Source organism: Trichosurus vulpecula, chromosome 5, assembly GCF_011100635.1.
Source record: "Trichosurus vulpecula isolate mTriVul1 chromosome 5, mTriVul1.pri, whole genome shotgun sequence".
NCBI classification, from domain to species: domain Eukaryota; kingdom Metazoa; phylum Chordata; class Mammalia; order Diprotodontia; family Phalangeridae; genus Trichosurus; species Trichosurus vulpecula.
Window position 1 is genome coordinate 296,518,027 of NC_050577.1, and position 122,815 is coordinate 296,640,841.

Here is a 122,815-nt window from a genome sequence, read left to right on the forward strand (position 1 = left end):
AGGGAGTAAAGAAAAGAACAAGGTGAGCTGAGGTCAGAGAGAAGAGTCAGGCAGCCTGAGAAGGGAGCTAGCTTAGGAAGCTGGATGACTAGATTAGGCTAAGTCCCTGGCTTGGGAATGCCACCATGCCTCTTACAGCTTTCTTAGGGACAGATCTGTTCATGGCCTTCCCATGAGTGCACAGCCCTGAGATCAATGCTGGGGGAAGTACAAAGTTTAGGATCAAGGAATCCCAGCTCCAGAGGCCACTGAGGCCCAGGCCCAAGATCACACGGATGTTAAGTCGTAGAGTTGAGATTCAGACCTGAGGTCACAGACTCCAATCCCAGAAGCTCTTCCCCTGTATCATTGTGTTACCTGGCCCTGATACTGGCCCTGCCCTCACAGTACTTAGCATTCTAGGTCATCCTCTGTGCTCACTGAGTCTCTTCCATGTGGAGGGTTGGGTACTGGGGACACACAGAGAGCTAAGGCAGAGACCCTGCCCTTGAGAGGGCACCCCTAACCAACGACAGGACAGAGCATAGGGCAACACAAACATGGTACACACTATAATTGATATATCTTATCAATGATACTGAATATAGCATTGTGTGTGTGTATATATATATATATACATAGTATGTACACAGTGTATATATATATACTGAATATAGTGTTTGTATATACTATGCTTTATATATAAATCCTCCATATATATATATATATATATATATTCTTCATTTGGACATTTTTATTTATTTAGAATTAGGTTAATCCCACATGTGTTGATGTTTCTGCCCAGGCACTGAGGGGCACCTTTCTCTTAGGCCCTTTCCATATTTTCCTTTGATTTGGGGATTATTGTTTTTTTGAGGCAATCAAATTAAGTGACTTGTCCAGGGACACACAGCTGCCAGATTTGAACTCAGGTCCTCCTGACTCCAGGGCCAGTGCTCTATCTACTGGGCCACCTAGTTACCCCTTGTATTTTCCTTTGAAAGGCATACCCTTTTTTCTTCATACCCTTGTCAGTACGAGAAAGGGGTCCCCCAAACCATGTATATTTACTACCCTAGAGAGGCAGAGGGAGCATCAGCCTCAGAGTCCTGTCTCTGTCTCATTCGAGGCTGTGTGACTCAGGGCAAGTCACCTGTCTGAGCCCCTGTTGAGTCTCTAAGACGAGGTTTGCAGGTGCAGGTCTACATTGGTTGAGGAAGTTTCTTTACCTGGAGATTCCAGTACCAATGAACTCACAAGTCTTATTTGTTTAGTGTTAATTTTAATTTTTTAGTGTTCAACTTTTTTAAAAACAAAAAAAGTTTAAAATCCATTACCCAGCATTAATTTAGTGCTTACTATGTGTCAGGCAGGTACCATACTTAGTGCTAGGGATACAAAGGAAGGCAAAAACAGGGCCCCTGCCCTCAAAGGGCCTACAATCTAATGAAAGAGACAACATGGAAAAAATTCTGTAAAGACAAGATATCTCTGGTATGCTTAGAAGGTAATCCCTGAGGAGAAAGTGGACATTGAGCTGAGTCTTGAAGGAAGCCAGACAATCTAAGAAGCCAGGGTGAAGGGGGAGTCATTCCAGGCAAGAAGGATAAAGGGAAGAGGTAGAGAATCATGGGGGTGGAAGAGCCAGGATGCCAGTGTAGCCAGATGGCAGAGGACAGAGAGGGGAATCGAGTGTAAAGAGACTGGAAGAAAAGGAAGGCACCAAGTTGGGCTAATCAGAGGACTTGATGTTTGATCAGGGAGGTCATAGGCAGCCCTCTAGAGCTCACTGAGCAAGGTCCAAACTAGCCTTCAGACAAGTCACCTTGGCAGTTGTGGGGAGGATGGACTGCAGTGGCAAGAGACTGAGGCAGAGAAATCAGTTAGAAGCCTAGGGTAGACATCAAAAGGCAGAACTTGGGCTCAGATTCAATCTCGCTCTGTAGATTGAATCTGGCCGCTTGTGAAAACAAGCATCACAAATCCTGAGATTTCTTAAGACTACCGATTATGGCGAATCTTTAATAAACGTTGTTTTCCTTGGTTGAGAAGGCTTGAGTCGAATTCATTTGGCAGAACCCGGCATGTCGGTATTTTGGGGTCTCAAGCACCCCTAAAAACATGGTTCCTTAACCTCATCATTTTGGTTCCCTGACACTGGGAATACTGCTGATCTCAAGTTCTCCAGTCAAGACTGGAAGGTTTGTAAGCCTCCCCCTCTCCCTATCCCTTTCTCACCCTCCAAGTGCTTTGAAGGTGCTTTTTGGGCCTGACTTCCCAGGTCCCATTAAAGCAGACAGCTTCAGGTTTGTCTTGTATTCAGCCTGACACTCTCAGGTTCTCGGTCTAGTGGTTCTGTTCAAGGCCATGGACCTGGGCACATCTTCTGAAGCATAGAGGACAAGGATGGATGCCCTATCCGGAAGTGCATGCCCAATTTCTCAATTTTCTCCGCACTAGGGAGTTGGGAAAACCAGGTACTTTTTTGTGTTTGTTTTTTTTCTGTCTTGTTTTGATGTTTATTCCTAGCTTCTCCTTTATGGAGAACAACCATAATGGGTCAATCCTTTTCAATCCCCCAAAATTCACCTTTGGGTTGTCTTTTACAAAATTGGAAAATATTTAGTTTCTCTGAAGAACTTAAAAAGAAAAAGCTGTTATTCTTTTGCAACACTGTTTGGCTTCAGTATCACCTAGAAGGCCACGAAGCATGGCCCACTTTGGGGACTTTACAATATAATACTCTCTTTCAGTTAGAGTTGTCCTACTACTGAGAAGGAAAATGGAGAGAAATTTCCTACAGCCTTTGTCAAGCTCTCTTGAAACCGTTCTCAGAAAAGATGGTAAGATGCTCATAGCCAGAGCCCCCTCACAAAGGAGCAATGGAGGTCAAGAGGACATTTTGAATGACCTCCTTATGGCCCCCAGGGCTTCGTCCCCAACCCCTCCTCCTGCTTCCCCCAAGTCTTCTTGTTTCCTGTGCTCCCCCTTCCTTGGTCACCCCCTCTTTCCCTTGGTTTCCCTTCCCTTTTCCTCTAGCTCAACCCCCCTCTTTTCCTGCCCCCTTCACCTTCCAGTTCTCCTACCCTGCATCTCCTCCCACGGCCCCTCCCTACTTCGTGACCCCTGCTGCTCAGGTGCCAGCCATGGGTCTTGTTGAGGTGCCTCCCTCTGCAGCCCCTTCCCCTAAGGGGACCCCTACTCAGCTTCTGGCCTTGGGGCCTGCCCCTACTGCAGGCCCAGCCATATCTACCACCATGGGCCCTACCCCCGAGGCAACCCCTACTCAGGTTCCAGCCTCAAGCCCTGCCCAGCACTACCTCCTCCCCTGGCCCCTCTCTCTGAGGTGGCAGCCACTCAGGTCTCTTTGGTATCTCCCCCTCTGATCTCTACCCCTCCTCAGGTACCAGACGATCTTCTCCCTTGCCCTCCTGATTGCCCCCACCTCTCCCCCTGCCTTGCGGTCTAATACAGATCAGCCAGCACTCTCCAGCCCCTCCATCACAAGAAATGGAACTTTCTATCTCCCTCTCCAAGTTCCCCCATCCCTACCTCACCTTCAGGGTTTTTTTTCCCCTGAGGGACTGCCTGTCTCACACAGAGGAACAATTAGAGTGCATGTTCCGTTCTCCATTTTGGATCTCATTCAGGTTAGAGAGAAACTGGGGAGATACTCAGAAGACCCCACTAAGTTTACTGAGGGTTTTAGGGATTTGTCCCTACAATTTGAACTTTCTTGGGGTGATTTGCATGTCCTCTTCTCTATCTGTTCTATCACTGAGGAGAAGAGGAGAATCTGGGAACAAGCCCAAAAATTTGGGGATAGATTGGCTAGCAATAATCCCATAAAATACACCCCAGGAACAGCTGCTCTTTCCACTAGTGACCCAGGATGGAATTATCAAAAGAGAGAGGATAGAGGAAAGAGGAAAGATAGAGGAAAGGCCTAAGAACAGCATTTCAAAAGCAAATAAATTTTCAAAAAATTAGGGAAATTAGAGAAAAGGAAAACCCTGCTCTTTTCTAAGACAGGCTAGTGGAAGCGATTAAGAAGTATACAAATCTGGATCCTGATTCTATTGAAGGGGCAGCAATACTTAGCATGTATTTCATTAATCAGGCTTCCGCAGATATTAGGAGGAAACTGCAAAAATTGGTGAGGGGACCCCAAACACCTCAGGCCCAATTACTGAAGACAGTCTTTGGAGTCTTTAACAACAGAAAATTGGTTGCAGCAGAGGAAAGAGAATGCAGGGAAAGGGCTAGAGACAGAGAACATGCTCACTTCTTGGCTGCTGCCATGGCCAGGAAAAGACCCAAGGAGCACCCCTCCAGAGGAAGCCCCCCCAGGTGAAGCCCTGCAACTTGGGCAGTGGGGAAATCTACTTTTGGTGCCACAAGGAGGGTCACTGGTCCAATGATTGTCCCTCTAGGACACCCCCCCTCCAGAGGAAGCCCCCAGGATCGACACCTCCAGGACCATGCACAGCATGGCATGGGACACTGGAGGAAGGATTATCCCCTAGGTTGGAAAAGTGGTAGAGCCACCTCCCAGTACCCTGCCCTCTAGTATTCTCAAGACTCAGAGGGAGGGGAAAGCCTGGGGCTTGACAGTGCTTCCACTTTTTCTACCTCTTTCACCCAGCCCCGGGCAAAATCAAGGCAAAAGGTAAGGTTACCCACTTTATCATGGCTATGTTCTTGTTTTAACCAATTACTCTGGCCCTACCTACCCCTCAAACAGTAGGGTCATGGGCATAGAAGGGGAAACTAAGGGATGTCTCCAGACATACCCCCTCCCCATCCTACTTGAGGATCTGTTGTTTGAACACTCCTTTCTTATGCTTTCCTCTAGCCCTGCCCCTTGTTGGGAAGGGACCTGATGGTGAAATTGGGATCCAATTTTCTCTAGCTAAACCTCATAACTCCATTTTCTCTCTGTTCACCAGACCTCCCCATGTTCCCCTGGAAGTGTGGGAGACAGTTGAGCCAATTGTTTGGGATCAGGGAATTCCTGGGTGAGCTACTTCCACCCCAGCCGTAGTTTGCCTCCAAGATCTTAAAGTGTTCCCTCATTGCCTTCAATATCCAATTAAGCGCAAGGCCTGGGAGGGACTGCAACCATTAATTGCTACTCAAAGCCCTGACTCACTCCCTCTAGAGTGGGGCCCAGACCAATCTAAAGCTTTTAAGACTGAAAACTAAACTGACCACCACTCCAGCAATAGCTCTACCCAATCTAGAAAAACCTTTCATTCTGTATGCTGATAAAAGGAGAGGACAGGCTTTGGGAGTCCTAGTCCAGTCCTTAGGGCCTGACCCTAAGCCAGTTGCCTATTTTTCAGAACAATTAGATTCCCTGGCTGCTACAGCCACTGTAATTGACGAAGCTTCTAAACCTCTAGTTGACCAGCCCTTAGAAGTTCTGACTCCCCATTGAGTTCAGAGCATCCTGGAAGCAGAGAGCCACTAGTGGCTGGCTAGCACAGGCTCACCAAATATCAAACCTTGTTCTTAGAAACCTCTGACCTAATTCTTCAGGTGTGCTACACACTCCTGAACCCCAAAGCAGTGTGGTACACAGAATAAGTGGTTAGGAGAGCTAGGTACACAATAGTCATTCTCCACCACACCATAGAGGTCAAATCCCTGCCCCCTGGGTTATGCCAGGGAAATTGTCCTTTCTCTATACTCATACTGTCTGTTTGGTCCCTGTTTGCTTAACCTCCATGCCAGGTTTGTCTCCTCCAGGCTTCAAGTCATCAACTTCCAGATGATTGCTCAGACTACGTACCCCTTGAACTGGACCCATCGAGGCAAGGACAGATCTATACCCCTTGCCAGCAGGAAGCAGTTTCAGAAGCTGAGACCTTCTTCCCTGACCCCAAAAGAATTTGGGTCCCACTTATTTGAGGGGTGAATTATGGGTACAGTCTCTGGGAACCCCTTGAACCTATTGGGGTACAGTCTCTGGGAACCCCCTTGAACTCTCTTTGAATTTTCCCACTAGCTCTGGCCTTTGCCTGAGGCCATAAGCCTTTCCTTATTGCTAGGCCCAAATCTCTGTTACCCTTAAACTAGCCTAGCCCTGTATTGTCTGTTATCTTCAGGTGGCCTTTAGCTATTTCTCACCCTTAATCTCACTCCTAGACCTCTAGTCACCCCAGTCCCATCAAGATCCTCCTTAGACTCCTCCTCAAGACTCTCCCTAAACTCCTCCTCTAGTCACCCCGGACTACATGACCACCCCTCAATTCCTCCCATGATCTTTCTGTATATAAGCTACATGTGGCCTCCGTGAAGGCACCCAGATTTGTGTGGGATGAAAGACCCTCACCAATTAAATTTATACTAAGAAGCCATCTCAGGGTGGGAACAGAAATTATTTTATTCAATTCTCGAGAATTGAGCATCCCCTGCTAGAACAAATCCAGCAATGGAGGCACTTTACAAGGGGCAAAGCAGCCATAATTATAGCTAACACAAGAGAATTCCTGCCTACCTCTGACCCTTCTCACCATTGGCTGGGAGGTGGGCTTACAATCTGAAGCTAGACAAAGAATCAGGAAATTGAGGCACAGAAACTCCAATTCCCATTGCCTTAGTTAATGATTACAACTGAAGTGACATCTATAAATCTAAAGGAGAATAGGATAAGGGGAGGGAGGAGACCCTTTCCATTCTCTTATAGTACTTTTACAGCAAAGGAAAACAGGTCACAGTGAACCTATCCTTACTGAGCAAATCTTTAAACCAGAACCAGAAGAAAGAACAAAAAGTTTCAGGGTAAACTTTCCCAGAGACTGAGCCATCAGACTCTCATGGCCTCAGAATTTTTTTTTACTTCCCTATTTCCGTATTTCTTGCTTTTTAAATATTTCTTAGTATAAATATAGATTATATATATCTATATATATATATATATATATATATTTGTACATATCTTCCCTGTGAAGTCTTCACATTTTATTTACCTCACACAGATTCAATCTATGTCTGTAGATTGAATCTGTCCCACTTGTGAAAACAAGCATTACAAATGGTGAGATTTCTTAAGACTACTCATTATGGTGAATCTTTAATAAACTTTGTGTTTCTTTGGCTGTGGAAAAAAAATTCAGAACTTGAACCCAGGACTTCTTGACTCCAAGGGCAGTTTCTAGCCATCATGCCAGGATTCTTCTCATGGCACAAAACCAACAAGTAGGGACAGTAAAGACTAGAGAAGTAAGAGATCAAATACCATGAAGTCACCTCCTTCTCTGATAATCGCCTCCTACTCTTCCATCCGCCCCCCCCCAATTCTTTAAAAAGGGACCTTTTGCTGCTCTTTATTTTTATTTTTAATATTCTAAGAATGTTTTTATTTTATTCTTAATTACATATAAAAACAATTTTAATATTAATTTTTTATAATTTTTGAGTTCTAAATTCTCTCCCTCCCCTCCATTCCCTTCCCCCGCCTTAAGAAGGCAAGTACTTAGATATAGATTATGCATATGCAGTCAAGCAAAACATATTTCCATATTAGCCACTTTGCAAAAGAGAACGGACCAAAAAAAAAAAAACCAGAAAAGAAAAGGAAGAAATTAAAAAAAAGAAAGTATGCTTTGATCTGCATTCAGACTGTATCAGTTCTTTCTCGGGAGGTGGATAATAGCATTTTTCATTATAAACCCTTTGGAATTGTCTTAGATCCATGTATTGCTGAGAATAGCTAAGGCTTTCACAATTGATCATCATACAGTGTTGCTGTTACTGTTATATTAGGAAGGCAGAATTTATGATTTCAAAGAGAATCTCATATGTGCCTAAAAGGTCCGGAACCGCAGGATATAAGGAATTCTCTAGGCAGAAGGCAGGAGAACTAAAGCATGTATTTACACTCCACAATAACAAGCCCACAAACCAGCGTCCCCATTTTGATATTTTCATCAAAAGCTTCCAGGCCCAATAAGTCCGCCTTACAAGGGTAATCAGAAGGCCACAGAGAAGCGAGATGGTATAAGGCAAAATCGTATACATGCTTCCCCTCTACGGTAAGAAGATTACCCACTAGCCTCCAGTCAGCTCTGCTACCGGCAGCTCAGCTTCGGCTGTAGGTGTCTCTGGCTCCAACCGGAAAAGGAAAGGAGGATCTTCAAGCTGTCCTCTCCCCTCTTATAGAGTTTTTGACATCATCAAGCGCCACCTGAACGACCAGGGCCGATTGGTTCTTGACTTGGCCCCTCCCCCAGCGTAGACCACGTTAACACACCTCCCCTCAGCCAGCGCCGCGACTCATCACACAGGAAGCTCTGGTCCTGCCCCGGAAGAGCAAGCCCCAGCATCCAGGGAAGCTCAACGAGGCGAGCTGAGTCATTCAAAGAAAACAAAGTCCATTCTGGCTACAACTGTGTACAACCTTCCCCTGGTTCTGCTCACTTCACTTTGCATCAGTTCATATAAGTCTTCCCAGGTTTTTCTGAAACCATCCTGCTCATCATTTCTTATAGGACAATAGTATTCTATTACAACCATTTACCACAGTTTATTCAACCATTTGCCAACTGATAGCCATCCCCTCTATTTCTAATTCTTTGCTACTACAAAAAAAGCTGCTGTAAATATTATTGTAGACAGAGGTCCTTTTTGGGAGGAGGAGGTGCTTCTCTTTGAGACATAGACCTAGTATGGATATTGCTGGGTCAAATGGTGTGCACAGTTTTATAGCCCCAAATTGCTCTACAGAACAGTTGGATTAGTTCACAACTCCACTAACAGTGCGTTAGTGTCCTAAATTTTGCTGCTTTAAAAAAAAATCTCTGTCACTTCCCAATGACTCACCCTCCCCGAATAGAACCCTTCCTAGTGGAAAAAAAAATACATATAAGCAAAATAACTAAACACAGGGTCTGGCTTCTGGGGTGTACTGGCAAATGTTTAACAATGGGTTCTTTAAAAACAGGGGAAAAAAGGAACATTTTAAGTTCAATCCACATCATTACCATTTTCTCCACCTCTTTCTTAAGTCTAGACAATTAACAAAACAGTGAAGCAAGCCCAGCTTTGCCCCCACTGGAAGCAGAGGCAGCTCTAAGCAGCGGGGCTCCGGTACAGTACAGTCGATTCGTGTATCCATGAGAATATTGAGGTCTTGCTGGGGCAGCCTCCTCAGTTTCTCCCCTCCAAGCTTGTTTCCCGACCTAGTCTCTCCTCCTGCCCTCCATCCCCAAGAAAACTGCTTTCCTGTGTCCAGGAGCCCTTTCATCCTTCGCCCTTCAGGTCTCTGCTCTAACCATCGTCTTCCTCCCAAGCATTCTCTGTAGTCTTATTAATCCTCTTTTCAAAAGATCATTGCTACTCCTCCCTCCAGAAAACACCAAACCCAAACCCAGAGTCCTCCCCTGTAACCAAGGAACGGAGTTCAGCAGCCCAAAAAAGCAGGGCTTTTTGTAATAAATGAGGTATGCCCATTCTGGATCCAGAGCTGGCACCTTTCTGACCCGAGGCTAAACACACACTTCCCTTCAGTCTTCCAAAGTCATATTTCTCCTTTGTTTCAAACTCCCCCTTTTCCCTGACTCATATTCATCTGCCTACAAACATGGCCATGTCTCCTCAGTCAGGAAAAAAACAATCATACTTCCATCCATTCAAACATGTGGAACTTAGTCCTTCTCTATGGGCTTTTCCTCCTGCTCTATCTCCCTCCACCCCTTGACAGCGTGATTTCCTTTAAAAAATAAAATTTAAAAGTCGTAGGCACTTCCTTATCATTCCATCTCTTCTCACCTCCTTGCAGTGTGTCTTGAGTGAACCTTCTCTCTTCGGGGTTTCTAATGACTTCCCAATGACCACTTCCCGATTACCTTCTTCTTTCCTGCTTGTCCACACTCCTCTGGGCTTCTCCACCCCTCACCCCACCCATGCTGGGTACTTTCCCTTCTCCTCTCCCCATTTTTAGATTCCTTTTTTAGCGTCGTCTTTCTCCATTAGATTGGAAACTTCTTGAGGGCAGGGGCTGTCATTTTTATTTGTTTCACCAATGGTTTTTTAGCACAGTGCCTAGCACATAGTAGGTACTTAAGAAATGTTTATTGACTGAAACCCAGTGGCCTTTTTGGAATCCTCAATCTCTTCACCCTCTCTGCAGCCTGCTGATCACCCCCTTTCCTATACCCTCCTCTGCTTTAGCCTCAGAAACACCCTCTTCACCTGCTTACCTCCTACCTTTCTCAGTGAATTTTTCAGCTTTTCCCCCTGGCTTCTCTTTCTTTTTCTGACTCCATAAATTAGATGCTCCCCAAAGCCCTTTCCTTGGTCCTCAACTCACCACTCCACTCCTTCAACAATCATGTTCATCCCTAGGGTTTCAACTACCACCTCCACTCACATGCCTTCCAAATCTCTGCAGTCCGGACCTCTCCTTTTTAAAGGCTAAACTTCCTTTTTTTTATCACAAACAATCGTAAAGAACCTGCAAACTTCCACTATCATTCAGTTTGTCTCTTGAAACTGTATGTTCAATTTATCAAAGTAGTAACAATACCTGTTTGTGATCCCCCTCTGAATATTTTGCTTTCTTCTATGTATCATTTTAAATGTTTTATTGTTGCTCTTTTCTCTTCCTTTCTTCCCTCCTTTCTTTTCTCTTTCTTTTTCTCTTCCTTCTTCTTCCTCCTTCCCTCCCTCTCTCTTATAACAAATAGCTATATGGTCAAGTAGACCACCATATTCTTACCTCTCTCCTGAGCTCCAGACTGCCACACCTGAATGTCCCACCCTCCCTGCATCTCAAACTCAACACCTCCAAAACTTAGCCCGGATACACCTGCTCTTTCTGCTGACTTCACAGTTCCTGCGCATAGCACCCACCATTCACCTAGCCTCCTATGTCCATCCTGCCCATCCAGCTTTTTAATTCTTCAGTCCACAAAGGCAGGCAGATAGATCAGAATCTCTCTCTGAGGACATGGTCTCCAGGAGCTGCTGGGTTTGAAAATTTCCTCTCCCCAGAGGCTGGTCTGATGTGGAGACTAGTCCTAGTATAATAGATATAATCCTTTGCTAGGCTCCACCTCACAGCCCCTACAGCCCAGTAAGACCCAACAGGGAGTGTGCTCTGAGTATCCAAGATCATTACCAAGCCAGGCAAAGAAGGCACTTACTTCCTCCAGGAAATCTGTCCTAATCTCTCAGATGGTAACAACCTCTCCACTCTCGTAGCCTCCCACAGGAAAGCATCTTCTCCAATGCTCTTGTCTCCACTAGAATGGGAGATCTACAGGACCATGACTGAAGTGGACTTTTCCCCTCCCTGCCTTACTTTATCTAGTGAAGGACTCGGTACTTCCTCCCTGATTTCACCAATTCCTCCCTCCATTAAAGCAAATTCCCACCCCTGTGCACCCAGAAAATGATCATTATAAAATCATAGATTTGAAGCCCAAAGGACCTCAGAGGCCATCAAATCCAACCCCTTCATTTTACTGATGAGGAAGCAGGCCCAGAGAGGGGAGGGTTTTCATCTAAGGTCACACAGGTACTAAGGGACTAAGCCTAGACTTAATTCAGGTCCAGTGATTTCAATTCAGGGCTCTTACTACCACACCGTGCCATCTGTCTGAGTGAACATTTTTCATTACTTCATGGTCAATGAGATTATGATGAGCCTTTAGAGGAACTCGGCCAGGTAGCCTGGTCTGTTGTGGGCCATACCTGGAGCCTTGTCAGTACTAGAAATACTATCGATTGTTGAATGAGCTGCATACAGGGATGGGAAGGCTTCCTGGAGGAAGTAAGTACTGAGCTAGGCTTTGAAGGAACGGTAGGAATTAGAAAGGGGAAAATCCTAGAATATCAGATCTGGGAGGGACCTTAGAACAGAGAATGTTAGAACATAAAATACCTGACCTGGGAGGAAGCCTAGAATGGTGACTGGGAGGTATCTGGGAGGTGGTCCAACCCAACTCCTTCCTTTCTATTACACCTGAGGGGCCCAGGGACAGAGCTGGGATCTCCACACTCTTTCCTCCGCAGGACACCCGGTTGGATGTTTTGTTTGCCAGTGGAATACTGAACTTTAGATGTAACTTGGTCTCACGTCTTCCATTTTACGGAAGGGGAAATCGAGGCTCAGAGACGGGAAGGAAGTTGTCCAGAGAGGTACAGATGTGTAAGTGTCATAGCCAGAATTTCAACGATGTTCCCCTAACCTCCTCCGGTGCTCTTTCCACTGAGCTACACCCAAGAGTCAAACCAACCCCCCTCTCCAATTCGGTCAAGGGCAGAGGCGGAGGCAGGTGAGGGAGAACAGACAATTACTTGGACCCGCGAGGAGATCAAAAGGGCATCAGGCTGCCCTCTGGGGGCCCTCTCTTCACCCCGCCCACCCCTTCCGCCGGAGGACCCCTCGGGTCAAATCGCAGCCACTGGACAAGCAGTCTGGGCAGATTGCCCAAACCACCAGCCTTTCCCACTGCCCCGAGGCCAAATTAGCTGCCTGCCCGGCGCCCGGGAGGCGGCTTTCAGGGGCCCCGCCTAGGCCGCGCCTCCGCCCACAAAAAAGCCAATGGGGAGGGCTGCATGCAAAGATGTCTCCTAGATGGAGCCTATGGAATTCTGGCAGGGGGGAGTGGCCTATCTCCTTCCCCTCCCGGGGAACGTTTGGATTCATTGTGTAAAAAAAAAAAAAAAAAGATAGAAAAAGAAAAAAAAAGAGAGAGCTAGAGCTCTGGGCTTAGTTGGGGCGTGCGCTCCCAGACAAGTGCAAGGTACGGGGGCCGGTGGCAGGGCTGGAGGGAGGCGGGGCTGCACGCATAAAGCGAGCTCCGGGATGAGCAGAAGGAGCCGGTATGGGGAGCGGTGAGTGCACCGCCTGGAATGATGCTCACTCCCCCCAGGGTCCGGGACGGATTCCTCCCGGGGGCCTTTTTAATAGTTCATTGCAAATCCCAAGTCCTTTGCAAAGGACGCTTAGCAGCAAGGGTTGCGTTTGTGCAAACCCCTTTAAAGAGATTTTTTTTTTTTACTCTGGGCTGGGGTACGTGGTGTGGGGCCGGCTCTTGGGTGACCCGGGCAGCCGGGCTCTTTATTCTCTCGGAAGAGGAGAGGACAGGGAGTGAGCCTGCTGCACGCAGCCCTTGGCTGGGCTAGGAGGACGAGGAGGGCGTGGAAGGAGGGGAGGGGAAGAGGAAATGGCATTCCAGACCCGGAGGTAGCCCAATAAGGGGGGAGGGGGAGAGATGGCACGGTAGATCCTGGGGGCGGGAAGGACCCCCAACGGAGGACTGGCGTCCAGCTCTCCTCAGGACAAGTCCTGGTCCCTCCCAGTCATTGGTAGGATGGTACCCCAGGGATCCCGGGGGAGGAGGGCCAGTCCTTGGCCCCCAGGCCCAAGAGCTTGTCCCGAAATTCGTCAGGGGCTTGTTGGGGGTACGGAAAGAGTCTGCCTCTGGAGTCAGGAGAGGCCTGGGCTGTAACCCTGCCCCTGGCATCTACTGGAGGAGCCGTCCTGGGCAAGTCACAGACTCGCACTTGAAGAGCTGGAGGGAAGGAAGGGGGCATCCGGTCCGATTCTTTTATTTTGCAGAGGGGGAAACTGAGGCTTCGGAAAACTAAGACTTCCCGAGGCCACCCAGGTAAAGTAATAGAGCTCAGATTAGAACCCGTGTCTTCTGACTCCAAAGACCCTGCTCCTGGCTTTGAAATGGTGCCTTTAACCCTTGCTCTGCTTGCTTTGAGGTCAGAGCTTTATCACCCTTGGAGGGCTGTGGCAACAGATATTATGGTTGTTGTTGCCCATCAGTGCCTGGGCCAGCAGGGAGGCACCTTTCCAGCCCTGGTGCCCCAGAGCCTCCTTGTAAGCAGAGGGGCTGGGCTTGCCTGTGTTCTGCCAGTGAGCGCTATCTGGGGTTTGGCGGACCCTGGGCTGCTCTGGATCTCCTGGCCCAGCAGTGCGGCAGAGCCTGGCTCAACTTGTGCCTGGGAGGAATGGGATTTATAAATGAAAGGGATTTATAAAGGCGAACTTGGTGTGGGATATGAGAGGCAGCCTGATACTGGAGAAAGACTTTGGGCTGGGGTTCGGAAGGGCTGCTGCCTGCCTACTCTGGAAAATCCAAGATAATCTCAGCAAGTCTTGGAGGAATTCCTGGGCTTCCTCTTGGGCCTGTTGGTCAATGACCCTGCTTCTGATAGAGATCTAGGATAACACTGCAGAGATGACTGGAAGGAGGATAGGGAGGGAGGAGGCTGCTGCTTGGGAAACTTAGCTGCCAGCTGCCACCTCTGTGTGACTTGTTTCCTCCTACGTAAAATGAAGGGTTGGGGGGTGGGACGGGACGGGACTATTAAATAATACCTAAGATTCCTCCCAGCCTTGACATTCCCTGTTCTAAGCTCCCATCCAGCTCTGACATCTCATGTTCTCAGGCCCCTCCCAACTCTGACATTCCATGTTCTAAGGTCCCTCCTAGCTCTGACATTCTTGGTTCTAAGCTACCTTCCAGCTCTGACATTCTTAGTTCCAAGGTCCCTCCCAGCTCTTGGTTCTAAGCTCCCATCCAACCCTGACATTTCATGTTCCGAGGTCCCTCCTAGGTCTTCCTTCCAAGCTTCATTCCAGCTCTGATATTCCCTGTTCTCAGGCTCCTCCCAACTCTGACATTCCATGTTCTAAGGGCCCCCACCCACCCACCCAGCCCTGACATTCCCGGTTCTCAGAGCCCTCCCAGCTCTGACCTTGCCTGTTCTAAGGTCTCTCCAGCACTGATCTCTGTTCCAAAATTTCTTCAGGCTCTAACATCCTATGATTCTGTAGAAGGCAGTTCCCTTCCACACTTTCAAAGGGACTCCAGATCCAAACAGTCCCTACAAATCTGTCCACAGGCAGGGATAGGAGGAAAGTCTTCTCCTTTTAGTCTGGACTGTCTGTGTGACCACACAGAGTGTCTCTAGGCCCTGTATCTTCTTCCCCCAAAGCCATCCTCCAATTTCTCATCACAGCCCAGAGATGAGCCTGGCTCTAGAAGGCTCTACCATCCAGGTGCAAGTGTTGGCTGATTCTCCCAGGCTAGAACAGGTTGGAGCTGGGGCCTGGCTTGTCTAATGACCAACCTAGCTAAGAAGCCCCACCTCACAGATGGCTGGCTCTCAAATGGGGATTTTTTTTCTTTTTTGCACATAGTCATTCATGAAGTCACCTTCTGAATCATGAAGAGGCTATGATTGGCACTGGTGAAGATTATACCCTTGATGGTTCAATGGAAGACCTGTGTGTGTGTGTGTGTGTGTGTGTGTGTGTGTACATGGGACAGTGGGAGGAGGACACTTGGGAGCAGATATATCTGACATCTGTCCTCTTTCCTAATGCATTCTAGGTGACCTCCAGTGAGGGGGTCCCATCTTGAGGAATAGTCCTGGCCTGATCTTTTCCATGATGGAGAAGATGACAGACAATGTCCCATGTAAGCACTTTGAGGCCAGTACATTCACAAAGAGTCACTGCCAAAATTGTTCTGAGGTCCAGGAGGCTCACTACAACTCCAACGCACATCAGGTAAGCCAGCTGTATCAAGTCAGCCAGGTTTGAAGGATTGAGGACAGGGAATAGGGGCAGATGCCTGAGTCAGAAGACCTGGATTCCAGCCTGGACCTATCATCTATGCACAATGTGACCTTGGCCAAGTCAATTCTCCAACATGAGTTTTCTTATCTGAGAAGGGTGTGGAAATTGGAGAGGTTAAATTAGGTGATCACGGAAGCTAGGAAAACAATTAGAAAGCACTCTGGAGGCCATGTAGTCCACCCCCATCCCCACCCCCAAATGTAAGGTCCTTGAGGGCAGAGTCTGTTTGGGGGTTTGTCCTTGTATCACCAGATGCTTAAAAAACATTTGATTGACTGGGTGACCCATTGATCCCAAACCCCCTCTAAAACATCCCTGCCCCCATTCCATTAGTACCAGGAGCTGAGGTCCATGCCCATGGAGTCTGCCAAAGCCAGCTGGCCACTGCCTAGGGTGGGACCTGGGACTCCCTGGCCTCTAACCCAGGGGGCGTCAAACTTTTAAAAGTCATGGAACTTTCATGGTTTTTGTTTTTAAATACATTCAAGGAACCTGGAGCAGGGCACCAGGTGTAGAGAATTCCCAAGGCTCTTTCTGATAGTGTTTGTGGTCACATTTGGGAACAGATGCCAAAGTTTTAAGCAAATGGTCCTTGAAGGAGAGAAATTCACCCAATTCAAGGAAAAGTAGTTTCAGAGAAATTTTGAAGGGAAAGAAATTGGTGTTTTTTACAAGGACGCAGCTCTGCATGGGGAGTCTTTCAAAGCTTGGGAAGCATCCAGAGAATATTCAGATGGTTCTAGGGATTCCCAGTGAGCTAGGTGGGAGCTTAGAACATGGAATGTCAGAGCTGGGAAGGGCCTGAGAACAGGGAATGGCATCCCTGTAGGATGCCATGGGATCCCAGTCAGCCCCCGTGGAATCTTGGCCAGGTCTGTAGGACCCTAGGGGCTCAGCCATTTAAACCTTTCTATTAAGCACCTTCTGTGGAGGTGTGAGGCATTGCGTTCCAAGCCAGGGATGCTGAGATTCAAAAATGACTCAGTCCTGCCAGCACAGGCATACATAAGCGTCGGAGACTGTGGAGACGGATTGGAGGGATGGAAGGATTCCACCGAGGGACTCTAGGGAAATGGCTGCCAAAGGAAGAGGTAGGAATCAGGAAGTCTGCCTGGAGGAGGTGACATCTGATCCGCATTCTGAGAGCCTCAGCTGGGGAGATGACCCAGGAGCATGCTTGAAGGAAGGAAGTGGCCAGCTGAGGTTAAAAAATGCCAACTGATTGGAGGTGGGGCATGAGAAACAAGCTTCCTTGGAACTATTGGACCTGAGGCCGGCTGCAGAAATCCTAGTCTAACCCTCTGGGAGAAGTTGACACTCACTAAACACAAAGGAGATTTTAGGGACAGAGCTTGGAGGAGAAACTGAGACTACCTGGATCATGGGGCCGCCCAGGTAGCAGCGGCTGTCGCCGGCAATTCTTTGGTTCCCTGGGTAGGAGGGTGGCGTGAAGGTGTCTGAGAAGCCTGCTTCTCTCGGGGAACTAGGGCGTAGCCCCAGAAGAAGGGAGGAAGAGAAACGGGAAGACAAGAAGGCCGGGGTGCCAAATCAGTGAGAGAACTGAAGGTCAGGTAGGGGGGCAGGAGGAGAAGATAGGGGAGGCAGTAACTGCCGTGGGGTGAAACCATGGCCAGCCAGCACTGGGTGAGCTGTGCATCTGGCTAACCTCCTCTCTGGCCTCTGGGGACAGCCTCCACCCAGTGACGTCTTCTGATTCTGATCTGGCTCTGGTTAGGACAGACTGTACCCAGCCTAGGCCCTCATCCCCTCCTCCTCACACCGGGAAGGCCTCCCTGGCTGGAGAGCCCGCAGAGAGTCCCAGAGAGCTGGCTCCAGCCTGGGCGCTGGTGAATGGCATCTCTAGAGGCCGAAGGGCCTGTGGCTCCTCCAGAATAGAGCCCAGGGGACAGTTGGGCATTGTCTTCTTTTTCGGGTCAGGCCCTCACTGCCCCCAGCTCCCACATTCAGGGAGGCCAGTGGATCTGAGCTTTGAGCACTGGGCTTTGTCCCCATGGGGAGCTGTAGTGTATGTGTATCCCTGGGCCCCTCTCCCTGCTCCCTGGGGCCCTCAGGTGAGCTCGGCAGGTGTCAAGTTCCAGCGGTTTCATTTGCGGCATTGTTCTTGGCCCGGCTCCGGCTTATGAAAGAGTAATGAGGGCCCCTCATTCCCTCCTGGCCAGCCCCTCTAGGGTTACTGCTACCTCTGTTGGGGCTGGGAGTCAGGGCCTCAGTGTGGGGGGCCTGAGCATCGAGCCCCCTGGGGGGACAAGGGTGCTGACAGCTGCCCTGCCCGGAGCCCTCAGCCCATCTTCACCACCAAGGTAACCAGAGAAGGGGCGGGGCAGGGGATGGGCGGCACTGGGAGGCCGGCTCTTCCCCCGCTCCTCAAGGGCCTGGGACGAGATGGGGGAGCTGGGGTGGGGCACTAACTAGAGGCCCCCTGGCTGAGCCCAGAGTGGCCACACCTCAGGCATGGCCCTACCCAGGACCTGGAGACAACTGGACAGGAGAGGGGAGGAAGGCCAGGCCCTGCCACCCCCATTAGCCCTAATCCTCACGCCTCCATAAGGTGTCCTGTCCTGTCACCCCACCCTCCCCATCCCAGGGTTCTCCTTTCCTCTCATCTTCCATTTTTCTCTTCTGGCTTAGTCCCGGTTCCTTAATTAATATTGCCTCTACTACTAACTGCCGGGATGCCCTTTGGCATCTAGGTCCCGGTTTGCATTTCTGTGTTAAACTAGAGCAGGGATTCTTAGCCTGGTCTCTCTGAACTTGTTCTAAAATGCTCTCAGACCTGTGTTTCAATATCCTTGGTTTCCCTTGCCATCCTATATAATTAATGCTCTTAAAACATGGTTCTGTGAAGGGCCGGGACCCAGAAAGGGTTAAGAACCCCCAGACGAGATTCTTTCTAGCTCTTAACACATGTGGGTTCTAATGTTCTATTTCCTCAAACCCCTTCCAGCTCTGGTAATATATTTTCTGACATTCTATGTGCTACGATTCCTCCCAGTTTCTACAGAAGGATTTACAGTTTGGTATTCTAGGTACTCATAGTCTATGTTCTAAGATCCCTTGTTCTCTATTTTAAGCTCCTTCCCAGCTTTCACGGTTTACATTCTAACATTCTATGACCTAACAGCCCTCTTAACTCTCATTCTAAGTTCTTGAGTCTCTTGTAGCTCTAACATTCTACATTTTAGGGTTCCCCCCAGCTCTGATCTTCTGGGTTCTCAAGGCCCCCCCAGCTCTGACACTCTGGGTTCTAAAGGCCCTCCCAGCTCTGATAGTTTATGCTCTAAGACACCCTCCCAGTTCTGATTTATTAGTACATATCCTATGTGTTAATGATTATTTTATTTTTTGTTAGTACATATTCTATGTACTAATGCTCTATGTTCTAAGTCTCCTCCCAGCTCTGATATCTATGTTTCAAGGTCCTGCTTGGTCTTGTTATCTTGTATTCTAACCTTCTAAGTTTCCCCTCTCCCCAACCTGAGTTCTGATGCTCTGTGTCCTAAGAGCCTTCTTCATTCTGACATCCTTATTCTAACATTCCACGTTCTGAGGTCTCTTTCAGCTTTGATGTTCTACATTACTAAAATTTTGTTTTGAAGTTCCTCTCAGCTCTGGCATTCCTTGGTCTAAGGTCCCTCCCACCTCTGACATTGCCTGTTCCAAGGCCATCTCAGTTCTGACATTCCATGTTCTAAAGTCCCTCCAAGCTCTGACATTCCCTATTCTGTCCCTTCCCAGTCCTGACATTCCCCATTCTAAGGCCCCTCCCAGCCCTGACATTCCCTGTTCTAAGGCCCTTCCAGCTTAGACATTCCTTGTTCTAAGGGCCCTCCTCAGCCCTGACATTCCCTGTTCTAAGGGCCCTCCTCCATCCTGACATTCCCTGTTCTAAGGCCCCTCCCAGCCCTGACATTCCTTGTTCTAAGGTCTTGGCATTCTGAAGTCCCATGAGCCTTCTTTTCCTTACTCCCTCCTGTCTTTACTTCTTGTCTCCCTTCTGCCTTCTCTCATCCCCCTCCCCCCACCCATAATGACAGCACAGTACAGGTTGCCAGGCACACCACAGTTATGTCACTGGGTAAGCACAATGCCCTGACTTTGGAGGTGCAGGAGTCAGAGACTATCCAGGCCAATCTTCTCTTTTCACAGAAAGGGAAAGCAGCTTTCTAAGTGTCTCACAGCCAGCATCATATCTGTCTCTCTCTCTCTCTCTCTCTCTCTCTCTCTCTCTCTCTCTCTCACACACACACACACACACACACACACACACACACACAGAGTCTCACGTTTGCCCGCATAGAAGGAACTAAGCCCCACATTTGGGTGCCTGCCCCCTGCCCCTCCATGTCTCAGGAGATACCCCTCTCCTGTCCTCTCCCCTTCCAGGAACCAGGGAGACCTGTGGGGGCTGAGACCCCTTACTGTGATCTGCAGCAAGGTCTCCACCACCCCAAGGACACGCTCTGCATCTTGACCCCCAGCTGTGAGTTGGTAGTGGCCACTGGGCCTGAGCAAAAGGCTAAGAGGTAGGTCCTGGTCCAGAGACTCGAGTGTCACCTTATCTGTGTGTGGGGGGAGTGTTCGGGGACATGCTGCTGGTCCCGAGAAGCCTTAACCTGAACCCTTCCCTCTTCTGGCTGCTCTAGCCATGCCCTCTGGTGAGCCATGCCCTCACCCAAAGGGCACCAAGTAGCCCTGCTCTATGGTCAGATTCCTGCTATCAAAGGTGCCATGCTTCTCCCCCACCCACCCCAACACCTTCCTCCTTGCCCACTCTTTTGGGAAAGGTGGTGATATACTGGACATAGCCCTGGACTTAGGGTTCAGAGACCTCGGTTCAAATACTGGTGTTTCCTTACTAACCCTAAGCCTTATCGATAGAATGAGGAGAATACTCTTGGTCTGCCCAGACTCACAGTCATGATGAGCACACACATTTTGTAGATGCTGTAATGCTTCACAGACCTAGAGATCCATGATTTCATTAGACCTCCCCTGATGTTCTTCATGAGTTGTGGCCAAAAAAAAAATACAAAAATTCTCCAGTGACAAACTCTGGGCAGCATGATAGAGCAGAGAGTTCCCTGGACTTGGAGTCCAGAGGATCTCGGTTCAAATCCTGCATCAGATACTAGGCCAAGTGTCTTATCCTCAGGTTCTTCAACTGAAAAATGAGGGAAGGGGCATTGGATTTGGTGGCCTTGGGTCTATTCCAGCTCCAGACTATGTCCTCCAATGAGCTTGTCTCAAGATGACACTGGGTATTTTCATCTGGATGGGACCTTTCTGACTCGGTGTTCTATTGGGCCTTTGGAGCCCAAGGTCACCTCTCCTGATAGTGAGACTTATGGAAGGGACCTCAGAGGCCACCCTGCCCAACCCCCTCGTCTTACAGATGGGAGAACTGAGACCCAGAGAAGTCATAGGGTCCTAGAGCTGGAAGGGACCTCAGAGGCCACCTTGTCCAACTCCCCCATTTAACAGAAGAGGCCCAGGAGGGGTAAGGGACCTGCTCAAGATGAGGCAGGTTACGTAGCCAATGGTCAAAGCAGAATTCGAACCCAGGATCTTTGAGTCCAGAGTCAAATTCTTTCTCTCATGCCTCCCTTTCTCCCTTATGATGGTTGTTACCAGCCAGCCCATGGCATGGCTAAACCTTCCCCCAGAGTGAGGGCATCTCCAGGCGCAAACTCTTGACAGCTGAGGTGTCTCGCACAGCCCGTATCACATTTCTCCGTTCTCCCTACCCGAGTTCACTGCATCAGACGGTCTCTCCCAGATGCTCCCTTTGCCCCCCTCCCATGCAGGCCCCTCCTTTGGGCTCTTCCACTGCTTGGCAGCCCCCAGGGCTGAGCTGTCTACTTGTCAGGTTTCATTCTGGATCCCAGGACCTTTCCTCAAAACTGGAGGCTCCCATCCCTCATCAACTCAGTTGACCCCTCCCATCTTTTCTTTTCCTTTCGAGGTTTTCATGATAGATTGTTTTAACACCACACTCATTGGGAGTGAGGTTGTATTTCCCAGGACCAGCTTCCCGGAGAAAGACAATTAAAGCAAAACCAGTGGGCCCAGCCCCCACACCTGTCTGGGCAACATTCCCCATCCAGTCTCCCCACCCCCACCCCCAAGAAAAGTGAGGTGCGTTCATCAGCCTTTATCTGGAACAAATTCATTTACTGCATTTAATCTGGGACCAGCTGCTGTGAAATAGCGCTTTCCCTCACCATTGTGGTCCCACCATAGCCTTCTCTTGATTCTGCTGACTTTTCCTCTCTCTGAATTCCTTAGAGTCGTTATCTCTTGTGAGGTCGCAGAATTCCATTCTGTTGTGATTCACACAATTTGTTCAGCAATTCCCAACTGATGGGAATCTGCTAGGTTTCCAGTTTTGGGGGGGCCTCAATCAGGGACCTTACCTTCTATCTCTGACCTCCCAGGGGTATGTGCCCAGCAGGGAGATCCCTGGGTTGGAGCCTTTTAACAGTTTGGTGACTTTTCTCCCATAATTCCCAATTGTGGTGCAGAGCATTGGGCCAATGGGCATCTCCACCAGCAGCAGCAGACGGGTTGGGGGCTGGGGGGGCCTGACTCCACCATCGCTTATTTCAGTCTTTTATTGTCTCGGGGGATTTGTTGGGAGTGAGATTGCATTTCCAGAACCAGCTTTTCCCAAGTCCGTCTTTTCATATGGTTATTAATGGTTTGCAATTCTTCCTTGGAAAACTGTCCTATCCTCAGTCACTTATCTGTCGGAAACTTTGTCTTAGTCTTAGGCATTTTGTCAATTCCAGAGATATGTGGATGAAGTCCTGAAGTCCCTGAAAGGGACCCTGTGGTCACCCATCCAACCTCCTCCTTATACAAAGGAGGAAACTGGCAGACAGGCCAGGCTCTGTGCCAAACACAAAAATACCAATGCAAGTAAAAGGAAGCCTCTACCCTTAAGGGGCTTACAATTAATAGGAAATTATTACAATTATTATAATTAATAAGGAGCTTATGGTTAATAGGGGAAGATGACACAGAAAAGGGAACTGAAAAGAGGGTGGAGGGGAAGGGAAGGTGCCCATATTGGAGCATGGTGGAGTCAGAGTTAGCAGCCTGGCCGGGAAGGGAATGAAGTGGGGATGGCTTGGCCCTGTCCCCCAAAATAGAGGTCCCTAGAGGAATCTCTAATGAGAGAAGGGGAATGGCATGGGGGAGGAGTGAGAAGACAGATGAATCAGGACAGCAAAGTCTACCATGGGTCAGAAACAGCTGATAGAGGAAGATAAATGTAAATATTTATAGGTACCAAAGTAGCAGAGTAGATAGAGAGTGGGACTTGGAGTCAAGAGGACCTGAGTTCAAATCCAGCCTCTGACACTAGCTGTATGACCCTGGGCAAGTCACTTAACACTGATTGCCTCAAAAAAAAAACCCAACAACTGCTTGGGGGAGAAAATTAGCTGGTGATGAATTTTTTTAAAATAGAGTTTAATTATCTTTTGTGTTTATTTTGCCTTGATTTCTTCCTCCCCTCTCCCAGACAGCCATCCTTTAGAATAAAGATTTTTTTTTTTAAGAAAGAAGAGGGGGAAAAAAGTTCCAGTGAACTCGCCTGACCCCTTTCAAGTTTCACTATTGTATTTTAAATAGTTCAACTTCCCCCACTGGAGAAGTGCAGAATGCTGGACTTCAAGCCTGGCTCTGACCTTTACTAGCTCCTTGGCCATGGGCACAGCCCGGGAGTGTCAGATTCCTCATCTGTCAGATGGGGGCAGTAAGGAGGGTGCTCCTCAGCTCCCTGGTTCTGATGTCAGGCAAAGGGCCATTGTCCCGGTTGTCTCTCATCTCAGTTCCACAGTGATGTGCTAAGGTACTACGAACATTATCATCATCACCCCCATGAAACCCCGGAGGTCAGAGACAGGGGTTGTTGTGTATAAGTATCTGTGTAACACAGATTTCTGTTTCTCCCGATTCACCGTCTCTTTTTGAGAAGGGGAGGGGCCACAGGATCTGACTTAGAAATGGAAGGGAACCGTTGAGTCATTTTACAGATGAGAAAACTGAGGCTTGGAGAAATTAAGTGATTTGCTCAGACTCACAGCTATTAAATGTCTAAGATAGATTTGAACTGGGATCTTTCTAACTCCAAGTCCATTGCCCTGTGCCTTATACCACAGTGCCTTTCATGTCTTTGGAATAGCTGTGTATCTGTCTTTTCCAGTGTCGGTGTGCCAGTGGAGCGTCCCTCGGCAGAGAGCCCCTCGGCAGGGAGCCCTGCAGCCCAGCCCGGGGGCCAAGAGATCGGGGGTGGGGTGCCCTACCTAGAGAGCCTGACCAGCCCACAGTTGAGAAATTCTTCAGAGGACAGCTGGGCCGGCGGAGCCACTGCCAGTATCAACCCTGACCACAGCCCGGGCACCCACTGTCCTGATGATACCAGCACCCCGGACACTGCAGTGAGAAGGGGCAGGGAGTAGCTGGGGGTGCGTGGTGGCTAGCTGCTGTGTCCATCCCATCAGATCACCCCGGCGCAGCCTGACCTGCTGGACGGAGCCCTGGACTTGGAGCCAGGGGCCCAGGGGTGAAACCAGAACTCTATCATGCAACCATGGGCAAATCACTTACCCTCTCTGAGTCTCTCTCCTCATCTGTAAAATGGGAATGACTGAGAAGCATTGTGGTAGAGGGGACAAAAGAGAGGGGAGGGGAGGGGCTTGGAGTTAGGGATCTGCAGGCTCAAGTCCCTTCAGTGACACTCACTGGCTGTGGGACCATGAGCAGTAACCTCTCAGTGCCCCAAGCTAACTCAAGTTCCCAAGGTAGGGGATCTGCATTGGGAGAGGGAATTTCCTCACCTGGGAGTCCTCTCTCCTGGTGAAATCACAGGACCTGTGTATAAAAGGATTTGCACCACCACCACCATATGGGATTTGGTGAAGGTAGAAGGAGATGAGAAACGCAGACATGCTTTGAAAGATGCTCCAGAAACATGAGCTCTTGGCTGAATCCCAGAGCCAATAGCCTGACGGGTTTCCCTGCCTCCAGCCAAGTTCATTCTCCGGGCGAGTCTGTCCGGTTCCCTTTGGCTTTGAACCCTGCTTTTCAAATTAGGGGCTCTCTCCAGTACACAGATAAGACTTTCTGTGCACACTTTTGTCTGTAGAATGGAATGGAGGTGGGGGCAGGAGCAGCAGGGATCTGAAACCCTTGGCAGAACTTTGCCCTGTGGGCTTCTGGGGAATCACAGAAGGTTCTTAGAGGATCTTGGGCTCATCCATGTGGAGCAGGAAGGCACCTCTGAGGCCCAGAGAGTGGCTAGCCCAAGGTCATGAAGTTAGTAAATGTCAAAAGTTAGATTGGACTTGAACCCAGGTCCTCTGACTCCTTAACACAACAGGATGCAATCTTTAAGGGGTGCCTAGGGTTGGCCTCCTGGTGACCCCTTTTGCATCTGGCTTTTTTTTTCCCAAGGGCATATAAGCAGTGAGTAGCCTCCAAGATTCATCTTTGGGTTATAAGAGAAAGCCAACTGGCTATCCTTTTCTTAATTATTCACTAATCATAATTAATAAATAATTAATTGCCCAGAAAAAAAGACTAGGAATTCATTTCTTTTCAGCTTATCATTACTTGTTGATTTCATTCCTTTTTTGTAACCGGGTTTATTTTTTAATTTAATTTGTTTAGATTTTTAATTTACATTGGTATTTCTTGTTTTTATATATTCTTTTTCTGTAAACATACCCCCTCTTGCATCTAGTACCACCAAGTCATGCCTTGTTAAAAAGAATTTAAAAGCACTTCAGAAAAACTAACCAAAACATTACTTGGGTCTCCACACCTATCCCCCACCTCTGTAAAGGATCACAGGGTCCTGAAAAGCTTTTAACTACAACCCCTTCATTTTACAGATGAGGAAACTAAGGCACAAAGAGGTTAAGCCACTTGTCCAGGGTCACACAGCTAAGTAACAGGGATGGGATTTGAACCTCGGTCTTCCTGATTCCAAGTCCAGTGCCACACTATTCTGAGAGGGAGGCGTATTTTCTCATCCCTTCTTAACACTCCAGGAGCCCCAAACCCCCAGTTTAGGCAATGCTCCCTGACCCCATAAGAACCTGGAATCGGGGCCCTTGAGCCAAGCTCCCCCCTCCCCCAATCCCTCATCCCTTGTACCCATGCAGGCCTTGGATGCTGTTGACTGGCTCAGTAAGCCCCGGGACTCTGAAGGGCTCATCGTGATGTTTGCCAGGCATCAGGAGCGTGCACGAGCCGACAGTCCCCGGAGGACTACATCCTCAGTTTGCAGGGCATCAGTCACAGGTGATACTCTGGGAGTCAGGAGGGAAGGTAAGGTCTCTTTCTGTTTCAGGCTCAGGGGGTTCTTCTGGGGAGGGTGAGATGCTAAAGTACCTTTCTGGAAAGGGGAGAGTTGCAGGATTCCAGCTCAGATGGATGGTTCTAGATCAAGAATGGAAATCTGGGGGTTCAAGGGCACAGAATTTTAGATCTGGGAAGGACGTCAGAAGGTGACATGGCCAGACTGAGCAGGAATCTCATGACATCATCTGTGACAAGTGATCACTATGTCTTTGGGTTCTATAGGGTTTGGGGAGGGAATCAGAGACAGAAAATGTCAGAGCTGGGAGGGGCCTTAGAACAGGGAAGGTCAGAGTTGGAAGGGGCCTTAGAACAGGGAAGGTCAGAGCTGGGAGGGGCCTTAGAACAGGGAAGGTCAGAGCTGGGAGGGGCCTTAGAACAGGGAAGGTCAGAGCTGGGAGGGGCCTTAGAACAGGGAAGGTCAGAGCTGGAAGGGGCCTTAGAACAGGGATGGTCAGAGCTGGGAGGAGCCTTAGAACAGGGAAGGTCAGAGCTGGGAGGGGCCTTAGAACAGGGAAGGTCAGAACTGGGAGAGACCTTACTGGGATGTCAGTACAATCTCTGTCCAAAGGTTCTTCCAGCTCTGACATTCTCTGTTCTGAGGTCCTTTTCTCCTCAAAATCCCATGATCCTGATATAGGAGCCTGTTTATAGATGTGGATAATACATGAAGGTAGTGAGCTCAGGTCACGTCAGCTGCTAACATGAAGAACTGTGTCCCAATCTCTGGCCTCCTCAGATATCATCTCAAAGTCTCCAGTGGCTCTAGCATGAACTAGTAGGGCTCTTCACTGAGAATGCACCAGGGTAAAAGGTGTTAGCCCATCCGTGATGCAGCCCAGTGCCTCACCTTGTTGTACCTTTGGTCTTCCAGTATCCCCCCTCTTCTCTTTCCAGATCCTAGTCATGGGAACCATAGTTCTAGGGAGAGCCAGTCTAAGTCTCATGGTGAGAGTGGTTACTTCTCCTTGGAAAGGAACAAGCTGGATTCAGCCCAGGCCTCCCAAAGTCTACAAAGTGGACTTAGAAGTACATCACGGAATCCTGGTCCTACAAAAACCACATACCATGACATACCCCAGGCCTCATCTCTCCAGCGATCCACCCAAAGGGACACTACCAGGGCCTCATCTCCCCATCGATCTACCCAAAGAGACACCACCAGGTCCTTTTCTCCCCATAAATCCACCCAAAGGGACATTACCAGGGCTTCATCTCCCCATCGATCCACCCAAAGGGACTCCACCAGGTCTTCATCTCCCCAGCGATCCACCCAAAGGGACACCACCAGATCCTCTTCTCCCCATCGATCCACCCAACGGGACACTACCAGGTCTTCATCTCCCCATCGATCTACCCAAAGGGACACCACCAGATCCTCTTCTCCCCATCAATCCACCCAACGGGACACTACCAGGTCTTCATCTCCCCATCAATCTACCCAAAGGGACACCACCAGATCCTCTTCTCCCCATCGATCCACCCAACGGGACACTACCAGGTCTTCATCTCCCCATCGAACTACCCAAAGGGACACCACCAGATCCTCTTCTCCCCATCGATCTACCCAAAGGGACACCACCAGATCCTCTTCTCCCCATCGATCCACCCAAAGGGACACTACCAGTTCTTCATCTCCCCATCGATCTACCCAAAGGGACACCACCAGATCCTTTTCTCCCCATCTATCCACCCAACGGGACACTACCAGGTCTTCATCTCCCCATCGATCTACCCAAAGGGACACCACCAGATCCTCTTCTCCCCATCGATCCACCCAACGGAACACCACCAGATCCTCTTCTCCCCATCGATCCACCCAACGGGACACTGCTAGGTCTTCATCTCCCCATCAATCCACTCAACAAGACACTACCAGGTCTTTATCTTTCCATCGATCCACCCAACGGGACACTGCCCAGGCACCTTCTCCACATCGATTATCTACCCAAAGGGACACCATCCAATGCTCTTTTACCCAACGAGACAACCCCCGGGCTTCCTCTCCTGCCCGGCCCACCCCAAAGGACAATCCTCAGGCTTCTTCCACCCAGCGGGATAATCCTCGATCTTCTTCTACCCAACGAGACAACCCCAGCACTTCCTCTTCTGCCCGATTCATCCAACGGGACAATCTTCAGGCTTCTTCCAGCCAACGGGACAATCCTAGAACCTCTTCTACCCAACGAGACAATCCCCGGGCCTCCTCTTCTGCCCGGTATATACCAAAGGACAATCCTCAGGCTTCTTCCACCCAGCGGGATAATCCTCGATCTTCTATTCAACGAGATAACCCTGGGTCCCCCTCTCCCACACGATCCAGCCAACGGAGCAACCCCCGGACCTCCTCTCCCCATCGCACTAACCGTGACGTTCCTTGGGCTTCCTTCCGCCTCCGCCCAATCCAAAGTAATGGACCTCGGGCTTCTTCTCCAGCCCGCTCTAAGCAAAGCGAGGTCCCCTGGGCCTCCTTTCCTCTCCGGCCAGTCCAAAGGGACAGTTCCCAGACCTCCTCTCCCACACACTCATCTCAACTTTCCTCGAAAACCATCCAACGTGATACCCCAACTCGGGGTTCCAGTTGCCACAGTGGCCCTCGGAGCTCCACCCCACCTCTCTCTTCCACACATACTGCTTCCCAGGCCTCTTCTCTTTCACGTTCTACCTCCCTTGATTCTCCTAATCCCCCCTCAGTTGTGTGCATTGGACACCGAGATGCACCCCGGGCATCCTCACCCCCTCGATTCTCTCAGCATGACCCATTCTCATTCTTTCCTGAACCCCATGATGACGAGAGCCAATCCCCTCGTCATGAACCTCCCTATATCCCCCCAGCTGTCTGCATTGGGCACCGGGATGCCCCTCGAGCCTCTTCGCCCCCTCGCTATTCCCAACATGATCCCTTTCCTTTCCTCCCAAATACCTCAGACACTGCAGAGAGCCAATCTCCTCAACATGACCCTCCCCAGATGCCACCACCCGTGTGCATTGGGCACCGGGATGCCCCCCGGGCTTCATCTCCCCCACGCCAGTCCCAGCAAGAGCCTTCCCTCCTCTATCAAGATCCCCCTGGAGCTAGCTCCGAGAGCCTGGCTCCCTCCACAAGCTCTGTGCACGACCCCCACCATGTGCCACCTCCGGTATGCATAGGGCACCGGGATGCCCCTCCCTTCTCTTCTCCCCCACGCCATGTTCAGCATGACCCTTCCCTCCTTTACCAGGATCCCCCTGGGGCCAGCTCTGAGAGTCTGGTTCTCTCTATGGATTCCCAGCATGACCCTCCCGAGATGCCACCTTCTGTGTGCATCGGGCACCGCGATGCCCCACTTTTTACTTCCCCCCCACGCCAGGCCTCTAATGACCCTTCTCTCCTGACCCAGAACCCTCCAGGTGCCAGCTCAGAGAGCCTCGCTCCCTCCATGGACTCTTTCCATGATCCCCTCCAACCAACCCTCCACGTGTGCATTGGGCACCGAGATGCCCCACGTGCCTCTTCCCCACCTCGCCATTGGGACCCCCCAGGGGTTGCTAGGTATTCCTCCCCCCAACCAGTGCCCTCTGCTTCCAAGGGGTCTGGCAGTGGAGAGGGCAGACATAACCTGGAACGGGAGGAGTACACAGTGTTGGCTGACCTGCCCCCACCCAAGAGGCTGAACCAGAAAGAAGCCGTGGGCAAGCAGAACGGCAGTGCCAGCAACCGCACCTGCAGCCCTGGGCAAACCGAGGTGGAGCGAATCTTTGGGTATGAGCGCAGGTGAGCCCTCAGGAGGGCAGGGTCTGCCTCCCCATAACAGAGGCAAACAGCCCCAGGACTCCCCTGACCTTTGAGGGTTGATTCGAGGGGAGGGAGCTCTCTCTGTAGGAATAAACAGGTGGAGAATGGAGCCAATGGCGTACCCTGCGCCCAGGCTCAGGTACCAGAAAACTTCCTCCTTCTGAAGCTATGGAGATGAAATTTCATAAAGATAAATACAAAATCCTCCTCTTAGATTCAAAAACTCAACAGGAGAGGGGCAGCTAGGCAGCGCAGTGGATAGAGCCTTGGCTCTGGAGTCAGGAGGACCTGAGTTCAAATCTGGCTTCAGACACTTATTAGCTGTGTGACCCTGGGCAAGTCATGTAACCCTGATTGCCTCTAAAAAAAAATCATCAAGAACGAGGGAGACAAGTTGAGAGAGATCATGGTGTTTTAGTGCATGACAATAGTGGTCGATATGATGCTAATGTGCCGGATGCTTTACAAATATCATCTCATTTGATCGTCACAGCAACCCTGGGAGGGAGGTGCCATCATTATTCCTATTTCAGAGTTGAAGAAACTAAGGCAGGTGGAGGTTAAGTGACTTGTCTAGGGTCACAGAGCTCGTAAATGTCTGAGAGTGGATTTGAACTCAGGTCTTCCCCAGCCTGGGGCCCAGATGCCTGTGAGTCACTAGTATGACAAGGCTGTACCACCTTTAGAGAGCAGATCACAGGGGGCGCAGCATGTCCTGTTTGAGAGCCACCTGGGTAAATCAGCTAGTCCCAAGTGGCCAACATGGAGAAGGGCCTCAGGACCACATAACATTAGAGGATTAGTCAGAAGAAGGAGGGATGGACAGACACTGTCTTCAAGGATTGGACATCTTCAAGGGCTGGATGGGCTTTCAGGCCAGCATCCTGCTTGGCCCTGGTGGGCAGATCTTGGGACAGGGGGGAGGGAGCTGCAGACAAGGGGATTCTGGCTTGATGTGAGGAAAAACCTCCTAACAATGGGATGAGAGGAGCCTAGATTTAGAGCTGGAAAGAACCTCATTTTACAGAGGTAGAACCTGAGGCCCCGAGCTATCCTATGATCCCAGCTTTAGAGTTCCCCACTAAAGTTGGGAAAACAGATTAGGGAGAGGGAATAGGATCCTAGACTCCTCCAGCCCAGTGCCTTCATTTAATGCCTGAAGAAAGAGGAGGCCCAGAGAGGGGCCTCACTTTGGCTCTGATCACTCAGCCATGGGATTAAAAGCTAGAGAGCCCCTGACTTGTATGAGCTGAATTAAGGTCACTGAGAAGTAGGCAGCAAAGAAGGGTGGGGTAGGGAGGGACAGGGTTGGAAGAGAGCCCTGGGGGGACCTCAGAGATTGTGACTCTCCTTGATTTACAGGAAGTCTGAAGCCCTGGAGACATACCAGGCCCTGGAAGCTGGGAGGTCACAGAGAGGTGGTGGGCGAGCATCCGGGCAGCTGCAGCGCAGACAGTCTAGCCCAGCCCTGGGCAGAGAGGTGAGTTCTTGGCCCACTCTCCCTTCCTCCCTCTGCATCTGCTTCTCATATGAGCCACAGTGTCACCAAGGCAACCAGGATCCTCACTGCTCTCCTGAGGATGGGGGATGAGGAATACAGGGAAAGAAAGGGGTGACCTAGAGACATTTGCAGTGATTGTATTGGGGGTAAGGGGAGTCACTCTTCTCTCTTGGGATACTTACATATGACCTCTTCCTTCACGTGGGCATGATTTGTAGTGTGGCCAGAGCTTGAGCCCCAGGGCAGCTGTGCTGGGGATGTGCCCCCAGCGATTCTCCTCCCTCTCCACCAGTAACCAGAGCTAGCTGGGTTCTGACCACCAAGTCTCTTTAGGTGGGGGGAGCCTCCTTTGGCTGGTGAAGCTTGTGGGCCACAGATTTTCATGCTCTCACTCTCCTGGCCAGGGGGTCCCTCACAGTGAGGGGGACATGATGAAAGAAAGACAAATCCAGAGATGGGGATGGGTGGCACAGTCACCTGTTTGTTCCCAAATCTAGAGCCGTAAGCTCTAATCACCAGTGACACCACTTTAGGCATTCCAGTGGCCCTCAGATCAAACCCCAAAGACCGGCAACCTCGATAAAATATAATTTAAAGTCAGGGTTGGGTGGTGGATGTAAAAGCTAGCCTTGGAGTGAGGAGGGTCCATCAGAAGCTTTCAGGGGATCCCAAGGAGAAAATGATTGTCATAATACTAATATGTTCTAATTTCTAATACAGTATCAGTATCCCATATAAAGAAAAGCTGTTTGGGGCAGGGGGAGGTCCTCACAAATTTTAAGAGTGCAAAAGGGTCCTGAGACCCCAAAGTTTGAGAACCATTGTTCTAGAACCAAAGTTCCAGAGAGGGGGCCTATCTTCTCGGTATTAGTATTGGAAGATGGAGTTCTTCTATACGGATAGATGGAGTTTCCTCACTGGGTTGTTCCCTATGTGACTAAAATCACAGGCCCAGTCCTTCTCATTACCCCAAATTTAAATAAAAACTAAATGAAAGTTAGCTCCCACCAAATATCTAAGAAGATGACCTAGAGGCTGGAATGATACCCCAGAAGCTTGCCAAGCGACACATCACCATGCTACAAATATAGGCTTAAACTACCACGAGAAGTCAAGGAAAAAACGATACGGGACTTACCGACACCATCGTTATTCACAGTCTCCCCGATCTACCACCGGTCCACAAAAATATGAGGACAGTGTTTTCAATAGATGTCGCCCACCAAAGACTTATAACCTCCCAACTCCATGAAGTTTTCAAAGCACAGAGACCTGACGGAAGAAGGCAGACCCTCATTGGAGCAGGAGGCGGTTCGTGTCTTCCTTATCATTCTCTGCAGCGGGAGTGATCCTGAATGTGCTTCCCCATGAACCTTCAGAGGATGAGCCCACATCCCAGTACTCTTACTACAGTCAATTTATCCCAGGGCATTTGTCCATGTAATGTTAGGCATTAAAAAAAAAACTAGCTGGGCAGCAACTTGTCCTAGTGTAATTTCTATGTGAACCCTATTGAAAAAAGAACCAGATAATGATGAAATTTCACCCAGCAAGATGGACGAGAAAGCCGGCCTCAAAGCCCGGCCAACCTGCCTTCTGACAGCCTGGTGATGGCACCCCAATTCACTTCACTCGGTGCTCCCAGGTAGCTCCCCAAGACTCGCAAGTTGCAGAAAGGGATGCTTACCCGCATTGGGAGAAGGGGTTTCTTCCCCTGGAAGTTCCCTATGACATTGACATCACAAGTCCAGTCCCTAAGTCTAATGATCATGACATTAAACATCACAGAATAATAGCAGAAGAATGACTTATCCCAGGACCATTTCTATCTGAACTCAATTGAAAAATAAGATGTGATGATGATGGTGATGATGATGATGGTGATGGTGAAGATGATGATGATGGTGATGGTGAAGATGATGATGGTGAGGGTGAAGATGATGGTGATGGTGAAGATGATGATGATGGTGATGATGATGGTGATGGTGAAGATGATGATGGTGATGGTGAAGATGATGATGATGGTGATGATGATGATGATGATGGTGATGATGATGATGGTGATGGTGAAGATGATGATGATGGTGATGGTGAGGATGATGATGGTGATGGTGAAGATGATGATGGTGATGATGGTGATGGTGACCATGGTGGTGATGATGGTGGTGATGATGATGGTGATCATGATGGTGATGATGGTGATGATGATGATGGTGGTGATGACGGTGATGATGATGATGATGATGATGATGATAGTGATGATGGTGACGATGATGATGATGATGATGGTGGTGGTGGTGATGGTGATGATGATGATGGTGATGATGGTGATGGTGAAGATGATGATGATGATGTGATGGATGATGGTGATGGTGAAGATGATGATGGTGATGGTGAAGATGATGATGATGGTGATGGTGAAGATGATGATGGTGATGATGGTGATGGTGACGATGATGATGATGATGATGGTGATCATGGTGACGATGATGATGATGATGGTGGTGGTGATGGTGATGATGGTGATGGTGATGATGGTGAGGATGATGATGGTGGTGATGGTGATGATGGTGATGGTGATGATGGTGAGGATGATGATGGTGATGATGACAGTGATGGTGACGGTGATGATGATAGAGAGGATAGTGATGATGATGACAATGGTGATGATGACAGTGATGAGGATGGTGACGATGGTGATGGTGACAATGACAATGATGGTGATGGTGATGATGGTGATGATAACTGACTTTATACAGCTGAAATCTGCAAAGCCTTTGGAGCCCTTTCTCACTTGACCCCATGAGTCAGGCACTGTAGGTCTTTGTCTATCAAGATCATCTTCATAGGGAACTCCTCAGCATGGAAATTCTCCAGTGCAAATCAGCACTTTTTCCTGTGGTTCAGGGTTATCTGGAACTCAGAGAGATTCAGTGATTTGCCCAGAGTCACACAGCCAGCATGAGCCAGAGGCTCAACTTGAACGAACCAAATGAATCAGCCCATCAGCAAGCATTTGTTAAGCTTCTGCTAAGCCTCAGACGCTGTCCCAGGTATCGGCTGTCTGTGGAAGTGTGAAGAATGAAATAATCCTCGCCTGAGAGGAGCTTGTATTCCCAGACCTCCCCGGCCCTGTCCATCACACATGTGCCTCTCACTGCAGGTATTATTGTGCCCACTTTATAGATGAAGACACTGAGGATCACCCCACTAGTAAGTAGGTGAGGGAGAATTTGAACCTGGGTCTCTCTGACCTCAAGGTCTGATCCCATCCCTCTCCCCAAGGTCACACGACTTTTAAATGGTAAAATTGGGATTTGAACCCAGATCCTTTGAGAGCCTGTGTCCTGCACCATGTAGGGCTGCATCTGAGGCTTCTCTTTAGAGCAGGGGTCTTGAGCTTTCTTGATTTGGTTTGTTTTTCAGCAGTCTGGTGAAGCCTACAGAACCTTCCTTAGAATCATGTTTTTAAATGCATAGAATAGAATATATAAGATTGCAAAGGAAACCAGTTAGCCAGACACTCCCAGGCAGGGTTTGGGCCAGTGTAGGTAACCTGGCTGAGTGGTGGCTTCCTTGTATCCCATGCCTTGCCAAGATGCCAGTCTCTGAGCCCTCAGCCTGAAGAAGGGCCATTTGTCTTTGTCTGTGGTACCCACGTCTCACCTACCCTTTCACCCCATCCTCAGGTGACCAAGAAGCACCCTCAGCCTTCAGAACAGGCCCTCAGGGGCCGAGTGGAGCCTCCTCACACCAAGAGCTCAGAGAGACACCCTGAGGGAGACCGGCGGAGCAAGGGGGGCTCTGCACCTCCCAAGAATCTGGTCAAACTCCCAGACAGGGAATGCAGAGCCCGGGGGCAGCTTGTACACTCCAAGAGCCTAGACATCCCCCCTGAGAACGATCGACTAGGACAAAGGCAGCCTCTGGGCCTTAGACGCTTGGGAAAGTCAATGGAGGAGGACTGGGGGCCGCCAGAGGAAACCTCCATCGCCAGGTCTCCCAAGAAACATCTGGAGAGAGACTGGGGCTACCTGGGCCAGGCCTATTCAGAGGGTGGGATGGAGAGGGACTTCAGAAGTCAGGAAGGGCATTCCTGCACCAGGGCTCTGGACATGTATCCAGACAGTGAGTGGAGAGGCCCCACCAAAGAGATTGTAGGCTGCTGGCAGGCGCTAGCTGAGCAAGTGTGCTGTAGGCGGCTGGAGAGGCTCCGCCAGAGTGGGCAGCTACTGGACTGGGATGGACTGCCCCAGCCCGGGAGGTCTGAGTGGGACTGTAATGGCCTAGGGGAGCTTGGCCCACCCCCTGTTCCAGAGAGGCCTGCCAAGGTGTCCTGGGGAAGCCTAGGAGAGCTCACCCATTCTCGGAGGCTGGAGAGAGCAGATGAGATGGACTGGGGAGACCTGGGAGAGCCCATCCTCCCTCGGAGGCCCGAGAGACCCTTGGACATGGACTGGAGGGACCTGGGAGAGCTCCCTTATCCTTGTGGCCCCGAGAGACCTGTGGGGACAGACTGGGAAAGCCTAGGGGAGCTACTTCAACCTAGAAGCCCAGACTCATGCAGAGAGATCGACTGGGGAACCAGGGGGAAGCCCACGTTTACCGAGGGATCCTGGCTGGAGAATGGGGAGGCCAGGCCCCCCAAGGGCACCGAGGAGGCCCCAGAGCGGGAGTGGCAGAGCACCTCAGAGCCTGCCGGTCTGGTCATCCGTGACAGGCAGGCCGAAATGAATGGGTACAGTCTTGGGGAGCGCCTACTGAGTCCAGTTCCTTCAGTAGAGGAAAATGGGGCTGACCTGGGACAGCCAAGCGGCTCAGCCCCATGGCCAAAGACAAAACTGGAGAGCTGTCACAGGGCCTTGGAGGCAGCTGGTCTGCAGGAGGAAGAGGACGAGACGGCAAACAATTTACCACTGGGCCCCCACCCATCTGAGGAGGTAAGCCAGAGAAATCAGGGGAGCTCCTAGCTATGTGCCAGACCCTTCATATGAACCTGTTTCCCACCCAGGACTTCTTCTAGAACTCCTAGGTCATGGCTACAGGGTGGCCTGGAGTAAGTCAGTGTCCCAGCCTATGCCTCAGTTTCCCTCTCTAGGCACTATAGGCCTATGACTGCAACACGCCACCCTCCTCACCGCCCAGGGGCCCAATCAGCACACCTATGACACTTGGGTTTCCTTCCATTCAACAAAGAATGTATTTTTAAATTTTGAAATTGATAAGGGATAGCTTTTGTTTTTACATCACACCACTAGGTGGCGCAGCGGACCAGCCTCACACTACTAGTTTACTCACTAGCTGTCTGACCCTAGGCAAGGCACTTGACTGGTCTGCCTCAGTTTCCTCAACTGAAAAATGGGGATAAGAATGGCACCTACCTCACAGGGCTGTTGTGAGGATCAAATAAGCTAATATTTGTGAAGTGTTTAGCACAGCCCCTGGCGCATAGTCTGCACTTAATAAATGTTTGCTCCCTTCCCTTTCTTCTCCAATCGATCCCTCCCTCTCCCCCCACCTAGAGCCATCCCTTGGAATAAAGAATACAAAATGCAATTCAGCAGAACTAACACATCACAACACACCAACACAGCCCAATCTGACGGCGTATCCAGTGTTCCACACCCCTAGGCTCCCACCTTGACAAGGAAGGCTACATTTTCTCATCCCTTCAGGGCCAAGGTGGACCATTATAATTACACAGGGATCATTTCCCCAAGAAACATTTATTAAATGCTTACTATGTGCTAGATACTGGGGACACAGACCCGAAGGAAACTGTCTCTCCGCCCCCTTTGAGGAGATGTATTCTGCTAGGGACATACAACGCAGATGAGCAAATAAATGTGAAGATTATTAGGAGTAATTCAGAGAGGACGATAATTACTGAGGGAGGGGGGATCAGGAGGGCCCAGGGAGCTATGAGCAGGCCCTCGACATGAAAGGTCAACCCACGGGAAGATAAAGGAGATGTGAAACCTGAAGAGAAGTCTCAGGGAGCCCCCAGCACCGTGTTAGAGTATCTGAAAGGCTGTTCTGGGGACGAGGGTGTAGTTTGGTTCTGTTTGACCCCCAGAGGTCGGAGGGGGAGGAGGGGGAGCAGAATTATAGAAATAAGGATTTTGGCTGGAAAAACCACCCTTAGAGCCATCCCCAAAAGAATTGGGTTTGCGCGTGAGGTAGTAAGACCTCCATCACTGGAGGTCTTCAAGCGAAGGCTGGATAGACCACTTATCAGAGATGTAGTAGGGGCTCTCAGCCTGTTACACCAGGACCCCCTCCAGCATCAGCCGTGATTCTTTGAAATATGGCTGCCTTGAGATTTTGTCAGCGTGTCAGGCAAGAGCACCTAGGGAAACAAAGGAATACCCCCCAAGGCATTCCTAGCAGACAATTGTTAGGGTTCTGCTCATAATCCTCCAGTGATGGTGAGCTCACTACCTCCCAAGGCAGCCCATTCTACAGCTGCCATGATTAATAAGAGTTTTCTTACCTCGAGCCTAGTGGGGCCTGAGACGGATTGGTCTCAGGAGGGATGAGTGAGAATGTGTGTGTGTATGAGAGAGACACAGAGAGAGAGAGAAAGAAACAGATAGGAGAAGTGAGGAGGGAGAGAGAGAGATTAGAGGAAGAGTAGTCTTGGGCCCATTTTACTGGTGAGAACACTTAGGATCACAGGTTCATAGAGTCAGACCAGAAAAGTCACCTGGTGCAACCCCCTCACTCCACAGATAGGGAAACTGAGTTTTGAAGGCACAGAATAAATAATAAGTATGAGTCATCGATGGAGCAGCCATCAGGAGGCCAGATGGCTGTGGCAGCTTCTGCCCCTGCCCAGCAGGGCTGGGCTAAACAGGATAAAATCCCTGGCCTGACACTGGTTTTCTCTCCTCATGTAGCCTGAGCCAGATGGTGGCGCCCTCCTTGAGGCTGGACACCTGGGAGCAGCCATGGGCCCAGAGACATGCTTGATGACTGACCAGGAGAAAGCTGCCACGGTAGTTGGGGCCCCGGCTGGGGGAGAAGAGAGACACAGGTTCAAGAGCTAGAGCCAGGTCCTGCTAGAACAGGAATCTTTACTCAGAGCCCCATCATGTTTTAAAATATTTTAATAATTCTATCTCAATATAATTTGTTTCCTTTGAATTCTCAAGTATTTTATACGTGGAAAAAACACGATTCTGAGAAGGGGTCCATAGGCTTCAGCAGACGCTGCCCAAGGGGTCCCTGTTACCCAAAAGGTTGAGGGCCCTTGGTCCCGGTGGATGGGGGTAGGGCAGTCAGCCCCACCAAGGCCTGACATCACCAGGTCTACAAAGAGGCAGGGAACTGTTGTGGCCAGGATACTAGGTTTGGGGTCAAACGATGGACCTGTTTCCAGTCCCAGCTCAGCTATTTATGCCTGGTGTGACCTTGGGCAGCTCACGCCCCCCTCTGCACCTCAGTTTCCTCCTCTGTTAAGTGAGGGGCTTGGACCAGACAACCCTCTAAGGATCCTTCTGGCTGGCGATCTGGGTGCCTTGGGTTCTTGGGAACCATTTGTTTAAGGGTGTGCAGAAACCAGGGTCAGGGAGAGAGCAGTTACAAAGACAAGACCCCATTCTCTGCCCTCGTAGAGCTTACAGTCCTTAGGATCTGTTAGGTTCCCTGAGCTCACTGGGGTTTGAAGACGGTGAACTTCAGAAGGGAACAAGTATACCCCAAGCTTCATTGTGAGGACAGAGCAGGACCAGTCTGAGAAGGGAACAGCCCCCAGCACGGCCCCAGAACTAGCTGGGTGGGACCTTGGGGGCAACCTTTCATTTCCCCCCTCCTATAAAGTGAGTGTCCTAAGCTAGGTGGTCTCTAAGGGCCCTCCCACCTCTGACATTCCTTGTTCTAAGCTCCCTTCCAGGTCTGATATTCCATGTTCTAAGCTTCCTCCCAGCTCTGACATCCCGTGTTCTCAGACTCCTCCCAGTTCTGACATCCCCTGTTCTAAGGCCCCCCTCCCACCACCTTCCCCAGACCCAGTCATTCTAACATCCTCCCCCCAGCTCTCACTTTCTGCTTTTCTCTCCATCTTGCTACCCTGGACTCCCCGACATCCTCTTCTGTCCTTTGTGGTTATTGCCTCACACTTCCTGGGGCCTACCTTTTGCTGGGCCCCAATGCAGGAGCCCAGTGAGAACTGAACTCCCTGTACAGCAGAATCAGACTCTAGGGGGTCAAAGATGGGCTGGGGAGAGGCTGATACGAAGTAAAAACAGCATCGGGGGAGCGAGGGGACCCTCTCCTTCCCACCCTTGGCCAAGAGAGAGATCCCTGGTCCCCACCATGAAGGACTCCTCTCAAAAGGAAAAGAAAACACTCCCCCTTCCCTCCGCTGCATGCTAGAGTGGACAGAATGCTGGGCCTACAGTCAGGAAGACCGGAGTTCAAATCGAGCCTCAGATACTGACTAGCTGTGTGACCCTGGGCAAGTCACTTACAAAAATCACCCTTTGCCTCAGTACCTGCAACTGTAAAATGAGAAGGATAATAGCTCCTTCCTCCCAGGGTTGCCATGAGGCTCAAATGAGATAATATTTGTAAAGCTTAACTCAATGCAGAATGTAAGTTATTATTATCTTAGCACCTTAATGTTCACAAAGGGCTCTCTCTCCTCCGAACACCCTGGAAGGTGTGCAGACTAAGGAACAGTGCACACCTGAAGCCCCTGCTGCTGCTCAGGGAGACTGAGGCTGGCTCTGCCAAGCCAGGGAGCTCTGAACCTCAGCAGCCCCAGGGGGCAGGGAGTGTGCCCCACGGCTGGCACTGACGTGTGGAGTGTGGTAAGAAGGAGTGAAGTGGCCCAGGCATCTGCGCCAATGAGAAAAGGACCGGGGTCACAAGCAGCCTCTGCAACTCCAGCCGGTGAGATAGGGAGGCCGAGTCTTTAAGAGAGGCAGAGAGAAAGGAGAGACAGAGAAAGAGAGAAAGGAAAGAGAAGTAGAGAGAGACAGAGACAGAGAGAGAGAAAGGAAAGAGAGACAGAGTAAGAGAGATAGAGAAAGGAAAGAGAAACAGAGAGAAAGAGAGAGGAGAGAGGGAGAGAGAGAGACAGAGAAAGAAGAGACAGACAGACAAAGAGAGAGAGAAGGGGGCAGAGACAGAGAGAGGAGGAAGAAAGAGAAAGGAGAGACAGAAATAGAGAAAAAGGAAAGAGAGGTGGAGAGACAGAGACAGAGAAAGAAAGGAAAGAGAGACAGAGAGAGAAAGGAAAGAGAGGTGGAGAGAGAGAGAGAAAGAAAGGAGAGACAGACAGAGTAAGAGAGATAGAGAAAGGAAAGAGAAACAGAAAGGAGAGAGAGAGAGGGAGAGAGAGAGACAGACAAAGAAGAGACAGACAAAGAGAGAGAGAAGGGGGGAGAAACAGAGAGAGGAGGAAGAGAGAGAGAGGAGGAAGAAAGAGAAAGGAGAGACAGAAATAGAGAGAAAGGAAAGAGGTGGAGAGACAGAGACAGAGAAAGAAAGGAAAGAGAGACAGAGAGAGAAAGGAAAGAGAGGTGGAGAGAGAGAGAAAGAAAGAAAGGAGAGACAGACAGAGTAAGAGAGATAGAGAAAGGAAAGAGAAACAGAGAGAAAGGAGAGAAAGAGAGAGGAGAGAGGGAGAGAGAGAGAAAGAAGAGACAGACAGAGAGAGGAGGAAGAGAGAGAGAGGAGGAAGAAAGAAAAAGGAGAGACAGAAATAGAGAGAAAGGAAAGAGAGGTGGAGAGACACAGATAGAAAGAGAAAGGAAAGAGAGATAGAGAGAGAGAAAGGAAAGAGAGGTGGAGAGAGAGACAGAGAGAAAGAGAAAGAAAGGAGAGACAGACAGTAAGAGAGATAGAGAAAGGAAAGAGAAACAGAGAGAAAGGAGAGAAAGAGAGAGGAGAGAGGGAGAGAGAGAGTCAGAGAAAGAAGAGACAGAGAGAGAAGGGGGGAGAGACAGAGAGAGGAGGAAGAGAGAGGAGGAAGAAAGAGAAAGGAGAGACAGAAATAGAAAGGAAAGAGAGACAGAGAAAGGAAAGAGAGGTGGAGAGAGAGACAGAGATAGAGAGAGAGAGAGAAAGGAGAGACAGAGTAAGAGAGATAGAGAAAGGAAAGAGAAATAGAGAGAAAGAGAGGAGAGAGGGAGAGAGAGACAAAGAAAGAAGAGACAGACAAAAAGAGAGAGAAGGGGGGAGAGACAGAGAGAGGAGGAAGACAGAGAGAGAAGGAAGAAAGAGAAAGGAGAGACAGAGAGAGATGGAGAGAGAGAAAGGAGAGACAGAGAGAGAGAGAGAAAGGAAAGAGAGGTGGAGAGAGAGACAGAGAGAGAGAAAGGAAAGAGAGGTGGAGAGAGAGACAGAGAGAGAGAAAGGAAAGAGAGGTGGAGAGAGAGACAGAGAGAGAGAAAGGAAAGAGAGACAGAGAGAAAGGAGAGAGAGACAGATGAAGTAAGAGAGATGGAGAGAGAGAGAAAGGAAAGAGAAACAGAAAGGAGAGAGAGAGAGGAGACAGGGAAGCATCTGTGATTTTACCAACTTGGGAACTCCTACTTCTAGCCCACCTAAGACTATTAATAGAAGATAGTTCTAGTGCTGGAAAGGACCTCCCAGGGTGATTACTACAGTGCATGGTACATAGTAGGTGCTTAATAAATGTTTATTGATTGAACTCAAGACTTCCTGATTGCATGCCCAGAGCTGCCCCTAACCACTGAGCCACAGTGGGCTGTCTCCAGATACCCCCTGGCTACCACACCACAAGGCCTCTTCATTCCTCTCCCAGAATCCAGCCTGACTGTCCTACAGACCTGTGGCTTCATGAAATCATTTCCTTGCCCCACTCCCCCATATCTCCCACCTAATTGCTGATGCCTGAAGTACCACTGCCTGAGATTCAGATTCAGTCATTTGGCTTAATTAAGCCTTAGCCTTTCTATGGTCTCCACCATTTATAGAGATAGGGACTAGACTTGGGATTTCATGGCTTAAAGAAAACTCCCAAGTGAGGAACTCCCCCTCCTATTGCAGATTGCCACTCTCACTTCAATTTAGAGCCTGGAGGACTGAGAGACTGAGAGATTAGCCCAGAGTAACCCAGCCATTATTCAGCAGAGGCAGAACCTGAATCTAGGTCTTCCCGGCTTCAAGGCCAGTTTGCTATTCTCTATTCTCTGATCCTCAGTCATTTATACCATAGCGTAAATGACTTCACCAGGGCCTATCTCAGAACAGGTTTGGATCAGGTTGAATGGACTAAGAGAGGAAGCCCCTGAGGGTCCTGAGTGTTTAGGGGAGCTGCCATGGGCCAGGGAAAGGACTCAGAAAAGGAAACTTCCCTTAATCCCCAGTTTTGGTTCAGGGCCTCCCCTGCCCCTGCTCCACAGTGGAGACCAACAGACAGATACCCCTGGACCAACTTGACCCTGTTTGACAGGCAGACAACGTCCAAGCCAAGGGAAAGGCTGTGAGCCCCACCAAGGGCCGACTGGTGACTTCATGGCGCATGCCCGGAGACCAGCCTACACTCTTCAACCCGTTCCTGATTTCCCTGGGGGTTCTCAAGTGGCGAAGGGTAGGCCTGGGCAGGATGGGAGGGGATGGAAGAGGGAGGGGCTGGGGACATCAGAGCTTTAACAGGTAGGGCAGCAAGGGGGAGCTGGCAGAGGGCACATCTGGGCCCCTTCTACATCCTAAGGGCCTCTCATTCAGCTCCGGGCCAGACTAGACCTCAGGCACCCAGAACTGGAGTCAGAGGCCCTGGATTCCAATCCCAAATTGTCGATTTCCTACTTGCGTGACCTGGCGGGGAGTCACGGAAACTCTGAGAGCTTCCATCGCCTCATCCATAAAGCGGGAAAGGCCCCTTTCAGCCCAAGTCTAACGCGCCTGCTGTAGGTAAACTGGGGGCACAGTGGAAAGGCCGTTGGGTCACAAGACCCGGATTCAAATCCTGCCTCTGTTTGCCGCCCACACGTGACTTTACCTCCCTCCCTGGGCCTCACTCTCAGTATCTGTGAACCCATATTTTATTGCCAATTCTGAGATTCTGCCATGGCCAGTTCAGAGTCTTTCCCTAGGGCCAGAAAAAAGTCCCATGTGTTCCCCTCCCAGGTAGGGGTACGAAGGGAGGAGAAGGGAGGGAAGGAGGCATGGGGTGTGGCCCACCAAACCCGCTGACCTCTCCACCCTGACTTCCAGCCAAGGAAGGCCAAGCTGAGGGGGTCTAGATGGGGGCAGGGCAGAGAAGACAGCGAGGAAAGCCAGGGATGGGGGTGGGGAGGGGGCAGACTCCCACCTGGGCCCGGGCCAATTGCATAAACATCTGGCCTTACGTAATCGTTCCTGCTCAGGGAAGGCTGTAAACACTCAAGATGGAAGGTTTGGAGTGTCCTTAAGGGAGGAGAGGGACAGGCCAGCTTTATGGAGTTCTTTTTTCTTTTTCTCTTTAAAAAAGGAGGGGGAAAAATGAAATCAGCCCATTTCCGTGGGCAGGCTAGGCTTGGAGCAGATGATCGGCCCCTGTTGGGCCAGCCCTGGGCAGTTATATATTGGGTGATGAGAGAACTCTGTGTCCATAGACCCCTTCTACACTGGCCTGGATTTAAAGCCCCTCACTCCCACCCCTCCCCAGCCTTTTTGGACAAGGTGTTAAAGGTCTTCAATGGGCAGATATGTTACTAGGAAGAATCAGGCCTTAGGAGAGAGGAATTTCTAACCACCTAGACAGGAGTGGGGAACCTGAGGCCTTGAGGCCACATGTGCCCCTCTAGGTCCTCAAGTGCAGCCTACAGGGGCACCTCAAGGCTGCAGGTTCCCCACCCCGACCTAGGACAACAGTTGGGACTGGGGCAGTTGGGATTGATGCGGGATGGTCGGTGGAAGACAGAGAAGAGGAAGAGGAGGGTCTCCATTTGGAAGCCCCTCGTTTGGCAGAAGAGAAAAGAGAGGCCCAGGAAAGCCAAGGTCCCATAGGATGGCTGTAACCGTCAGAGGTGGGATTTGAAGCCAGGTCTTAGGGTTTCAGAGGCAGCAGCTATCTTAACAACTTCCTCTGGGAATGTGACTGATCAAGTTGGCTGACAGGATAAATGGGGCGGGCACCTTCTTAGCCTTAAAGGATGCCAGAGCTAGAAGGGAATGAAGAGGTCGTGGCATTCATCTCCCTCCCATTTACAGATGGGGAGACTGAGGCCCAGATGGGGTTCAGACTTCTAGACCAGAATGTTTAGAGGCTGTTTCTTGACCTAAGTGGAAATAACACTGAGCTGAGATTGAAAAGACCTACTTTCCACTCCTCCTTTGTGGGCCTTAGTCTCCCCATATGTGAAATGGGAGATGATAGGATCCCAGATTGAGAGCTAGGAGGGATTTTAGAGGTCGTCTAGTCCAACCCCCTCATTTTAAAGAGGAGGAAGCCCAGGGAAGGAAGAGACTTGACCAAGGTCATGGAGGGAAAGAATGTCTGAGGTGGGCCCTTGCAGAGGGTCTGGGTGGACACAGGAGAAGCCCACTGCACAGGCCTGGCAGGACAGGAATCCATCTGTACTGGCCACACGCCCCAGGGACGGCTCCCAAAAAAGCTGATGGGGGAACGACCTCCAGGGAAACAGAACCTGCCCAGTCTCCCTCTCATGTGCCCCTGGGCCAGAACTCTGAGCTCCAGCTCACAGCTCCCTTCCTGGTACCCAGGCAGGAACATGCCCAACCGGTGGGCTCTGGGATGCTGGGGTGGGGGCCTCCAGGTTGTTCCCCCATCCAAGGTCCTTAGCTTAGCAGTTAGCTGGAAGGGCCCTTGGAGACCCAAGACTTTTGCTCTCCAGAAATTGAAAAGACCCTCAAAGGCCACCAAATAGCAGGCAGCATTCGAACCCAGATCCGTTAATTCTAAGGCCCTAGTTTTTCATTGGATTTATACAACTGACTCTTCCATTGTCGGGTGTGAGAGAGAGTTAGGAACACCCACTTCCCTATTTGTCTCATAACTTTGTAAACCACAGAGCTGTCCAGGCCACGACATACCTGGGAACCCAAGGCAGTTACTCCCCTCCATGGACCACAGCTTCCTCACCTGTCAAAGAAAGAAGCTGTACTGTGGTCTCTAATGTCCCTCCCTGCTCTGACATTCCATGTTCTAAGCTCCCCCCCAGTCCTGACATTCCTTGTTCTAAGCTCCCTCCCATCCCTGATATTCCCTGATCTAAGGTCCCTTCCAGCCCTAACATTCTCTGTTCTAAAGACAGTCCCTGTTCTAAGGTCCCTCTAAGCTCTGACTTTCTCTGTTCTAAGGCCTCTCCCAGCCCTGACATCTCCTGTTCTAAGGCCCCTCCCAGCCCTGACATCCCCTGTTCTAAGGCTCCTCCCAGCCCTGACATTCTCTATTCTAAAGACAATCCCTGTTCTCAGGCCCCTCCTAGCCCTGACATTCTCCAAAGCTACTTTCACCTCTAAATCTCTGATCTGACAGTCAGTCCCGTACATTTGTGTGCACTTCTCTTGCCACCATAGGGGAGGGCCTGTGGTCAGAGCATGCAGGACTCGGAGCCCCCAGCCCACTCCCTTGCCAGCCCTCTGCCATTGGCTCCTTCCAGGCACCTTGTAAATCTCCCTCCTCTAAAAACACCTGCCAAGATAAGCCTGAAGGGCCTGGTATCCCCAGGAGATGCCCCAGATAAGAGTAACTGCAGGCTCAGGCCAGCCCAAACTTTCACCAAGTGTCTGCACACTCACCACCCGTGTGGGCCTGGACAGGGCACTTCCCCTCCCCGGGGCCTCAGTCTCCTTTTCTGTAACAGGAGGGAGTTCAACTAGACAGCCTCTAAGGTGCCTTGGAGTTCTAGGCTCCCGACCCTCTGGCCTCCCAATTCTGCTTCTCACCACACTCTCCCAAGCAGAGTGAGTCATGAGGAGCTGAAGGGTTTGGCTTCAGAAGCCTCCGCCCCTTATCTCCCTCACGAGCTGGCTGGCTTAGCTCTGGGCCAGGCAGGAAGGAGTCCCCAGATCTCCTGGGTGTACTTTGCCTCCCCAGACTGAGCTTAACTCACTTGCCTGGGGTCCCAGAGCTAGCAAGTATCTGAGACAGAATTGGAACTCAGGTCTTCCTGTCTCCAGGTCTAGTACTCCATCCACGGCACCACCCAGCTACTCTGCAGTCTGTTGTTATCCTTCTTAAAATGTGGCACCTCCTGGCAAGCCGGATGTTGTTGGCGCAGGGCAGTGTGCAGCCAGATTGCCACCTCTGTATTCAGGGATGACTTGCTTCTCAGTGAAACCCAAAATGCACTCCCTCTTTTGCCTTTCCTGTCCTTCTCACATGGAGCTGGCCGTCCACTCAGACCCCCAGATCTTTGTCACAGACATAGTCCATGTGCTATCACATAACTGATTTTCTTGAACTCACTTGAAGACTTTGATATTTCCCTAACATTTCATTTTGTTAGCCTCATTTCAACCTCTTGGCCCTCCCATTCTCTCTGCCTCTCTCTCCCAGCTCTGTGTCACCTGAAGATTTGATGAACATGCCCCATCATAGGGTTTAGGAAGGCACTGAGGTGGCTCAGTGGATAGAACCCAGGCCTGGACTCAGGAGGACTTGTCTTCCTGAGTTCAAATCCAACCTCAGACACACTGACTAGCTGTGTGGCCCTGGGTGAGTCACTTTACCCTGTTGGCCTCAGTTTCCTCATCTGTAAAAGGAGCTGGAGAAGGAAGTGGCAAACCACTCCAGGATCCTTGCCAAGAAAAACCCAAATGAGGTCGTGGAGAGATGTGCATAACTAAAAACAACACAGAGTTGGGGCGAGTGTCCACTGGAGGCTCCAAGGTATCCAACACTAAAACAACACAGAGTTGGGGCGAGTGTCCACTGGAGACTCCAAGGTATCCAACACTAATGAACATGCTTTGGGTCCGGCCATTGAACCGGTTCTGAATATGCCTAACTGTGCTTTCTCCTCGCCCACGCCTGTTTATGTTGCCCGCAGGGATGGCATGAGAGATTCTAACGAGTCATACGGGCTGCCTGCCCCATTCCTCTGGCCTAGCAGGCTAGTATCTCTGTAATTAAAAGTAAATGAGGTTGGTCTGGCTTGACCTTCTGTTGACTGAGCCATGCTGCCCCTGACCCCTAGCAATCACCTTTTCTAGGTGTTCACAGACCTTAATAACATGGTCTCTGGTTTAAAACCATCCCTTTAATAACGTGTCCCAGCATTCTGGTGAAATCAAGGTCAAGTTCATTAGCCCACACCACACCGACTCCATTCTTCCCCCTTCTTGGAAATCAGAACATTTGTCCTCCTCTAGTCCTCCAGTCCCTCTGCTCTTCTCTATGAGCTTTTTCCCACGTCTTTTCCAACATTTATAATTTTCCTTTTTTGTCCTCTTGGCCAATCTGATAGGTGTGAGGTGGGATCTCAGAGTTGTTTTACTCTGTATCTCTCTAGTCAACAGCATTTTAGAGCATTTTTTCATATCACTCTAGATAGCTTTAATTTCATTTGAAAACTGCCCGTTTATATCCTTTGACCATTTATCAATTGAGGAATGGCTTGTATTCTTATACATTTGACTCAGTTCTCTATATATTTGAGAAATGAGGCCTTTATCAGAGATGCTGGCTGTAAATATTGTTTCCCAGCTCTCGGATTTCCTTCTAATCTAGGTTGCATTGGCTTTGTGCAATAGTTTTTTAATTTAATGTAATCAAAATTATCCATTTTGTACTTCGTAATGTTCTCTATCTGGTCATAACTTCTCCCCTTCTCCATAAATCTGATACATAAACTATTTCTTGCTCTCCTAATTTGCTTATGGTATCACCCTTTATGTCTAAATCAGGTACCCATTTTGACATTATCTTGGTCATACGGTATAAGATCCTGGTCTATGCCTAGTTTCTACCATACTGTTTTCCAGTTTTCCCAGCAGTTTTGGTCAGATAGTGAATTCTCATCCCAGAAGCTGGAGTCTTTGGGTTTACCAAACAATAGATTTTTGTTTGTTTGTTTTTGGAGGGGGGAAGGCAGGGCAATTGGGGTTAAGCAACTTGCCCAAGGGTACACAGCTAGTGTGTTAAGTGTCTAAGGCTGGATTTGAACTCAGGTCCTCCTGACTCCAAGGCCTATGCTCTACTCACTGTGCCACCTAGCTGCCCCTAAACAGTAGACTACTATAGTCTTTGACTACTGGTTATATACATATAGTTATATATCTAACCTATTCCATTCATCCATCACTCTTTTGCTTAGCCAGTCCCAAATAGCTTTGAAGATTGCTGCTTTATAAGACAGTTTTAGATCTGGTACAGGTAGGCCACCTTCCCTTGCATTTCTTTTCACTAATTTCCTTGATATTCTTGACCTTTTGTTCTTTCAGATGAATTTTATTTTTTTTCTAGCTTTATAAAATAAATGTTGGTAGTCTGACTGGTATGGCACTGAATATGTAAATTAATTTAGTCAGAATTGTCATTTTTACTATATTGGCGTGGCCTACCCATCTCCATGCGCTTTCTTTGAAGTCAGCCATCCAAAATCTGGGGTGTCTGCCAGACTATACTGACTCTCTTTCCTTCACTACAGATTCCGTGAAGGGAGTGGTGACACTCCTTCCTAGGGTTCCCTTTGTTTTTACTTTATCATCCAGTTCTTCTGTGGCTCAGAGTCACGCCCACATTCCAAGTTCCCCATGATTACTTCCCACACCTTTTGAAGGATAAAATTATAATTAAGGCAAGGCAAGAATTTATTAGTTAGTCTGATTTTACCAAGGAGAGAGCTATACTTGAATGCTTGAAGTCCCCAGTTAGTCTGCATCACTCCTCTTTGCTTGGCTTGTGATCCTTTTTGTTTTTCTGAACTCTTCATCTATTTCTTCCTTCTGCCCAGGTGGTTTGTAGTATATTCTCATGACAATGTCACTTTCACTTTATCCCATCCAAATGTAATCTACTGTGTTTACTCTCAATAATTCCTGGATTTCCTAATCTGAATATATTCCCTCAAATTACCAAGTGCCTACATTATTCTCTCTTTAATTATTCCATTCCTTCTATAAAGCCATAGTCCAGTCACGTGCTCAAATCTGCCTCCTTTTCGTTGGAATCTCTAGTTCCTCTCGAATTTGCGTATAGATGTTTAAGGCCACGGTCAGAGATAAGAATTTAGAATCTATTAAAAGAGACCATGGACAGTGTCCATAGGGTTTTCTTAGCAAAGATACTGGAGTGATTTGCCACTTCCTTCTCCAGCATGGCCCCAGTTTACGGATGAGGAACTGAGGCAAAAGGGGGCTAAGTGACTTGCCCAGGATCACACTGCTAGTGTTTGAGGCTGGATTTGAACTTAGATCTTCCCGACTCCAAGATCAGAGTTTTATCCGCTTCACCACCTAGCTGCCCCTTAGAGTTGTCTAGAGAGGTTGACTTGGCCGGGGTCACATACCCAGCGGTCATCGGAGGCTGAATTTGAACTCAAATCTTCCTGGGTCTAAGCTCCTATTTCCCCTTTTCCTTCTACTTTTCAAAGAGGCCTTTTAATAATCCCCAGCACCTGGGGGCCGGCCCAGCCCTTTATTTACTCCCACCGAGCCCTGAGGCAAATTCTTTAAGCTAATTCTCTGGCTCCTCTGGGAGATCAGGAAGGATGCTTGCCTAGGACCCCTGGGAACTCCCTCGAAACCATTCTACAGATAAGGAAACTGAGGCCCGGGGCATTAAGCAGGTCGCTCAAAGTCAAGCAGGTAGAGGGTGGGTGGAGGGTGGGGTGGGAGTGTGTTTGGGATCAGCTCACCCTCATCCCTACTCTCCCACCGCCACCCCGGGGCACGCGAGTTCACTCACTGCTCGGACCCCACGGCTCCTTTCGGGGCTAGGGCAGTCCCGGGGATGGGAGTCACCTGTGACCGCCTTCCGGCCTTACTCAGCCAGTGGCCCCGCCCCCGCCCCAGCTGGTCTCCGGCCCTCCCGCCCCCCCTCACGCCACGCCCCTCATCTTTCCCATTGGCTAGCCGCCCCTCCCATCCGCCCACCCCGCCCCGTGCCCCCTCCCCCTCCCCCCTGGCGGGTTCCCCCTACCCCCGGGCTCCCATTGGCCGCCTCGCCCGCCCTGGCCGCTGCCTGCTCGGACCGCCCCCGGCCCATTGGTCCGGCGGGATCCTCCCAGGAATTTTGAAAAAAAAAAAAAAAGGAGAAAAGAAAAGAAAAAAAAAGTTTTCTGGGCGGCTGGCAGAGGCTGCGGCCGAGCCCTGGAAAAGGGAGAGCCGAAGGAGCGCGGGCGGGCGGGGATGCTAGCCCCGGGCAACTGACCGGGGCTCCGGAGCGAGCGAGCCTGCGATCGGCCCCTGCGACCCCCGGCTCTTCTTCGGCCCAGGCCGGGCTGCCCCTCCTGGGGCCCCGGGGGCCGCCCGGCTGCATGATGACGGTGAGCGCCCCTTCCCCCTCTCCCTGGCCCCATGCAGCCCCCCTAGCCCCCCACTTCCTGGCGATCTCCAGCCGCGGGAGCGGGTCAGGTCGGCCGCCCCAGCCAGCCCCACAGGGCCCCCGACGGGAAGGGGGTAGCCCAGGATTGGGGCCGAGTGTGAGCCATCTGGCTTGGGCAAGAAGGGGGGCAGGGGCGAAATGAGAAGGGGAGCCGGGCCCTGCTGGAGGCCCCCCAGCTCCCGGTCTGACCCCGAGCTTGGGCGTGAGGCTCGGCGCAGTCCTGTGAGGGCGCGCTCATTCCTGCGGGCTGTCAGGCTGCGCTGACCCCTGGCCAGGGAAACGGGCCCAGCCTGCGCTGGAACTTGCTCCGGGGGTGCTGGGCGTGGTCCCCCCAAAGCCAGCCTCTCCCCAGGATCTCGTCTCCTGCGGATCCTCGGGACGTCCCCCCACCGCGACGGGGTGAGGACCGAGAGCTAGAAAGGACCTTAGATGGACGGCTAGTCTCCCCTCCTCGTTTTACAGACTGGGAAATTGAGGCCAGGGAAGGGAAGGCCCGGGATTTGAACCCAGGTCCTCCGACTCCAAAGCCAAGGCGGTGTTTCTGTGGGAGAGGGCAGGTGTGCCGAATGCCTGGAGCTGAGAGGTGCCTGGTGGTCTGTGGGGAAATAGGGGGTATCCTGAGTCTTGGGCAGAGAAGAGGGGTGAGTTCATTGCCTGTCTCCTGGATACCGTTCCCGCGGGAGCCGGGAAGCCGGCTGGGGAGAGGTCAGGAGGCAGTGAGCCCGGGCTGGCCATGTTGTTGGAAGCTGCCTGAGACTCCGCCGCCCCCAAATGACAAGTTTTCCCTTCTAGGTGATGGGGAAAAACAACAGCCGCCATCCCCACCCCGGCTTCCTTCCTCTGGGGCACTGGAGAGGGTGACCCTGGGAAGGGAGAGCATGGAGGCACTTGTAGGGGGTGTGAGGGGGCCCAAGTTCCTTTTCTCCCCACTTCCCCCCTCCACACACACCTTCAAGACCCCGGGAAGGGGCTGGAGTCCTTCCCTTTTGTCAGGCCAGCTGAAAGGGGGGCTTGCTGGAGCTGAGGGAGGCCCTGCTGGAAGCGGTAGCCAGACTGGTCGGCCCACCGGGTGGGGTGGTGATGACCCTGGGCTGTGGGCCTCTGTTTCCTCCTGGCCTCCTCACATCCTGCAGCCTCTAAGGCCTTCCTGTTGGCTTGGAGACGCCCCTTCCCTGGCCATCTAACAGAGTAGGGCTGTAGAGGGATGACGGCGGCCTGGTGGGTTAGAGTCCCAAGGTTAGGCAGGGGAGGGGGCAGGTGGAGAATGGGATCCTAAGGTGATGCCCCTTTCCTTTCTCTTGCTTCTTGGTAGCCGTGGCTGGTTGTCTCCAGCAGAGAGCTTCACTAGTCAGTGCCAGCCTGTAGCACCAGGAAGACTCAAGTTCAAACTAGCTTCAGACCCTTACTAGCTGTGTGACCCTGGGCAACTCACTTCACCTGTTTGCCTTGGTTTCCTCATTTGTAAAATGGGGGATCCTAATAGCATCTACCGCTCAGGGTTGATGTGAGGCCTGGATGAGATGTTCGTAAGGTGCTTGGCACGGTGCTGGGACCATCATAAGCTCCTAAATGTTAGCTGTTGTTATTTTGGAGGCTATGAGCTCTCATTTTAGAGGTACAGCTACACAAGGATTAGATGTCCTAGATCATAATGTCTGCCCCCGTCCTCAGCCAGCTCAGGAAGCAGCCTGGTTCAGTCAGTGGCCAGAGCATAGGACTGACAATCGGATGACCTGGGAAGTGTGATCTTGAGCAAGTCTCTTCTCCCTGAGCCCCAAGAGTCCTCATCTGCAAGATGAAGGGGTTAGAGAAGATGCCGCCAAGGTCCCTGCCACCCCCAAATCTCTGGTCCTCTGTTAAAGTGGAGGCTTGAGGCTGGAAGCCCTGGAGGCATGATGGAGGGGGCAGAGGCCCTGGATCTGAACCCTGGCTCCGTCCTTATTACCTGGGTGACCTTGATACCCCCCTTCTCTGCGCCTCAGTTTCCTCATCTGTAAAGGGTGGGGGGAGGGGGCCTGGATGGCAGCTAAATCCAGTTATCTCCTGACTGACTTCTCCCCTCTTCCCTCTTCTAGGAAGGGCCGCTCCCTTGCCTGGGATCCCAACTTCTGACAGGAATTTCCATCCTTCCCTAAACTTGAGAGGGAGGATGGGTAGTGAGGGAGGTCAGATTCTTCTTCTGTCATTCCTTGTGTGACCCTGGGCAAATCCCATCACCTCCACCTCTGAGAAATGAGGGAATGGCCTAGGGAACATTCTGAGGGCCCCTTTTTCTCTGGGAGCCTACTCTGCCTTCCCCATCCCAATCCCTACTCTCCCCTCGTTGCTCAGTCGACTCTGAGTGCGTGGCCAGCTGAGGGGACGGTGCTGTAACAGGAGTATTTTCTGAGGGACACACAGTCCTGAGGAGGCTTTGGCTTGGGGAGGGAGGCCAGAGCTGATGGGCCTCCCCTTCTCCTACCTGTCCTGGGTCTGGTGTCAGGTCTGCCTTGGGCCTCTCTCCCTGGTGGGAAGGGAAAAGAAGAGGAAAGACTGTGTGCAGATTCCAGTGACTCAGAAAAACTGGAAAAAAACTGGGGTTTGAAACCAGTCAAGGAGAGAGAGAAGCCCAAAGGGGAAGAAGGTGGCTGTTTTCTACATTTTTACTAGGGGCATAACAAGATGAAACTGGAGTCTACATCATGAGGGACTTGAGAGATAACATGGTCTGGGCCTCATTTCCTGCTTTGTAAAGGGAGGTGAGGTGGACTACATCTTTCCAAGTGTCTTTGGGCACTAAGTCTGATCTTCTGAGAGCTAATAGGTCAGTGAGAGAGGCAGCAATGTCCCTTCTGACAGTGGTTTTTAAACCGCTGCTCCTAGATAGGTGGCCCTGCCCAAAGGCAGGGGGATGGCCAAGATGAACTTTCAGGGCCCGTTTTTTGCTCTGGGATGCCAGACACCCACACTCCACCACAGCTGAGAAAGCAGGAGTGACTTGTGGTATGTACTGCCCCTGCTGTGGTGGGTCACATTTCCCTTTTTTATTAAGATACTCACAAGCAGCCTGGAACATGGGTATCAGGAGAAGAGCAGGATTTCCAGGTTTATCACTTCAGGGCCGTGTGACCGAGCAAGCCATTCACTCCCCCTCCTCTGGGCCTCAGTTGCCTCATCTGATCTTTAAAGGGGACCCTTCCCTCTCAAAATCCTTTTGGGGGGTAGGGGGACAGATAGAGGAGCTCAGCACCCTGGCTTGAGAAGACTGCCCAAGGAGGTAGCTGAGGTCTTTCTCATTAGATGGGAGGGCCCAGGCCGGGCTAGCATTCTCAGGCATCAACATCGGTCAGCAGATTTCACAGTTTTCCCACTTCTGCTGAGTGGTGGCTAGCACTGGGCCCTCTCTCCTGTTGAAAGCAGGGAGGGGCAGGCCCCCAGGGTCAGCACCAGCCAGAAATAAATAAATAAATGAGTGAAGACAAGCTATTGATTCATACAAAATCTGCTAGCCTAGAGTGGGACGGCTGGGGTGAGGAAGGAAGGGCGGAGACAGAGAAGGTCGAATATTTGGATCCTGGCTGGGAGTCCAGAACTGATCAGCTTCCTGGGAGATGCAAGAGCTGGGGCATCCAACCCAATCAGGGGCCCAGAGAGAGGGCAGAAGGGCTGAGCCCAACCCAGGGTTGGACATGATAGACTTTTGCCTAGGTTGTGAGCTCCAAGAGGGTGCGAAGTGGGGCCCTTTGACATTTTGATAGATTCCCATTTATTTTATTTATTTGTATTTCCATATATTAATTTACATTCCCATTCATTTACCTCTGGCCACTGCCTGCCAACCATGTCTCACTTGTAGCTGTGTGCTCTGGGACATCCCACCAAGCCCAAAGGCTTCTGGTCTGGGGCTGGGGAGAATTTGAATCTGTCCTCTGGGGACCGATTTGCAGAGATTGACCACAGGGCGATCATTTCCTCGGGCCTCAGTAACTCACCAAACTGACTCCTAAGACACAGAAGAACATCCATCTTCATTCAAGGACCAAGTATCCACCAGGATGAATGAGAATCCTTAGATGACTGACATATTATTTGGATGCCAGAAGAGCCCAGTCCTAGAGCGTAGACATTCTAACCTAGGGTGTAGACATTCTAATAGTGGCTCAGCACTGGCAGGGAATATATCAGCCTGTAGAAGCAGGGACAGGTTTGTTTTCTGTCTTTATGTCCTTGGTGCCTGGCATTAACATATGTTTGTGTGAATGAATGAATGCGTGAATGGGCTGTTGTAGACTGGATCCATGCTTTGGGGAAAGGACTAGATGGTCCCTGTGGTCCTTCTAGCTCTGACACTTTTTTAAAAAAAATTTAAGTTATAATTTTTTCAATCGACAAAAATCTATTTTGTCTTCCTTGCCCCACCCCCCACCCCCCCACCCCCCCACCCCCCCCCCCCCGCCACATTGGGAAAAAGAAAGACAAAACTTTTGTACCAAATGTGACGTTCTGTTTATGTGAAAGGTCAAAGCAGAGGGATACCTTGCCTGGGGCACAGCATTGTCCTGTCCTGGCCATGGAAGGGGCAGTAGGTGCTAGGTATGTCTCACGGCCCATGGGGATCAAACGAGTCCAGCCATCCCACAAACTCAAGTACTCCTGTGTGCTCCATCTGGACACACTTGATTGGGAGTCAGATGACCTGGGTTCAAATCTCTCCTCTGACATTGACCACCTGAATGACTTTGGGCATCTCTCTGTGACTCAGTTTCCTCAACTGTAAAATGAAAGGGTTGTACTGGATGGTTTCTGAGTTCCATTTCAGCTCTAAAAGAATGAGATGAGCCTAGCTCCCTAAATTTTTTTTTCAATTCACAAAAATCTATTCTCTATTTCTCCTAATTCCTCCCCCTCCCCACTGAAAACCAAACAAGACCTTTGTAACAAAAGTGGCTAGCTAGCTAATTTTTTTCAATTCATAAAAATCTATTCTCCATCTCTCTCACTTCCTCCTCCCTGGCATTGAAAAAAAAAACCAAAACCTTTGTAGCAAAAGGGCTCATTCTCAGGTGGGTCTGGGGGGCGTGGTTCTCTCAGTGAGAGTTCAGGGGCACTGATCTCTGAGGATCAAGGAGGCCTGCCCTTGTAAATCCTTTGGAGAGACTCAGGAGAAATGCAGGGAAGGCTCTCAAAGATGGAATTCCTTGGCTTCCCCAGACACATGGGCATGATGTAGGGGAAGAGCTTTGGGTTTGGAATCTGGGTTTGACTGTGGCTGTAAAAGGAGGGGGTTGGCTTAGTTTGCCAGTGAGGTTTCTTCCATCTGTGTGGTGATGACCCCAGGAATGGGGTTGTTGGCTTCTGTCTTCTAGGCTTTAAGAAGAAGGTAAAGCCTCCTGGCTTTCCAGGGCCATGTTAGGAGGAAGGCCCTGTGTGAAGGAGTTGGGGGCACTGGGATGTGGCCAGATGCCTTGTTGATCACTTCCTCTGCCTGAGGCAGAGCAGTGGCCTCTGGGAAAGAGGCAGGAGTGGGAGACCAGGTCAGGCAGCTCAGGTTTCCAGCTGCCTCGGAGGTCTGGCCAGTCTGCCTGTGTGCAATTGGACACCTTGGCCCAGGCGGGCGATGCTAGGTCCTGATAGGCTAGGCTCAGGGCCATGGCAACAGGTGGCCCGCCCTTCCCCAGACCTGGCACCCGCCTCCCTGCATCCTGGGGCTTTTCTCCTGCAGCAGCCAAAGGGCTACCAACATATCTGACGAGGAGGGCCCTGCTGGCCACCCTGCCCTAGGCTCTGTGGGTAGCATTCAGCGGCTGGGACCCCCCTGCAGAGTTTCCTCGGGCTCAGTGAGAAGGCACCAGGGTCATGTTGGGCAGGATGCTATGCCCAGCATCCGCTTCTCTGGGGAGCACCGAGCCCCCACTGGGCTGCTGAGCTCCCTCATAGCCCTCCCCTCCTACCACCCTACCAGAAGATGTGGCAGGCAGGACCCCCCAGCCATGGAGCAGGGCTGACCCCGGGCAGCAACAGCCAGGTATGATTCTTAAATGTGAGCTGCCTTTGTCTTCTCCCTGGCCCTCAGCTCTGGGGCTGTCTGAGGGGATCACAGAACCCCCTGGCTTCTGTCTCAGCTAGCTCCTTTCCATTTGGATGCCCGGCACTCCCTCCCCTCCCCCCACTGGGGACAGATCAGAGACCCAGGAAAGACAGATCTCTCTGGGTGAAGGAGCGGTAGGGGGAGGTCTGTACAGAGAGAGGCAAGTGAGCATCCCCATCATCCTACTCTGCCAAGTGAGCCGATCAGCAGGAGGGCTTGGGGACAGGGCAGATTTGGAGTGAAGGGACCTGAGTTCGAATTCTGACTCAGCTACTCATTACCTGTTCTGGGGCAAGTGATTTCAACTCTGGGGTGTCAGTCTCTTGGTCTGTAAAATGGGTTGCACCAGATGATCCCTAAGCTAGTTCCTTCCTAGCCCCATTGGGGGGATTCCAATCTTACTCTGCCTTTCCATTTGACCAAGGGGATGTAAATAAAGAAGGAGGCTGAGGAGGGTGTCTGCAGCCCTGACAGATATAGGGCAGCCTGATGGGGTTCCTTCTGTCACCTCAGCAACCAAGGATGACCTCCCTTCTCAGGGTGGGATAGCCTCAGTCTCTGGGTCTCAAGCAAGACTGTGCCCACATCAGCCTGGAACAAAAAAACAGCTGTGGTTTTGGGGTCTCCCCCTGGGTCTGTGTGTCATGGGCTGGGTGAGCCCTCAGGGGCCAGAGCTGGGGTTGTGGGTGAATGGGAGCTGGGGTAGCTGGTATAGCCCCCTGGCTCCCCTCTCCTTCTTCCCAGGCCCAGTCAGTTTTGTTTTTCATTTTATTTTAAATGAACAAGCATTTATTTTCCCTCTTTCCTACCTCCCTGCCAAAAAAGAAGAACCAACAAAACACCTGTTCCGGACATACAGCCCAGCAGAGCAGATTTCCACGTTGCCCCTGCCCCCAAATGTGTGTCTCTCTGTACCGTGTGTCCATCACCCACTCTGTCCCAAGGTGGGCACGCTGGTCACTTTCTGCCCCTACTGACGTCTTTCTCCTGTCTCTTTCTCCACAGCCCGATCTCCTCAACTTTAAGAAAGGATGGATGTCCATTCTGGATGAACCGGGAGAGGTAAGAGGAGCCTCGAGCTGGGGGCAGCTTTATGTGGCTCAAAGATTCAGGTCTGGGTCTCCCGTGCACTCGCCATGTCCCCCCCGCCCTGCCCTCTCCAGGCTCAAAGCCAACTTCTTATATCAGTATTGATTCTAAAGTCAGAGGACCTGCCTCTGTGTGACCTTGGACAAGTCACTTCACCTGGCTCCCAGTTTCCTCTTCCATAAAATACTGGGGTTGGACCTGGGTCTCCTACAGTTTGAAATCTAGGATTTTGTGACCTGGGCCATGTCATTTGACTTCCTGGACCTTGATCTCCCCATCAGTAAAATGAGGGGGTTAGATTAGACTCTGAGCTCTTTTTCGGCTCTGTGCCTCAGTTTCCCCATTTCTGAGGTCCCTTCCACCTCTAGATCTAGGATTCTCAATGAGATTGTGCACATAAAGTGCTTTAAGCTACATAAATATCATCATGATTATTCCTCATACAAACTCTGTAAAGAAATGTTCCAGGTAAGAGGAGAACGTTCTAGGCAGCTGAAGCCCAGAATGCTTTCTGGACTGGACCCACAGCCCTCCAGATGCTTGGGGCAAGGTGGGGGTGGAATGATAGCAATGTTCATGAGATAAACACCAACCAGGATTCTGCTCTCTCCCTGGCTTCCCTGGGGAATCTGCTTAGTTTCCTGCCATTTGGTTTAATGGAATTTAGGTCAGGAGACCCAGGAGGAATTCTCAGTTCTTCTGTTTGCCAGTGTGAGGCTCTTGGGCGAGATCCTTGCTCACTCTGGGACTCAGTTTCTTCCCCTGTAAAATAAGGTTGGCCTGGATCACGGTTCTTATATTGGGGGGAGGGGTCCTGGAGCCCTCTGGTGGCCTAGTGCACCCAGGGCAGCCCTGCTTAGAATCATGGTTTTGAAGGCCTAATCAAGAATACGCAGGATTCCAAAGAAAACCAATAGTACTGAAATCCACTTTTACAGATGCTACCCCAAGGAGCTGGCAGCACCCTGGTAGAGCGCACCTGGATGAAACGCTCTCCAAGGTCCCAACCAGCTGTCCCCCTTGAGGAGCTGCTTCCTCTCCTGGCCTTGGTTCACCTCACTGAGAGGCAGGAGCAGGAGCTCTCTGAGGCTGGACCGACAGCAGGTCAGGTTTAAGGGATCCATTACATTTCACAGGTGTTGGCAGCCAGCCAGACCCAACAGGAGAAATGGGCTCAGCTGTCTCTAGGGGGGTGCTGTTGCCTGCTCCCAGTGCCCGAGCAAAGCCCACCTTCCACTCAAGGCTTCTCATACGGGGCTGAAGGATGGGCTGAGCATGCTGGAGGAGGCAGGGGAACTGACAAGTGGAGAGAGGATACCGGCCTCAGAGACAGGCCAGGGCTTGGTGGGCTGTCTCATCCTCCGTGACCGTTGGGGATAAACCCTCCAGACCTTTGCCCAGCTGGTAAACACTGCCTGGGTTGCACTTCCTCTCTCTTCCTTCCGTCTCCACCTGTCCCATCTCTGGCTCATCATCCCCTGGCCTCAGTAACATTCTCCATTCCCAAAGAGAGCACATAACTGACCACTTATAAGACAGAGAGCTCTTGGCGCTACCCTAGTCATCTCATTTTTACAGATGGGGAAACGGAGGCCAGGGAGGGGAGAGTCCCAGATGCCCAGGATCACACAGCCAATTGGTGGCAGACAGGACACAAAGGAGCCCCAAGTCTCCCCCTCCAGTTCTTTCTGTCCACTCAGTCAGAAGACTTGGGTTATACCCAATAAACTAGCCACTTCCCCTCTGTACTGTACCCTGGGTTTTCCCCTTCAGAAAAAGCAAACCATCTCAGCTGGGGGAGATGGAGCCCTGAGCTTTCTAGGGCAGGAAGCAGACTTGATACACACAATTATCTTAGGTTCTCCACTTCTTCATCCGCCAGGAGACCTGAATTCAAATCTTACCTCTTGACATGTCCTGGTTGTGTGACCCTGGGTGAGTCACCTAACCTGGGTCTGTCTCCTTCCTCTGTAAAATCAAGGTAATCCATGGCTTCTCAGGAACCTTCCAACTCAAGATCTAGGCTCCTTTGGCCTTGGGTGAGTCATTCCCTTGAAGTCTCAGTTTCCCTATCTGCAAAATGAGCAGGTTCAATTGAGTGACATCTGAGGCCACTCCCAGCTCTTGTTCTACTTCTCTGGGTCTCCGTTTCCTCAGCTGTGAAATGAAGGGGTGACCTCTTGCTGGGGCTCTAGGACCCTGATCCTAGGCTTCCCTGGGAGCTCTGTAGACCAGTCCCCAGGTTAGGGAGAGTTGTGCCAGGAGCTGTCTTCCTGTCTCTGTGACTATGTTGCTTGCCCTTGGGCCAGGGACTCCTTCCCAGCTGTTCCCCCAGTTTATTTATCCTCTCTATGCCAGTGGAACCCTTCCCCCATAGTTCTGTCCTGACCCTGCTTCCCCTTGCCGGCGTGTTGGGCTTGGCACACTGCCCTGGAAGGCTTTCAGTACCACCAGGCTTTGAGGACCACTCCAAGCTACTGCCTGGGGAGGAGGGAGCCAAAGTGAAACCAAGCCTGTATAGTTGGCTGGAGGACCTGGATTCAAATTTGACCTTGGCTATTTACTGCTTATGTCTGTCATCTTTCACTCCCTGGGTCTTGGTTCTCTCATCTGTAAAGAGAGGGGAAAGAGGACACTTAGACCCCATGATCCCCAAAGTCTAGGACAAGGGGAGGTGAAATGGGCCTAATTTCCAGCCCATTTGACCTGGTTCTCCCACACTCATCACCTGCTGCATTCAGTCTCCCCAAAGCTTGGTCAGGATTTTCAGTATTTCAAAATGGGGTTAGGCCAAACCTATCCCAATCCATCAGATACTCACCCCACAGTCCTTCCTTCCTACGGGGCTCACGGGACCAAACATGGGCGTGTGCACAAACACACACACATTTACATGACACACCTCAGTGCCAGCTGTTTCCTTTGTAGGAATAATTGTTTGATGGCTCAGGAACTTGAAAGCAGGGAGGGGTCAGAGAAGACAGAACATGGCAGAGCTGGGTGGGGCCTTGGGATCCGAAATGGAGGACCTTGCCTCTTGCCTCATTCAAAACATTGAGGCTGGTCTCCTCATCTCCTTACAATTGTGTGACATCTTCCTTCACCCCAGTGTCCCATGAAGATGTGGCCCCTCTCCTCCTGGGGTCAACCTCTCCACATGTGCGCCTACCATCCCCCCCATTGTCGGTCAATCTCTCCCTGGCCACTGGCTCCCTCCCTGATGCCTAAAAACATCTCCAGCCTTAAAAAGCCTTCACTCGATCTGACCATCCTTACTAGACAATGGCTCACATTTCTCTCCTTTTCTCATCTAAACTCCTTAATAATTCCATCCATGACTCGATTTTTAAAATGAATGTCGAGAATTGTTTTTGCATGTAATTGAGGGAAAATAAAACACGAAATTAAAAATGATTAGAACAAAAGAATTCCATTTATAATTAGTTCCTCCATTTCCTGTCCTCTCTTTTTTTTTTGAGACAATTGATGTTAAGTGACTTGCCCAGGGTCACACAACTAGGTAGTGTCTGAGGCTGGATTTGAATTCAGGTCCCCCTGACTCTATCCACTGCACCACATAACTGCCCATCTCTTGTTTGTTTTTAAACCTCTCTAAAATCTTGCTTCTGACCTCATCATTCAACTGAAACCACGCTCTCTAGTTGTCGATGATTTAATGGCCGAACCCAGTGGCTTTTTCTCAATCCTCATCCTTCTAGACCTCTTAGCGGCCTTTGACCTTGTTCATCACCCTCCCCCTTGGATACCCTCCTGTCTCCTGGTTCTCCTCATCCCTGTGTGACCATGCCTCAATCTCCTTTGCTGGATCCTCACCCATGTCCCTCAAGGGTCTATCCCAAGCCCTCTTTTCTCTCTGTGAGCTCCCGTGCCTCAGTGATTCCCAGATCAATGGATCTAGCCTAGATCCATCCTGAGCTCCAGGCTCACATGACCCACACTGCCCTTGGACACATTACACAGGACACCCCCTGTTCCTCTTGTCCCTGTTACTGAAGAGTACACCCCCTTCCTCCCCGGGCCATGCTCTCCACCTGGGTGTTACTCTTGACTCCTCACTGGCACTCACCTCTCAGATCCAATTACCATCAAATCTTGTTACTAGCTTGACAACATCCCCTGGACACTACCCCTTCTCTCCTTACACTGGCACCACCCTGGGAAGCGGAGTGTTTTCATACAGAGATGGGGAAGGGGAAGGAATTTTGTAAGCCGGAGCCTAAGTCTTTGGCCTTCCAGGATCTCATCTTCTAGAAGAGATAAGACCCACCCACCTGGAACAATTAGCCTGTCTCGAGTAATTAAGTGCCTGGGTGCCTGGTGGAGGCCCTTGAGTGTTAGGGACTTCAGAAAAGGAAAAGCTTAGCGGTTTAGAGGAAGGGTCAGGAGGAGAATTGGGCACATTTTCTATGTAATACCTCCTTTGACGTTGGCAGCTAGATACTAGATACTGGATACAGGGCAGGACCTGGTGTCACAAAGACCTGAGTTCCAATCCAGCCTCAGACACTTGCTATGGGACCCTGTGCTTAACCTGCCTCAGTTTCCCCCATCTGTAAACTAGGATAATAATAGCACCCACCTCCTAGGATTATTGTGAAGATCCAGTGAAATGATATTTATAAAGTGCTTTGTAAATTTAAAGCACTTTAGAAATGCTAGCTATCATTATTGGTGTGCTAGTATCTTTATCCTCCGTTTGACATATTGGGAAACTGAAGGTCAGAAGTGAAATTACTTGCCCTGAGTCACTCGGGTAGAAAGAGTACAGGCAGTATCTGCACTCTGGTCTATGTCCTGAGGCCCCTTTTCTGTCCCATACTCTCTTCCTTATCCCTGGCCTCTAAGGCCTTATCTGTAAAACTGGAGAGTGGACTAGATAAGGCCCTTTCTAGCCCAGTCCTGACGGATCCCTCGGCCCTTGCTCCACATCACTAGCTCTGGACTTAATCCACATGGGCCCAGCCAGGGCCAGGGAGTGAGTGACCCAGCCCTGTTCAGAGGCTCCTCTGCCATCAGCTCCGACATTCTTGGCTTCCCTTCTTCCCACTCCCGGGAGAGATCAGCAGCCAGCAGCGGCGCCAAAAGCTGTCCAGGGCTGGGCTGATGTGGTTAATTCTTCCATGCCCAGCAGCCTCCTCCTGGGCAGGAGAGCCACTTCTGCATCCCTCCAGTGCCCTCTAGAGGCTCGCTGGTGGGTTCTGTGCCCAGTGGTGATCAGAGGCATTGCTAGAAGCTATCCCATCTGGCCCCTTCCTCTCATAGAGGAGAAAACAGGCCCAGGGAAGACGAGGGACTGTCCAAGGTGGAGAAACCAAGACCCAAAAGAAGGAAGTTGCTTGTTTAGTCATGCGACTAGCAAGTCACCAAGTCAGGATTTGAACGCAGACCTCCTGAGCCCTAATCTACTTTCTTCCTTATCAGTTCCCTTGCTGGAGACTTGGAAATCCTTAGGATTGTAGGATTATACATTTAAAGCTGGAAGGTACTAGAAAGACCACCTGGTCCATGAACTTTCATCATTTGACTTTAATATGATTAGTTTCTTCTGTAATTCTGGGTATTTTATATTCATTCGAAAAACGTGGCTTTGAGGAAATGGACTTCACCAGGCTGACTGCCCAAAGGGTCCTGGACCCAAGACTCCATTAACTCTTGATCTAATTCAACACTGCCCTCCCCCCTTTTACTGAAGAGGAAATTGAAGTGCAGAGAGATCAGGGGACTTGTCCAGGGTCACGTAGCTACTAAGTGACAGGGGGTTGCTATCGAGTTCCAGATCCAGTGGTGTTCATCCTCTTAGTAAGAATGAGCAGTTTGTCTTTCCTGAAAGGGGCTCAATAAAGGCAGCACCAGGCACCAGCCCTGGAGTCAGGAGGACCTGAGTTCAAATTCGACTTCAGACACTTGATACTTATTAGCTGTGTGACCCTGGGCAAGTCACTTAACCAAAAAACAAACAAACAAAAACGACCACACTAGCCATGGAATCTGGGGTCTTCCAAGGAGCCCAAGCAATTTTCTGATACAGCCCCAACTCTGGGTAAATGCTTCCCAAACCACTCAACAAGAGGATTTCTTCTCTGAGCTCCCAGGAGGGTAGATTTTCTAACCCTACACACAGGTTTAACTGTGATTGCTATACCAACATTTTCCCATCACCTGGGGTCCTCAGCACACCAGTGAACTTGCTTGGGCCCCTGGGAAGGCTGCCCTCAAGATCCAGCCATCCCCTGACTCTCACCCCCTTACTAACCCCCCTCTCCCAGCCACCCTATAAGATTCCCTAACACTCTGAATTAGATCTCTGTGATCTTTGGCAAGTCAGCCTTCCCAGGCCTCCATGTTCCTCATCTGGAAAATAAAGGATTGTACCCAAGCAGGGTTTCTTAACCTGGGGTCTTTTTGAAAAAATACACTTTGATAACTATATTTTTTAATTGGTTTCTTTTGTAATCTCATGTATTTTTATTTTATGCATTTTAAAATGTTATTCTGAGGTGGGGCCCCCTCGGCTTCACCGGACTGCCTGCCAGAGGTGGGGATCCATGATGCAGAAGGCCTAGATGGGCTCTACAGACCTTGGTGCTCTACATACATGATTTTGTGACCTCCCTGGGCTCTCTGCTATAAATTAAGGAAGTTAAACTAGACGATTTCTCAGTCTGTGGTCCTGTGACCCTACTCTCTGACCTCTGTAGACCAGCTCTGCTTGATGCCCATATTTCAGTGGGGAACTCAAACCCAGATCTCTTGACTCTAAAACTCATGCTTTTTTAAGGATCTTTGAAAGCATCTATCTCTGAGGATTGAGAATGGGATTCCAGGCATTAGACTGCTGTCTGCTTATCCCGAGCACAATTCGAGGCACTAGGAAGTACTAAGTAAATGCTTTGTCATTCATTCACTCACTTCATTCATTCGTAGTGGCCCTAAATTTACTAGAGATCCCCTCCAGCTTCTCCTGATGGTGGAGACTGGGTAGATCAGCTCCTCCTCTTTGTCCCCCTCCCCACAGTCTCCAATCCCAGCCACATGGACACTTCCTCGCCACCCCCACCCAGCCATTAGGTAGATGCAATCATTCCCATGTGGGTCCATTGCTAACCCCCAGCCTATCCCTCCTCCTTACAGTGGAAGAAACATTGGTTTGTGCTGACTGACTCCAGCCTCAAATATTACCGGGACTCCAATGCTGAAGAGGTAATGTCGTGGGGTGAGGTTGGCCTGGGAGCACCTCCCGGCGGGTCCTCTCCACTTGGGTTGGGGTCTTCTTGGAACTTTCACTGAGTAAACAGGAAGAATGCAGTCAGCCCCCTCCCCTTTTTGCTGAAGTGGAGGCCTGGGTATGGGGGGGGGGGCACTGCACGTAATGGCAGATTGGTGACCCTTAGTTTTGCTCAGTTTCCCCATCTCGTTCGTTCTCTGTTTTAAGGGATGACTCTGTGGAAGGGAGGGAGGAAAGATATGTTGGAAAATTAATATTTAAAATATAAGATATTGAATATATTTAAACAAAAGATATGAAAACATAAAGGATGGGGAAAAAGACAAAAACTGAAAGAGAGTGGCCAGGCAAGTTTGACCCTCCTGGCTCCCCTAGCCCCAGGCTGTGTAGACGCCTCTTGCCCAGATTGAAGCTGAATTGGGAAGTGTGTATTTATTAGGAAGGAGGCTGATGGATGATCTGCACCCCCAGCCCATGGCTCTGGCCAAACTGGGCCTGGGTCGTGTGTTTATGGGGTTGAGCAGAAGAAGGAAGACAAGAGGGGCGTGATGGGACCAGGGTGGGCCAGGGACATCCTGACCCCCTGATGCGTTCTGCCTCAGGCTGATGAACTGGACGGGGAGATCGACTTACGCTCCTGTACGGATGTGACAGAATTCCCTGTCCAACGCAACTATGGCTTCCAGATCCACGTGAGTGCAGGAGGGGACCCAGACATAGGCGGGGAATCCTCGAACCCTGAACCAGGCAGAGGCACCCTGTGCTCCAGGGAAACTGCCTTTGGAGGCCCAGGGCCCAGGTTCAAATCTCATCTCCAATGTTTGCTTCTTGTGTGACATTTGGGCAAGTCCCTTAACCCTTCAGAGCCTGGTTCCCCCTCTGTAAAATAAGGAGGCTAGCTTTAAATCCATGATTATTTGATCCTTGGACAAGTACCTTAGCCACTCTGGGCCTGTTTCCTCTCCTGTAAAGTGAAGGGGTTAGGTGATCCCTGAGGTCCCAACTCTAAATCTATAACCCTCTGGAACTGGCAGAATTGAAGGCGGGGGAGAATGGTCAACTAGCCTCTGCTCAAGTCCCTGTGATGACAGAGAGCTCATTGCTGGAGGAGGTAGATGTGAGCAGACCAGCCTCAGCCCTCATGATCTTAGGAAACCCCAGATCCTCCTTGGGACCAGGCCAAGGGATGTTGCCTTCAGGCCCCTAGGCTTTCTCTATGATTTCTTTTGAAACCTCCCTGATCACAAGGCTCCCTCCTCTTTCATCAGCTGGGGTTCCTATACCCAGCTGGTTCCTGGACATTAACGGGTCTGTAAGAGATCCCCAGCTCTCCCCTCCTCCATCCCCCCATCCCCTCTCCTGCTGTCGCCTCATGTAACCAGATGCCTGATTCCAGTGTCTGCTTCCTCATCCCTCTTTCCATGAGCTCCAGACCTCAGGAGGGTTTCTAAGGGTTATCTGCAAGGAGAAAGCATAGGCACGCATTCCAAACTGTTAGACCAGAGGCGGAGGGGAGGGGAGGGCATGGACGGAATGGATGGAGATTTGGAACAGGACAGGGGAGGTACAGTACGTAAGGAGGAGGGCCAGTTTTGGAGGCAGAGGACTCAGGTTCAAATCCCACGCTGCCACCTCCTAGTTGTGTGACCTTGGGTAAATACCTTCCCTGGCCCCTTGTTTCCTCATCTGTAAAACAAAATAACATTCGTGACTTTGAGCTTTTCTGTCCTACCTGGGATTAGAGGTTAAGCTTTGTATCCTAGCGTACAGCACAGTGCCTGGCGTGCCCGTAGGTTTGTTGTTATTCAGTCGTTCCAGTCACGCACAACTCTTTGTGACTCCATTCAGGGTTTTCTTGGCAGAGATATTGGAGTTGTTCATTGACATTTTATGGATGAGGAAACGGAGGCAAACAGAGTTAAATCAAGTCACACAGCTAATAAGTGTCTCAGGCTGAATTTGAACTCAGGTCTTCCAGATTCTAGGCCTAGGTGCCCTAGTAGGTGCTTGACAGGTATTCATTGACTGGCTGACTGCCCGTTGCTTGCCTAGAATTGAACCCACAAAGTAGAAGGCCCTGGTGTAGTGTCTGCCCCCAGCCCAGAGCTTGCTCAGCGGCCCTGAGGAGGCATCTCGGGGAGCTGTCATCCACCCAGCAGGGGAACAGGGCCGGGCTTGGACCAACCTATCCATCCGGGTTTTCTTGCAGACGAAGGACGCCATCTTTACGTTGTCGGCCATGACTTCAGGCATCCGGAGGAACTGGATTGAGGCGCTGAGGAAGACCGTACGGCCAGCTAACGCCCCGGATGTCACCAAGTATGTGCGACAGCGAGCGGGAAGGTGGGTGGCAGGAAGAGGGGGCCGCCTTCCAAAAGCAGGCTCGAGGTCCGAGCACAGAGACCCCCATTTGTTCCTGGAGGCTCCAAGGGCAACGGTCAGCCTTGCTCACAGATGCCCCAGAGCTAGAGAGGGAGGATTTGTCGTTCCTATTTCACAGGCTTGAGGATTGACCCTGTGATGTAATTGTCCAGGGAAATCCCAGGGGAGGAAGCTCTCTCCTCTGATGCCCGCTGGTGCTTTCTTTGGGGGTTATCTTTTACACTGTTGCCAGGGATGGCTGCCAGCAGGGGAAATGAGGCGGCCAGGGTCACGCAGCCAGGCTATGTCAGAGGCAGGACTGGCCTCATCACTTCATGCTGTCCTCTGCCCTTTCAATGATCACCAGCGTATTAGCTGACATCTGTATAACACCTAATGGCAGCTAGGTGGCGCCATAGTGCGTAGAGCACCCAGCATGGAGTCAGGAAAACCTGAGTTCAAATCCAGCCTCAGACACTTACTAGTTGTGTGACCCTGGGTGAATCACTTCACCCTGTTTGCCTCAGTTTCCTCATCTGTAAAATGAGCTGGAGAAGGAAATGGCAAACCACTGCAGTATCTCTGCCAAGAGAACCCTAATTGGGGTCACGAAAAACTGAACAGCACAAAATACCTCAAAGTGTTCTAACCACACCGCATCCTCTGAGTCTCACTATGACCCCCTGGGGGCTGGTTTGATTATTAAAGCCCCATTTAAAAAAATATAGAATATTTTGTTTTTTCCCCAATTACACGTGTAAACAATGTTTAAAGTTTCCAGTTTCTATAGTCCCGTCTTACAGGTGAGAAAACTGAGTCTCAAAGAGGCGAATCACAGCAAGCAGGGTTTGAACCCCAGGCTTGCTGACTCCAAAGCCAGCTTTCTACCTGTGACTTCTGCCTTGTCACGTATCTCAACATTGCCCTAGGATACAAATCTGGGGGAACTCAGAGATCATATATTATGCTCCTCATTTGACAGATAGGGACACTGAGTCTCGGAGAGGGAAAGGGATTTGCCCAGGGTCACAAAGGCTGTAGCTTGCAGAGTGGGATATGAACCTAGGCCAGCCTGACTCTCAAAACCCAGAGCCCATTCTCTGCCTCCTTTCAGACTAGAGAATATCACAAATCTGAGAGAAAATTCAATCCAGGGGGTGTTTATGAAGTTCTTGCTATCAGGAAGGCTCTGTGTTAGGTGCTGGGCACCCAAAGACAAAACCAAAAAAAAGCCTCTGCCCTCAAGGAGTTGCTATTCTCCTGGGGGAGGGTTTATACAAATAAAATAGACTAGAATCTGAGGAAGGAGAGAGCACTGAACTGGGGAGAACCGGGGAAAGCTTCCTGGAAGAGGTGGCCCCTGAGCTAAGCCTTGAATGAAGTTGAGGATGCTAATAGGTAGAGATGAGGAAGGAGTGCATTCCAGGCACAGGGGACACAGCCTGTGCAAAGGTGTGGGGTGGGAAATGGATTGCCAAGTTCAGGGAACAGAAAGTAGGTCTGTTTAATAGTAATCTTCCCAAGCCTTGCTGGGCCACCTGACCACACCCTCCGTATGGACTGTGTTTATTCCCTAGGCTCTCTGACAACAACAAGGAGAATACCATCCATGGGTATAGTTCCCAGAAGGTCTCCTTGAAGTCCGAGGAGCAGCGTCCACCTTCAGACCTCATCGGCCGGGGAACCAACCGGAAGGCGGACGGGCAGCGCCAGTCCTTGGATTATGTGGAGCTCTCGCCGCTAACCCAGGGCTCCCCGCAGCGCCGTGTAGGGAGCCTACGCAGCTCTGACCGAGGAGCCAAGCAGGATGAGCTTGAGAGAGACCTGGCCCAGCGCTCTGAGGAGCGCCGCAAGTGGTTCGAGGCGACCGATAACCGGGCTGGCGAGCCCACGGTGGGCGAGGGGCCGCGCAAGGTCCTGGGGGGGCCCCTCAGCGAGGACCAGCAGAGCCGGCTGAGTGACGAGATTGAGAAGAAGTGGCTGGAACTGGAGAAGCTGCCTTTGAGAGAGAACAAGCGGGTGCCCCTTACGGCTCTGCTCACCCAGAGCAAAGGGGAGCAGAAGGTGCCTTCGGGAGAAGTGACGGAGGCCCTGGAGAAGGAGGTACGGGGCTCTCTGGCGCCTGGTTCTTTGGGGCCGAGGGAGGCTTGAGTCTCCTGGCTTCCTGGCCTTCCAAGAACAGCTGGAGAGCTTGCTGGTGAATCACCAGGGGCCCTTCTGCCCTCAGGAGCTTGCACTGACCACCCCACTCTTCACACAGGTCCAGTCCTTGCGGGCTCAGCTGGAGTCCTGTCGTCTCCAAGGGGACGGTTCCCGGGACACACCCAAACCTCATGAGGATGGCCACGTCCCCCGGGGCTATATCTCCCAGGTAAAGTGCAATGGGACTTGACCAGGGCGTGGAGGGGGAGAGAGGACTGCGGAGCACACGCAGCCTCTCGTCCAAGGTCCTCTCTTTCTGGCTCTCCACAGAAAGCGTAGGTGTTTTCCCATCCCCATAGTTACAGGGGCCGAGCCAGAGGACCAGCTGGAGACCTGCTGGGGTGGGCTCCTGGCATTTGGGCTGGACAGCATCCCAAGTCACAGCACATCAAACAGTCACCAGATATTTAAAAAGCCGCATTCAGTGCGAGATTCTGAAATAAAATAACCACAAAAGCCGATTGTCACGTAGCATTTCAGGCTCCTAAAAGCACTTTTCAAATGCTTCCCCATCTGATCCTCACAACAGCTCACTACAGCCTCAGTCTCCCTATCTGTAAAATGAGGTTTGGAGATTGAACTAGAATGACAGGATCACAGATTTAGACTTGGACTGAATCTAGTTGCCCCATTTTACAGATGAAAAAAACTGAGGCTGAGAGAGGTTAGTCGAGCTTCCTAGCTCATGTGATTTAAATTCAGGTCTTCCTGAGGCCCAAGTACATTACCCAACCACTACCCCATACTGTGTTCCTGGCTCACCTCAGAGCCCCCTCATCTCTAAATCTGATCCGGTGAAGTGGGTGACCTTGATGGGTCCCTAGGAGAGGAGGGTGATGTGATCAGAGCAGAGACATTGATTGGGCAGCCATCCTTCCGATTTTCCTTTTTCTGTGAGCTCACCGCCGTCTTCCCAGTCACCCATCTTTCCAGCTAAGGAATCATCCTTGACCCTTCCCTGTCAATCACACTTCCCCCTCCCCCCCACCCCGCCTTTGTCCAAGCAGCTGCCGAGTCTTGGCTCTCCTTCCAGTCCGTCCCCCTTCTTCCCACCCCCGGCTTCCCCCTGGTTTGAGCCCTTATTCCCTTTCCCCTGGACCATTATCACGATCACTTCCTTCCTAATGGTTCTGCCTGAACCCAGTGTTTCCCTCCTCTACATCAGCCCCCACCCAGCTGGCCAATTGATTTGCTGTTTTTAAAACAGGAAACGATGAATTTCGGTTACATGCAGCTTCTCTGTAAAATGTTCATTCAGTTTCACAAGGGCAGTAACAAAATGACTGTCTTTGCCATCCCCAGACTGATTTACCTAAAATGCAGAGCTGGCATCGCACTCAGAAACCTTCGCCTTCTAGAGCGCGATTCCCACCTGCCTTTCCCGCCTTATTTCCTGCGTCTCCCCTTCAACACTCTGGCCTTCTCGAAATTCCTACGTATTTGAAGTCCCATCACCCACCTCAGGGCCTTTGTCCAAATGGTTTCCCCCAGACCTGGAATTCCCTCACTCCTTGCCTCTGCCTCCCAGAATCCCTAGCTTCCTTCAAAGCTCAGCTCAGATGTTGTCTTGGTCCCTTCACCTCCGGTTGTCAGAGCTCTCTCCTGCTTAAAGTTACTTTGTATTCCCTTAATACATTGTATCCACCTATTTTTGTATGTGTTTGATTTCTCCAGTAGAATGGAAGCCCCGTGAGGGTGAGTGCTGTTTGTTTCTGCCTCTGTATCCCCAGGGCTAGCACGATGCCTAGCGTGGAGCAGGCCCTTATAATAAATGCTTGCTGAGTTGAGCTGAGTTGAGTTGAATTGGAGTAAGTGGGGAGAAAAGGCTCTAGTGAGGGAGGACAGTTCGGAGGCTGTGGCCACAGCCTAGGTGTGGGGTGACCAGATGCTGGTGCCAGCAGGGATGGGCTAGAAAGCCCCACTGGGTGAGATGCTGTGAGGGACAAGGTTGGTGACAGAGAGAAGGAGTCGGAGACCACTGGGGTTTGGAGGCTGCGAGATGTGGGGGGCAGGGACCATTAGCAGGGGCAGGATTGGGGGAAAGCTGGAGAATCTGCCTTTTGCCCTGTCATTGAGCTGCTAGTTCTCAATGGGGAGCCACCTAGCCTTCGTGAGACTGGTGCTCGGGGGAGGTGGTGGGCTGGAGCCACAGAATGTCAGCTTTGGAAGGGGCTTCGGTAGCCAGCCAGCCCAGTGTGCCCTGGACAAGCCTCCCTTCTACAATGTACCGGACGAGAGCTTATCCTACTGCGAACGGAAGACGTTCACTGACGGGGACCCTGCTGCTCTTCTGAGGCAGCCGGCTCCACTCTGGGACACCTCTCCTTGCTGGAAAGTGTTTTCTTTCATAGAACCTAAGTCTCCTTCCTTGTACCTTCCACCCAGGGCTCTTTGTTCCACCCTCTGGGGCCAAGCATAACAAAGCTAATCCTTCTTTCCTATGACAGCTATCACGCTTCCCCCAACCCAAGTCTTCTTTTCTCCTTTCCCCCCTAGACTTTCTTTATTGAACAAACGTGGACATTTCCTTGCACAAAGAGCAGAAGAGGAGGATTGTATATGAAACTCTGAATCTCTTACATGTAGATCATTTCTCTTCTCCAGGCTAAATACACCCACCTCCTCCCATTGTTCCTTGTAAGACCTGGTCTCCCATCCCCTCACTAGCCCTGGTGTCTTTCTCAGGCAGTTACTTTCTTGTCAACAGCCATCCTAAAATGTGGCACCCAGGTGTGATCTGGCCAGAGTAGAGGACTCTAGTGGGTCTGGGCAGGACCATCACCCGCTTTGGGTTTTGTAGACTCTGCAGCCGAGTGCCCCCTGTGTCTCTGACAAATCCCAGGATCTATCTGTCTACCTGGTAAGAGATTACAATTGGGGTCAGTGGAGAAGGCCCCCCACACTGACAAAATCATGGACCCCTTGCATGTTAGTACAAGAAGGCCTTGGGGGTTTTTTTGGCAATTGTCCCACTGGCCCACTGGGCAAATGAGATAATATCTATAAAAGACCCTTAGCATGGTAGACCTGGCACATAGTAGGTGCTTAATAAATGTTTGTTTCCTCTTCCCTTCCCCACCGTTGACTCATTGAAGATACAATCCCCTGAGACCCATGGGGCTTTTTCTCAGGCACTAATTTCTAGCTATATTCCAATCCATCAATTAACAAGCATGTATTAAGTGCACGTACCCCCTCCCACTACTTAGGTAGTTTATTTTAATCCAATGTAGGACTTTTCATTGAAGCATATGACATCTCATATTTGACCTCTCAGCCTCAGTTTCTGCATCTGTAAAGTGGAGGTGATAATGATAGCATCCCCCTCATAGGGCTGATGTGAGGAGCAGATGAGATGATCCATGTGATGGGCTTTGCAAGCCCTAAAGGGCTATTTTACTATTAGCTGCCATCATCATCATCACCATCATGTTATTAGATTCAGCTCAAGGGTCTGGCCAAGATGATCCTTTTGAATCCTGCTTCCATTGTCCAGTTTCATTCATCCTTTTCATCTCTATCTCTTCCGCAGATTTGATCATTATCGGGCTATCAGGTATTCCTCCCTGTGCCTTCACCCAAGTCATCAGACTGTCTTTGTTTTTGTTTTGTATGCCCAGTGCTTGGCACACCGCAAGCGTTTACTTAGTGCCCATTTAATCTTCAGTAAAAATATTGAATGCTGGGACACAAGATTAAAGACCTCTCTCTTTTATGCAATCTGGTGAGATCTATGCATCCCTCCTCAGAACAGTGGGTTTTTAAATGCAGAAAATAAAATACATAGGATTTAAAAAGCAATTATATTAAAATACAGTTATCAGAATATTTTAACTTTTTTTAATCACTTTAAGTACATTTACTCTTTTTTTCTTTGCAAGGCAATTGGAGTTAAGTGACTTGCCCAGGGTCACATAGCTAACGTCAAGTGTCTGAGGTCAGGTTTGAGCTGAAGTCCTCCTGATTCCAGGGCCGGTACTCTATTCACAGCCCCACTAGGCTGCCCCTAGAATATTTTTAAAAACAAGTTCCCAATTCCCAGGCTAAGAACCCCTGCTCTGGGTTGTCTTCAACCCGTTAATCACCATCCTGAGCTCAGTGAGTCGATCAATTCCAAACCCATCAAACCTCACGATCATCTAACCCCCATCCTTCCATCTTGTCCACAAGAGAGAGATTTTGTCGCCAGCTTCATGGAACATCAAGGAAACACTTCAGGCTATGACATACTGGTGCGATCCCAACAAAGATGGAAATTAAGTTTGTCTAGCATTACTCTTTCTTAATCAAGCCATTCTGGCTTATGGTGTTCCTTGCATCCCAAACCATCAGTCTAATTAAAATTAATAATACTGAGGGATGAGGGCCAGACCTGTGATATTACTGCTGTGGGAAAGCTCCCTCTACCAATGCAGGTTGGCACGTCTGGAACTCACAATCTTAACTGCCCAGGGCACATGACCAGGAGTTGAACCCAGATCCCCCAGCTTAGAGACCAGGGCCATTGACTGTACCATGTTGCTTCTTACTCTTAATCTTATCTAATAGTATTAATCCTCCCTCTAGTATTTTGCCAGAAAGAGACATCGAGCTCTCCAGCATGTATCTCTTTAGCATCCACCTTCTTTCCCTTACCCGATGACGTCTGCCCTCCTCCAACGCCGAGGTCTTTTCTCTGGTTCTCGGAGATTCCGGATAGCAGCTTGGCAATCACATCCGCCTGTTCTTTCTGTGCCCTGGGATGTAGTTCATGGGGACCAGGTGACTCATCCTGGTGGAGGACAGCCAGGTGTCCTCTTACTGCCTCCTGCTTATCTTGGGTTGAATTCCCTCATTAACCCCCTTTTCATTCAGTCCTTTCTGGTCTAAGGATCACTCACCTCTGAGAGAAGTTGGGAGTGGAGGGGGGTCTTTTTCTGTCCGTTTTCCACTGCTGGTCATCCCATGTACCCCCAGTCCCAGTCTTGACCCCTCAGTCGGTCTCTTGCCCCCAACATAGTTTAACTGAGGCCCTTTTGGGGTTGTTTTTGGTGTCTGTGGAAGCTGTGGGTCAGCCCGGGCTCCTGGCGCCATCCTGATAGGACTTGGCCCTTTCATATTCGTTCTTGGTAACATAGTTTCTGCTACCATTGCTTGCTTATAATCATTTTTAAATTGATCTCTTGCTTTACATCAACCTCATCTCTTAGTATATTCCCCTACTCCTACCCCCTTCTCTACCCAGTGACCCACCTCTTGAAACAAAACTTTTTTAAGGAAGAAAAAGAAGTTCAGTAAGACCCACCAATACATCAGTGTATTGGTATGAGTAGGTGTGCCCTCCACCACCACCACAAAGAGGACAGGAAGGCTGCTGCTGGTGTGTGGTTTGGTTGTTTCAATCGTGTCCGACTCTTGTGCCCCCGTTTGGGGTTTTCTTGGCAGAGATACTGCAGTGGTTTGCCATTGCCTTCTCCAGCTCTTTTTACAGAGGAGGAAACTGAGGCAAACCGGGTGAAGTGACTTGCTCAGGGTCACACAGCTAGTAAGTGTCCGAGGCTGGATCTGAACTCAGGAAGGTGAGTCCTCCTGATTCTCAGCACAATGCTCTATCCTCTGTTGTTTTCGCAATTCTTTTGCAGATCCAAGTTTGGTCATTATAACTAGACAAGCTTCAGTTTGGTTTTGCATTCCTCCTGTTTACGTTATTGTCGTATAAAGTGTACATTATTACAGTCATGATTTTCCTGATTTGTTCTGTATCCGTTCGTAGAAATTTTCCCATGCCTTTCTGAAATCTGTTTTGTGTGGTGCAGTAATATGCCGTGACATTCGTGTATCACAATGAGCTGAGCCGTGATTGACACGCAGCTATTATTCTGTTTGTCACAAAAGGTGCTGCAATGAATTCGTTGATGTCAATGGGACCTCTGTTTCTGTCTTTGCCCCACCTTGGGATATGCGTCTAGCAGTGGAGTCTCTGCCTAAAAGCGTATGATTCTAAGTCACTTTCTTAGTGTAATTCACAATTGCTTTCCAGGATGGTAACTCCACAGTTCCGTCCCGCAGGCCCGTTTTCCCAAAGTCCTTCCAACGTTTGTCATTTTCTCTTGCTGTCAGACTCGGTCAATTTCCTGGATGTGAGTTGAACCGCCAGAGTTCTTTTAACATGTGCTTCTCTCAGGATCCATGATTTGGAACATTCTTTCGTATGGTTATTGTTGCTCCTTTGCAAAGTGTTGGTTCATATCCTTTGACCCCCTTGCCTATTGGGAAGTTGCTCCTCTTATATGCTTGTAGCATTTTTTTATGTATCTTGGATAATAAATTTTTATCAGTGGTATTTGATGCAAAGATTTTCCCAAGTTAACTGTTTCTCATCTCATTCTATCTGCATTGACTCTGTGCTTGGGGAAAAAAAAAACCTTCAATTTCATGTAATCAAAATTTATATATCTCTTCCTGGATGTCCTTTGGGCATCTCTAATTCTTTCTGGGGAAGACAGGGGGACTATTATTTATTTATTATTAACATTCATTTTTTTTTTTAATTTTGAGTTCCAAATTCTCTCCTTCCTCCACCCACCGAGAAGGCAAGCAATATGATATCAATTAGGCATCTGAAGTCATGCAGAATATAATTTCCTATTAGCCACATTGCTCAAAAAAAAAGAAAGAAAAATAGGAGAAAGTGAAAAAATATGCTTCAGTTTTCACACAGAGTTCATCAGTTCTCTCTCTCTGAATTTAGACAGCATTTTCCATGCTGAGTCATTTGGAATTGCCTTGGATCATTGTATCGATTAGAGGAGCTAAGTCTTTCACAGTTGGTCATTGTTACAATATAGGCATCTCTAATTCAACGTGTCCAAGATGGAGCTTATTCCCTGATACCACTCCAACCTGCTGTTCCTCCATACTTCCTTGTTCCTTTTGAGATTACCATCTTTCTAGTCACCCAGGAGTCATTCTATGAAAGACATTTCCTCTCCCCTACTCACTCTATCCTATCCATTCCCAAATCTTTTTCATTCTGCCTTCATAGCATCTGTAGTATCCATCCCTTCTCCGCTATCAACAGAGCCACTCTAATTGAGACAATTAGGACCCTTTAATTCCTTCATTTTCTCTTGCCTACACTATTGCAGTAGCCTCCTAATTGAGTTCCTGCCTTCCATTTTCACCCCTTTTCTGATCCATCCTCCAGTTGTACCTTGAGCATAATATTCCATCTCACATCTTGTCCCTTTGCACAGACTGTTGCACATGTTTCTACAGGGACATGACAGATATAAAAAGTATTTTATAAAATGTGAACTATGTAGAAAGATGTTTTAAAAATCAAGATTTCACGCTGTTTTTATTAATAGTAATTTTTATCTATTTCTAAATTGTAAACAGTCAAGAACCATTTATAAAATAACAGTTTATATAAATTGTAAACCATATATAAATAGTAATCTATATAAATTCAACATTTGTTGCAGGCATGTATTACAGAACAAATGTAGGCCCTCCTCACCTCCACCTCTCAGAATCCTAGACTCCCTGCTTCTGGAAAACCCAAAGGGTCATTTACCAGCCCCAGTTAAGGAGAGCCCCTCAATGACCATTCTGTTCCGGCCCCTGCAGGAAGCATGTGAGCGGAGCCTAGCAGAGATGGAGTCATCCCACCAGCAGGTGATGGAGGAGCTGCAGCGACATCACCAGTGGGAATTAGAACGGCTACAACAGGAGAAGGAGCGGCTTTTGGCAGAGGAGACGGCGGCCACAGCTTCTGGTGAGCCCCCCTCCTCAGCCTTTCCTGCCCTTCCCAGCCCTGGATGGGAAACCTAGTGAAAACTCAGGGACCGAAGGGAATTCTTATCCATAGACTCTCAGAGGGGGGAGGGGACCTCACAGAGATCATCTGGTCTAAGACACTCATTTGACAGGTGGGGAAACTGAGGCAGAGAAGTTAAGTGACTTTGCCTAAGATGAGGCAATGAGGGGCCAAGCCAAGGGTACTTCACATCCCCCATCTTGCCCCTGCTCATTGAGCCAGAAGGAACATGAACCATCTAGGAGACCAGCTCCCCCATTTTCCAGTGGGGGAAACTGTGACCTAGAGAGATCATAGGCTCGTATATCTTTAGGGGAGAGGACCTCAGAGGCCATCTAGTCCAATCCCGTCCTATCATCATAGAGGAAACCAAGGCTCTAAGAAAGTCAGTTACTTACAGGATCATCTTGATTTAGAGCTGGAAGGGACCACAGAAGGTCAAGTCCGACCTTCTTATTTTTCCATTTGAAGAAACTAGGACCCAAGAAGTTTATGACCAAAAAGACTTCCTCTGAATAACCTGACACATTCTTTTTTTTTTCTTAATGTAATTCTTTTTTTTAATTTTCCCCCAAAATAACAATTTTTAGCATTTGTTTGACACAGCCTTGAAGGAAGGCCAGCTTGGGGCCTGTGTGGTCCTAACGACTGCCCCCTGCCTTCCCCACTCTTCTCCAACAGCCATAGAAGCCATGAAGAAAGCCTTTAAGGAAGAGCTAAACAAGGAACTGGGGAAGACACGGAGTCTTCAGCAAGGTCCAGAGAGCCTCCGGAAACAGCACCAGTAAGAGAATGAGCATGCCCAAGTGGGGTCCATTGGGAGGCACCCCCTGTCTTCCATTGGGAGGCCCAACTGGCTGCCCTTTCTGAGTCAGCTAAGCAGCGGCATGCTGGTGACTATTTAACATCCAGCTCTCTGAGAGGAAGAATTAGGCAGAAGACACACTTCTAAGTACAATCTGCATGATTCAAATTTTCCCCCATCCTTTTCTTAAGCCTAGACAATCAATCAATAAATCCAGCCCTGATTTGTAGGATTTGCTGATTTCTGGGGTGTGGGTACACACCCTGAAGATTTAACCATTGGCTTTTTTGAGCCATTAAAAAGCCTTGCACTAAGTCAATCCTAGTCATCCCCTTCCCCATCTTCATAGAATCACCATCCCAGCCTTTCTCTCCCTTACCCTAGGGATTTCACCCAGCCCTGAGTGTGCTTTAACCTACTGACCACAATATTCCCCAAATTTACTCAAATCTGGCTGTTTACAGTGGCAAATAGCTGCAACCTCACACTTCAACAGTAGATGCCAGTACCCAACATGGATGTGTACATTCGCAGAATGTTGGAATTGGGAGGGGCCTTAGAACATGGAATGTCAGAGCTGGGAGGGGCCTGAGAACAGGGGATGTCAGAGCTGGGAGGGACCTGAGAACAGGGGATGTCAGAGCTGGGAGGGGCCTTAGAACAGGGAATGGCAGACCTGGGAGGGAGCTTAGAACATAGGATGTCAGAGCTGAGAGGGGCCTTAGAACAGGGGATGTCAGAGCTGGGAGGGACCTGAGAACAGGGGATGTCAGAGCTGGGAGGGGCCTGAGAACAAGGGATGTCAGAGCTGGGAGGGACCTGAGAACAGGTGATGTCAGAGCTGGGAGGGACCTGAGAACAGGGGATGTCAGAGCTGGGAGGGGTCTGGGCCAGTGTAACTCTTATTTTAAAAATGAGGAAACAGAGGCTCGAAGGGGATGCTTTGCCCCTGGTTAGGGTTAGGTGTGACTAGAGCCTCAGTTTCTCAGTCCCTGGTTCTGTTTTATTTCTCTTTCTTGACACTCGTCCCTGGCTCATGGCTCTGCAGAGGCCAAGGGGCCTTCCATGAACACCTGGGCTTCATAGAAGCCAGGCTAGGGGAAGGAAGTGCCCCTGTTGTCCTGCCTGGCCCCCTCCCCAGTGAGGGGTCTAAGGGTCATGAACCCCTTCCCCTCCTTCTTGGCCTTTGTGCTCTGACCACCTGGAAGAGGTGGGAGCCCTGGGATGGAGGGTTGGGCTGTCCAGAGGTCGAGGTGACTCTCTCTCTGTCTCTCTCCTCCTTGCCCCTTCTCCCTGGGCACCAGGTCTGACGTGGATTCTCTGAAGCGAGAATTACAGGTTCTCTCTGAGCAATACTCCCGAAAATGCTTAGAGATCGGAGACCTGACCCGCCAGGCCGAGGAACGGGAACGCGTCTTGCGGCATTGCCAGCAGGAAGGCAAGGGGCTCCTTCGACAGAACCAGGTAGGAGGAGTCCTGGGGCAGGGAGGGCAGGCACAGGGAGGGATGGACACGCAGAGGGGCATCCTAGTGTCTGGGGTCAAGATGAAAACTCTTCATGGGCATCTCTTCCCCATCCTTGGCCACTGAAGACTGTCCCCCCACAGTCCAGGGGAAAGAGCAGACTTGCCTCTATCACTTACCACCTGTGTGACCCTGTGCAAGTCACTTACCTTCCCCATGCCTCAGTTTCCCCTGTTGTTAAATGAAGGGTTGGACTAGAGGACCTTGGGGGTCCCTTCTGGCTCCAGCGCTCTGATCCTGTGCTTGCCAGGAGCTTCACTCACGCCTGTCAGAAGAGATCAGCCGACTGAGAAGCTTCATTGCGTCCCAGGCCTCAAGTGATGGCCTAGGACACAACAAAGAGAGAAGCTCCTGTGAATTGGAGGTGAGAGACCCCACCCCCACCCTCATCCTCACCCCCAGTTGCCTCGATGAGGGGAAAGAACCCTGGGTCCCAGGCTGGTTGGGGAGAAAAGGCAATCAATAACACTTTTGTTCAATAAGCATTTATTAAACACCTCCTGTATGCTGGCGTGACCTTGAGTAAGTAATTTCACCTCCTTGGCTTCAGTTTGCTCATCTGTAAGAGATGGGGTTGGGCTAGACATCTGCTGAGGGCTTTTGCATCTTTCAGCCCATCACATGCTTCTATACTGAAACCTTCCCAAGATGTTCACTCCCTTCCTCTGGTCTGGACAGTGTTCTATCAGGGTTGCCTGAAATGGATTGAGAAATCCAATCAATATGTGGCTATCTAATTATTAAATAGTGGCAAACATTAATAATAACCTCCAGCATTTGTCCAGCATTGTAAATAGGATCGAAATCCTGCCTCAGTTTACCTTGGTGGCCTGGGCACCTTTACCTTTCAGGGCCCTAGTTTACTTAGACTAGATGGCTGCTACAGGCCCTTCTGGCTCTAGAACTGAGAACCCTAAGTACTATTATCACCCTGTTTTTAACAGAAGTGCCTTGCCCAGACTCACACACAGTCAAGAAAGGGGGATTCAAGATCTGTCCTGTTCCTGGTCTTATGCTAGGCCCAGGAAGGGAAAAAGAAGCAGGAAATCACGGATCAGGAGCTCCAGGGGCCTTCAAGATTAATCAACAAGCATTTATTAGGCACCTACTATGTGCCAGGCACTGAGCTAGATGGAGAGACCCAAAGACACGAAACAAAACCATCCCTACTCCTAAAAATCACCCAGAACAGGCCCTTCTCTCAGCAGTTGGGGAGTTGTCCCTTGGCCTCCGGAGGGCTGACATGGACACGGGTGGGAGGGGGGCGGCAGGCAAGGGGGCAGGATGTCATCATGCTCAGAGCAGCCAACATTGATCTGGCACCTGGGAGCCCTGGCCCACAGAGGGGGAAACTGAGGTGGGGGGGCGGGGCACGGGATCCTAGGTCTAGATCTAGAGCTATCGGGGGCCCAACCCCTCATCATTATCATGACTGAGAACATTTGCATATTGATTTCAGGTCTGCAAAGTACTTTATAAATATTATTTCATCTGATCCTGGAAGGGAGGTGCTCATATTATCTCCATTTTACACAGTAGGAAACTGAGGCAGATAGAAGCAAAGACATTTGTCTGCCATCACACCACTGGTTATTATGTGAGGCAGGATTCAAACTCTGGCCTCACTGACTTACAAATGTAAAATGGATAACAAGGAGAGGGAGAGGAGGGAGAAGAGTGGAGAGATGGAGGAGAGAGAGAGAAGAGAAAGGGGGAGAGAAGAGGGAGAGAGAAGGAGAGAGGGGGGAGGGGGAGAGAGAGGAGAGAAGAGAAAGGGGAAGAGACGGAGAGAGAAGAGAAAGGGGGAGTGAAGAGGGAAAGGAGAGAGAGAGAGAAGGGAGAGGAGTAAAAAAACAGAAGAGAGAGAGAGAGAAAAAAAGAGAAAGGGGGGAGAAAGAGAAAATGAGAATATAACTAGGTCCTCAATCCCTTGGAATACTCTGACAGAACAGGGCCTCTGCCTTGAGTGGATGCCATAGAAAATAGCCCTGGCCTCAAGCCCTGGCTTTGGGGTCAGAGGAGCTTGGCCTGAGGTGCTAAACAGGCAGGTATGAAACTCAGAGTCTGCTGGGAGAAGTAGCCTGTGAGCAGGGGATTTGTGTGTAAACAGAAATTAATAAAGGGAAGGAGAGGGCAGAGTCCCCACCCTGTCATCCGAGTGACTTTTAGCAAATCCCTCCCCTCTCTAGGCCTCAGTTTCCTGATCTGTAAAATCGGATGGGGGTTGGGCCCAATGGCCTCTGAGGCCCCTTGCAGCTCTAAACCTCAGGGTCCTGTGAGTCAGAGAAGGGGGAAGTGGTGGGAAGATGACCTGGCCTGTGGTGGTATCAAGGATTTTGCCAGGTCAGCACTGAAGTCATGTGGGTAGGCTTTCAGAAAGACTGAGGTGGGAATAAGCATCCTCCCAGGGGTGGTAGTGAGGATGTGTATGACAGGTATGGGAGTCGGGAGAGTCCTGGGTTTGAATCCCACTTGTGCTGTGTGATTTACCCCAGAGCCTCAGGTTCTAATCTAGGCTGAGGGGCATCGCCCTGCTCCCAGACCCACACGGTCAGTGCTGCACTCTCTCCTCAGATGCTGCTCCGAGTGAAGGAGAATGAGCTCCAGTACCTGAAGACGGAAGTGCAGTGTCTCCGGGATGAGCTGCAGATGATACAGAAGGTGGGGCTGCTGGCGGGAGCAAGAGTGGGTTCTGGGGCCGGGGCAGGGGGGCTGCCAAGCCTGCCTGGCTGGGCAGCCTTAGGGAGGAGACTGCTGGGCAGTGGGGGAGGGCCTCAAACCCTTCGCTCCACCCCGAACCCACCCCACCCCCCACCTCTCACTCCCGAAACATTCCCACCCAGCACACAGGACACCTTGGCTGTCTGGCAAAGACATCCTTGGAATGTCTGGTTGAGACACCCTCTCCTCCCAGAGACGCCTGTGAACACCCTGCATTTGTGTGGGTGTGAGAGGGTGTTTGTTGTATGTTGTGGGTGTGGGGTGCTGTGTGTCTATGTGTGTTTCGAGAGGTCATTACATATGGATATGGGCGTGTGTGTGTGGGTGTGGGGATGTGTGTGTTGTGTTGGGGTGTTTCATAGAATGTCAGAGCAAGGTGAGCCCTAACCACACCCTTAGAGGGCTACAGGGAGGGCATAGGGGGTTGGCCTACACTCAGAGCTGAGTCTCCAATCACCCTGGCTCCCTATGGTGTCTGCTTTGGAAATGACCACAGATGATCAGGTTTCTGGATCTGCTGGTAGGGGCCAGGAAAGCAGCCCAAACCCTCTGCCGTTGGCACCTTCAGGCCTGCTTCGACAACTCCCAAGGGTCAGGCTTGTAGGGGAGGGAGAGAAAGCAGCCCTCAGCTAGGGAGGGGGGTGAGGGCAACATCCTCAGGGGCAGAGATCGGGGTGGTGACCAGGAAGTCACAGATCTAGGCTCCAGGATCTCAAAGCCGAAAGACATGTCTGAGGCCATCCAGGTCAGCGTGGGCCTGAGCAGGAGATGCTCCATATGCCCAGGGCACTAGACTGTCGTCCCCAGTGGTAGACCAGCCATCTGCCAACATTTTGTTCTCAAGCCTCCTTTATGGTCTTAGAGAACCTCCCCCAACATCTTTGTATTGTGAGTAACCTGGCTTTAGAGGATGAGTCTAGCTTTGGCCTTGGGGGCTCCCAAGGTCCCCAGATCACCTTTTGAGAACTACTGTCCTGGAGGAAGATGGGCAGAATTAAGCAACTGAAGATAATGATAATCCTAAATTAGACCTGGAAGAGGCCTCAGACCATCTGGACCAAGCCCCTTACTCATGTGGAGGAGGAAACTGAGGCACAGAGATAAGTAACTTGGCCAGGCAGGATTTGAACTCAGGTCCTCAGATTCTAAAAGCAGGGCTCTTCCCGTTCCGCCACAGTCCTCCAGGACCAGGCCCAGGCTTGGACTAGGCCCTGCCTCCTTCTGGCGGCTATATGCAGGCTCCCATCACTAGTGGGGGAAGGGTTTCAGAGACGGGCCACCTCCTTGTTCCCAAGAATCGGCCTCCAAAGCCTGTCCCCTCTCCCAGGGTTTGGGCTGGCAAAGAGAGGCCTGGGATGGGGGGAAAGTATTCTAGAGACCTGAAGGAGAAGGGCCTGGATTCAAATCTTGCCTCTGGGGCTTACCCTCTTTGTGACCTTAGGCAAGTCACTTATTCTCTGAGGGCCTCATTTTTCTATTCTGTAAAGTCAGAGTCAGGAGTAGATGTCCCCTAAGGCCCCTCCCTGCTCTGACATCCCCTGTTCTAAGCTCCCTCCCAGCTCTGACATCCCGTGATCTAACATCCCTTTCTGCTCCTACATTGCCTGTTCTAAGGCCCCTCCCAGCTCTGACATCCCCTGTTCTAAGGTCCCTTTCAGCTCTGACATTCCCATTCTAAGGGCCCTCCCAGCCCTGACCCTTCTCTGTTCTAAGGCCCCTCCCTGCACTGACATTCCCTGTTCTAAGGCCCCTCCCAGCTCTGATATCCCCTGTTCTAAGGTCCCTTTCAGCTCTGACATTCCCATTCTAAGGGCCCTCCCAGCCCTGACCCTTCTCTGTTCTAAGGCCCCTCCCTGCACTGACATTCCCTGTTCTAAGGCCCCTCCCAGCTCTGATATCCCATGTTCTAAGGTCCCTTTCAGCTCTGACATTCCCATTCTAAGGGCCCTCCCAGCCCTGACCCTTCTCTGTTCTAAGGCCCCTCCCTGCACTGACATTCCCTGTTCTAGGGGCCCTCCCAGCTCTGACATTCCCTGTTCTAAGGCCACTTCCAGACCTGATTGATTCATTCTTTCAGCAAACATTAACTCCACCCTCACTGTGCTTGCACCCTGTGCTGGGAGCTAGAGAAAGTACCACATTTAGATGAGACACCCTTGTCCCTGCTGCGTTACTTAAAAGATTAAGTGATCAGTGCCTTAGAGAGTGACAATGCAAGTGTTAATATGAACTCCAAAGGGGAAGGTCATCCTAAGTCAATCAGGGAGGCTGCCTGGAGGAGGTGTCTTTTGAGTTGCCCTTTAAAGAATAGATGGGAATTCAGCCAGGGCATTGGGAAGAGGGGCCATTCCTATCTGTGGGACTAGGAGGAGTGGCCAAGGATAGTGCATTCTACCCAGAGAGAGGCTAAGATGGTTGGCTGGTGTCAAGGTTGCAGAAGGCCTTGAATACCAGGCAGAGGAGTCAGAACTTGCCTCCAAGGCATTGTGGGCCCTATTTGCAGACAGCGCCAAGTCCTGCATCATTGCCAGCCTCCTCCTCCCCCCAAACCTGAGGACTCTCACAGGCCTTAGCCTTAGGACACATCCATCTCATTGACTCCATGCTGTACCTCCACCCCCATCCTTCAACATGTGGTCTATAGAAACATTGAAATGAATCCTCAGGAGGCTTCCACTCTTCCCCCTCTCTGGGCAGGATAAGCGCTTTGCCTCAGGGAAGTACCAGGATGTGTGCATGGAGCTGAACAACATCAAGTCGAGGTCAGAGCGGGAGATTGAGCAGCTGAAGGAACACCTGCGTCTGGCCATGGCCGCCCTTCGAGAAAAGGAGTCATTGCAAAACAATCTGGACAACTAGAGGTGAGCTGGGGGGCCGGGCAGGGAGCAGGAAGAGGGAGCAAGGGATGGGCTCCAGGCTGCTCTAACCACTGCACCCTGGCTGCCGCAGGAGCTCCCAGGATGAAATGCCTGCCCCCAGCGGGCTTAAATTCTAACAGGGCAGAGAGAAAACTCATACAAGACATAGAGTAGATGGAAGGAAGTCTTCCTCCAGAAGGTGGGATTGGAGCTGAGTCCTGTGAGTCCTGAAGGAGGCTTAGGGATTCTGAAGGGCAGAGCCAGGGAGAGAGAGAGAGAGAATGCTTTAGGCATGGGAGAAAGCCTGGACAAAGGTTCAGAGAGTAGAAATGGAGCACTGGGTGTGAGGAATAGCAATACGCCTCTAATATAGTCATTAGACTATCTTTTTTCTCATCCCCAGCGCTTAGTACAGTGCTTGGCACATAGTAGGCACCTAGTAAATGTCTGCTGATTAATGTTTTGCTTTATGGCCCTAGGCAAGTCGCTGCCTTTCTGGGCTTCAGTCTCCCTTTCTGTAAAATGTAGCATGAGTTGAATCGGATGATCCGTAAGGGTTTTTCAAGCTGTCATTACTCCAAACCACCCCTTCCAGGCAGGCAGGGCAGTGATTATCATAGGTGATAGGTGAGGAAAGAGTGGAGAACTAGAAGAAAGGAAACCCCAGTTTGAGCCCTACCTTTGCTGTGTGACCTTAGGAAAGCTCCTTACCCTCTCTGAGCTTCGGGTCCCTTCTTTGCCAAATAAAGAAAGTGGACTAGTGTCCATGCTGCCCAAGGTGCTCACTTGGGCAAAACTCTTCTAATAAAATGCCACCTCTTGTCTTCTAGGTTCTGGTTGCTCCATCCCCTGTTGGATTTGCCCAGCAGACAGGAGACGTGGGCTCGCCACTCCCGAGGAGACCAGAAGCCAAGCTTTCTCATCACGCCTTCATGGGCAGCGCTCACACATACATACATGCATACACACACACACACACATGCATACACACACATACATACATGCATACATACACACGAGCGTGTACACACACACACACACATACATACACACACCCTCTGCAGATCTGAGCGTGCCCTTCACACTGGGTCTTAACTTGCACCTTCTTCGGGATTTTATATGTGAAAGATTTTTATATAGATTTTTTTCCTCCCCTGCCCCCCACCCCAAAGAAAGAACACTTTATGCCTGATTTTTTTGGTTTTCGTTTGTTTTTTTTTAAGAATGCCTAGGACTGAATGGTCACTCTCCTGCCCCAACACCCTCCAAGCTAGCAGCCTCAGTGGGGTCCTAGGGGTCAGGCAGCCTCTTGGGCTCAGTCTGGAAAAGGAGAAGAGTCAACTTTTCCATCTCCTCTCCCTATGCTGCCCCCCCCCCACTCCTTCACTGCTGCTGGCTGTGGGCCCTCCCCCAAGCTGAGGCTGGCTGCCCCTGCTACCTGGGGCCGGAGTGTGGAATCTGCCACCCTGAAGTCCTAAGCCAGACCATGAGAGCCAAATGGTGAAGGTGGGTGCTCCCTCTGCACCCCAAAACTTTTAACTTAATAAAACATCCTAGTTAGCTCCAGATCGTTGGTCCCTGGGAAAGGGAGGTGGACATTGGGGGCAGTGGGGAGGGGCCTTTCTGCCCCTCTATGTTCTGATAACAGTCTCAGAGATTTGGAGCTGGAAGAAACCTTAGAAGCCATCCAGCCCATTGGACAGATGAAGAAACTGAGACCCAGAGTCGTACAGCTTAGTTAGTGTTGGAAATAGGATCTTAGTGATGGATTTCCTACAGGGAGGTTATAGATCACACAAGCTATCATTTGGCTTTTTAGAAAATTTACTTTTTAAGTTTTCTTGCTGAGTCTAAGGATTTGGGTTTTGTTTTATTCTTATATCACAGTTTCAGGTGTAAACCAACCCTGTGAGCACAGCAGTTCAGCCAAAACTAACAACATCTGCTGGCTCAGACAACAGCATCTATCCATTCTGCCCCCATGGTCCCCCACCTCTGCAGCAAGTTCCCACCCAAGTTCTCCATAGAGAGTTCTCCATAGGGAGAGGAGATGGAAAAGTTGACTCTTCTCCAAGTTCTCCACTTCTCTCAACCCAACTAACCCAACAAATGTTTGAGTGCCTCCCATATACAAGACATTGGGAGGATTAGCAAGAAGAAAAACCCTCCAGCACTGCCCTTGGTGAGGTTTACAGTCTAGTAAGCCGGGCTGTGGAGAGCTGTAACACACGTTGGACCATCCATTTATCAGAAAAGTACTCAAAGGAGGGAGAGATCCCTTTGGGTGGGACAGATGTCAGAGAGACCATTACCTCTTTTGGGTTAGAGGATGGTATGAGGAAAGTCACGGGCTCATAGATGGGGGCCATCTAGTCCTAAAATCGTATCTACATAGCTCAGAGGAACCTTGGAACACAATCCTTCATTTATACCTAAGAAACAAGCCCAGAGAGCTGAATAACCATCGTCCTATGGGGAGCCAGGATTGGAGCCCTTCTCCTGCCCTGTGGAGATGGAAAAGGACTGGATGAGCCCTGCAACAACTCATTAAGTATTTATCAGCTAGGCAGGGACAAAACTCAATTTACCTGTCTTTAAAGTGAGAACATTGGGCTAGATCAGGAGTTCTCAATCTTTTTTGCAAATGGTGAAGCCCAAGATGTGTAACACAAAATACGCTGGAGAGCAAGTGGAAGCAGAGGTCAGTGACAGTAAAGACATAACTGGTTTATTTTTTCCCCATCCGAGTCCCCAAGCCTCAAAGATCTTTCAGGACCCCTGGCTAGGAAGCCCCAGAGGACATCCTCTCAACTCTAGCCTGTTCTGCCCTGGAGCTAATTAGAAGATGCCAGGGGTGGGGAAGCCACTTGTCTCTGTCATCCATTTTCCTTAATTGATCTGGGCCAAAGTGAATTGTTTCACTTGCATCCTCAAGGTAACTGGCTCATTTCTCCCTTTCCCTGTCCAGGGACCCGACTTAAGGAATCCAGGAGCTCTATGGCTTGGGGAGAGAGGCTGCTTATCTGAGAAGAATCAGTCTGAAGCCTTAAAGTGCTCTGGGCATGGGAGAGGGAGACCCAAGTACAAATCCTTCCTCAGGAAGGACACTAGCTGTGGGACCTATCTTGTAACCTCTGTCAGCCTCAGTTTCCTCACCTGTAAAATGGAGTAATGATACCACCCACCTAAAGGATTGTCATGGGGGCCAAATAAGACAACACATGTATGGACCTGGAGTCAGCGGTCCTAGATTCAAGTCCATATTACCTAGGTGATCTCTGATAAGTGAGTTCCCCTCTCTGACCCTGTTTGCTTCTCCAACATAAAGGTCGGGGACCAGGTGGTCCCCGACGTCCTCAGCTCCCACATTTGATAAATGAGCAGTAATGATAAGAGCTCACTGTGTTTACAGCAGTGGAAGGCTTATCTCATTGGATCCTCACAATGACCTTGTGGAGTAGGTGAGATTGTTATCCATTTTATAGACAGAGAAACAGACTCGCAAGGGTGAGATGACTTGATTCTGAGCTATGTCCAGGCCTCGGGCTCTCAGGGGCCAGATGCTTTGCCTCACCCTGCTACTGACTCATCCTCTCTGCCCCCTCATCTTTCCTATAAATTTGTAGCGCCAAGCCAGGCCCTCCACCCAGGGAGGGCACAAAGATTAATGAATGTTGGTCCAGAGCCTTGAGCCAAGCATATAAAAGACCCTGGATCAGGGCTCCACCTTGATTATCCTCCTTAAGGTGAATAATTAGGGTTTAGTAATGACAATAATGAGGGGGCCCCTTCTGGAAGCTGGAGGGAGCTTAGTCTTTTTGCGTGGGGCTGCCAGGGATCCACCCTCTGAGGTTTCCTGAGGGACAAGGTGGTCCTGTGTTAAAGTCCAGCTCTATTTTTGCTAAAAAGGATTGAGTCACTCTTTCCATCCCATGCCTGTTTCCCAGGTGAGTTAAATAAGGTCCACTTCTAATGGTTATTATGAGAATTAAGGCTCATTTGTCAAAGGCCTTCAAGGAGGCTTTTGAGTGATTTGAAGTGATGTGATGTGATGTGAACTTTAGCTTCATCACTATTATTGAGAAGTGGCACAATACAGGAGTGCACCTTACTCAAAAGCAACAGATCAGATAAGAAGGCAGTGGAATGACACGGTATCTTATAGAGATATACTCCGATGAGGAAATATTAGGAGGGTGACACCCAATGGAAAACATGGAAAGGAAGATTGAGTGAAAAAGAATCAGAAACAAAATTGTCAGTGGCATGTGCTACAGACCACTGAGCCAGAGGGAAGAAATAGATGAAGGGTCACAGACCTGACACAGACATCATGGAATACTGACAGATGCACAACTGCTGGGACCTCTCCTATTAATGCTGGCAGCTCATTAGGGCTTGGCTTACCTCAGTGACCATTTCATTAACTCTGGAGTCAGAGAACCTGAGTTCAAACCCAGTATCTGTCACGTATCAACAGTGTGACCTTGGGCGAGTCATTTAACCTCTAAAGTTTCTTTATCTGTAACAAGAGGAGGTTGGATTTGTTGGCCTCTGAGATCCCTTCCAACTCCAGCTATAAATCTATGAAATTTCCGAGCCTTAGTTTCCTCCTCTGTCAAATGAGGGGGTAAGCCAGGATGGCCTCTGAGGGCCCTCCTAGCTATAGATCCAGATCTCTAACATGGAGTTAAATCCCAGGTCATCTCCACCTTGCTGGGATGTGCTACAGACCAACAGATCAGGAGGAAATAGGTGAAGTGAGGGAAACAGGTCACAAGGCTGTCATAAAAGTATGATACAGTAAGCTTAGTGGAAACAGTATCTCAGAGTCCTAAGAGGAGGGAAGATGTAATTGCTGAGCCCCGATCCATGATCTTTGAAAAAGCAAGAAACATTGAAGAAAAAGGATGGAATTTTCACAGCTACAGGCCAGTGACCTTGACTTTGATTTCAGACAAAATTCTAGGACATATTATTAAAGGGATGGTCTATGGGCCTGCAAGAAGAGGGAAGTGGCAATCACTAAGATCCACACGGCATCATCCAGGATGAGCCATGCCAGTTTAACCTCATTTCCTTTCTTGATAGGGTTACTAGACTGGTTCATCAGGAGAATCAGCCAAATGGAGTATGGCTGGATTTCAACAACACATTTGACAAAGTCTCTTTTGTCATCCTTGGGGATAAGCCGGAATGATGTCAGCTGGATTCCATATAATTAGGTGTATTCGGAACAGGTCAAATAGTGGAACCCAAAAGAATAGCCATTAATGGGTTGATATCAAAATGAAGAGTGATGTCTAGCAGAGCATTCTTGGTGTTTCTGCTTGGCCTGGAGTTGCTGTGCAGACATTTTTATGAAGGCTCAGATGGCATAACTATTAGATCTGGAGATGACACCAAGTTCAGGGGAATAGTGAACACTGGGTGACAGAGACTACATCCAAAAAGTTTCCAACAGGCTAAAACAAGGGACTCAGATTAGTTGAAATTTAAAAGGAATAAATGACAAGTCCTATCAACATGGATTTTTTTTTTAAATCCTCCATTACAGGATAGGTGGGTGGTAGCCAGGAAGTAGTTCATACGAAAATATCTGAGTGTCTTAGTGGACCATAAGCTCAATGTTTTTGAACAGTGTTATATGGCAGCCAAAAACCTGATGAGATTTTAAACTAATTTCTTAGAGTCGATGTTCGGAATGAAAGGCATGACAGTTCAGCTGTTCTCTGCATTGGTAGGGCACATCTGAAGACCTGAATTCAGTTCAGAGCACCATCTTTTAGGAAGGATATTATATAAGCTGGAACACCTCCCAAAGTCAAGGACCAGGATGGTGAGGATCTGCACAAGGATGTGTTGAAGGAACCAGGGTGTTTGGAGGGCTGAAGAGAAGACTCTTGGGGGAAGTGATAGATTTCTTTAAGTATTTGGGAAGAAGGGTTAGACTTGCTTTATTTGGTCCCATAGGACAAAAGTAGGAGTAATGGATGGGAGGCCCAAGAAGAACAATTTAGTCTCATTATAAGGCAAGACTTCCCAACAAGCAATCTGAGCTCAACCCAAGGGGAACAGAGAGCTTTCTCATATCACAGAATCATGGAGCTGGAGCTGGGAGGGACCATCAAGTCTAACTCCCTCATTTTATGGGAAAATCAGAACATGAGAAAAGCTAAGAGATTTGCCTAGGATAATAAACACCTGAGGCGGGATTCTAACTCAAGTCTTCTCTCCTCCAAGCACTGTGCAATATTCATTGTGCCCCCTGGTTACAAGGTAGTGGACACCCCTTCGTTGGAGGTCTTCAGGCAGAGGCCAGAGGTCTGTTTTTCAGGATGTTGATGAGGGTATTCTTACTGTTCGACAAGGAGCTTTCAAGATGACTTCCAAGTTGGACTAAAAAAGGAGGCCGCATGATATAGAGGAAATGGCATCCGATTTGGGGTCAGGAAGACCTGGGTTCAAATTCTGCTTGTGACCCTAGCTGTGTGATCCCAGAAAAGTCATGTAACTTCTCTGTGCCTCAGTTTCCTCATCTGTAACATAAGGGAGTTGGACTCTACAGTTGTGAATATCCCTTTCAGCCCTAAGTCTATGATCCTGTATATATGTCTGTGACCTTTTAGCTCTGAGAAAAGGTAAGTAAACTCACCTCATCCGGCTATATCTGCGCAGACCCAGACCCATTTTACGTACCTTCCAACTATCCACCAGGACACCAGGACCTACTCAGAGTGGGCATCTAGTCATATTTTGTGTGTACTCCTCCTTGAGGACAGGAGCTATCTTTTGCCTTTCTTTATATCCCCAGGACCTAGTGCGGTGCCTGGCACATAGTAGGTGTTTAATATGCTTATTGACTGATTGAATGATTGATCATGATGTAATGGACAGAGCCCTAGCTTGGCAATCAGGAAGACCTGTGTTCAAACCCTACCTCAGAGGCTTACTAGGAGCAAACCACTCATCTCTCTGATCAGCAGATTCCTCTTGTGTAAAAAGGAAGATTTCTTCCACCCCCAAATAAAATAAAATGAAGACTTCCACACAAGCAAATCCAGAACCCCGCCCTCACCAAATTCTCCCTGCCCCACCTCCAGGGCTTATAGGACCACATGGTGGGGAGGTGTGTACAGTGTGAAGATGAGCAGGGGTCGCCCTCTGCATCAATCCATGGCCTATCCTATTTCTTTGGAAGGCTTTTCTACCCTCCCAGTCACCCAAACTCACAACCTCTGAGTTGTCCTTTGCTTTTTCCCATTCCTTCCATATTTACTCAGCTGCCAAAGCATTATCTCCACAAGTCTCCAATCTGTCCTCTTCTCCTGCAAATTTTCTCCCCTCCAGACCTTAGTTTCCTCTTCAGACCTCTCAGGTCTTCCTTCCGTTCTAAATCAACAACCCCAAATTCCTCAGTCCAGGAAAGGTGGGGGAAGGGCTGGACAGGCACAGAAAGGGTAGGCAACTTGCCCCAAGGATCCTGAAGCTCAGAATAGACAAAGAAAGAGCTTAATTATGATTCTGGGGCTTACAGGAGTTTCGACCTAGACACTACCTTGGGCAGCTCTGGGGCCCTGGAGGGCTGGGTCCTAGTTTCCTCCCCAAGGGGACACAAAGGGAGGAAGGAAGGGTGTATGTGTGTGTGTGTGTGTGTGTGTGTGTGTGTGTGTGTGTGTGTGTGTGTGTGCTATCCCAGGTACTGGGGAGGTGGAGGCAGAATAATAAGAGGGAGGAGAAGGTGTAATGACTAGGAAAGCCGAGCATTTCACAAACACCTTTCAATGACTAATAGCTGCTACAGGTGCCACTTCGGGGCTTACCATGCCCAGTTTGGTTTTCAAAAGCTATATGGACCCACTCAATACAGGCGTGACAGGGAGTCATAGTGGTTAGAACCCTGGACCTGAAGCCAAGACTGGGGTTCAAAACCTGCCTCAGACACTTTCAGCGACTTCTAGCTGGGTCTGCTCATGGCAGCACTGGGCAAAAGGAAGCCAACCCCAGGAAGCCAATGGGCACAGAGCAAGGACCCGTGTCTGCTGAAACCTCCTTCCTGTCTGATTTGTGAAGAGCGGTCGTGTGTGTGTGCACGTGCACTAACACATTGATAGACACTCAGTCACCTGTAAGTGTATGTAGCAGTGTGTTTATTCCTCTGATAAATGTCAGCTCATTGAGGACAGGGACTGTTTACTTTTGTCTTCCTTCCTCCAGTGGCTGACACATAGCAGGGACTTGAGTAAATGCTTCTTAACTGACCTCTCCGTTTGTGGGCCACTGTGCACTTGTGGCCGTATCAGGAGCTGGAACTGTAGGATCACAGATAAGCTGGAAGACATCACTCCCCCATTTCACACATCAAAACTGAGGCAAACAAAGGTGCAGTGACACAGCTATAAGAGTCTGAGAGGCTGGATTTGAACCGTGGTCTTGCCTTCAAGTCCAGTGTTCTAAGCGCTGTGATTCCCCATCTTTGCCTGTGTTTAGGTTTTCACATGTCCAGAGATCAAAAGAATGAGCACCGGGAACAAAAGAAGCAAAATTACCCCTTTTTGCAGATGATTCGATGGTTTACCTAGAGAACCATAGAGAGGCAACAAAAAAATTAACTGAAACAATCAATTACTTTAGCAAAGTTGCAAGGTATGAAACAAAACCACACAAATCATCAGCATTTCTATATAATCCCAACAAAACCCAGCAAGGAGAGATATAAGAAGACATCTCATTTAAAATAACTACAAAATGTATAAAATAAATATATAAATACAACTACAAACCAGCGTTTACAGAAATAAAGACAGATCTAAATAATTAGAGAAATATTAACTGCTCATGGGTAGGCTGAGTCAACGTAAGAAAAAATGACAATACTACGTAAATCAATGTATTTATTCAGTGCCATACCCATCAAACTACCAAAGGATCACTTTATCAAATTAGAAAAAAATAATAACAAAATTCATCTGGAAGAACAAATGGTCAAGAATCTCAGGGAAAATAGTGGGGAAAGTGGGATGGAAGGGGGCCTGGTTTGAGTATTGGAATCTCAAACTACAAAGCATTAGCAACTCAAAAGAATTTAGCATTGGTTTCAGAAGTGGAGCTGGCAATCAGTGGAACAGATTAGATATACAATCTGCAGAAGCAAACAAACCTTGTAACCCAGGGTTCGATAAACTCAAAGAACCCAGAGATACTGGGATAAAGAATCCCTATTTGATTTTTTAAAAAACTGCCAGGAGAATTGGACAATATGTGGAAGAAGTGAAGTTTCAACCAGCCACTCACACCTTAGATACTACTAAGCTCCAAATGAAGGTAGATCTAAATAAAAAGGGTCGTATAAGTTAGAGAAACAAGGAAGAAAGTCCTTCTCTCTGATCTCTAAGTAGGTTCGGGACCAAGAAGGGATTAAAAGATCATAAAATGAAGGGTTCTGATTACATACAATTTAAAAAGCTTTTGCACAAACAAATCTAATACTCTCTCTCTTAGCTCTAGGCATTTTCTCTAGCGGTTCCCCTTATCTGGAAGACTCTTCTCACTCTCCCCTCTCATCTCCACCTACTGCCTTCCTTTAAATTCAAACTCAAATCCCATCTTCTTCAGAAAGCTCCTCCCAACCCCTGTTCATTCTGGAGCCTTGCCTCTGTTAATATTTCCTATTTTTCCTGTATGTGACTGATTTCTACATACTTGTTTGCTCATTGTCTCCCTGTTAGTGAGCCTCTTGAAGGAAAGGACTCTGCCTTTTGCCTCATTTTATATGTAAGCTAGTGCTTAGCATAGTGCCTGGCAAGTCTAGGCACTTCATAAACGTTTATTGACAGTGCAGCTATGCTTAGAAGGGAAATAATTTATTTAGGGAAAAAAATCTTCACAAGTTTCTCTGATAAAGATCTGACTTCCAAGATATGGAACGTGGTTCTGATAAAGAACTGAAGCAAATGTATAAAAAGAAGAGCCATTCCCAATTCATAAATAATCTAAGGATATGAATAGGAAATTCTAAAGGGAAGAAACCAAGGCTATCTAGAGCTATATTTAAAAAGTGCCCCAAATCACTAATGAGAGAAAAGGTTCCATCTCGCATCCATTAAAGATGACAAAAATCAAAAATGACAAGTTTTGGAGGAGCTAAGGGAGTAGGAGGGAGGGAGGGAGCGGGCAATGTCTGACACATAGTTTGTGGAGTTCTGAATAGGTCCAATCACTCTGGAAAGAAATTTGCAATTATGTATAGATAGTTCCTAAACAGTGCATGGTCTTTGATCCAGGTATATCAGTGCTAGACCTGTACCCCAAAGAGTTCAGAGAAAGACGAAAAAGTCCTGCCTCTCTCCTTTCCTCCCTCTCTCTCTTCAGTTTCTTCCTCCATCCCTTCATCAGTTTTTCCTTCCTTCCTTCCTTCCTTCCTTCCTTCCTTCCTTCCTTCCTTCCTTCCTTCCTTCCTTCCTTCCCTTCTTTCTTTTTTTTTTTCAGTCAGTGGAGGGATGTGGAAGGCAAAAAAGAAATACTTGATAAGTGAAAAATAAATTTTTAACATTTTTAAACAATTTCAGAGAAAACTGGGTTGATTTGTATAAAGTGATGTGGAAGAAAATAAACAGAACCAGGAGAACTATTTATACAACAAGATCATAAAGACAAATAGCTTTGGAAGAACAACTCTGAAAAATGAAATGATCAACCCTGCTCCAGAGGACCAAAGGTGAAGCCTGCTGACCACCCTCTGGACAGAGATAGGATGGACTAGAGCAGCAAAATTAGACCTACATTTCCAGATACAGCTGAAGTCAGAATTTGCTTGGCTCAACTATGCTTACTTGTTACAAGAGATTTTCCTTTTTTTTCTTTCCAATAGGAGAAGGTAGATGGGAAAGAGAGAAAAGGATTAGCAATAGGGTTGTCCAAAAAAGGGGGTGGGGGGGAGAGTAGAGTAAGGGGGGGAGGAGGAAGGGAGAGAGAGACAGAAAAGGGTTGTTCAGGCATTTTTAATGCTCAGAATAGAACAGAAGGAAGGTCAAAAAGAAACACATCCAAGTAGAACAGTTTTGACATGTACTTAAAATAAAGGAAAATAAAGATTCAGTTTCATATCCAATTAGCTTTTTTGTTGTACTTTGTACATGGAGATGCTCACTTGTCTGTTATGTTCAATTTTTTTTTTAATTCAGAAACAGGACCACCCTCAACAAATCTTTGGGGGAGCTAGGTGGCGCAGTGAGTAGAGCACCGGCCCTGGAGTCAGGAGGACCTGAGTTCAGATCTGACCTCAGACAGCTGTGTGACCTTGGGCAAGTCACTTAACCCCAATTGCCCTGCCAAAAAAACAAAAAAATAAAAATAAATTCAGAAGCAACTCTTGTCCTCAAGCAGCTTACATTCTAGTGAGGATAGTATCTTCTCTAGTTTATTTATTTACACCTATGTAAATAAATGCATGTGTTTGAAATACCTACAGGGAGATGGAAAGTAGCATCATAAGATAAGGCCCTAGAAGCTGGGGGAGGGGTAAGGGGGGGCAGGGAGAAGCCCCAGCGGAAGTTGTTTCTGAGCTATTATGAAGGAAAGAGGCTCCACACCTGGTGTCCAAGTACATCCTGTACCTTCAGCTGCGTCACCATGGATCCTTTTGCATGCACCCACCTCCCAGAGCTCTGGCTTAAGAGTCCTGTCTTATTGGTTCATGTCCCAAGCCCGGCCTTAAACCACTACAGATACTTCAACAAATCCCTTCCCCTCTCTGGCCCCCATCTGTAAAATTTGAGTTTTGACAAGAGGATCACAAAGGTGGCTCCCAGCTCTGATGTTTTAGGATTCTGTAACTCCCTTCTTACAAAGAAGCTTGGAAAAACCAGTCTGACCACCAGCCGGCCCCTGCTCAACCAGCCCCTCTGGCCTCCTGGCCCTTTATTCAGTCAACCGGAATTTCCTGAGCACCCACAGAGCCTGCACTAATTGGCATTAGAGCACTGAAGGCCTCATGTGGGCAGAGTCTGTGGGATACCAGGAACAGGGATGGATTTAAATTTATAGACTGTAATTTCAGAATTGTAGGGTAATCCCCACATGATCTGGAAAAAGACTCCCTTCAGACCTTGTGATGTCAATGGCCCAAAAGGAGAATTTGGGATTGGAATGAAGCTACATAGGAAGAGTGAGCTGTGGGGATGGCCCTTAAAACAGGAGATGGCAGAGCTGGGAAGGAGCTTAGAACAGGGGATATCAGGGCTGGGAGGGGTCTAAGAACATCATTTAGATAATTTTGTATATCATTAAACTTATACAAATAGAAATTAAAAGACAATGAAGTAAAGATGAAATAATATGTAATCCAAGAGGCACTTGGAAGTCGTGGAAGTTTATTAAATTAGAGAGGGACATGGTCAGACTTGTGTTTTAGGAAAGTCACTTTGGCAACCATGTGGTGGATGGATTGTTGTGGCAGGAGGGCAAAGCAGGTGAGGAGGATGCCATACTCCAGGCGAGAGGTGATGAGAACCTACAGCTGGGTGGTGGCTATTAGTGAAAGAGAGAGGAATGGAGAGATCTTGATGGAGGTAGAACGGACAATACCTGACCATGAATCAACAGGGGAGAAGGGAGAGTGGAGGGTCAAGGGTGATGCTGAGGTTGCCAACCTGGGGAGACCAGAAGAATGGCACTGAGGTTCCCAGGGAAGCTGGGAAGAATGGTGGGTTTTGGTGGAAAGATAATGTTATGATATCCTGATCCACATCTCAACCCATCCAAGCTTGCTGCTCCACAGTGACTCACTCTGTCCCACCCCAAACAAAGGGGGTGGAAAAGCAGAGACAGGGCTCTGACTCAAGAGGTGATCTGGGTTGGCAGGGGGTTGAGCCAAATTTTCCCAGTGGCCCTGTTATGAGTAACCATTAATTCAGGGGCTATTGCTGGATTCCGAAGTGGGATGGGGAGGTAAGAGCATACACAGCAGAGGTAGGAAGGGGAGTGGTGGAGTGTTGGGAATTAAGGACAGGTGTGGTTGAGACAAAATGTCCGAGTGGGATGTGGCCTCTCTTCGAACCTTCTGATTGTTGGTCATCCCCCAGCCTCAAGCCTCAGCCCCCACTCTGGCAATCACTGCTTTAGAACAAAGAAAAGCTCAGAACAGAGAGGGCCCTTAGAACAGGGGATGTCAGGGCTAGGAGGGACTTTCAAACATAGAATGTCAGGAGGAGCCTCAGAAAGAAAGAGAGATGTGTCTACCAGAGTTAGGGGGGTGGGAAAGGTATGATTGTCCTCTGAAAATGGCCTCTGGGAGTCATTGTTCCTTGGGAAAAACAGCCTAATTTTGAAATGAGGTGGAGCATTAGACTTCCCCAGAGGTGGCAGGGGATAACTTAGAAGTTATACTACCATATCTTTTAAATTCTGATTTCACTGAATCACCAATAAATGATGTTATTTTCTTTTTTTTTTTTGCAGGGGTGAAGGCAGGGCAATTGGGGTTAAGTGACTTGCCCAAGGTCACACAGCTAGTAAGTGTGTCAAGTGTCTGAGGCTGGATTTGAACTCAGGTCCTCCTGACTCCAGGGCCAGTGCACTGCGCCACCTAGCGGCCCCACCAATGAATGATTTTTGATCTCTAGTGTCAGCATGCTTTCCTTTTGGGCTGTGTGGTGTTTGGGAAGTAAAGGAGATAAGAATCATAACAGGAAATGAAAATACTCACTAATTGTGACACATCTATGAAATATTATATAACGATTTTGCATTTTAATTTCTGGACTGGGCAACCTGGGTTGAGGGACTTGGAGGCAGGGTTCCAGCCAGGCACTGGCCCTCTCACCCTCCTTGTCTTTTCTTTGGCCTGTGTTGGGGGCAGTTAAATCAACATCAAGGAAAACTTACTCTACTGGGCTGCAGTGACAAAGGCCAGCCCTCCCACAGGGGGTGCCCAATTCCTCTGCACAAAGAATCAAAGTCAAGTTCACTGGCTTGTTGCTTGAAGACTACTCTCTTTCTTCTTTGGAAATCAGGTCAACATCTGGTACTCTCCAGTGCTGACATACCTCTTCTGGCCATCGTTGGCTCTTATTAGCCAGCTCTTTTCCTTCCTGAAAATGGAGCTCATATAGACCAGGGGTTCATAACCTGGAGGGTCTGTGAACTTGTTGAGTTTTTTAATAGTTTGATTATTGTATTAATCGATGTAATTGGTTCCCTCGGCAATCCTCTTCCAGATTTTAATTGATGCCTTTAAAAGCATGATTCTAAGGAGTCTTCTTTTCCCCAGTATAGGGGATTTTAAACCAATTTTGTTGTATCCTCAGGCTCAGCACATTCTGTGCTTTAACCCTCCTGATATTATTCTTCGCCACCACTCCCTCACTTCCCAGTATTTTATTTTTTCCAATTACATGTAAAGATAGTTTTCAACATTCACTTTTATAAGATTTTGAGTTCCAATTTTTTTTCTCCTTCCCCTCCCCACCCCTTCCCCAAGAGGGCAAGCAATCTGATACAAGCTATACACGTACAACCACATTGAACATATTTCCACATTAGTCAAGAAGAATCAGAAGAAAAGGGGAAAAGTACGATAAAAAAAGAGAGAGAGAGAGAGAGAATAGTCTGCTTTGATCTGCATTCAGATTCCATAGTTCTTTCTCTGGATGTGGATAGCATTTGCCATCATGAGTCGTGGAATTATCTTAGAATAGATCATTGCATTGCTGAGAAGAGCTGAGTCTATCAAAGTTGGTCATCGCATAATGTGGCTGTTACTGTGTACAATGTTTTCCTGGTTCTGCTCACTTCACTCAGCATCAGTTCATGTTAAGTCTTTCCAGGTTTTTCTGAAATTCACCTGCCAATCATTTCTTATAGCACAATAGTATTCTATTCCATTCATATACCAAAACCTGTTCAGCCATTCCCTAATTTATGGGCACCCCTTCAGTTTCCAATTCTTTGCCACCACAAAAAGAGCTACTTTGAATATTGTTGTACGTACGAGTCCTTTTCCCTTTTTTATGATTTCTTTGGGACATAGACCTGGTAGTGGTATTTCTAGATCAAAGGGTATGCACAGTTTTATAGCCCTTTGGGCATAGTTCCAACTCCACCAATAATGCATCAGTGTTCCAATTTTCCCACATCTTCTCCACTTTCCTTTTTTGTCAAATTAGTCAATCTGATAGGTGTGAGGGAGCACCTCAAAGTTGTTTTGATTTGCATTTCTCTGATCAATAGTGATTTAGAACATTTTTTCATATGACTATAGCTAACTTCAGTTTTGTTACCTGATATTACTTTTAAAGGACTATGCTAGGCATAGACCAGGTACTTAATAAATGCTTGTTGATTGTTTTTGTGTGTCTGTTGACTCTCCTCAATAGAATGTATTCTCCTTGAGGTAGGGATGGATTCATTTGTGAGTGTGTGTACCTAGCATGCAGTAGGCACTCACTTAACAAATCTGTCTTGTTTGATTGATCATCGGTTACCTCCTCTTCCTTCCATCTTTTTAAAAATTGAAGTCAGTCAATGTGCATTCATTGGTTCCTTTAGCTTCTCCTCTTCTGAATCATTTTTCCTTGGGTCTTCAGAATTCCACTCTTGGAAGCTTTCCATTTCTCCTGGACTGACTTTCCCTGTAGAATTTGAGTCCAGGGATTCCTACTTCTCTATCATTTCTTTGAAACACAATTTCTCCCCAATACAAGAAGTGTATCAGACTATGCATGGCCTTTCTCCTCTCAGTCATCAGTTCTAAGATTCAGGTCTCACTGTACCCCCTATTTCCCATAATTTCCACCCCCAAAATCAACTCCTTCTTATGGGTAACAATCAGAACCAAAATAAGTCCCATTTATCGTTTTTCTCCACTTGTAAAGGATGAAATCATTTTAAAAAGCCAAGGAATCAGTTTCTCTGCTTTGAGCAGAGAGAATTCTTGTATATTTGGGTAATTGAAGTCTTCCATCCCCAATATAAGTTTTAGGTTTGTGATCTTTTTCCTGAATTCTTCATCTACTCCCTCTTTCTGTCCAAGCATCTACAGTACATTGCAATGACAGTATCACTTTTGCTTTTTCCTTTATTGATCTTCACAAGGCTCCCTGTCTTCCACTCAACACCCACTTTGGGCCCCAAGATTCCCACATATAAGTTCTTAATATCCAATACTGTTCAAATAACTGGAAACAAAATAAGTGCCCTTCAATTGAGGGACAGCTAAACAAATTATAGGAGAGGAATGTGATAGAACATGACCATGCCATTAGAAATTACAGATGGTAGAAAGGAGAAGAACCAAGATGAACTCATGAAATAAAGTCAGCAGAACCAGGAAAACAATTTGTACAGCGATTTCAATGATATAGATGGGAAGAACCAGAGCAACACACAACTAAAAGTTGTGTAATTATAATGACTAAACCTGGATCTGAAGAAGAAAGAAGAAAATGTACCTCTCCCCAATTCTTTGTGGAAGTGAAGGATTATGGGTATGGAACCTGTTCAGTTTTAATGGCTTAAAACTGCACTAAGACTTTTAGGACAGCCTATATACTATCAGATTCAGTTATTGTGTTGGTTAGTTTTGCTGAATGGAAGTATTTTTTTCCTCTTTCTTTCTTATTCTTTGTTGCAAGGTTTGCTTTTTAAGGAGGAGAAGGGAAAGGAATATATTTAGAAATGAAGCCAATATAAAAGCAACAGATGCCAATAAAAATATAAATATATACACACATGTAAGGATGGATAAGCGGATGGATATGAAGATGGATAGGTGGATGGATGGATGGGTGTGGATAGAAGGATGGATGGATGAATATGTGGATGGATGTATAAGTGGATGAATGTGAGGATGGATGGATAGATGGGTACATGGATATGTGGATAGATGATGGACAGAAGAAAATGTGGATGGATGGACTGATAAGTGGGTAGAGGTGAAGACAGATGATGTATTGAAGGATAGATGTGCGCATATGTGTGTTTGTGTATATATAATGCTATTCTACCCCTTTAACTGGTCTGGCTCCTTTTGTAGAGAGTCCTAACCTAGACATGGGTCCAACCTCACTGAGTCTCAGTGGAACCTATGGTGTCAAATAGGTTTCCTTGCATAGGATCCCTAGTTCATCTTGCTTGTTACCCATGCCTTGTCTGTTTGTAAACAGACACTTGGGGCATGGGGTTTTATGGTTTGCTTCTTTCATAGATTTGGCTTCCAGTACATTTTGGGACATTTCTGTTGCTTTTCTTTTTCCTAGGGTGCTTCCTGTTCTTGTAGACATGCAGATTTCTGACTCAGAGGCAGCCTGGAATCTTCCTTCTCCCTCATCCTCTCTATCCAGTATTCTTGGAGTTCCCACCAGGTGGAAGAAGGAAAGTCATCTTCCATGTCCTACTAGGTCAACGGAGGAAGGCTTCCTAGAGCCTTCCTAGAGCCTACGTAGGCTTGTTTGGGAGGTGAAAATGTTTTGTTTTCCAAAAGTTGAAAGGGTCAGGACTCTGTGTACTCTGGGGTCTTTTCCTGGAATGCCTCCTCATTGTGACTCTCCTCTCCCCTGACCACCCTGGGACCTCTTCTTATCTCCTTGTCCAAACCCAGCAGGGGCCGATGGCCTTGGTTGATAGGGTAGCCCCGGCACAGAAGGACCCCATGCCGCAGAGGACTGTTTTGAAAAGGAACTAGTGTTTTGAACACAAGAGACTAGCCGCTGGAGGGGGGTTGGGAAGTGAGGGGTGGCTGGCTCTTCTGAAAAAAGGAAAATAACCAGAGACCCTAACTCCCAGTTTTACTCAGGACCTCCCCGAATTAAGCACAAAAGAGACCCTGGAAGAGGAGCTTAGGACTTGGCCCAGTGGATGGAGTGCTATACCTCAGTTTAAATCTTGTGTGACCCAGGACAAGTTATTTAACCTCTGTTTGCTTCAGTTTGTACAGTGTAAATCTGGAAAATGGGAATATTAATAGCACCTACCTCCCAGGGTTATCATGAGGATCAAGTGAACTAATAATATATGTAAAGCACCTTGCAAATCTTATCAGGCTATAGAAAGCCTAACAATGACGATGATGATGGTGGTGATGATAGTGATGATGGTGATGATGATGATGGTGATGGTGATGATGGTGATGGTGATGATGGTGATGATGGTGGTGATGATGATGGTGATGGTGATGATGGTGATGGTGATGTGGTGATGATGGTGATGATGGTGGTGATGATGGTGATGATGGTGGTGGTGATGATGATGGTGATGGTGATGATGGTGATGGTGATGATGATGGTGATGATGGTGATGGTGATGATGATGGTGATGATGGTGGTGATGATGATGGGGATGATGGTGGTGATGATGATGGGGATGGTGATGATGGTGATGATGGTGATGGTGATGATGACGGTGATGATGGTGGTGATGATGGTGATGATGGTGATGGTGATGGTGATGATGATGATAGTGGTGATGGTGATGATGGTGATGATGATGATGATGGTGATGGTGATGATGGTGATGATGGTGGTGATGATGATGATGGTGATGGTGATGATGATGATGGTGGTGATGATGATGGGGATGATGGTGGTGATGATGATGGTGATGGTGATGATGGTGATGATGGTGGTGATGATGATGAGCAACTAAGGAGCCAGAGCAGCTACCATACTCTGGACCTCCACTTCCCCAATAGTGAAAAAGATAAATTATACAGCCTTGTTATTGTTCTACTTTAAGGCACATGACCCACTTTTTCTTCTTTTGTTTATAGACTGACAGAATTTTAGACAGACTGCCAAAACTTGGAGGGATGTGAAAACAGTAATCAAGAGTCACCAAGCATTTATTAGGCTCCTCCCCTGGGCCAGGCACTGTGCTAGAAGGTGACCCTATACAAAGAACAAAGCATCCCCTACTTGCAATAAGCCCACGTGCTGTTGGGACGTAAAAATTCATACAGCATAAATAGAAAGTTAATCTATACGTATATAAGCAATGTGGTTAAGCACAAGGTATTGGGGGGGGGGATGAGCACTAGCATTTGAGGGGACCAGGAGAGCCTTCACTGACTAAATGATGCTTGAATTTCATCTTAAAGGCGGAAGTGAGGAAGACCACAAAGAACACAGTAAGTCAGGTATTAGAAGGGTCTTAAAATAATATGGGATGTTGGACTGGGAAGGTCTTAGAACCTATATCATTAGAACAAGGAAGGACCTTAGAACTTAGGATATCAGAGACTGGAGGATCCTTAGAACATGTAATGTAAGATCAGATGGAAAAAAATATTTATTGCAACTCTTTTTGTGGCAGAAAAGAAATGGAAGCAAAGAGAGTTGGGGAGCCATCTGGATGAATTCTGGTAGACCGATGTAATGCAATGCGGTTGAGCTTTAAGAAATGACGAAAGGGACAGTTTTCAAGAAAGTTGGTAATACATGAAAATGAAATAAGCAGGGACCATTTCATTGATATCTTTGTATTCCTAGAATCTTGCACAGTATGTGGCATACAGCAGTCACTTAATAAATGCTTGTTCTCAACCCCAAAGAGGTACTAGAAGGCACTTCCCTTCTTTCTTTGCAGAGGTGAGGAACTAAAGGTATGGAACGCTACGGCTAATGGCAGACTTTTCTGGTGTTGGTTAATCTGAACTTCTCCCTCCTCCATATGCTTTGTACTAAGGGAAGGGTCTTTAGGAGGGAAGGGAGGAGGGAAACATTGAGAAAGTTTATTGATTCAGACACATATGTCTCTTTCTTCTTCCTTCCCTGTAAAATCCTCCCTTACTAGTTGAATTCCAACCGATTCTTTACAGAGTTTCAAATAATTCCTTCCAAGAAGTCTTTTCTGGTTCCTTCCCTTAGGGAGTGACAATCTTCCTCTTTCCATTTCAAATGAACACAGCATTAGGAGGTGAAGTGGATATACTCATTTTCCTGAGTTCAAATCTGGCCTCTGGCTCAGTAACCATATGACCCTGGGCAAGTCATTTAACCCACTTACCTCAGTTTCCTCATCTGTAAAATGAACTGGAGGAAAAAATGGCACACTACTCCAGAATCTTTATCAAAAAAACCCAAATAGGGTCACAAAGAGTTGGCATGACTGAACAACGACAAATTCCCCTTTCTAATGCACCAATCATATATTATTGGGTACTATAGCTATCTGTATGTGCATCTCCTCTGTTCAAGAATCTTCAATGGCTCCCACTTACCTCTAGGATAAAATGAAAGGCCTTCAACTTGGTAGTTAAAGCCCTTCACAATCAAGTCTCCTTTCCAGACTGATTTTACACTATGGCTTTTCACAAATTGTATATTCCTGCCATACTGGTCTTCTTGCTTTTCCTCAAACCCTGAACTCCACCTCTTACCTCTGCTTCTTCCAGGATCAATTGCGCTGCCTTTCCTCCCTCCAATGATCTTATATTTACTCAATTGTTTACACATAGTATATCCCAAAAGACTGTAAACTCCTAGAGGGCAGAATGCCTTGCATGGATTGAATTTTTTTAAAAAGTATGTTGAATGGAATGGAGTGGAGTTATTCCTATGCTAAACCCCTAAGGACAAGAACTACATGTTGTCAGGATTTGGCTCTTCCACAATGTTGGGCATAATACTCAGCATATAGTAGGAGCTTAATACATGTATGTCATATAGAATTGAAAATTACATTGACAGATATGTTTTAAGCATTTACTAGATTGGGGGAGGGAATGACTTGGAGAGAAAAATTCAAAAGTCTTGATAGACTTGGAGTTATAAGATATGGGTGGGAATCTCAGATTTGCCACTAACTAAATCTGTACCATCGGTCAAATCATGTCCGTGTTTAAGCCTGAGAATTTTCACTTATAAAATCATTGTTTGTTGTTGCTCTTTGTAGCTGTTGTTCACCCTTCCTTCTCAAAGAGGACCAATGACAGCAGGAGGGTGATGTCTTGACTTGCAAGTGAATTGCTTCAATGAGGCAGAGCTGTGCAAAGTCATCAGCCTCCCTCTCTTCTCCAGTCATTGGAGTCCAGGGACAAGACATCGATCAAGGCCACTGGACTGGCAATGGCCCTGCATGCAGTGGAAGACCCCGGCCTTTTTAAGCTAAGGTCTTTCCCAAGTTTCAGTTTGTCTGAGGCAACACCCATTCAGTGATTAAAGGCTAGGTAAGAATTGAGGCAAAAGATGGTCTCATTTGACTTCCCAAAAGAATCAGTCTGGGTGTGGAAGTTTCTGGCCAGAACAGAAACAATTGCTTTTTTTAATGGAGATAATGGTGATGGTGACCCTCTCACAACCAGCCTGGGGTAGTGGATGAAGAGCCACTAGAGAAACTCATCCTAAGTGATGAAGCCCTGGGTTCAAGTCTCACTTCTGACACAAAGTGTGTGACCTTGGACAACTCATTTAATGTCTAGTGATCCAGGCAGCAATCAAGACCGAAAGGGGTGTTCCCTACACCAAAGAAATCAAAAGTCTAGTTCCCAAGCCCCATTCACCACCCTGCCAAACTCATAGCACAAAAAACACTTTGTAAGCCGAGATTTACGATGATTTTGAAGAGACTGGTTCCTGTCATTACGGGGTTTATTCTGACCCTCTCCCCCTCTTTTAAAAGCTGACAAATGCTGTCTGCATGTAAAATGTTACCTTCCCCATACCTACACAAGTATCTAGCTAAGTGGCATTCCCAGGAAACAAGGACCAGACAGCAAGTTGAAGGAAGTTGATAATACAGTTGCAAATTCAACTCAGCTCCATTGAAATGAAAGGAAATTGAGGGAGAAAAGGAACTATTTAAAGGCTGATGGAAGCAGTTAACAGAAATATAAGCATTCATTGTCATGGGATATTATGGAAAGGAAACAAAAGAAGACCTAGCTGTTTTCTGGGACAAAGTTTGCTTGGGCGTCTCTTCTTCTAATCAATAATTCAAATTAATTATTATTATCATTGCCCTACCAGGCAGGAAGTAAGCATTTATTCAGGGCTCTCTATGCACCAGGTACTATGCTAAACATTAGGGATACAAAAAAAGGCAAAAACGTAGTCCTGGCCAGGCCCTCAAGGACCTTCCATTCTAACGGAGAAGACTACTTGCAAATTGTATTTACCAGATGTATAGATGGTAAATGGGAGGTAATTCCAGAATGAAAGCCCTGGAGGCAGGTGGGGACCAAGAAATATGGAAGTAAGGATTTGAGCTCAGTCTGGAAGGAAGCTGGAGAAGCTACACATCAGGGATAAGAAAGGAGAGTATTTCAGGCATGAGGGACAAACCAGTGCAAATGCCCGAGATGGGGATGGAGAGTCATGTGGGAGGAAGGAATCCTAAAGGTAATTGGGAGCCACTGTTCAGTCATTTCAGTCATGTCTGACTCTTTGTGACCCCATTTGAGGTTTTCTTGGCAAAATTATTGGGGTGGTTTGCCATTTCCTTCTCCAGCTCATTGGACAGATGAAAAAACTGTATGACTTGCCTAGGGTCACACTGCTAATACGTGTCTGAGGCCAGATTTGAACTCAAGATGAGTCTTCCTGACCCCAGGTCCAGTGCTCTGTACACCGTACCACTTAGCTGCCCCATTTGATGCAGTCAGTTGGGGAGATCACTTAGGGGACTCCACTTATGTAGAGGATGGATTGGAGTGGGGAAAGACTTGAGGGAAGGCTATTGCAATGGTCCAGGAGAGAGAGCATGAATGTCTGTACAAAATTGGTGGCCATGTCAGTGAAAAGAAGAAAACATATACAACAGACGTGAAGGAAGATTTGGTAATAAATTGTGTATATATATGGGTGAGTGGAAGTGAGGAGTCAGGGATGACTCTGAGGCTGAGGGTGACAGCGAAGATGGCAGTACCCTCCACAGTAATAGGAAAGATGGAGAGAGGACAGAGTTTGGGAGAAAAGATGATAAGTTTGAGATGCCCATGGGGTAGTCAATTCAAGATGTATAAAAGGCAGTTGGGGACACAGCTATGGAGTTCAGGAAAGAGACTGAGGCTGATTCACTTTTGTCTATGTCAATTGTTGTTTGTCCTTCGTTCTCAAAGAGGACCATGACATCAGGGAAGTGATGAAAGTGAATTGGATTTAAGTGAGGGTGGGCTGTGCATGGTCATCAGCCTCACTTTCTCCCCTGGAGCCATCTGGGTTCAGTGGCCAGATATGGATCAGGGCAACTGGAGATGGCCCCTGGGTTTAAGGCATGGCCCTTGAGAAAGAAATCTAGCCTGTAAAGCCCAAGATATTTTGCAAGGTTTCAGCGATTAAAATTTACCTTTTTTTTGAGCAGAACGCTAGCAGGTAAGAGAGTGATACCCTATGTGGACAGAGGGAAGGAAAGGGAAAAAAGAAAGAGAGAAAAAGAAGAAAGAAAGGGAGAGAGAAAGAGAGAGAGAAAAACAGAAAGAGAGAGAGAGAGAGAGAGAGAGAGAGTGGAAGGAAGAAAGAAAGAAAGAAAGAAAGAAAGAAAGAAAGGAAAGAAGAAAGGAAGGAAGGAAGGAAGGAAGGAAGGAAGGAAGGAAGGAAGATGCCCATAGGCCTGGCACATAGGAAGTACTTAATAACTGCTTTTTCGTTGAATTGAACCAGATCTCACATTTCGATCAAGTAACTGTGACATGAGAGAGAGGTCCAAAGAAATGGCTCTGATGGGGTCAGAGGAGAAAGAGAAGGCCCTTCTAGTTTGGAGAATGAGTGAAGGCTCCATGGAAGTATAGACCTTTGGGCCACGCCTTGAAGGCTGGGGTAGGGTATTCAAAGATGGATGTAGAAGAAAAAAAATGCATTTCACGTTGGGCAGGGAAATACCATAATCAAAAGTCTATGGTAAGGGGCAGCTAGGTGGTGCAGTGAGTAGAGCACCAGCCCTGGAGTCAGGAGGACCTGAGTTCAAATCCAGCCTCAGACACTTAACACATTTACTAGCTGTGTGACCTTGGGCAAGTCACTTAACCCCAATTGCCCTGCCTTCCCCCCTCCAAAAAAAAACCTGCAAAAAAAAGTCTATGGTAAGGAACTAGAAACAAAATTGTTGTCCATTGACTGAATGAAGGGCAACTAGGTGGCAGAGTGGATAGAGGGCCAGACCTGGAGTCAAGAAGACCTGGGTTGAAATCTGGCCTCAGACACTTATTAGCTATGTGACCCTGGGCAAGTCATTTAACCCTGCTTGCCTCAGTTTCCTCACCCATAAAATGAGCTGGAGAAGGAAATGGCAAACCACTCCAATGTCTTTGCCAAGAAAAGCCCCAAAGGGGTCTCAAAGAGTCAGACATGACTGAACAATGACAACAAAAACCCGAACATAATAGAAGATTACTCTGATGTAATGGGAAGCATGTAATCATGATGTAATCATGAAGAATGGGAAAATCTGATGGAACTGGTGGAAAGTAAATCATCTAATCTAGGTGTTGTTAACCTGTTTTGTATCATGGAAGTCTTTGGAAGCCTATGGACTTGTTCTCAGAATAAAGTTTTTAAGGGTATTTTAAAGTAAAATATACACAATTCTGAAGGAAACCAATTATAATTATCAAAATATATATTTTTTAAGTACATAGACTTAGAGTTAAAAATCCCCAATCTAATCCAAAGCCCAGAGTAGGGAAATAATTTGTCCAAGGTTGATCAGCTAGCAATTAGCGAAGCCCAAATCTTACCCAAGATCCTCTGCTCCCTGTCTGGTACACGAATCCCATCCCATCCCACCCCATCCCACCAGTTTTCTGGTTTACAGGTGTAGTTTGTTATTTCAGTAGCTGGTCAGAGAGAAAGAAAACTTGACATCTCCTTCCCTGATAAGCTTGATGACACCGGGAGTCTCCCATTTCTCTAGGGCAGTGATAGGCAAGGAGAAAAAAGAGAGCTCAAAGTGATAGTCTAGGGCAGATTGAGAGGAAAGAACCCTTAATTTTAGAGTTGGAGAGACCTAGGTTCAAATCCCACCTCTCGCATTTACTAACTGTACAAACATGAACAAATGACTCAAACAAATGACCCTCAGTTTCTTCACCTGTCACATCAGGCTAATAATGCCTGCAGTATCTGCCTCACAGCTCGACGTAAGAATCAAGTGAGCTAGTGAATTATAGATATGTCGGCTATTATGCCTGCCAGCCTTGGCACAATCCACCTCCTCCTTCCTCTCTTAGCACACCCCCTAATAAAACACTTTCCTCATCAGCTCTGAGCTGGGATCATCTCCTCAACACCTGAAATCTACACTGAGTATTAATTAGCCTTTCCAGTGGCCCCCAGTTCCTCCCAGTCTGAGAAGAGGTATATGGGGGCCAGTGTTCTGACTTGGGCTCACTCCCATGAATACTACATATCCCAGGAGTGGTATGAGCTGCTCTATCCTAGGGCATTTTAAAGGGCTCTCAATCTTCAAAAGGGGCCATTTGCTCCTGTGGTCTGCAGACTTGGAGTTGTCTGTGCCAGCAGATCTTCTCAGAACTAACATGGCTGGAGGGAGGGGAATAGTTCTATCACTGAGAACAATCCACTTGCTACCTCGAGGCTCCATGGGAATCCCTGGTCCAGGTAGGCAGGTGCTCTCATTTGGTGGAGATAAGGGTGGGCAGGAGGGAAGGTAAGCAGGAACTAACTAGTGGTGGTCTTCTGACAATGTCCAGTCCTTAGGATTCACTCCCACTCTGTCCATCCAAATCAAATAATAAAAAGAATCATCCCTGACTACACAAAGTTTACAAAGTTTACCCATCATGGGATTTGATCCTTACAACATCTCAGTGAGTCAGTGAGTCACTTTATTGATGGTGAAAACGAAACTCACAAAGCCAATAAGTGCCCAAGATGGCACTTGGGAGTCCTCATCCCATTCCTTCCTCCAACAGATCCTCCCTCTGTCATCCCCACTCTTCCACTTCCTCTCAGGCTCTCTCTACTGGCTCATTTGCTACTGTCTATCTGCTTCCCACGATGATCCAGGAAAAAGGAAAAGAATCTACATGTTCTAAGATATTTATAGCAACTCTGGAAAGAACTGGAAATTTCAGGGATGCCCATCAGTTGGGGAATGGCTGAACAAGTTGTGGTATATGATCATGATGGAGTACTGTTGTGCTGTAAAAAATGATGAATTCAATGATTTCAGAAAAGCACAGAAAGATTCGCACGAAATAATGAAGAGCAAAATGAGCAGAACCAAGAGAACATTGTATACAGCCACAGCAACATTGTTATAAGAGCAACTTTCAGCGACCAAGTCATTTTGACTATTGTTAATACCCAAATTAAGTAAAGAGGACCTATGAAGGAAGATGCTACCTGCATCCAGAGAAAGAACTGATAAATAGATGTATAGTACGGATTTATAGAAATGTGTGTGATGTGTGTGTGTACACCCAAGGTGTACATAAATATGTATTTGTGTCTAATGGGGGGGAATAAATTTACATGATAACATTCCTTTTTATGTAAAAGGAAAAGCAAATTGTATATAATAGATTTACAGTTTCATGTGCAAAAATAAAAAAATAAAGCGAAGGTCTAACCAAGTCACCCCCACCCACTTAGTAAAATTCAGTGGCTCCCTATGGCCTCCAGGAGCAAATACAAAATGCTGTTTGGCATTCAAAGCCCTTGGTAACCCAGCCCCTTCCCACCTTTCCAGGCCTCTCATACCTTACTCCCCAACTCGCCTTCAGTTCAGGGACACTGGCCTCCTGTGGTTAGTCCATGAACAAGACCCTCCATCTCTCACCTCTGGACATGCTCTCTGGTGTCCCCCAGGCCTGGAATGTTCTCCCTTGTCTGCTCCAGATACTGACCTCGCTGGTTTCCCCTAAGTCCCAACTAAAATTCCACCTTCTCCGGGAAGCCTTCTCCGGGAAGCCTTCTCCAGCTCCTCTTCATTCCAGTGATTTCCCTCTCCTAATTACTTCCCATTTATCTTTTACTTAGCTTATTTGTACGTAGTTGTTTGTTAAATTGTAAGGTCTTTTGAACACAGGGACTTTTCTTTTGCTTCTTTATATGCTCAGGGCCACTAGGTGGCATAGTGGATAGAATACCAAGCATGGCTTCAGAAAGACTCATCTTCATTAGTTCAAATCCAGCCTCAGATACTTATGAGCTGTGTGGCCCTGGGCAAGTCACTTAACCCTGTCTGCCTCAGTTTCTTCACCTGTAAAATGAGTTGGAAAAGAAATTACAAACCACTCCAGTATCTTTGTCAAGAAAGCGGGGTCACAGAGTTGGGCATGACTGAAAATGACTGAACATCCCCAGTGCTTAGCAGAATGGATACTTAATGAATATTGATTGTTTGCTGTTAGAAGTAACTATGTGGCTTGGTGGATGGAATGCTGGACTTGGACTCAGGAAGACCTGAATTCGAATCCTGCCTCACATAACTTGCTAGCTGTGTCACCCTTGGTAAATCAACTAACATCTCAACCTCAGTTTCCTTGTCTATATAATAGCACCTCCCTCCCAGGGTGGTTTTTAGATCAAATGAAATAATATTTGTTTTCAACAAAATTATCATTTATAATATTCTTTTCTTCTTAAATTTTGAGTTCCAAATTCTCCTCCCTCCCCAGACTCCTCTATATGCTGAGAAGGCAAGCCAAATATTGGTTATACCTGTGAAATCATGTAAAACATTTACATATTAGCCATATCACCAAAAAAAGAAAGAAGGAAAGAAAGCAAAAAAAAAAAAGCAAGAAAGTTTTACTTCAATTTGTACTCAGTTCATCAGTTCTCTCTTGGGAGGTAGAGGGCATTTTTGGAGATTGTGTTTGTAAACACTTCACCAGCCTTAAATCACTCTATAAATGCTAGCTATGATTACTATTCCCCGAAGGACAACAGCAACATCGCCAAACCAAAACCATTTCAAGTCATGGCTAGAAGGGACCTGAAAAATCATACAGCTCGACTTCCCCATGCTACCAAGGAGTAAACTCAGACCCAGAAATCAGAGGCAGGTGACCTTGGGTCATTCAGGAACACAATGAATTAGTGGCTGAGCTTGGAATCAAACATGGGTCGAAAGATCTTAGGCTTTTAAAGCTGGTGAGGACAGGGGTTCTTAATGTGGAGTGTGTGAACTTTGTATTTTTTTAATGTTTTGATAACTATTTCAATAAAATTCATTTTCTTTGAAATATTGTGCTTTTTATGCATTTAAGGACATGATTCTGAGCGGGGCCCAAAGGTTCCGCTAGACTGTACAAGGTATCCATGACACAAAAGGTTAAGAACCGCTAATTTAGTCATCTTCTCATTCTCTGTATGAGGAAACCGAGGCCCAGGAGAGAAGAGACTTGCCCAAGGTCCTCCTCCTCCTTCTTTTTCTTGGTTGTTGTTGTAATTATATAATTATTCTATTACTCCTGACTCCAAGATGCTCACCCCAGCTCAAGCAGCTGAAATTTAGTTGGTAGAAGGATGAACCAGTCTGGCTACAACCTCTCTCTCCTCTCCTTTTCCCTGTGTTCAATATTCGTCTACAAACAGTTAAGTGTTCACTTGTTTATTTAACAAACACTTATTCAGCACCGCTTTTTAGTCCAGTCTGACACTTTCTGACCCCATCTGGAGTTTTTCTGGCATTGACCTAGTTGGGGTTTGTCATTACCTACTCCAGCTCATTTTACAGATGAGGAAACTGAGGCAAAACACGGGTTAGTTAAGTGACTTGCCCAACTGTAGCAACAATCCAGCTAGCAGCTACTGTGGCTGTGAGAGACCAATAACACCAGCATACAGAAGGGCTGCTAGCACAAGTTCTTTTGATCTGCTTTAATAAAGAAAGTAACTATAAGGGGTTAACAATCTTACTTTAATCAAATACGGATATATATATATATATAAAAATTATTATATATATATATATATTATATATATATATATATATATATATATATATATATATATATATATAAACTCACTTAGTTTGGGAGGAAAAGCCAGCAACCTGAACTTTGGAGCCAATACAAATTACAGAGATGATATAAACAGACCAAATCACAATTCATAGTTACCAAAGAACCAATGGCCCTGGGTTGGCAGGGGTGGGGGAGGGAGGGGAGGGGGCAGTCACAACAAGCTTGCCCAGAGTCCCATGCCACTGTTCCAGTGAGTGAGAGCCCCCGAACAAAACATCTGGTTTCTTCAAAGTCTGGGCGTTCTTAACAACAGCTGCTCAGAGTCGGCAACAACACTCCTCCAGTGAATGAGAGCCCCAAACAAAATGCTAACTTCTGAGTTTTTATACTCTGTTCAGGGCTCGAAGGATTCAGACCTAATCAGCAAAAGGGTGTGTGCCTGGAGCTTTGCACCTAGTAAGACTTAATCAAAGGCACTTAATTAATTTAGCGTTCTAAAACACTAAAAAAAAAAAAAAGTCCCACCTTAATTCCAATATACCGATGTCAAACAGCTAGTAAGTGTCTGAATCCGGATTCGATCTCAGATCTTCCTGACCACAGGCCCAGCATCCTATCCACTTTGCTACTAAGCACCTACTGTGTACTAACAACAAACTGGGTTGGGACTCTAAGACAAAAATTTAAAAATAATCCTTACCTTCAAGGAATTTACCTTGGAGGGGTGGGGAGGAGAAATAACAGGTACAGGTAAGCTTTTACTAAAAGCCTCTTCTGTGTCCGCTAGGTATAAGGGCAGCTAGATAGTGCAGCGGAGCTAAGGAGTTTATTGAGCTGATGAGAAACCCCCTCCCCCGCAAATCATTTTGCCAGTTGTGTGGAGGAAGGATTGAAGAGGAGAGTGATAAACCAATTAGGAGAGGTGATGAAAAGGTGAGTCCTTAGAGCAAAAAAAGTAAGAGAAATATTGAAGCAAAATACTGTCAGGTAAGGCTCTAATTGGAAGAGCCCAGGAAAGGCCTCAAATAGGAGATGCTACCTGAGCTAAGCCTGGAGAAGGGGCTGAGTTTCACCTGAAGGGAGCCAGAAACTTCCATGAGGGAGCCAGCTCTCCCTGAGAAAGGAAGGCAACCCAGGAATGGGGACCAGCCTATACATAAGCTAGGAGATTGGATTGGATATGGAGACACTAATTGGGCTGGAATCTGACAATCAAATACGAATTGGAATTGAAATAAGAGCAGCAGCACATTGCATTTTAGCGATATGTTTATTTTAGGCTAATATGTAAACAAGAAAATAAAAACACCACTTTTGGGGACCCACCTCCTCGCCTTCCCATCCTTCCGTCTTCTCATCTAGCCGCCCTCCCCCTTGCCCTTCCCCCCATCCCCTTTCGCACCGCGCCCCCCCACCCAAGCTCTGTGCCTCACAGATAAAGCCGAAAAGTTTCTGAACTCGGAGTCGCGAGTGTCTCACGTTCGCCCTAAACCCGCCCCGCCCCCCTAGCAATCTCGGTCCACATGAATTAATCGCTTTGGCCTCGAGGGAGGGGCTGGTGAGGGGGTGACAAATAACCCCAGTAACTTTCCTCCACCGGAGAGGTTGGGGCGTGGTTCCTTTGAAAACCCTGGGGCAGCCGAGACAGTAGCCGGGACCCAAAATTCCCTAACCTAGTGGGAGCCCTTTGCTCTCGGGGTTCAAAGCCACCCCTCCCCGCCATGTAAAGGTTCCCCCCTCCCCCCACCTTCCCCCTTCTCGGCGCTGATAGACGATGCAGTGTGGGTCAACAGCCCCCAAGCGTCCAAGGACACACGTTAATGATTTACAGCCTCTTATTAAAAAAAATCTCTTACGGTTTATCTGTCTTTGAGAAGTTCCTGACTTCTCGATTAGGGGGTTAAAGATAAGTGGGGTGGGGGTGCGGGGGGAGGGAGTAGAAAAAGCCAAGAAGGAGCTAAGTCTGGACGAGAGGGAGGGCAGGGCATTTCTGGTGCGTGGGCACCCAGAGATCTGGAGGGTGGGCATCCCCAGATCCCAAGGTTAGCCGCACTAGAGGTTGTGCTCCGACCACCCCCGTAGAGCCTGGGGTCCCGGCGGCCCCCCCGCCCAAAAGGCTCCTTCCCATTCCTTGCTTGGCCAGGCAGGGGGGATAAAAAGGGATATACATTTTGGAAAATCCTCCCAGCAAGATGGCGATAGGACTGTCTCCCGCTGCATGCGTGCACTCACTGTCTGAGTAATGAAAGTTTCCCAGCTTCTCAGGGCGGATCCGAGACCCTCCACTCTTTCCTGAGTCCCCACCCCCCAAGACCCCTGCAGTAGCCCTCCCTTTTCCAGACCCGGGAAGCCCGGCCTTCTGGACGCGGGGTCCTTCCACTGCCCAATCCCCCCAGTCAAAAAAAAAATCCCTAAGGAAAGAAACCGCCTATTGGACATCTCAAGGGCAGCTTTCTATAGGGAGGGGGCTGCTGGAGACCCCTAGGTCAACCCGTCCTGGCCCCCAACTACCTGTATGGGGCTGCTGTCTTTTGGGGAGCCGTTCCTAGGTCCCCCCTCCCCCAACCCTCACAAACTTCCTGGCAAGACACTGGATTATTGTATTAGGACTGGCTGGAAGCCTAAGGGCTGGCCGGCCCCAGGTTCAAGGTGTGGGGATCTGTCCATACGGCCCTCCACGGTCTGGCTAGACTCTGGCTTTATGGTTAGGATGCTAAGGGCGGGGGCAAGGTCAGAGGCTGCTTGGAAACAAAGTGGAAACAAAGACGGAGCATTCCGGCTTGCGCCCCCTCCCCATCTCCCTAGAATAAATGTTAGATTTATTCTCCCTTGGAGCGTTGCCTGGGGGAAGGGACAGGCGCTGACCCTAGAAGCAAGATGATGTAGGGTATGAGTATCCCAGATATCTGTACCCTACTAAACACCCTGGCTGACACACTTAGATTTGGGAGGGTTCGGGGTACGGACATGATGGGAATCTGCATAACACCCCCTCCCCAATTCTCTCTGGCAGGCTGGGTTTACTTGAAGGATGCTGAAGGAAAACAGAATGCAGATTGTACGGTGCCTGGGCAGTCCTCCCCCGAAGATGTCCCTGCTCCAAACTCGAATCCACATAAAACTGCCCCCACCCCCACCCCCAAGCCAAGGGTCCAGGATCATTTCTCAGATGGTGGGCGGGGCTTTTTAAGATGACAGTTTGAAACAGTGATTGATGGTGGTTTTCAGCGTGAGAGTAGGAAGGAAAAAGTGAAGTCCCCTCAAAGGCCAAAAAAGCCAGGTGCGAATTCCTAGCAGCCCAGGAGTCTCTGGGAGCCGTGCCTACCCAGCGATCTGGAGGCTCTAGCCCACTGTGGTAAAGGCACTTTAGAGGTCTCAAGAGATGCGAGGAAATCGAAATGATACTGTTGGATGAATCTGTGGGGGAGGGGACAGTCAGAGGGCCCCCTTAACTGGCTTGAGTCCAGGGAACCAAGTGGGGGTCACCAGGGGACTGGTCATACTGGGGTCTGCAGGGGAGAAGAGCCCCTCAACGCAGGATTTGAGGGGCATTTTTCAAGTGGATACACATGGTTAAGAGGATAAACATGGTGCTGTAGGTGAATGGGTGTGGGGGGAAAGGGAAGATTCAGAGCCCCTTCTGGGCTGAACTGGGGAAGCTGGGAGGTCCTCCTGGGGGGAACAGTCACCGGGGTCGCCAACTGGATGAGACCGAGGGGTCCAAGAGGGAGGGGATTCCCCCAGGCAGTCATCAAGGGACACTTTCTAGAACTAGAAAAAAAACTTGGGGCTGGTGGTGTCTGGGTGTGGGGGGAAGGGGCCAGCCCGAGAGCCCCCTTGACCCTAAACTTAAGAGGCTGGGGGGCCCCCGAGGAGGGCAGACGCGTAGGTTTCAAGGTTGAGGGTCTTTCCCCCACCCACCGCGAGCTCAGGGGGAGTTTCCCAGATCTGGGGGGAAGCGTGGAGTTGTGTGTGGCTGCACATGGGGGCTAAGGGGGCAGCCCTGGAGGCCCCTCGAGCCTGGGCAACGGAAACCCGCGGGGGTCCTCGGGCCCCGCGTCCCCGAGGGTCTCGGGCCCCCCGCCCCCGCCCCAGGCGGAGCCCCCTCCCCCGCCCCCGGCCCGCCGGGCCAGGCCGGGCGCCGCCGGGCGCGGGGCTCCGTGTGTTAGTTGGGGTCGCTTCCCGGGCTCGCGGGCGCGCAGAGGGGGCCCGAGGTGCGCGGGGACCAGGCCCTGCCGCTGGCCCAGGCCCGGCCCTAGGCGTGGGGGGCGGCCCCGAGCCCCCGCGCCCCCGCGCCGCCGACCCCGGGCCCCGCAAAAGAGAAATGTGGCGGTGGCGCGGCTGCACCCGGCGCCGTTTGGGGCTGCCCGCGGGCGCGGGGGGCGGCGCCGGGGGCCCGAGGCAGCGCTGCCGGGGAGCCCCGGGAGCCGGGCAGAAGCGCAGGCTCCCGGCGGGGCCCGGGGCGGCCGGGGCCGCGAGGAAAGGGCCGGTTTGGGCAGCGGAAGAAACACAGATGGCGGCAGCGCGGCGCCATTCCCGGCCGGGAGCAGGCAGCCAGCAGCCCAGTCCTCACCGCGGTCCGCCCGCTGCCGCTAAATACCCGGATGCGCCGGCGGCCGCCTGAGAGAGTCAGACGCGAGCTGGGGAGCGGCCGCCTCGGCGCAGGGAGCGAGCGAGAGAGCGAACGAGCGGAGTCAGCGCAGCGGCGCCCGACCCCGAGCCGGCGAGAGCGGCCCCGCGCACAGCCAGGGGGCCGGCCCAGGCCGCAGCCCGGCTCCCCCGGAGAAGCGGGGGGCGCCAGACCACCTCCCAGCCAGCGCCCCCTCGGAAGGCAGCGAGACCCGAGGCCTGCCCGGGGGCGGCCTCTCTGCAGGCATCCTAGCCCGGGAGCTGAGCCCCACAAAGGCGGCCGAGCCGGAGCTTTGGGGCCCCGCCTGCGCCCCCTCTCCGTCGCCCGCCTCGGACCTCCCCAGCGGGGCGCTTTTCTCCATCCGAGGGAGCGCTCGTCTCCCCGAGGGTGACCAGGGACACATAGCCGGAGAGGCCAAGCCAGCCCTCGGCATGACGGAGAACTCGGCCCCGGCTTCCAAGCCCAAGAAGGCGAAGGCCTCCAAGAAGTCCACGGACCACCCCAAGTACTCGGACATGATCGTGGCGGCCATCCAGGCGGAGAAGAACCGGGCCGGCTCCTCCCGCCAGTCCATCCAGAAGTACATTAAGAACCACTACAAAGTGGGAGAGAACGCCGACTCGCAGATCAAGTTGTCCATCAAGAGGCTGGTCACCAATGGGGTCCTCAAGCAGACCAAAGGGGTGGGCGCCTCGGGCTCCTTCCGGCTAGCCAAGGGCGACGAGCCCAAGAAACCGGCGGTCAGGAAGGCTAAGAAGGAAGCGAAGAAGGCGGCGACCCCCCGCAGAGCGGCCAAACCCAAGAAGGCGGCCACCGCCAAGGCTCCGGCCAAGAAGCCCAAACCGGCGGCCAAGAAAGTGAAGAAGAAAGCGGCGGCCGCGCCGAAGAAAGCCAAAAAACCCAAAAGTGTCAAAGCTAAGCCGGTGAAGGCGACAAAGCCCAAGAAAGCAAAGCCGGCCAAGCCCAAAGCCAAGTCCAGCGCCAAGAAGTCCGCCAAGAAGAAGTGAAGTCCCAGCCCCCTGGACGCTTTGTGGCGCTTCCTTTGTAAATAGCGCTCTCCTTTCCCCGGCCTAGCCCTGGCCCTCGACCTTGGTCCCCTTTCTATCGCAACTTTATAAGAGACAGAACTTCTATTCCTCGGAAATTGTTAAATAATTCATATATTCTTAACCAATCAACCACGAACAGTCCCAACGGCCAATCTCCATAATCATGAGACTGTCCTTAATTTTTGTTTTGTTAACTTGTTTTTTAAGATCTTTCTGATGTAAAGGATTTTAAGTTGGGGGGGGTATTTTGTATAAAGTACTTTTTGCGGGGTGTGGGGAATTGGGAGGGTTGGGGGGGGAGTGTGAACAGAGGGATGGAGACTGCTCATCCCACCCAGAAGAAAGGGACCTAACTTAGGTATGTTTTCTCTCTAGTCACAGCCATTGGGTAGGTCTCCAAAAGGCAGGGTCTGGGGCCCCTCTGAGGGGGATAAAGCTTGCAGGGACACGGAGGAGGCTTACGGCAGAAAAGGACGCTCCTCTTAGATAGAGAACCTTCCCAAAGCACACGGCTGGGTATGGAGGCAACCTGAAAGATTCTCCCGAGCTCTCGATTGGGGTTTCAGTTATACCTCATAAGTCCCCGATCGCAGCGAGAAAGCAGCTTAATGGAACAGCAGCGAGAGGAAGAAGCTGTGACTATGAGCCATCTTTTTGGGGAGAGCGTTCCTTTGTGGATGGGAAAGGTTGCATTGTCTCCTAACTTCTGGGAGGGTCTTAGGCTAGGGTGGGAACTTTGTCTGACAAAAGTGCCTGATTTTACCCTGTTTAAGATTTGTGCTTGTGTGTGTGTCTGCATCATTGTGATAGCTTTGTTTATTCCTAAGGGTTGGGTGTTTGTTTTTTTTAAAAAACATTTTCTTGCCTTTTTCTTTTTCCTGCTCTGAAGAGTAGGCTGGTTGGGCCAGGAGTTGGGGGAGCAGCTGCCCTGAGCCCTGACTTTGCTGAATAGCGCAGAATAGCGATTTTTCGGCAAGAGTGGGCTCAGACAGGCTGTCCCTCTAACCGGTGCCCTCCGGCCTAGCCCTCCTCTGGGGTCGCCTTTCTGAACCTCAGCTTTTGTCTAATGAGCCACGTGTCTGCATAGGAAAGCCCAACCTCTTAGGACTCTTTTTTTTTTTTTTCCTAGGTAGTTGTAGATTAGGGGAGGGGGACTGGGAGGGAGTGGGTGGGGAGGGGGGGAAAGGAGCGGAGAAAGACATCATGCAGTCAATTTTGAATTTGCTCACGTAGTTTTTACAGAGCTGGATCTGTACCTAGTCATAGCTTAAGTTTGCTTGGTGCTGTCCCTGCTGCGGGGCAATTAGTATGTATGTTTGTTTCTAATTACCGAGGAAAATCTGGCAGGATCGATGCCTGCACCCATCTTTTATTTGCATTGTATTTTATTTGGAGTGTGGTTATTACTGTCTTTGTAATTTCAGAGTTTGAAATAAAATTGAAAAAGGACCAAAAAAAAGCCCCACCCCCAAACTAATGTCTTCATGCAGCTGTCTGAGGCCTTTTCCTCTCCTCCCACCCCCGCCGCCATCCGCGCCAGGTTTGGGAAATATGGGAGAGGGAAGTAAAATGGGGGGGAACCTCGGAGGGAGAACGCCCTGCACTTATGTGGAATGGGGGAGGTTTGGGGTCTTGGGCATCTTAGGCCCTAAAGGGTCTGGGAGGGAGGAAGGGGTGGGGGAGCGGAATGGCACGGTGTGGAAGCTTCGCAGGCAGGGTCTGCGTGGCCAGGATGGGGAGGGGCTGAGCATCCGGTAAGTAAAGGGGAATAGGAATGAGGTATGGGGCTGGGGGCGGGGTGAGGGCTAAAAGCCTCTAAGTGTGAGGTGTCAGCACTCGGAGCCTTGTAAATGAAGGGCGCCCCGCCCCACCCGAATGCGGGGGTGCGGGCCCTCGTGGCTTCTTGCCCCCTCCCACTGCCATCCTGGGGCTGGGAGGAACCAAACGCGGCTTGGGCCGGGGGCACTACCCTTGGCCGCCGATCCGCTTCACAAGGGCTTTCCTAGTCCCTCCTGGAGAAAGCTCCCGCCCCCGCTTCCTCTTTCCGAGGGTCCACCTCCCTTCCGGGGCTAGGCAGGGGGTGGGGTAAGGGGTGAGGACCCATCTGCTCCAGTGGGTGGTAAAGTGGGCACAATGTGCTGGATTGGGAAGCGAACACAGATAAATTCCCCGCCCCCCAGGATCCTGCCCCACCCCACTCCCCTTCCGTTGAGGCCCTCCCTATCCTCCGAGGCCCCGTGCAAATCTCACCTTTATGAGCAAGCCGGCCCCAATTATTCCCTCGGCTCCTAAGATTTAGAATAGTTCTGGACCCTAAGAGACCAGCTACAGTCTAGAGTCTGTAGCCTGGATCAATCCTTGCATCACACAGGTGAGGGGCCAAGACTACAGAGGCACGAGAGGACAGCTAAGTAGCCCAGCCAAGGATGAAGCCCACGTCTTCTGACTCGAAATCCGGCAGTCTTTTGTCTACACCCCCTAGCTCCAGCCTGGGGAGTCCTCAGTGTCCTCTGTTGCCCAAGTGCGGGTGCACACAGACAGTCGCGGACACACACACGCGCACACAGACCGCACCATACAGACACACACCCCACCACACACACACACACACACACACAACCATCATCATCATGCCTGCGGCCCCTCGGCTTGTCCTGCTCACTTCTCGGTTTTTTAAATAATAGCCAATGTCTGTAGCACTCACTACGTGCCCAGGACCTTACATATATTATCGCCTTGCATCCTCACAACAACCACGGGAGGTAGGCGCTATTATTGTCATTTTACAGGTGAGGAAACTGAGGCCAAATGAGGTTCAGTGGCTCGCCTAGTAGGTGTCTGAGGTCGGTGTGTCGAAGGACAGGGCGCAGTTAGAC

General features: G+C 49.1%; 2 protein-coding genes across 2 annotated transcripts; both read left to right on the top strand.

Annotated features, from left to right (window-relative positions):
- The first annotated feature begins 15,397 nt into the window (after positions 1 to 15,397).
- On the top strand, positions 15,398 to 86,588 carry LOC118852385 (TRIO and F-actin binding protein). Its single transcript, XM_036762114.1, has 24 exons — positions 15,398 to 15,520; positions 19,994 to 20,133; positions 23,820 to 24,054; positions 25,783 to 25,921; positions 26,876 to 27,143; positions 27,312 to 27,737; positions 27,921 to 29,732; positions 31,116 to 31,233; positions 34,944 to 36,194; positions 38,154 to 38,252; positions 42,680 to 42,817; positions 57,795 to 57,851; positions 65,031 to 65,099; positions 65,727 to 65,816; positions 67,334 to 67,443; positions 69,063 to 69,588; positions 69,746 to 69,856; positions 77,299 to 77,446; positions 78,170 to 78,272; positions 79,598 to 79,757; positions 80,068 to 80,181; positions 82,392 to 82,478; positions 85,236 to 85,399; positions 86,227 to 86,588. The coding sequence occupies exons 1-23, from the start codon at positions 15,398 to 15,400 to the stop codon at positions 85,395 to 85,397; spliced, it is 6,486 nt and encodes a 2,161-aa protein (XP_036618009.1). The 3' UTR covers positions 85,398 to 85,399; positions 86,227 to 86,588.
- A 32,300-nt stretch (positions 86,589 to 118,888) lies between these two features.
- On the top strand, positions 118,889 to 121,403 carry LOC118852341 (histone H1.0). Its single transcript, XM_036762059.1, has one exon. It carries the CDS (start codon positions 119,322 to 119,324, stop codon positions 119,895 to 119,897), a length of 576 nt encoding a protein of 191 aa, XP_036617954.1. The 5' UTR covers positions 118,889 to 119,321; the 3' UTR covers positions 119,898 to 121,403.
- The last annotated feature ends 1,412 nt before the right edge of the window (positions 121,404 to 122,815 follow it).

Bases quoted from the DNA above. Each gene is read 5' to 3' on its own strand.
- LOC118852341 (XM_036762059.1), top strand. From the start codon at position 119,322: ATGACGGAGAACTCGGCCCCGGCTTCCAAGCCCAAGAAGGCGAAGGCC.
- LOC118852385 (XM_036762114.1), top strand. From the start codon at position 15,398: ATGATGGAGAAGATGACAGACAATGTCCCATGTAAGCACTTTGAGGCC. The intron at 27,738-27,920 runs TTCTCCCCATCG...TCCACATCGATT, and splicing joins AGGGACACCACCAGATCCTC to ATCTACCCAAAGGGACACCA. The intron at 78,273-79,597 runs GTAAGAGAATGA...CCTGGGCACCAG, and splicing joins AGCCTCCGGAAACAGCACCA to GTCTGACGTGGATTCTCTGA.